We start from the raw sequence: 116,557 nt of genomic DNA on the forward strand, positions 1-116,557 counted from the left end.
TCCCTCTCTCTGACTCTCTGTGAAAAAAAAAAATTAAATTAAAAAAAAAAGAATCCTGAGCTCATCAACCACTATCTTTTTTTTTTTTTTGTATTTTTCTGAAGCTGGAAACGGGGAGAGACAGTCAGACTCCCGCATGCGCCCGACTGGGACCCACCCGGCACGCCCACCAGGGGGTGACGCTCTGCCCACCAGGGGGCGATGCTCTACCCCTCTGGGGCGTCACTCGTTGCAACCAGAGCCACTCTAGCGGCTGGGGCAGAGGCCAAGGAGCCATCCCCAGTGCCCGGGCCATCTTTGCTCCAATGGAGCCTTGGCTGAGGGAGGGAAAGAGAGAGACAGAGAGAAAGGAGAGGGGGAGGGGTGGAGAAGCAGATGGGTGCTTCTCCTGTGTGCCCTGGCTGGGAATCGAACCCGGGACTTCTGCACGCCAGGCCGACGCTCTACCACTGAGCCAACCGGCCAGGGCCAATCACTATCATTTTAAGCAAAATATTTAACAACATTTAAGCAACAATGAAAACTTACAGCCTCCTCCACATTAGTACTTACTGGTGCTAAGTTGGGTGAAGAGGTAGTAATAATGATGGCTAACATTCACCAAATGGTCACTATATACTAAGCACTGTTGTAAGTGCTTTATGTGCATTAATTAATATAATTCTTGAAACAATTCTGAAAGGAAGGTGGTATCATTAACCCTATTTTACAGATAAAGACACTGGGACACAGAGATTAAGTAACTTGTCCGAGGCCACATGCCTAGAGTGTGGTAGAGTATAGCCTCTAACCTACGCAATCTAGCTTCCAAGTCAGCTCTCATAACTATTATATTATTAGGTCAAGTTTTTGTTCAAAGCTTTTAGACACTCAGACTTTAAACAATGGAATAAAGTATCTATTTTCATTCTGCTTTCACAATGTTAGAAAATGAGTTTTCATTGGTCTAGAAAGGATATAACAATCATGGTACGAATATCCTAGCCAAAGATGAGTTAAATTACTTTTTTTAACTTAGTGATAGGAGGAGAGGCAGAGATAGACTCCTGCATGTGCCCGACTAGGGCCCACCCGGCAAGCCCAATAGGGGGCGATGTTCTCCCCATCTGGGGTGTTGCTTCATTGCAACCGGAGCCACATTTTTTAGTGCCTGAGGTGGAGGCCATGGAGCCATCCTTGACCTGGGGCCAACTTTGCTCCAAAGGATCCATGGCCGAAGGAGAGGAGAAGGAGAGAGAGAGAGAAGCAATGGGGGAGGGGTGGAAAAGCTGATGGGCACTTCTGTGTGCCCTGATCAGGAATCAAACCCAGACATCCACACACTGCACTGACACTCTACCACTGAGCCAACTGGCCAGGGCCTAAATAACTCTTAATACAACGTCTCAACAATCTTTACTTCTTATTGTTAATGTTTATTTTTGTTGATTTTAGAGAGCAAGGGAGAGAGCAGAAGAGATAGGAATATTTGTTCCTATATGTGACCTGACCAGGGATCGAACATACAATTTCTGTTCTTTGGGACAATGCTCCAACCAACTGAGCTATCTGGCCAGGGCAAAACAATCTGTAAAAATTAAATCCTAGGGAACTATGCCAATAATTTACCCAATGGCCTTCAACTCTACCATTCTATATTTTGCTCTGTACATTTCCCTGGCTGTCTTGCCAACTTTGCTTGTTCTTAGGGTTTGCCAATAGGAAGCACAAGCAATAGATTAGAAGGCAGAAAGAAGAGAGACACTTCCTACTACTGGCTCTTATGGGTGGCCATTGCTGGTAGAAACTGTAGTGGCAGCAATAGAATTTCTAGCCCTACTTAAGGTGATACTACTTTGGCAGGTCTAGAGTTACTTGTGATAATGTCTCTAACATTACAATAGTAAGAAATAGCCTGTGAGCTTCACTCTAGGAATATTCATTTCTGATCTCTGGGTATCATTTCTTCTTCCCTTTGCCACACTCCACTCCTTTCCTTTTGGCTCTATCATTCCTTTCAAAATATTTATAACTAATTCTTTTTTTAGGATTTATTTATTGATTTCAGAGAGAGGAGAGAGAGAGAAAGGGGGAGGAGCAGGAAGCATCAACTCCCTTGACCGGGCAAGCCTGGGGTTTCAAACCAGAGACCTCAGAATTCCAGGCCGATGCTTTCTCCACTGTGCTACCACAGGTCAGGCTATTTATAACTAACTCTTTTTATTCCCCCTTTGAAACAGTGTAAAGCCAGTATCCACGGCCACCATCACAGCCGTCTGGCCCATGCAGATTTGCATTGGATTCGGACAGACGGTAATGAAACAATGGAGCCAAAAGCTGATGGGCCATCATCTTTTTTTTTTTTTTTGTATTTTTCTGAAGCTGGAAACGGGGAGAGACAGTCAGACAGACTCCCGCATGTGCCCGACCGGGATCCACCCAGCACGCCCACCAGGGGTGACGCTCTGCCCACCAGGGGGCAATGCTCTGCCCCTCCAGGGCGTCGCTCTGCCGAGACCAGAGCCACTCTAGCGCCTGGGGCAGAGGCCAAGGAGCCATCCCCAGTGCCCGGGCCATCTTTGCTCCAATGGAGCCTTGGCTGCGGGAGGGGAAGAGAGAGACAGAGAGGAAGGGGGGGGCGTGGAGAAGCAAATGGGCGCTTCTTCTATGTGCCCTGGCCGGGAATCAAACCCGGGCCCCCCGCACGCCAGGCCGATGCTCTACCGCTGAGCCAACCGGCCAGGGCCCGGGCCATCATCTTTAATCCTAGCTTGCACCCGGTGGGCAAGTAAAACACACACTAGGCTCCAAAACCCACTCATTCAGTGCTCACAAATCTACTGACTTATCCGAGTTTCCTAGAATCAAAGGTTTCTAGCTCACCAGACTTATTCACCTCTGTTCCCCATCTCCTTCCTTGTCCCTGCACAAACTCTGCACAAACTGGCTTCTCACTCAGCCCTCCACCATCTTGGCTGCTTCTCCTGGTCTCTTCCACATGGCCTTTCTTTGCTCTCCTCTCTAATGTTAATCCCAGGAACTGAGAGAGTAAACTCTCAGTCTGCCCCACTTTATAGTGCAGAAACCAAAACCTTTAATCCAATATACAAAACAGGGAAGTCTCTAATACAAAGTCAGTTATCTGAGGCATGATGTTATTGCACCATCCCACATCAAAAAGGGTGGGAAAGGCTTAGTCCTAAAACCAAGCCCCAGGCTACAAGGATCCTGCCTGCCCACAGCCTGCCCCCAACACACATTAATATCACCTGGGCGACCGGCTTCCATGTGGGCAGCACCATCTTTAACAAAGTGAGCATAATATATTTTATCTGCCCAACAAACATTAAGAGTAATTTCTTTTTACTTGGCTAGACCCTAAGGACCCAAAGAACTTACAAATGAGACTATCTTATTTCTACTGATCTTTGAGAAACTGATGAATACAGAAACAGCATCAGAAGACTGAAAGCAGCAAAATATTATATTTAAAAAAAAAAAACCTCTTGTAAAGAATGACACATACAGAAAAGCACACAGAAACATATGACTCAGTGTTTTACCAAGACGCAGCCACACAACTAGCACCCAGATAATGAAACAGAATGTAAACAGTACCTCAGAATCCTCCTGCTAATCACTAAGTCATCTGTTATTTGCAAAGGTATCTGTTGGGCAGATAAAATATATTATGCTCACTTTGTTAAAGATGGCGCTGCCCACACAGAAGCCGTTGCCCAGGTGATATTAATGTGTGTTGGGGGTGGGCTGTGGGCAGGCAGAATCCTTGGAGCCTGGGGCTTGGTTTTGGGATTAAGCCTTTCCCACCCTTTTTGATGTGGGGTGGTACAATCCCATCATGCCCCAGGTAAGTGACTTTGTATTAGGGACTTCCCTATTTTGTATATTGGATTAAAGGTTTTGATTTCTACACTATAAAATGGGGGCAGAACGGGAACTTGCGCGCTTGGTTCCTGAGATTATCATTAGAGGAGAGAGCAGAGCAGAGAGCAGAAGGAGGCCACGTGGAGTAGGCCAGGAGAAGCAGCCAAAATGGCAGAGTGTTGAGTGAGAGGCCAGTTTGTGCAGGGAGAAGGAAGGAGATGGGGAACAGAGGTTGTTGGGCGGATAAAATGTATTATGCTCACTTTGTTAAAGATAACACGAGGAGGCAGTCGCCCAGGTGATATTAATGTGTGTTGGGGTGGGCTAGGGGCAAGCAGAATCCTTGTAGCCTTGGTTTTGGGATTAAGCCTGTCCCACCCTTTTTGGTGTGAGGTGGTACAATCCTATCATGCCTCAGAGAAGTGACTTTGTATTAGAGACTTCCCTGTTATGTATATTGGATTAAGGGTTTGGATTTCTACACTATAAAATGGGGACGGAACGAGAGTTTCCGTTCTTGGTTCCTGAGGTTAGCATGAGAGAGCGGAGAGAGTAGAGCCAGCAGCTAAAGGAGGCCACGTGGAGGAGGCCAGGAGAAGCAGCCAAGATGGCGGAGTGCTGAGTGAGATGCCAGTTTGTGTAGAGTTTGTATCTGGGATAAGGAAGGAGATGGGGAACTGAGGAGAAGAAGGCTGGTGAGCTAGAAACCTTTGATTCTAGGAAACTCGGATAAGTCAGTGGCTTTGTGAGCACTGTGACTGGGTTTTGGAGCCCAGTGTATGTTTTTACTTGCCCGCCGGGTGCAAGGTAGGATTAAAGGCTATGGCCCATCAGTTTTTGGCTCCGCTGTTTCTTTACCGACTGTCCGAATCCAATGCGAACCTGCATGGGCCAGGTGGCTGCTGCGATAGTGGCCCTGGCCATGGCTCCTGGCTTTACAGAGGTGAATAAGTCTGGTGAGCTAGAAACCTTTGATTCTAGGAAACTCGGATAAGTCAGTGGCTTTGTGAGCACTGAATGTGAGTGGGTTTTGGAGCCCAGTGTGTGTTTTTACTTGCCCGCCGGGTGCAAGCTAGGATTAAAGACTATGGCCCACCAGTTTTTGGCTCACTTGTTTCTTTACTGACTGTCCGAATCCACTGCGAACCTGCACTGACCAGGCTGCTGTGATGGTAGCCGTGGCCACTGGCTTTACACATGACCACCATCACATCCACCTGGCCCATGCAGGTTCGCATTGGATTTGAACAGATGGTAATGAAACAACAGAGCCACGAACTGGTGGGCCATTACCTTTTTTTTTTTTTTCTTCCTGAAGCTGGAAACGGGGAGGCAGTCAGACAGACTCCAGCATGCGCCCAACCGGGATCCACCCGGCACGCCCACCAGGGGGCGATGCTCTGCCTATCTTGGGGCTTAGCTCTGCCACAATCATATCCATTCTAGTGCCTGAGGCAGAGGCCACAGAGCCATCCTCAGCGCCCGGGCAAATTTTGCTCCAGTGGAGCCTTGGCTGCGGAAGGGGAAGAGAGAGACAGAGAGGAAGGAGAAGGGGAGGGGTGGAGAAGCAGATGGGCGCCTCTCCTGTGTGCCCTGGCCAGGAATCAAACCCGGGACTTCCTCACGCCAGGCTGACGCTCTACCACTGAGCCAACCGGCCAGGGCGGGCCATTATCTTTAATCCTAACTTGCACCCGGCAGGCAAGTAAAAACACACACTGGGCTCCAAAACTCACTCATTCAGCGCTCACAAAGCTACTGAATTATCCGAGTTTCCTAGAATCAAAGGTTTCTAGCTCACTAGCCTCATTCTCCTTTGTTCCCCCTCCTTCTTTCTACACAAACTCTTCGCAAACTGGCTTCTCTCTCAGCACTCTGCCATCTTGGCTGCCTCTCCTGGCCTCCTCCACCTGGCCTCTCTGCTCTCTCCTCTAATGCTAATCTCAGGAACCGAGAGAGCAAGCTCCCGGGCTGCCCCCACTTTATAGTGTAGAAATCAAAACCTTTAATCCAATATACAAAATAGGGAAGTCTCTAATACAAAGTCACTTATCTGAGGCATGATGGGATTGCACCACCCCACATCAAAAAGGGTGGGAAAGGCTTAGTCCTAAAACCAAGGCCCAGGCTACAAGGATCCAGCCTGCCCACAGCCCACCCTCAACACACATTAATATCACCTGGGCGACGGGCTTCCATGGAGCAGCACCATCTTTATCAAAGTGAGCATAATATATTTTATCTGCCCAACAGGTTTCAAAAACTGTTAGAGAAATCAGCCTTGAAGTTACAAACCAGGATTTAGTCTGAATAATTTTTCAGAAATGAGGCTCCTAAAAATTTCCTGGTGAGATTCTTTTTTTTGTTTTAATATTTTATTTATTGATTTTTTTAGAGAGAGACAGAGAGAGAGAGAGAAGGGGGAGGAGCAGGAAGCATCAACTCCCATATGTGCCTTGACCAGGCAAGCCCAAGGTTTCAAACCAGCGACCTCAGTGTTCCAGGTCGACGCTTTATCCCACTGCGCCACCACAGGTCAGGCCTCCTGGTGAGATTCTTGAACAGAATTAAAGACATAAGAATAATTAACCCCTTAGAGAGGAAGTTAATTTTGTGAATACTGAAAAAACATAAGAGGGTATAGCATTAGACTTTAGACCAGCAGTTCTCAACCTGTGGGTCGCGACCCCAGTGGGGGTCAAACGACCAAAAACACAGGGGTCGCCTAAAGCCATTGGGAAAATATGTAATGCATATCAGGTATTTACATTCCGAATCATAACTGCCTTGGCTGCGGGAGGGGAAGAGAGAGGCAGAGAGAAAGGAGAGGGGGAGGGGTGGAGAAGCAGATGGGCGCTTCTCCTGTGTACCCTGGCTGGGAATCAAACCCGGGACTCCTGCACGCCAGGCCAACACTCTACCACTGAGCCAACCGGCCAGGGCCCGCAACAAAGAATTAATTGATGCTTCTCATCTCTCTCCCTTCCCGTCTGCCTGTCCCTATCTGTCCCTCTCTCTGTCTCTGTCACAAAAAAAAGTTGAAAACAAAGGGAGGGGTAAGGGAGGTGAAGAAGGGTAAGGGGGGGGGATAAACGATGGTCGATGAAGACTTGACTTGGTGAACACACAATACGGTGCACAGATGTTATATTGTAGAATTGTGTATCTTAATCCTGTATAATTATGTTAACCAGTGTCAACTCAATACATTCAATAAAAAGGGAAAAAAAGTTGAAGACAGAAAAACAATCAAAATATTGCTAAAATTTAAAAACAACTAAGTAGATATACTATGCTCATGAATTAGAAAACTCATCGCTGTAACTGGTTAATTTACCCAAATTGGCATATAGACTCCATACAATCTTAAGAGAAAAGCCAACAAGTTTTGTTGTGAAAATCAACAAGATTTTAAGATTTATATGGAAACAACAAGGTCTTGGACAAGCCAAAGCAATCTTAAACAAAAACAAAGCAGGAGGGCCTTACACTATGGGATAACAAGACTTGTTTTATTATGCTACAATGATCAAGACAGTGCGGTAGTTGGCTGATGGTTGTCAGATAGACCAGAGGGAAGAGTGACAACAGCAGCATGGCCACATAAGACATCTTTTGCTCATATTCCCCTCTCAACATGAATGGGGCATCCATTTACACACCAAAGTGGCTTTGTAGGAGCTGTGGGTTCCAAGTAGGAGACTGGAAAGTCCTGGTACAGACTCATAATGCAGAGAGCCACTTTAAGACAGGCCTGCACCCAGGCTGCTGACTTGCTTGCTGTAGCCCCAGCTATAGACCCAAAACAGCTTTGTACTCCTAAAGACTTGACCACAGCCTCATTTAGCATTGGCTCTGTCTCCAGAACTATACACTAAGGGAAAACTTAGTATTTGAACTGTATTAAAGATCAAAGAGACCTAAAAGACATACACAAAACATTCCATGCAACAACAGAAGAATACACATTCTTCAGAATAGAGCACATGACAGGTCACAAAACAAGTCTTAGCAAATTCAAGAAGATTGAAATCATATCAACTGTCTTTCCCAACCACAATGGTATGAAATTAGAAACCAATTTCAGGAAGATAACTGTAAAATGTACAAATATGTAGAAATTACACAAAATATTTTGGCTATAAAACTCAGAAGAAAATGGTGATGTATGTCTTCATGACCTCGGATTAGGCAAGTTTCTTAGACATCACACCTAAAGCACAAGCTGGTTAACCAATAAAATAATAGACTGGACTTCATCAGAATTTTAAAATTTTGTGCATTAAAAGGTACTATCAAGAAAGTGTAAAGGCACCTGACCAGGCAATGGCACAGTGGATCAAGTATCAGACTGGGACTCAGAGGACCCAGGTTTGAGACCCCGAGGTTGCCAGCTTGAACGCAGGCTCAAATGGTTTGAACAAGGCTCACCAGCTTGAGCCTAAGGTCGCTGGCTTGAGCAAGGGGTCACTCGGTCTGCTGTAGCAGACCTGGTCAAGGCACATATGAGAAAGTAATCAATGAACAGCACTAAGGTGCTGCAATGAAGAATTGATACTTCTCGTCTCTCTCCTTTCCTGTCTGTCTGTCCCTATCTGTCCCCCCCCGCTCTCTGTCACACACACAAAAAGAAAGTGTAAGGGCATCCCCGTATTTTCAAATCATATATCTGATATACGATTTTTATTCAGAACACATAAAAATGTCTTAAACACAACAAAAAGAACAAACATTTCAATAGGAAATGAGTAAAGGACTCTCAAATAGGCAGTTCTCCAAAAAAGATCCACAATGGCCAACAAGCATGAAAAAATGCTCAACATCACAGTCACTAGGGAAATGAAAATCAAAGCAATGAGATACCACTTCAGGCCCACTTAGCATGGCTGTAATTTAAAAAACTGAAAAATAACAGGTGTTAGCCAAGGAGGTAGGAAAAAATGGAACCCTTATACATTGCTGATAGGTATGTAAAATGATGCACACTTTGGAAAGCAGTCTGTCAGTTCTTCAATAAGTTAAATAGAGAATTAAAATAAAACCTTGCTATTCCTAGGTATGTACCCCACAAAACTGAAACACAGGTGTTGATAGCACTATTCACAACAGCCAAAAGTGGAAACCACCCAAATGTCCATCAACTGATGAATAACAAAATGTGGTGATTCCCTACAATGGAATACTACTCAGCCATAGAAAGATGAAGTACTTTGGCCCTGGCCAGTTGGCTCAGTGGTAGAGCATCAGCCCAGCATGTGGATGTCCTGGGTTTGATTCCTGGTCAGGGCACACAGAAGTGCCCATTTGCTTCTCCACCCTTTCCCCCCCCCCTTCAGCCATGGTTTGAATGGAGCGAGTTGGCCATGGGTGCTGAGGATGGCTCCATGGCCTCCACCTCAGGCACTAAGAAAAACTTAGTTGCTGAGCAACGGAGCATCGCCCCCTAGTGGGCTTGCCTGGTGAATTCCGGTGGGGCGCATACAGGAGTCTGTCTCTGCTTCCCCTCCTCTGAGTAAAAATAAAACAAAAAGATGAAGTAATGATACATGTTGCATAATGTTAAAATCATTCATTGTTAAGTGAAAGAAGTCAGACTGTATAATTCCATTTATGTATATGAACTAGTCAGAATAGGCAAACTCAGAAACAAGAGAGATGAGTGGTCACCAGGGGGCGGAGAGGGGGAGAGGAATGAGGAGTGATCACTTAATGGGTGTGGAGTTCCCATTTGGTGTGCTGAAAAAGTTCTGGAACTAGATCCTGGTGATGGCTGTGCAACACTGTAAATGGACTAAATGCCACTGAACCGTAAACTTTAAAATGCTTAAATTGATAAAGATCAGGGGTCCCCAAACTATGGCCCACGGGCCACATGCAGCCCCCTGAGGCCATTTATCCGCCCCCGTTGCACTTCCGGAAGGGGCACCTCTTTCATTGGTGGTCAATGAAAGGAGCACATTGACCATCTCATTAGCCAAAAGCAGGCCCATAGTTCCCATTGAAATATTGGTCAGTTTCTTGATTTAAATTTACTTGTTTTTTATTTTAAATATTGTATTTGTTCCTGTTTTGTTTTTTTACTTTAAAATAAGATATGTGCAGTGTGCATAGGGATTTGTTCATAGTTTTTTTATAGTCCGGCCCTCCAACGGTCTGAGGGACAGTGAACTGGCCCCCTGTGTAAAAAGTTTGGGGACCCCTGGATAAAGATGATGCTATGTGTATTTACAAGAAGTAGTAAAATGTAAAACAGAGTCATCTTAACAAAAACTAGCTTTAAAAAGTGCTTTGGGGCCTGGGTGGTGTCTGAAGCAAAACTCGCTGGGCAGCTGCTCGGGTCAGAGTCCGGGCTGGTGCACACCACCCAAAAAACTTAATTTAAAAAAAAGTGCTTTAGAAAACCTAATACAAAAAAAAATACAAAATATGAAACATCTAAGGAAATCAAAGTTAAAGCTATTAGTGACAGAATAAGAAAAAAAAAGGCTGAGAAAAAACTGAATGCTCATTAACGTCAAGGAAAAATCTGAGATCTAGGCGAAAAGGGCTGATAAGGGCAGGGGGTTTTAAGAAGTGTATTGAATAGATCTCAGCAAGACTCAATTACTGACAGGGGCAGGGGGTTTTAAGAAGTGTAGATCCCAGGAAGACTCAATTACTGTCTAACCCAGGAGTCCCCAAACTTTTTACACAGGGGGCCAGTTCACTGTCCCTCAGACCGTTGGAGGGCCGGACTATAAAAAAAACTATGAACAAATCCCTATGCACACTGCACATATCTTATTTTAAGGTAAAAAAAAAAAAACGGGAACAAATACAATATTTAAAATAAAGAACAGTAAATTTAAGTCAACAAACTGACCAGTATTTCAATGGGAACTATGCTCCTCTCACTGACCACCAATGAAAGAGGTGCCCCTTCTGGAAGTGCGGCGGGGGTCGGATAAATGGCCTCAGGGGGCCGCATGCAGCCTGCAGGCCGTAGTTTGGGGACCCCTGGTCTAACCCCTAGAAACCTAAGTCATAAGCCAAGAATCAAGCTCTTTCCTTTAGCTCATTTCCAAACACAAGGGAAATAGCTCTCTGAAGTCCGGAAGGGCAGAAAATCAGAAGAATTCCACTCTAGCTTCCCGTTCAGTTCAACACTGATTTTCCCTCCTCTATCTAGCTTTCTGTGTTTATAAAGGCTCTAAGTGGCAGAGGTCTCTTACTTACTTCTGTGCAATGCGGTAAATGCCCAGCAGAGGGAGATATTAAGTTATTGTAGATTGTGCAACTTGGAATTCTAAACATGACTAAGATCTTTGTACATAGAGCATCTTAAAAACTGGGTCGTTATTGAAATAAGCCTAAGTTTCACAATTCTCATCTGTTATTTAAAATGTTAATACATTTTTTAAAAAATCATTCATTTAAAATGTAGAAGTTTCCAAATTATATTTAAAATAAAAATTGTATATTTTATTATATTTATTATATTTTAAAATACAATTGTATTATAATTTGTATATATATTTTATATCTGGCTGTATCTTCAATTTATAATAGAAAAAGTTAACTAAATTTTTTGTTAGAAATCTAGTGCTTTACTTGCATGAATATAGCCACTATACCTATATTACATATATTATTTTTGGTAGAAAAATATGCAAATGCCTCTAAAATTGCTCAAAAGCTTTTAAAAGAAAAATATTAAGTGACTTACCCACATACAATTTCAAAACCTACATCCGCCTGACCAGGCAGTGGCGCAGTGAATAGAGCATCGGACTGTGATGCGAAGGACCCAGGTTCGAGACCCCAAGGTTGCCAGCTTGAGTGCAGAATCAACTGGTCTGAGCAAAAGCTCACCAGCTTGGACCCAAGGTCGCTGGCTTGTGTAAGGGGTTACTCAGTCTGCTGAAGGCCCACGGTCAAGGCACATATGAGAAAGCAATCAATGAACAACTAAAGCGCCACAACAAAAAACTGATTGATGCTTTTCATCTCTCTCCGTCCCTGTCTGTCTGTCCCTATCTGTCCCTCTCTCTGATTCTCTGTCTCTGAAAAAAAAACCAGACCTACTTCCACTTACCTATATTGTAGAAATTATCGTTTATCAATTTTCCTTGCTGACTCTAAACTATCTCAAATAAATATATAAATCTGATATTTACCTATAAAAAATTTCACATTTTTTTATTTATTCATTTTTAGAGAGAAAGAGAGAGAGAGAAGGGGAGGAGCAAGAAGCATCAACTCCCATATGTGCCTTGACCAAGCCAACCCAGGGTTTCGAACTGGAGACCTCAGTGATCTAGGTCGATGCTTTATCCACTGCACCATGACACGTCAGGCAATAATTCTTAAAAGTACTTGATAGCTGCACAATTATACTATACAATTCTCTTTGTATATTTACAATTTCCTAGTTTGGAAGATGAGAAGGTATAAGTTAGAAGAGAAGCAAATAATTTTATGACTATAATTTTTCTAAAATTATATAAAAGATAATCAGCGAGCAAACACAAGATCTTTAAAATTACTCATCTTACCCTTTCCCAAAACAGTCCTTACAAGTTTTACTTAACAGCTTTAGTGATACAATAACATAAAATTCATCCACTTAAAATGCAATAAAATTCAGTGGTTTTTATTATACTTTAGAACACTTTTACTATCTTAAAAAGAAACCTTCTATTCATTAGAAGTCACTCCATCCCATTCTGTTGGGGCTGCTATAACAGAATATCATAGACTGGGTAACACATAAAAGGAAATTGCTCACAGTTCTGGAAGCTGAATATACTTGAGGTAGGAAAAACTTTTATATATACTTTTCCCGTTTTGACTTTCCATTTTTTAATTTTTTGAAAGACTTAATTTATTCATTTTAGAGAGGGAGGGAGAGAAAAGAGAGAGAAGGGAGAAGAGTGGGAAGCATCAACTCCCATATGTGCCTTGACCAGACAAGCCCAGGGTTTCGAACTGGCGACCTCAGCATTCCAGGTCTATGCATTATCCACTGCGCCACCACAGGTCAGGCTCTTTTTTGACTTTTCAATGAAATTTCATAGATGTTTCTATTATTTTATATGCCAAACATTTGAAAAATAGACATTAAAATCTAAATTTTACGAATAAGAGAATCAAAAGGCAAAGTACTTAAGTGACTTCCAAGACCATAAAATTCATTAACAAACCAAGAACCAGAAGCAATGGAAGGACTCCATGACATCAAGCTTTCCACTCTGTATACCAAATCTCGTTAAACTAACATTCTTCCTGGTAAGCTGAAAAAATTTGTTCTCCTGTGACATACTTAAAAGGACACTTCGATTCACATGTACTATTGTGAGCCTTGGGAAGATATCCTTTTCTGATATAAAAATCAATGCTTTATTGCATTGATGCCTGACTGGCGGTGGAGCAGTGGATAGAGCATTGTACTCGGATGCTAACGACCCGGGTTCAAAACCGTGAGGACACCAGCTTGAGCGTGTGTGAGATCATCAACACGATCAATGGTAGCTGGCTTGAGCCCAAAGGTTGCTGCCTTGAGCCCAAGGTTGTTGGCTTGAGCAAGGGGTCACTGGCTCAGCTGGAGCCCCCAGTCAAGGCATATATGAGAAAGCAATCAATGAACAACTAAAGTGATGCAATTACAAGTTGGTGCTTCTCATTTCTGTCTCTTCCTGTCTCTCTCTCTCTTAAAAAACTGAAATTAAAAAAAATAAAGCATTGATAATTCGGGTCAACAATATATTCTGTTACTATTGCCAACAGTCTTAGACCACATTGCTATAACAAAAATGTCACAGGCTGGGTGGCTTACAAAACAGAAACTTCTCAGAATTCTGGAGACTGGAAGTCCAAGATCAGGGTGCCAGCATGTCAGGTTCTGGTGAAAGCCTTTTTCTCAGCCTGTAGACAGATGCCTTCTTGCTGTATCCTCACATGGTAAAAATATTTTATCTTTCTTGTCTCTTCTTATGATGACACTAATCCCATTCATGAGGGCTCTATCTTCACAGCTTAGTTACCTCCCAAAGTCCTTACCTCCACAAATCATCACATTGGGAGTTACAGTTTTAAAACATGAATTTGGGCCCTGGCCAGTTGGCTCAGTGGTAGAGCGTCAGCCTGGCGTGCAGAAGTACCGGGTTCGATTCCCGGCCAGGGCACACAGGAGAAGCACCCATCTGCTTCTCCACCCCTCCCCCTCTCCTTCTTCTCTGTCTCTCTCTTCCCCTCCCGCAGCGAGGCTCCATCGGAGCAAAGATGGCCCAGGCGCTGGGGATGGCTCCTTGGCCTCTGCCCCAGGCGCTAGAATGGCTCTGGTCGCAGCAGAGCAACGCCCCGGAGGGGCAGAGCATTGCCCCCTGGTGGCCAGAGCGTCGCCCCCTGGTGAGCGTGCCGGGTGGATCCCGGTCGGGCGCATGCGGGAGTCTGTCTGACTGTCTCTCCCAGTTTCTAGCTTTGGAAAAAATAAATAAATAAATAAATAATTTAAAACATGAATTTGGGGGGAGACAAATATTCAGTCCATAGCACCCATATTTATAAATAGAATTTTCACATGACTCTCTATAGTTAAAAACCTAAAAATTTAACGCAGTGAAAAGCAGTATCAATTGAAAAGAAACCTTAACATAATACAAATTTTAGAACTGTTTTTTCTTTCTAGCAAACCATTTTGTGATATAAAAGGTAAAGAGAATTTCTACTATGCTAATAAAAGTTATGTGAGGCACCAGACTTATCTACTTTTCTTGCCAGATCACCCCAAAGACAATGAGGAAAAATAAGTGATAATAAAAAGGAAATGTTAGAAATCTAGCATGGCTGGTTGGCTCAGTGGTAGAGTGTCGGCCCAGCATGTAGAAGTCCCCAGTTAGATTCCTGGTCAGGGCACACAGGAGAAGCATCCATCTGCTTCTCTACCCTTCCCCCTCTCCTTTCTCTCTCTCTTCCCCTCTCGCAGCCAAGGCTCCAGTGGAGCAAAGTTGTGTGGGACGCTGAGGACGGCTCCATGGCCTCCGCCTCAGACACTAGAATGGCTCTGGTTGCAATGGAGCAACACCCCAGATGGGCAGAGCATCGCCCCCAGTGGGCATGCTGGGTGGATCCCAGTTGGGCGCATGTGGGAGTCTGTCCCTCTGCCTCCTTGCTTCTCACTTCAGAAAAATTTAAAAAAAAGTTAGAAATCTAATAACTTTAGCATTGAACATTAAGTCAATATTTACAACATCAAGAATTTTACACAAACACTAGGTAAAGAAAGTATTCATTTGTATAAGTGGGATAATACACAAAATTTTCTATTTTTTTAGACATCTTTTCCATCAAAGCAAAACAGCTATTATATTATTCTTGTTTTACTTTGCCATGAAGATTCTTCAAAATAGAGTTTTCAAATAACTAAATTTGGTTTATTTGTATAGCCATATATCTAATCTTAATTGAACTAAAACATTTATCAAGAAGAAAAAATTAGGACATATAGTACCAAGGAATAAATATTGAACAAAAAAATGACAAACCTAAAGGAATTTTTTTTTCTTCTGGAATATAAACAAGTTTAGAAAATTTTCTTCAATAATCTGAAGATTGTTAGAGGTTAAATAATCAAATCCCTTCTCATAATTTCAAGTTCTACATGATCTTAAAGAATCAAATACGTATCATGTTCTGAAAAACAATATGGAAAGTTATTTTGAATACAAACTTAGAAACAAAAGAGAACTCTCTATATGTGGTTATCCGTTGGAGAAGCCGATCATTTACTTCAAAGCAGCTAAAGCTACTCCCCCCACCCCACCCCAGTATACAGGCAACATTTTCTTCACTTGTTTTCCAGCACATCAATCCCTGACTCTTCTTCCAGCTCACTGGAGGGGTCTTCCTCAGTCTTTTGCCAGTTCTTCCCCTTCTCTGCTTTTTAACATTGGCACACCCCAGGGCTCAGGCCTTTATCACCTTCTCGTTGCCAGCTGTACTAAAGTGATCTCATCCAAAGAATGGCTATTCACTAATAACTCTGAAGTGAATTCTGCCACTCCAAACTAGCACCTTGAAAGTTTTTTTTTTGGGGGGGGGGGACAGAGACAGAGAGTCAGAGAAGGACAGGCAGGCAGGCAGGGAGAGAGACGAGAAGCATCAATTCCTCATTGCAGCACCTTAGTTGCTCATTGATTGCTTTTTCATATGTGCCTTGACTGGGGGGCTACAGTAAACCAAGTGACCCCTTGCTCAAGCCAGTGACCTTGAGCTCAAGCTGGTGAAACTAGTTCAAACCAGATGAGCCTGCGCTCAAGCCGGCGAACTAGGGGTATCAAACCTGGGTCCTTGTGTCCCAGTCCGACACTCTGTCCACTGCGCCACTGCCTGGTCAGGCACACCTTGAAATCTTGACTTAGATATTCAACTGACTACTCAGCATCTCCAACCTAACATAGCCAGCAGAACTCCCGATTCCACACTCCTCCACATCTGCTTCTTCTAGTACGCCTCCTCTGTGTATCTCAGAATTCACCCAGTTGCTCAAACACCTAGGAGGCATCCTTTACCCATCTCTTTCCCTCTCCTTACACACAACTGACCAGCAGATCCTACCTTCTCTACCTCTAAAGTAGAGCCTGAATCTAATACCTAACCACCTCCTCCTCCTCCTCAACCACACTAATTGAAGACTCTTATCTGGAACACTGAAATGACTCAACTGGTCTCTCTGCTTTCAGCCTAAATCCTCTTCAGTCTAACCCTCACACTGCAGCTCCACAGAGCTAAGTCAAACTACATCACTCCTCTGCTCTCAGTCCTTCCAATGACTTCCCATTACATATCGACTCCAGGTTATAAGGACCTTTGTGCACTACTTTCTGGTTTTCTCGTTTCACTTCCTATCATTTTTACCCCATAATCACTTTGTTTTAATCTTACTGGCCTCTCTGCTATTCTTTAAACAGGCCAAGTGAGTTAATATTTTTAAGCCTTTCCACTTTCCTTTCCCTCTGCCCGGAATGCCCTTTCCCCAAACACTCATGTGCCGCACACACTTTTTTGTGTGTGTGACAGAGACAGAAAGGAAAAGATAGGGACTGACAGCTAGACACACAGAGATGAGAAATATCAATTCTTCGTTGTGGTACCTTAATTGTTCATGGATTGCTTTCTCATATGTGCCTTGACCAGGGGCTCCAGCAGACAGTGACTCCTTGCTCAAGCCAGCGACTTTGGGCTCAACCTTGTGAGCTCAGGCTTTTGAACCTGGGTCCTCTGCGTCCCAGTCCGACACTCTATCCACCGTGCCACCGTCTGGTCAGGCCATACACCCTTATTTCATTCTGGACTCTGCATGTGTCACTTCCTCAAACAGGCCTTCTCTAACCACCTTATCTAAAACAGCATCTCCACCTAACATAGCCAGCAGAACTCCCGATTCCACACTCCTCCACATCTGTCTCTATTCCTTCCTTTTTTCCTTATAGCAGTAGTCTCCAACCCCCGGGCCGCGGACCGGTACCAGTCCGCAGAGAAAGAATAAATAACTTACATTATTTCCGTTTTATTTATATTTAAGTCTGAACGATGTTTTATTTTTTAAAAATGACCAGACCCCCTGTTACATCCGTCTGAGACCAACTCTTGATGCTTGTCTCGGTCACGTGATACATTTATCCGTCCCATCCTAAAGGCCGGTCTGTGAAAATATTTTCTGACATTAAACTGGTCCGTGGCCCAAAAAAGGTTGGGGACCACTGCTTTATAGCACCTGATTTTGCATATTTATTTATATGTTTATTGTCTTTCTTCTCCAATGGGATATATTAAATCCACAAAAGCCAGTAATCTGTACTGGTCACAACTGTAGAAGCAGCATACAGAAAACTACTTGGCCCATAGTAAGCTCAATAAACATGTATTGAATGCAGAAATTAAAGAATAACTGGGATTCTATTCTGAACATGATCCAGTAATATAGTTTAGGGTTTTATTTTGCTTTTAAAAGAAGAAAAAACCCTATAAAAATGTGCCCTAAGATAAAAAATTCAGCTTGATTTCTTTCAAATGGTAGAATTTTATTAAAAGAGGGAGAGTTGTTTAGTACTAAAGCAAAATTTTACAGTAAGTTTCCAGCAAGATATTCTAGTGATTATAAAATTCTTAAAAAGCTTTAGTTATCCCTGAAAATAAAGTTGCAGTTAGAGCCTAAATACTTAAAAATAGGGTACATACATACATACACACAAAATAGAGCACTTTCATGAAATTAAACCAGTAATAAATAGGAATATCTTGATTATACCATAATTCATTCTTTTTCCTTCTCTCATCAAATTGCTGTCAGTGAAGGCCAATAAATCAACCAACTACTTGTTAATTCGGCATCAGTACTATTGTTTAGTCAGAAAAATGGCCATATCCGTAGAAGTTTCAGAGACACAGCAGAGTATTTTGTATAAGTATGTCTGTGGCTTAACTACCACTGTACATCACTGGCTGCCTCCCATCAAGACAGCTTATACTCCATAAGAATATGAAAAATCCCACCACATAATGGATATATCTCTTTATATACATAGTTTGGTGAAAGGCACAGCCTGATGATTAAATCATTTTCATCAGTGCATTAAAGAATCTGATCCTGAAACTCAAAGTCACATCGAAGCTCTCTGACCATGATCAAATACTGGTGCTACAAGCACTCCTTGGGGACGGCAGTCTGTTGGTGAAGAAAATATGGAAACTTAAGGTGAGCCACTTGGCTTCTCTGGTGACAAAGAAGGAATTTAGTCCAGGTATGTTGGTTTGTTTCTGTCAGCATTCGTTTCATGTTGGTCATGTGGCTTAGGCTGTCTGATCAGGGGACAGAAGAATGATGAATACTACTTTGTGTGAAAAGTTTCAAGCCTTGTAAGCCCTCTGAAAATAAATAGTCCAAATACCCATTCCATTTCTTTCCCTGTAGGCACAAAAAGGGGGAGATTACTTATTGCGTATTTACTGTGCTTATTCTCTACCTAGCGTCCTGCGCACATACCAGGAGTCAGCTCAGAGGAGAGACCGGTTCATAGCCGGAAGTTAGTCACTAAGTAACAGATCAGAAAAGTGCCCAAAGTGTAGGGGCTAAACATTCCTTTTATTATATTGGCAAATATTTAGCTGTTCAGCTAAGTACTATGAAACGGAAATCGGTCGTCACTCCCATCCTCTAGAAATTTAGCATCTGAAATAGCTAACACAGGAGCAGACATTATATTACTGCTTATATTAAATATCTACCGTATTTTTCGCTCCATAAGATGCACCTGACCATAAGACACAACTAGGGTTTTAAGGAGGAAAATAAGAAAAAAATATTCTGAACCAAATGGTGAATTAAATATTTAATAAAATACCGTATTTTTCGCTCCATAAGACGCATGGATATTTTCTCTTCCACTTTTGGGGGAAAGAAAGTGCGTCTAATGGAGCGAAAAATATGGTACACAGCGGAGTTTCTATAATAGTAAGACAACTGCATTTAGGTTTGTTAAATCAGCCTTACTATCTTATTATAATCACACTTTGAATCCATGCAACTGCACTCTAAAACGAAACGCGGGGTCACAGGAGCAGGAGTCAAGTTCCGAACAGTTCTATTTTGAAAGACCATAGAGCAGGGGTCTCAAACTCGCGGCCCGCCGAACAATTTTGTGCGGCCTGCAGACTAATCCACGAAGTTCAAAATATTTTGGATAAAATTAAGTAAGCCTAGGGGCCTACTTGTATTTTTCATTTCTCTAGCATCTTGCTAGATATTAGCTTAGTTAACAGCAGTTGTGATGCGAACTACAGTTTCTGGTCGTTTTGTGACACTGAGTAAACTGCATGTACGATTGTGCTTGTTGTACTGATTTTTTTTTTTGTTTTCAACTGCAGTGAGAAAAGTGTTGCGTAACAGTTGCCTTTTGTAGACCTAGTGCGGCCCGCCGAATGGCTGTGATCTCGCTCTGCGGCCCACATGCTGAGTTGAGTTTGAGACCCCTGCCATAGAGGGTATGTGCAATCAATTCACGTGAAAGTCACAGCAATGAATTCAGATGGCCAACACTTCACTTTGTGTAAAGGCAGCACACTTAATCCAGAAAAAAGGCAAGACAGAAATTCTTTAGATGAAGTGAAGCTGTCTGAAATCCCCGAACATGAGAAAAAAAAATGTATTTACCTGAATGTAGTTCGTGTTTACTGTCCTTTCTTTTGGCCATTCCTTTAAAGAAAAAAAATAATAATAATAAATAAATAAATAAAGAGGGGCCATATGTAGGCATGGAAATACTTAGTTCACAAAAATTACCAAAGAATTAAGATGGCTCTTCAGTGATTCATTTGCTACATTCTATTCCCACCATCACTCTTGGATTCCTTTTGAATAAAAACCCACTATATAACCTTCTATATTTCTTCTTAGAAGCACAAACAGAAGGAAAATAAAGTAAGTGCCATTTTGCTAATCTATGGCCTCATTTTTTTAAAATTCTGTGTTCAGTCACGGGAGTGGAAAAGGAAAGTATCACAGAGATGGCTTTTTCTGAGTACTATGGTTCCCGAATTCATCTTGAAGAATGAGAGGAAGTATGGCGAGGCAGTCTGTGCACACAGTAGATTCTACAGAACTCTGTAATTCTTTATGAGAACTCAGAGCTCAGTGATCTCACTTATTCTCTGGCCTTAAAACTACCAACTATTGTATTCTACTGAAAAGCCATCAATTGTAACAAACAATGTATTTCATACACGACTAAGAAAAAAACCTCTGCCCATTAAACTATATATAACATACCAACCAAACAAAACCAAACAAAAATGGGAAGCAATAAGCTATATATAACAATGCCTTCCAACACTTAGAATTTATTTTATAATGATCAAGAGTTACAGCTATAGGCAGATTTTAGTCATATATCATTTTTATAAACACGAAATGGTAAACATATACAAAATTAAGTGGTGAAGGTATTTCTAAATCTTCACATTCGGAATCCAACTCTTCTGAATCACTTTTATATGCAAGAGCTGTGGATAACTAGTTTTGTTCATACAATAGCACCCTCTGTGCCGGAGTGCTGAGGCTACATTTCTTAAAAGAACTAAAACTACTGGTGCCAGGGTCCCAGTTACACAAAGCTCCTGTTTCAAGAAAAGTCCATAACATGTTCCACCACTTCCCTCCCCTCCTCCTCCAAGTCATTTAGTTTTTGAGATTTAAAACTCCAGTATTCCCCCATCCCCCCACCCAGGCTGTTGACATCCATTCCACAAGGTCTGGTTTTGGCAATCTGCCTGTACACTCTCCAACATGGCAAATGACAACTGCGTCAAGATTGTTGCCTGGCTGACATCAAACGGAAGCAGCATCCTGATCTCTGAGAGGCTAAAAAAATGAAAACAGTGTGTTTTTGGAACTGATGACATACAGCTGATGCTGATGAATTCCGTATTTACTCCTCTAGTTCCACCCTCGCTCCTGAGCGCCAAGCCCCTATTTCAGACAGCCTCCTTACACTTCTTCTTGGATGTCTCAGAGGCCTCTCCAACTTAAGTAGGTCAAAACAGAACCTGATTCTCAGCATGCCTTCCCCCAAACCAATGACCTTGTCCACTCTTTCGTTAGTATTCCACTCCTCAACAAATGAAACCGCCATCAGCCTGGAGGCTCAATTCAAAAATCTCAGTCCTTTTCTTTTTTTTTTTTTTAGGAGGGGTGGGGTATAGATAGATAGCAGGGACAGACAAACAGGAAGGGAGAGATGAGAAGCATCAATTCTTCCTTGTGGCACCTTAGTTGTTCATCGATTGCTTTCTCATATGTGCCTTGACTGATGGGCTCCAGCTGAGCCAGTGACCCCTTGCTCAAGCCAGCGATCTTGGGCTCAAGCCAGCAACCTTGGGTTTCAAGCCAGCAACCTTTGGGTTCAAGCCAGCGACCTCTGGGCTTAACCCAGCGGCCTTTGGGCTCAAGACAAAGACCATGGGGTCATGTCTATGGTCTCACACTCAAGCCAGAGACCTCAGGGTTTCAAACCTAGGTCTTCAGCATCCCAGGCCAATGCTCTATCTACTGCACCACCACCTGGTCAGGCCCTTTCCTTTTTCTCTTTTTATTTTTTTAAAATAATTTTAATGGGTAACATTGATAAATCAGGGTACATATGTTCAGAGAAAACATCTCCAGGTTATTTTGACATTTGATTATGTTGCATACCCATCACCCAAAGTCAAATTGTCTTCCATCACTTTCTATCTGGTTTTCTTTGTGCCCCTCCCCTCCCCCCACCCTTTCCTCTCTCTCCTCCCCCACCTTTTCTTTTTCTTATTCCCACTTCTAACCAAGCTATCAAATGCTATCTGTTCTATCTCTGCAATACATCTCAACTCAGTGCACTTCTATTTCCACTGCCACCAATGAAAATCACTATTAGTATCTCTTGCCTACACTCCACCAATAGCCTCCTTGTTGGTGACTCTGCTACCACTCTGGCTCCTTTTATAACTCCATCCTCCATAAAAAAGTCAAAATGATCTCTATTAAATATCACCTCACACCACATTACAACCCAGTTTAAAAATCTTGCAATTGTTTTCCTCGGCATTCCTAACAGACCTGTAAGATAGGTGGCTCTTGGGTCTTTCCAAACTTATTTCATTCCACTTTCCTCTTGTTTCCTACACTCTAAGACAAACAGGCATTCCTTTTTACCTTGAACCCCCTGAGCCATTTTACTGTTCCCACTGCCCAGAACACCCTTCTTCCAGCTATTCCTAGGCTAACTTATTCTCATCTTTTAGAAATATCAGATCAAATGTCACCTCCTCAAAAATGCCTTCCTAAATACCCATCCCTGACATCCTTAAGAGACTCTCTCACTCCACCCTGTTTATGTCCTTCATAGCCTTTCTCAAAATTTAAAATAATTACATTGCCCTGGCTCAGTGGCTCAGTGGTAGAGTGTCAGTCTGGCATGTGGATGTCCCAAGTTCAATTCCCAGTCAGGGCACACAGGAGAAGTGACTATCTACTTTTCCATCCCTCCCCCCCCCCCCTTTTTTTTTCTCTCTCTCTCTCCTCTCATCCCACAGCTATGGCTCAACTGGTTCAAGCTAGTAGGCCCCGGCACTGAGGATGGCTCCATGGAGCCTCTGCCTAAGGCACTAAAAATAGCTCCAATACCAAGCAACGGCCTCAGAGGGGCAGAGTATCACTGCCTGGGTAGGGGGCTTGCTGGGTGGATCCTGGTAGGGGTGCATGCAGGAGTCTTTCTCTCTGTCTCCTCTATTTGCACTTATAAAAATAATTATGTCTACTTATTTCATTACTTGCTTATTGTTTGTGCTCATTACCATATAAACTCCATTTGGGCAGAGAACTTCTTAAACACTGTATTCCTAGTGCCAGAAGCACTAGGAATATTTGTTGAATGAATGAATATACAAAGAAACAACTAGCTATCAATTCAAAGGTAATTTCTGATAAGAAAATTTAGAGCTTCAGGATTACCTAAAACAGAGGTCTCAAACTCGTGGCCCACGGGCCACATGCGGCCCGCCGAACAATTTTGTGCGGCCCACAGACTAATCCACGAACTACAGTTTCTGGTCGTTTTGTGACACTGAAAAGTGTTGCGTAACAGTTGCCTTTTTAGACCTAGTGCGGCCCGCCGATCGGCTGTGATCTTGCTCTGCGGCCCACATGCTGAGTTGAGTTTGAGACCCCTGACCTAAAATGTAGGTGCTACAAATATTTAAAATATTTCAACTCGATAAAATAAACTAAGTTAATTGATACTGAGAACTGATTGGTCAAATTAATTTTACTGAAGTGTCTCTCAAAATCTGGCTAATCTGAAATATTTACAATGTGATAATCCAGTAAAACTGTCAGAATTAAATGATACTAACATGGTATGAGAAATTACTTTTTGACCACCTCAAAAGTAAGATACTTAGGTAGTAAGCCATTAGTTGGATAACCAGGGCTCAAAAGGTACCCTTTTAAGAGAAAGATTGGCACTGAAGCCTAATATTTTCAGAACCACGCAGAAACGTCATCAATTATAAAAATGGCAGCTTCAGTGTCTTCCAAAAGTGCTCTGTGCTACTAGAATTCACCCTTCCATAACCAATCTTCCCTAAACATTTTTTTAAAAATTTCTTTTAAAGAATGTATCTATTTCTGATCACTCAAAACAAGTTTACTTACCCATGTTTAAGTTGATAGTATTTACTACTTTATTTTTTGAGAGAAAGAGAAAGAGAGAGATGGACCGACAGGGACAGACAGCAAGGGAGAGAGATGAGAAGCATCAACTCATAGTTGTGGCACTTTAGTTGTTCATTGATTGCTTTCTCATATGTGCCTTGACTGGGGAGAGGGGGTCTCCAGCTGAGCCAGTGACCCCTTGCTTAAGCCATCAACCCTTGGGCTCAAGCTAGTGACCATAGGGTCTTGTCTATGATCCCATGCTCAAGCTGGATGAACCCACGCTCAAGCTGGAGACTTTGGGGTTTCAAACCTGGGTTCTCAGTGTCCCAGGCCATTGCTCTATCCATGCACCACTGCCTGGTCAGGCAATATTTACTACTTTAGAGACTGGGTCTTGTAACTAACACACACACACACACACACACACACACACAAGCACAGGCACAGGCATAGGCACAGACACAGACACAGAGAAGGAGAAAAAAAGAATTGATTTATGAAAATAAATTCTACTCTATGATTCATTGCATGTTTTTCCAAATAAGAATTGGATGCAACTGTGTTGACAAATGATGTTGGGACAACAGAACAGCCACATGAAAAAATAAAATTTACCTATATCACATCCTATACAAATATGAATTTGAAATGAATAAAAAAACCCTAAATATAAAAGCTAAAACTATAAAATTCTCACATAAAACACAGAAGTCTTCATGATCTTGGTTAGGCAATGAATTCTTAGCTGTAACATCAAAAAGCAGAAGTGATACACTAACAACCAATTATTCAAAAAGAAAATTAAGAAAACGGTATCATTTACAAGAGCTTTTAAAAGAATGAACTATTTAGGAACAAACTTAACAAAGGAGGTGAAAGATTTGTACACTGAAAACTATAAAATACTGACAAAAGAAATTAATGTATACAAACAAATGGAATGACATCTCATGTTCATAGATTAGAAAAACAGCATTGTTAAAATGATCACACTAGCCAAAGCAATGCACAGATTCAATGCAAGGTCCATCAAAATCCCAATGGCATTCTTTATAGAAATAGAAAACAAATCATAAGGCAGATGTAACCATAAAACACCCCAAATAGTCAAAGCAACTGTGAGCAAGGACAAAACTGGAAGGGATCATACTTCCTGATATGAAAATAGGTAACAGGCCCTGGCCAGTTGGCTCTCAATGGTCGAGCGTCAGCCTGGCATGTGAAAGACTCAGGTTCGATTCCCAGTTGGGGTACACAGGAGAAGTGACCATCTGCTTCTCCACTTCTCCTCCTGCCCTTCTCGCAGCCCCAGCTCGAATGGTTCAAGAAATTTGGCCTCAGGCGCTGAGGATGGCTCCATGGCCTTGCCTCAAGCACTGAAATAGCTTGGTTGCTGAGCAACAGAGCAGAGGCCCCAGATTGGCAGAGCATCACCCTGTAGGGGGTTTGCCAGGTGGATCCCAGTTGGGTCGCATGCAGGAGTCTGTTCCTCTGCCTCCCCGCCTCTCAAAGAAAGAAAGAAAGAAGGAAAGAAAGAAAGAAAATAGGTAACAAAGCCACAGTAATCGAAAGAGTATGGTACTGTTATAAAGACAAATACATAAACCCATGGAACAGAACAGAAAGCATGGAAATATACCCCTTCATAGATGGTCAACTGATTTTGACAAGGGTGCCAAGAACAGTTACAAAAGTATAGTCTAATAAAGGGGGCTGGGAAAACTGGGTACCCACATGCAAAAGAATGACGTTGAACCCCTACCTTATACCACTCCCAAAAATGGAATTCAAAAGGATTAAAGACTTAAATGTAAGACTTAAAACTGTAGAACTTCTAGAAGGAAACATAAAGGCTTCTGGACCTTGACCTTGGCAATTATTTCTTTGGACTCCAAAAGCATAGACAACAAAAGCAAAAATTGAAAAGTGAGCTACCATCAAAGTAAAAAGCTTCTGCATAGCAAAGGAACAAAATCAACTAGTAAAGAGGCAGCCATACTGAATGGGAGAAAGCATTTGCAAGCCATGTATCTGATAAAGGGCTAATACCCAGAATACACAAGGAACTCCTACAACTCAACAGCAACAAAAGCAAATATGATGAATAAAAAAATGGACAACCACTTCTCTACAGCCTTTTCTACCTGGCACCGCCTCTACCCAAGCAGAACTGAGCTAATAATCACGCCCCCACCTTGCTCACAACTGTACCTTTTCTCACTTGCCACACTGCAATGTAGTAACATTTACAAGTTTGTCACAAGTCCAAGCTCTTAGAGGGTAGAGAGTTAATTAACTTAGAATCCCCACAGCTTACCACCATGCCCATAATTTAGCTGGTTTTCAAAATGGAATGACTAATCATGTTTGGCAATTCAGAGACACACTTCATTTATGGCATTTTCGATTTCTACCATCACAGTATTCCTACATAAAATCTTAAAACCTTTTAGCTTATCCTTACCTTTAGCGAAAAGGAAATAGCATAACTCAATAGAGCAGGATGGTGGACTAAATTTAGACTGGTTTTATACTTAGCTACTCCAACTTTTTTAAAGACTTCGGGGTCAAAATATGATCCTTTCTGGAAGGGTTTGGATGTCCATAGGCAACCAACCATGGTTGTCAAATAATGATTATATTCTTGATAGGTCTTGTTGCTGAATATGAACTCTGATTTTGTCTGTTGAGAAAGAAGAAAAAAATGCCATCACTACCTACTGTCCCTTCTCTTCTTACTCCCAACAGATCAAATATATCTACACTCAATTTTCAAACAATCATGTCTTAACAGTTTTATCATCCATACCTTTAATACCAATTCATTTTTCTTTGCAGCTGTCAAATTATTACGGTATCTAAAAGAGTGAACAAATAGAATGAAATATTTAACAGTAAATGCCTCTGACATGCAAGCATAAACAAAAGTATACATTTTAAATATGCAGATGCAACTATCCAGCTGTCTAGGTTTTAAAAGGTTTTAAAACTTTTGTGGTGCATTTTCCTCAAGGAATAAAAACTTTAGAGGCTGAAATGTTGAGTTTTACATTTAAGGTGTACACTTGACTGCATGTAAATTATACTTCAGTAAAAAAAAAATAAAGGACAAGCTTTTAATGTTCTACTACTAAAAATTAATACAGATTCAAAGAAGTCAGTCACTAATACAAAACATTTTATTAGTGTGGAAAAAAGGTACAGAAGGATAAATGGGAAATTTAAAAATGTAATCTTTATTTTGTGCCTGAGAACTATTATCTAATTGGTTTTAAACACTCAAGTCATGCCAAGAGTCTATGCTTAAGGACGAAAAAGAGTAATTTCAGTCCGTAAGTGAAAGAAAATCAAAGGGGATCAGAAATAATACACAGTTTCATATAAATGGCAACAGATCCCCTAATCACCCAGAAACTGTTCTTTTCACCAGAAAAGCTACACAGACCTAAACCAGTGGTCAGCAAATGACTGTAATTTTTCTTTTAAGCCATGGCAATGAGAACTAACCATGCTGAATGCAGCAGCACCGCTACACAAAAAATCCTTAACTGTAATTTTTTTTAATCCATATGCCCCACAGTGACATTCAAAAAAACCCACCCAGTTAAAATAGCCTCATACTGGAAGGTCATTCCCAAAAGAAATCCATGTTTCCTGTTTCATAGGCCCTGGCCGAAAATGAATAATAATTTTATTGTTTAATATTTTATTGCATCATATATATTTATTGCAGTCTTTATAAATTATAATTTGTTGTACAGTTGAAAAATGAAGGTAAAATGGTAATGTACTAATTCCTAAGATGGTAGAAAGGCTTTGTACCTGTGCATAATGTAACAGAGCTGGTTCAGGATACTGGGGTCCAGACTGAGGAGCGCACGGTAGAAGAGCCCAAGAGGAAACAGCACCACTAACGGAAGGTTATAATCTAGGTATATGTCACACACCTTTTGGAGAGAATACAACACCAATATTTGTATTATTCCCCAGAAACCTTAACCTAGTTCACCCAATGAATCAACAGTAGGGAATAAGCAGTAATATGAACATCAAGTTGGGTCATGCCCAATTCATCAATAGAACAGAGAGCCACAAGCCTGCTTAAAAACGTACCTCTCCAAACATTGACCTTATCACAGGAGATTATTTTTAGATCATTGAACTCTCATTTTCTGGGGAGAGTCTTTGAGTTGGGGAGAAAGGGAGCATTCTGTCAATGTAGAAAACAAAGAAGCAACGCTTCTAGGCAAATTTAATACGAGATACCTACGTATTGGGGAAAGGAGGAAGCCAGGAGAACAGACTAATGGCTACTTGCAGGACAGTTGTTCTGTCTGGGACAAATGTTAGTATATAAAATGATAGAGAAGAACCAGAATCATAGGTATGGGAGAAATAACGCAGTTGTAAGGTGGGAGCAGAAAGCTGAAGAAACAAGAAAGTACTTTCGATTTTTGCCACGGGTTGTGGACTTAGAAAGAATAAGCAAAAAATGATGCAAGGAGCCCTGGCCCGCTAGCTCAGCGATAAAGCATCAACCTGGTGTGTAGATGTCCCGGGTTCAATTCCTGGCCAGGGCACACCGGAGAAGCACCCATCTGCTTCTCCACCCTTCCTGCTCTTCTTTCTGTCTGTCTCTCTCTTCCCTTCCCGCAGCCAAGGCTCCATCGGAGCAAAGTTGGCCCAGGTGCTGAGGATGGCTCCATGGCCTCCACCTCAGGCACTAGAATGGCTCCAGTTGCAGTGGAGCAACACGCCAGATAGGCAGAGCATAACCCCTTGGTGGGTGTGCTGAGTGGATCACGGTCAGGTGCATGTGGAGTCTGTCTCTCTGCCTCCCTGCTTCTCACTTCAGAAAAATACCAAAAAAAAAAAAAAAAATGATGCCAGGGACAGATTTCTAAGGCCAGCACTACTTAGGAGAATGTCTGTTAAAGTGGCTCCTGGAGTTTTCAAAATAAGCATTTGCTTTTCCACTTTGTTTTATGAAAGTTATTCAGGTGAGAATACAATCATTATCTTCAAAATAATGTGGCTTATTTCAACTATGGTAATATGGCCATGACCCAACTTAATGAATGTAAATAAAACTGAAATAACAGACATGAGTAAAGCAGAAAGCCATCACAAAAATCAAAATGCATAGGATAACTGGGATGTGTACTACCTTCTCGTAGAAATCCAAAACAAAGTGCAGCAAGAAAGTACTATCATTTTCCAAGCGCATGCCGTTCGTGGACAGCCAGCCGACATACTGAATTAGTTCAAACACAGACTTTATGGATCCACTGAAAGTTGTCTCTCTGTAATAAGAAACCATGACAATCGGATCCATATTAGCAAAATTCCTCACAATTTCTAAGCTAAAGCTGAATAATATATAGCAAAAAGTTGTTTTTAGGTATTTCAGAAAATAACCAGTGTTCTAATGTATAGTTCACTTTTTTTTTTAAGCCACAGTGATTAATCATAAAACTACACAGCCCTCTAGGAAACCATTAAGATCGTTTCATAGAGCGCTGGCCAGGTGGCCCAGTGGATACAGCATCAATCTGACATGCCAACAGTTACAGGTTCAACCCCTGGGCAGGGGCACGTGCTAGAAGCAGTCAATGAGCACACAGCTAAATGGAACAACTAAGTGGAACGAGTTGATGCTTCTCTGTCTCTCCTTTCCTCCCCCTGCCCTCTCAGCTCTTTCTCTCAAATCAATGGAAATATTTTTTAAAAATTCAGAGAACATCCTCAGGAATCATTCTAATAGTAAATGCCAGAGAACTAAAGATTGAGCTTAATAAAGACTTTAGATAATATTAGATAATATACAAAGTAGTTAATATCTATTGTCCAGGGACTGTGGCAGTCAGCAAATTGGTTTCAAAGTATACAAAAAAAAACACCCAGTTTTGTCTGAATTCCTGAGCTAAAATGCTGTTTAAAATATTTTCACTTTAACTGGAATCTAATTCATTCCTAAAACTGAATTAGTAAAAATTTTTAGCATTTTTTCATTATTTAAGGAAACACCATTTTTGAGTATTTTATATTCTTCCCAAATCACTGAACTGTGTCTCTTTAAACCATGGGTATAACTGGCTCAATTTGTCCATCTACTCACCCCTGTCCTTCAATCTACTGTTGATTAGACTAGGAAGAAAACTAGAAATGTGATTTCATAGCTCTACCTCTTGATCTAGGTAGCCAAGAATGGCTATACATATGGGAAAAAGAATAGTATACAGTCTTAGAGCTTGAGAAATGATAACTCTACCATTTCCTACCACCATAATAGTTCAGTGCCAGAGAGAGCAGGGGAAGATTAGGAGATCATTCAACTAGGCGGGCATCCACACAGTCAGCCAGCCATTTATAAAAGCATGTGTGTGTGTGTGTATGTGTGTGTGTGTGTGTATTTTAAGTGAGAAGAGGGGAGATAGTCTCCCACATGTCCCCTAACTGGGATCCACCTGGAAAGACTCCTACATGGCTGAGATGCTCTGCACATCTTGAGCTGTTGCTCAGCAATGGAGCTATTTTTAGTGCCTGAAATGGAGGCTCCAGTAAGCCATCCTCAGCATCTGGGGTCAATTTGCTTGAACCAATTGAGCCATGGCTATGGGAGGGGAAGATACAGAGTACAGAGAAGGGGAAAGAGAGGAGGAGAGGGAGAGGGGGAAGCAGATGGCCCTTTCTCCTGTGTGCCCTGATCAGGAATCAAACCCAGATCATCCACATACCAGGTGACCTCTACCACTAAGCCAACCAGCCAGAGCTTGCAAAAATATATTTTAACTGATTTTTGGCAGCACTCGGTAAATGTGGCTGACAAAATTTGAATAGAGATTGTTTAGAAAAGGGTCCTTTGAGGTGTGTCTCCATAGGATATTGCTGGCATTTCGGATGAAACAATTTGATGTTCAGAACTGCTCCTACTCCCTACCCACTGCAGCATGGCTCCTGCCTGATAATGATGGGAATACCCTCTTCCCAGTCATTATGTCAACCAAAATGCCCCTCTGGAGAACCACTGCTAGAATGGTTTCCTACCTTTTTTCCTTGTGGTTTACAACTACAATTTACCCCCTCTATGACAGTCATATGACCATATGAGGGAACATGGCATTATACTCAGATCCCCCAAATAGAAGGAATTACCGAGAACTTTTAAGTACTCTATTACATAATGACAAGTAGTATTGTAATATGCAAAGTTATTTATATTTGTCAACTTATTTAAGAATTTTAGAAAGCAGAGCTCCTTTTTAAATGCCCTTCAAAAATGCATGACACTAATTAAAAAGGGATCCTAGGCCTGACCAGGCGGTGGCGCAATGGGTAAAGCGTCGGACTAGGATGTAGAAGACCCAGGTTCGAGACCCCGAGGTTGCCAGCTTGAGCGCGGGCTCATCCGGTTTGAGCAAAAGCTCACCAGCTTGGAGCCAAGGTCGCTGGCTCGAACAAGGGGTTACTCAGTCTGCTGAAGCCTCGTGGTCAAGGCACATATGAGAAAGCAATCAATGAACAACTAAGGTGTTGCAAAGCGCAAGGAAAAACAAATGATTGATGCTTCTCATCTCTCTGTTCCTGTCTGTCTGTCCCTGTCTATCCCTCTCTCTGTCTCTGTAAAATAAAAAAAAATAAAAAAAAAGGGATCCTAGGCTTTTTGGAAAGAAAATATAGAAACTGTAAGCACCTACCTCAGAATGGCTAAGACATCCCTTGTAAGATGGCTTGAGATTACAGATGTAAACGTATTATTCTTAATAGAATGGAGGTGTTCAAAAAAATTAAGCATTTAGATGAAATTTCTTTGATACTGGTTCACAAACTTGAGCTTGCACCAAGATTACGAAAGCATTTAACAGAGATTACTGGGCCCTACCTCCAGAGTTTATTTCGGTAGGTCTAGGGTAGGCCCTGAGAATTTGGACCACTAAGAAGTCCCCAAGAGGCCTGACCTGTGCTGGCGCAGTGATAAAGTGTTGGCCTGAAACACTAAGGTCACTGGTTCAAAACCCTGGTCTTGCTTGGTCAAGGCACATGTGGGAGTTGGTGCTTCCTGCTCCTCCCACCTTCTCTCTTTCTCTCCCTCCACCCTCTAAAATGAAGAAATAAAATCTTTGAAAAGAAAAAAAAGGAGATCCCCAAGTGACGCTGATGGTGCTGGTCCAGGGGACCACACTTTGAGAGAAGCACAGCTTTACAAGACGTTTTCACTCCCCACAAATGCTCCATTTCCTTCTAAAAGTGAGACACGATACACGGAAGCATCACAGTCATGAATATGAAGAAGTAAAAATTTCTCAAGCTACTTCCGAGAAGTTGCTATTCTCCATTCTCCTATCAAAATGGGAGATCACTCTAGGGATAAGAGCATATAGAAAATTAGGTCTGAGCTAATCTTTAAACCAAGCAAACCACCAGCTATTTGTAAGTGAAGCTAAAAGACCCTCATTTGATAAAGAATGGAACTGATAATATATGGAATTTGAACAGTGATAATTGAAAATATAAATACTCATTTCTTTGGTGTTACATTGGTATCATTTTTTTAACAGCTGAAATGATGTCTGGTTTTTGCTTTTAAAAAATCTGATTTGCACGTAGGGGCAACACTGTGCTAGTTTCTCAAATTTTCATTATGTTTGTAATTTTATTTAATACAAAGTTTTTAAAACAATGTAAAAAATTAGTTGGCAGATAACAGAATACAGGAGAAGCCAAAGATTTTAGGTCCAGTCAAAACAACCTAATTAGGCAATCCTGTGAAATTCGGTCTTTTACTTTCACTTTGAGGATGAAGCATGCCTCATTAATGATAATCAACATAATGGAAATTCAGTGCTTTCTCTTTTGTATTTTTCTTAAGTGAGAAGCAGGGAGGCAGAGAGAGACTCCCGCCTGCACTCCACCGCATGCACTCCACCGGGATCCACCTGGCATGCCCACCACGGGGCGATGCTCCACCCATCCGGGGCTTGCTCTGCAGCAACCAGAGCCATTCTAGCGCCTGAGGTAGAGGCCATGGAGCCATCCTCAGTGCCCAGGCCAACTTTGCTCCGATGGAGCCTTGGCTGCGGGTGGGGAAGAGAGAGATAGAGAGGAAGGAGAGGGGGAAGGGCAGAGAAGCAGATGGCCACTTCTCCTATGTGCCCTGACCTGGAATTGAACCCAGGACATCTACACACCATGCTGATGCTCTACCACTGAGCAAACTGGCCAGGGTCCTCAGTGCTTTTTGTATTCCAAAGTGAAAACAAATTAATGTATATAATCAAAATACATCATAGAAACATAAAACCAAAACTGTACAGCAAAATTACAGATTTTGTTGGCTAGCATCAAAACTGACTTTACATACATACGAACATGGTTTATGAAATGAGCTAAACTGAATGGAAGACAAAGTTGGAAGTTCTAATGCCAGCTCTCCAATGTTTTATATATTAACTGCTACAAGTCTCTAAGGTGCTTACGGTTTGCTTTCTTGTTTTTATATTAAAACTTGAAAAGTTAACCTTCCTCACAGGATTGTGGGGAAGAAGAGTGAAAAATAACAAAAAAAAATTTCCAAAAAGTTATGACTGTTTGCACATAACAGGTCTCACGCCACACTACAGAACTCCATATGCAAACGTTTCCCGACAGCCCCATCTCTTGTGGAGCGCTATAAGACAACTCACAGGGAACTGTCCGTCATAGTTTTCTGGTGGATCTCCATAGATAGCCACAACAGCCAATTCTGCAGAAGTTCTTTCAGGGTCTCAAGAACACTACACTGAGGGGACAAAACAAAAAATCATTTGTAAAATCATTCAGACATACCATAGCATTGAGAACTAACAATCTAAACCAGAGACGTAGAAGTGGAAGGAACCACAGAAGGGGCTGCGCCCAATTCAGAACCCCACTCCAACCTGGTCAGTCTCCAGGAGACAAGACAAATGCCAGCACAAGTGTATTTTGCCATTTTCTCTACTGGACTGGCCCCAGCTTCTCAGCCCAGGAACGGACTCTTATTCCTCTAAATTCCACTGATTTATAACACATATTGTATCACCAAAAAGATCCCCACCCATCCCTCATTCTCTCACATCAGAGATCCCTTGAAGTTGCTACAGATAAGCATTCCCCACCCTTTTCACCCCGTGTCTATACAAGGGGCCCCCAAACTTTTTACACAGGGGGAAAGTTCACTGTCCCTCAGACCGTTGGAGGGCCGGATTATAAAAAAAAACTATGAACAAATCCCTATGCACACTGCACATATCTTATTTTAAAGTAAAAAAACAAAACGGGAACAAATACAATATTTAAAATAAAGAACAAGTAAATTTAAATCAACAAACTGACCAGTATTTCAATGGGAACTATGGGCCTGCTTTTGGCTAATGAGATGGTCAATGTCTGGTTCCATATTTGTCATTGCTAGCCATAGCAAGTGATATGACGTGCTTCCGGAGCCATGACACGTGCATCCCACATCACTGGAAGTAGTAGCATTGAGAACTAACATTGCAGCACCGCCACATACAGTACTCCAGGAGCACAGGATGCAATGAAAGAGGTGCCCCTTCTGGAAGTGTGGCGGGGGCCAGATAAATGGCCTCAGTGGGCCGCATGCAGCCCACGGGCCGTAGATTGGGGGCCCCTGGTCTATACCTACAATTGACTACCTGTTGGTGATAAAATTGATCTTGTCTGCTGGGACTTCGGAAAACAAACAATTCTAGTTTTTTCTTTTCTCAGGCCTTGCCTTGATTTTCCAGGGCCTCGCTGACATACAAAAATAGTTCTGACAGAAGTGTGGTCAGGGCGTTTATAAGGATAAATCATCATATCTATCAATTAGAAAGCAATCCATACCAAAACCTAGTACAGGAAACCTTTCTTAAACATCCTCAATAAACAATGGCCTAGCGCATCTCCAGTGACCGGGTGTTCACTGCTACTTCATAGAGGCAGTTCAATGAATATCTTTTAGTAAGGCGACCAATCGCCCTCCTTTAGGGAGGACAGTCCTTCTTTTGTAAGTTCCGTCCTCCCTCGAAAAGTGTCCTCCTACATGTCCTCCTTTTTGATATTGGAAGACTAACCTGTAAATGTCTGTATTCGATCCATGCACCATCGATCCATTGCGTGTGATTTGACATATTTGTATCTAAATGAGTACTTTTTTCTTACAATTATTAAAAATTAACAGGCATGTAAGCATAATTACAATATATAAATGTTTTTATTATGCATTTATCATATTATAGTGTATTATTGTTTCAATGAATAAAATGTTTTTTATTTACGATATTGTTTTCTTCAATTTATTTTTGTCCTCCTTTTCATTGTAAAAAAGTCGGTCACCTTACTTTTAGAAAGGAAATGAAAAAAGGGGTATGTATCAGTTCAGTGACCGAAAGTAACCTCACAGGGTGATCTCATCATAAATTCCTAGTTGAGCAGGTCATGATGGGGAGTTACAGCGGGCCTACAACTCCTTCAGTAAAAGGTTTTCAAGTACTGTTCATTATTCTTGTGGATCTAGGTTAACACACCTTTGAAATCCCAGAAGTAACCCTCTTTGCCAGACTACCCCCAAAGGAGCTCATAATCTTGTTAATGATCCTGTGATCCAATCCCAGCCTTGCTTTATCCCACCTTCATGGAATCTTCCTTCAATTCTCTCCTTAATTCCAAATATATAAAAGAAATTGCAAAACTGTCCCTCTCTGGGGCACTTGAGATCTTACTTCCCAGCATGTCGTCAGTTTGGCTCAAACTCTTACAAACATTCCCTACAGGACTGGACCTTTCAGGAAGAAACTGACACCTCACTTTCAGCTGTGAACGAAAGCTCCTTCGGCCACCTAGCCTTTCTTATACTCGGCATTTATCTGTGCTTCTTCTCCCTTCACTGACCCCATCCTCCCCAAATCTCCCACATGCAGTTTCAGAACCTCCTTTCAAGGGTCATCTAAACCTACAGCTTTGTGTTCTTCAAAGTACGCGTTCTCTGTCTTCTTGTTTTAAATTTATTTATTCATTTTAGAGAGAAAGAGAAAAGAGAGAGAGAGAGAAGGGGGGAGGAGCAGGAAGCATCAACTCCCATATGTGCCTTGACCAGGCAAGCCCAGGGTTTTGAACCGACGACTTCAGCATTCCAGGTCAACACTTGATCCACTATATCCACCACAGGTCGGGCCACTTTCACGTCTCCTTATGCTCACCATATCCTGGCTCTCCTCCTCCACCCAGCCAGGGCCCTGCTTCCTCTGAATACACTCCCATATTACACTTCAACACTTGGAGGTGAGCACTGCCCCAGCTCCTCACTGCTAATATGAGCACAAAGTGTTAGTCCCTTCTTTTAGAAGGTAAATATAAAATCAGAAATTAATCTCCCTTTAAGAATAGTGTCGGCCCTGGCCGGTTGGCTCAGTGGTAGAGCGTCGGCCTGGCGTGCAGAAGGTCCCGTGTTCGATTCCCGGCCAGGGCACACAGGAGAAGCGCCCATCTGCTTCTCCACCCCTCCCCTCTCCTTCCTCTCTGTCTCTCTCTTCCCTTCCCGCAGCGGAGGCTCCATTGGAGCAAAGATGGCCCGGGTGCTGGGGATGGCTCCTTGGCCTCCGCCCGAGGCGCTAGAGTGGCTCTGGTCGTGGCAGAGCAACGCCCTGGAGGGGCAGAGCATCGCCCCCTGGTGGGCGTGCCAGGTGGATCCCGGTCAGGCGCATGCGGGAGTCTGCCTGACTGTCTCTCCCTGTTTCCAGCTTCGGAAAAATACAAAAAAAAAAAAAAAAGAAAAGAAAAAAAAAAGAATAGTGTCAGCACAGTGGATACTGGAATGATGAGGTCACTGGTTCAAAACAACCTGGCTTGCTGGGTCAAGGCATATATGGGAGTTGATGCTTTCTGCTCCTCCTCCCTTCTCTTTCTCTTTCTCTCTCCCTCCCTCCCTCCCTCCCCCCCCTCCCCCTCTGCACTCTCTAAAATGAATTTAAAAAATTTTTTAAAAGAGTCAGCTTTAAAAAGATATAGAGGAATCAAATGGATCTTCTATTTAATCAGGTGCCACAGGAAAAAAAAAAACTGCCTTGTTTTAGAATATTTACAAATATTTTGTGAACTAGAGAACCTAATTAGCAGGAACATTAGCTGAATTTGTGAGGCTAAGAGCAAAGACCCCATTTCAGATTGCACTTTGCTAGTCAGTTTTTCTCATGAATCTGATCACCCTTTGCTTTTCTGAACACGATACAAATGCTATCCATCTTCGACAGTATTTCCAAATGATTACTTCTCTCCATATATATATCCTTCTCCCTTGATGTTGACACTATCCAACGACGTCACCTTTTCCTTTTATCCTTCCACATCTGTGCTGTCTCCCTCCTGGAAATTCATCTCATTCAGAGAGACTTAGCACTCTGCCTCAAGTCCTGCCACCCACAGCGCAGTGTATCAGCGTTCATGAACACGACTAGCCCAATACTTCAGCTTCAGTTCCCTCACCTCGAACTGAATAAATTTCACCTCCATTCTACCTTAGTGACTCACTCAAAGCCACACACTGAATTTTACCATAACCTGAACTGAGCCACCACCGACATTTACTCTTACCCTTTCTTCATTATGACCGCCTCTTCTCCCAGCTTTCTCACAGCCACAACTCCAACTAGTTATTCTTGCACTCTAGCTTCAGAGACATTCAGTCCCTTGAGTCTTCATTTTAATGTCACTTTTCCCTGTCAGTCATTCTCAACTCCCCTGCACTCCATTCCACCAGCAAAACCCCAACTGATTTAACCTCATAATTCACTGTGCTCCTACATCTGACCTGAAGAGAAATACAACTAACTATACAGATGGGCACCACTCCAAGTTTATGGTCTCCACCTTCACCAGGGCCCTAAACAAAACTCAATAATCCTTTTACTTGTCTTTATTCAGCTCCATCCCCTATTTTTCTCAGTGGCTGTTCTAGGCACATAATACCCTGCTGAACCGCCCTATTTATTTCTACCCTCTAGACTTCTTACTCTTAGATAACATTTTTAGTCACAAAGTATTTCAATTTCTTGCCCTATCTTCCAAATGTGTGTGTGTGTGTGTGTATGTCTATATATATTTTTTTTCGATCCATAAGAGGCAATCCCTCCCCCCAAAAAAAGTGGAGGGGAAAATGTCCATGTGTCTATGGAGTAAAAAATACGGTATTTTATAAAATATTTTAACACATCATTTGGTTCAGAATATTTTTTAAACCTTTTATTTTTTAATTTTTATTTATTTATTCATTTTAGAGGGGGGGGAGAGAGAGAGAGAGAGAGAGAGAGAGAGAGAGAGAGAGAGAAGGGGGGGAGGAGCAGGAAGCATCAATTCTCATATGTGCCTTGATCGGGCAAGCCCAGGGTTTTGAACTGGCGACCTCAGCGTTCCAGGTTGAAGCTTGATCCACTGCGCTACCACAGGTCAGGCGAATATTTTTTTCTTATTTTACTTCTTAAAACCCTAGGTGTGTCTTATGTTCAGGTGTGTCTTATGGAGTGAAAATACGCTAGATCTCCACCTATCTATATGCCCTTGTCCCCAGTCTTAGAGTAAGTGGTACCTGCCAACCCCTCAACATCCATTCAAGAAAATTCCTCTATCTAGTTTTTTTTGTGTGTGTATGACAGAGAGAGAGACAGAGAGAGGGACAGATAGGGACAAACAGGAAGGGAGAGAAATGAGAAGCATCAATTCTTCATTGTGGCACCTTAGTTGTTCATTGATTGCTTTCTCATATGTGCCTTGACTGGGGGGCTACAGCAAAGCCAGTGACCCCTTGCTCAAGCCAGTGACCTTGGGCTCAAGGTGGTAAGACTTGCTCAAGCCACATGAGCCCACGCTCAAGCTGGCGACCTCGGAGTTTCGAACCTGGTTCCTCCGCATCCCAGTCCGATGCTGAATCCACTGTGCCACTGCCTGGTCAGGCTCCCTCTATCTAGTCTTAAACCAGAACCTTCTTGCTCCCTCTGAGATCCTGCACCATCAATTATGCCCCAACCATTATCCATCTGCAAGCCCTCCCCCTCCTCTCAACTGGCGCCTTCTAGTCTATCTACAAACATGCTCAGGTTTCTCTGAAACAACAAAACAACCCACAATCTTCCCCTCATTCAAAGGCCCACTATAGTGATTTCTCTACCTCCTTTTAGCCAGATTTTTGAAACACAGTCTACACTCACTGCCTTCTCTTCTCTTCTCACTGACTCCTCAACTTCCACAATCTGCCTTCTACCACACTCCACTGAAACTGTTCACAAAGGTAGCTAAACCTCTGTATAATCAATTCCCCAAATTTTTTTTTGGTCCTTATCATCCTGGATCTTCCTGGGATATATGACAGTATTATTATTTTACTCTTTGATAGCCTATAGTCTCCATTTACTTGGCACTACTGTTCTTCTGGTTCTTTTCAAAATTAAATTTCTTTGCATAAAATTGGTTAATAACATGACACTTTAATACTTCTTGAAAAGGTTCCTTTCTAGACTCTTCTTTTCAGCTGAGAATAAAATAACGAGTGTTCCCAAGCTCCGTCCTTGGCCCACTGTCTACTTCCCTTTCTCCGTCCCCCCCCTCCCGCCCCACCTCCCACTCCTAAATACGCATGGGCGTGTGTGCGTTTAAAGGTGTATTTACTGATTAAGCTGACCCATATGAAATTGCCAACTGTCAAACATCACTGATCAACAAAAATGGCAATTTCATATGGTTCAACCTAATATTTATACATATGTAGCTCTTTAGACTGGTGGAATAAAAAGAAGAATTAAAGAATGACAAAATTAGGACGTCAGGAGATAAACACAAAAAGCTGTAAAATAAAATTCCTGAAAATATATTAGCTAAGAGAAGTGGTGTATAGTGTCATATGAATGATATTAGTCTGGTAGTAGATTACAAATAATAGAAATAAACTTAAAATGCAAGTTAATGTGATAATTAATAAAATGCCATTTGATTATGACAAACTGCAGGACACATTATTTTTCCTGCAAATGTGGCCAAAAGTAGGTGAATTAAGATGAAGAAAAATTATAAAAGAAACATTCTGTTGTCACTCTTTTGGAAGAGGAATAACCATTTTCTAAGAAAGTGGCTCTCAAACTCAGGTAGAACTATTGGAAGCCACAGCAGTCTTCTCACAGAATGCCTCAAAATAGTAACACAATTTACTATACAAGGTCGGAATAATTTTCTTAGCAGGAAAAGACTATATTATAAATATGCAGTATGAGGTCACAGGGAGTTCTGTTTGCTTTGCTCATTACTGTATTTCCAGTGTCAAAAAGAGCAGCTAGCCTGACCAGGCGGTGAAACAGTGGATAGAGTTGGACTGGGACACGGAGGACTCAGGTTCAAAACCCTGATGAGCCGGCTTAAGCGTGGGCTCCTCCTGCTTGAGTGTGGAGTCACTGCCTTGAGCACAGGGTCACGTGACTGTTATAGCCCCTTTGGTCAAGGCACATATGAGAAAGCAATCAGTGAACAACTAAGGTGCTGCAACAAAGAAGTGATGCTTCTCATCTCCCTTCCTGTCTGTCCCTCTCTCTGTCTTTCTCTGTGTCCAAAAACAAAACAAAACAAAACAAAAAACAGAGCACCTAGCACATACTGGATGCACAATAAATAATTGTGAAGTAAGTGTACGTACAGAAAGATCAACCACAACGATCCAACCAAATATGTTAAGTATTTCCCAGTTTGTCCTATTAATATATATTTGCAACCTGTTCATCCACTTGTCATCTGCTGTAAGATAAAACAGTTTAAGAAAACTGTATGCAACAAAAACCTTAAAAATAGAAAACTGCATTAACATTAACTTTGATTTCAGTGATGCAGCACCTCAAGTCCAAACCCAACATAATCCTGCTAGTAAACCACTGCCGTGATGTGGGTTTGGAATCCTGTACCACCGGCCATAGGATAATATTCCCCACTGAATCTAAGCAAGATAAGTGGTTTTTTTTTCCTGATGTGAGAAGCTGGGAGGCAGAGAGACAGACTCCCATATGTGCCTGACCAGGACCCACCCAGCATGCCCACCAGGGGGCGATGCTCAGTCCCTCTGGGGCATTCCTCTGCTGCAGCCAGAGCCATTCTAGCACCTGAGGCAGAGGCCATGGAGCCATCCTCAGTGCCCGGACCAACTTTGCTCCAATGGAGCCCTGGCTGCGAGAGGGGAAGAGAGATAGAGAGAAAGGAGAGGGGGAGGAGTGGAGAAGCAGATGGGAGCTTCTCCTGTGTGCCCTAGCCAGGAATCGAACCCGGGACTTCCACATATTGGCCGACACTCTACCGCTGAGCGAACCAGCCAGGGCTAAGCAAGATACGTTTTTACCTTGAGGCAGGCTCTCTCTGGACGTACACCCACGCCTTTCCTCCCTCTCAGGCAGGCATCTTTCCTTTTCTCTCCTAAACTCTAAGGTTCCCCACTGGACTTGCAACCAGGGGAGCAGTGGGCAGCGGCAGACTGTCCTGGGCTGACCCTCTCACGGGCCCCCAGGGCCCCCTTCTCTCTGACTTCCCAGTGAGCTGACAGCAGCCCTGCCTTGGCTCACTTTTCCTATAACATCTCTAGAGGCCAAAGTAGAGCCACTAGGGTCCCTCCTGTCACTTCTTCTAGCCTAAGCCCTTCTTTTGTTTCACTGTCCTCAGCTTTAATACATTCACTCTCAAAATCACCTGGAAAAAAAAAAAGATGCTTTTTTTCCTTACCTTGAAATAAATGGTTGATGTAAAGAAAAGCTGTGCCAAGCCATCAAAAATAAATGGTTTCACCTCTAGGAGTTAAAAAAAAAAGTTATTCAGATGGTTTCAATTAATATTACATTGATTTACACATTACTGCATATCTGCATGATACATACCAGAGAAGCTGCTAAAAGGAATCCAGCTCACGAGCTGAAGGAACTGTGACCGGCAGCAGAAGCCGTCCCAGAGAGGAAGGCTCTTATACAGGAACGCTTCGCAGGAAGCAAACCCCTCCTGGAACACAAGTCGGCAGTAAAACCTTTTATGGAACGCTAGTCTGTGTGTGTGTGTGTGTGTGTGTGTGTGTGAGAGAGAGAGAGAGAGAGAGAGAGAGAGAGAGAGGCAGAGAGAGGGACAGAGACAGGGAGAGAGATGAGAAGCATCAATTCCTCATTGCAGCACCTTAGTTGTTCACTGATTGCTTTTTCATATGTGCCTTGATGGGGGGGGGGGAGGGTGTGGCTACAGCAAACCAAGTGACCCCTTGCTCAAGCCAGCGACCCTATGCTCAAACTAGTGAGCCCCAGGCTCAAGCCGGTGACCTAGGGGTTTTGAACCTGTGTCCTCTATGTCCCAGTCCGATGTTCTATCCACTGCGCCACCGCCTGGTCAGGCTGGAACTGTACAGTCTTAACTGCCTTCCAAACAACCAGTTTAAGCTGTGATACAGTTGTTTTACTCTTAGACTAATTCAGTCATCAATATAATTAAAAGCCTTGGGGTCAGGCCCTGGCCGAGTAGCTCAGTTGGTTCGAGCGTCGTCCTAGTTGTGGGTTTGATCTCCGGGGTCAGGGGTCATACAAGAAACAACCAATAAGTGCATAAATACATGGAAAAATGAATCAAGATCTCTCTCTCTCTCTCTCTCTCTGTAAAATCAATAAATATATTTTTTAAAAAGCCTTGGGTTAGGTGCCAGCCTTTCCCATAGAAAGGATCAGATGATTAATACTTAGACATATTATTGTACTATCTTTGTCAACAGTTTTCAAATACCATAAAATTTCATCAACTGGAAAGAAGGTAAAAAGTCAAGTTACAAAATATTTTTAAAGATAAATAAAATTGTATTATTTTGGAGTACATGCAGTCACTTCAACAGTCAACAAAATGTATACAGTGCTATATAGTAAGGCTGGGATTTCATGAGAGGCCACCGACTAAATGCAAACTCTAGGCAGTTCCATCCGGAAAGGTCTGCGTGTCTAGGCCGTCTACATTTCCACCAAAGTGAGGACGCAGGCTTTCCTTTCTTCCTCTGTCGTTCTGAGCCATAAACAGTAGTGTGCACCAGAGCTATTCTAGACCCTCTTTTGATAACATGAATTCTCAGGACAGTCTCATCCATAACATAACGAAAACCACCACCTGTACCATGAAGAGTCCTAATCTGTATTTCCAGCCCAATTCTCAATCTTGCACCTTAGAATCCTTATTTAACTGCCTACTACAGGTTGGGGCAAGAGTATGCTTGCCCCACCCTGTATTTATGGCCTCTAAGATGTCCCACAGGCATCTTTTAAATCAAATTTATCTTTTTCTTTCCAAGTCTGCTCCTCCTATACTCTTTTTCTCACTGAATGTCATCATCAATCTTCCCAGGCAGGAACCGTAAAAGGTCAATCTAAATTTATCCCTTTATTCTCACCAGTGTCCTCCACAGCCAATTGCCAATTCAATGGGTTCACACCAAATCCTTCAGATTTATTCCACAAACATTTGAGCACCTGTTTTGTACCAGGCACCAGAGAATTTAGACATGGTTCCAGCCCAGTGGGAGCTCAAAATGAGTAGAAAAATAGATGCTGGAAGGGTCGTGATCCAGGTAAACACAAGACAGCTGAGGGAGCCCCGAGAACAAGCATCTAACCCACATGGGGTACGAGGTCAAGGCTTGCTGGTGGTGCTGGTAACTGAGTTGCTGCTTAAAGTACAACTCAGGGTTACCCAGGCCAAACAGTTTATCGGCTAGAACATATTTTAAATTAAAATTTGTCTTTTGATTATAAGAACACAGTAGTGACCCTATGAGACTTATCTTACTGGCTAATACAATTAAATAAACATCTTATTACATTTAAGTTTATTCTCTTAAATTATAAGCCATTCTATCTCTCTTTTTAAAATAACATTATATTTAAATTTATTTTTATTTCTTTTTTGAGAGAGAGAGAGAAGGGGAGAGAGATGAGAAGCATCAACTCGTAATTGCTTCACTTTAGTTGTGCATTGATTGTTTCACATCTGTGCCTTGACTGGGGATTGAACCTTGGGCTCAAGCCAAGCCAGCGACCCATTGCTCAAGCCAGAGACCTTGGGCTTTCAAGACAGTGTGACCTATGGGATCACTGAGCCTGTGCTCAAGCTGATGAGCCCTCGCTCAAGCCAGTGACCTTGGGGTTTTGAATCTGTGACCTCAGCATTCTGCATCAACGCTCTATCCACTGTGCCACCATGGGTCAGGCTAGGCCCTTCTCTCTTATTTATGTAACTTAACATATAATTTTCTTCAAATCTGACAGTATAAAGACAAATATCAATTCAATGTGGCTCTTTTTATGAGTTTTGAATTAAGTAAGTATTGTTTACAAAAGATGTTAAGCACTCAAGGAAAGGTTCACAATAGGTCTCTAAAGACCTTTTAGTAAGAAGCGGTGGAGTGTGTACAAGTGGACTCTTACTTGTAAGAAGCACTCTGCCTTGAAGACCGTGTCCAGCAAGTTTGTAAATTCTTTCTCACATTCATAATTATTCACCTTGTACCAAATACATTCTGAAACAGAAATATTAAACATAAGCGCTTCACCACACAGCAATAAAAACTACATAAAACATGATCAACATAACCATCAAGTAAAACATAAATGGCAAACATAAACAAGCTATTGGTCTCATACACCCTAGCCAATTCACACTGTAAATTGCAAAAGATATGTGGAAGTGATAGGGAGATGTTCCTTAAGAACTTCATAATACAGAGGGAAAGATTATAATAAAAAAATAAACTGCTAAAATTCACATAATAAATATGATTAGATTTATGTCACATAGTGGCCCAAGAGACTATAAATGTACGGATTTAAACTTCATAACACCCTAAACTTCAATTAGGGTGAGCTGGGGGTGATCTAAAGTGGTAGGACTTTAGTTAAAGTGGAAATCAAATAAACTCTGTCATATCCTGCCTAAATATAGACTCCACACAGAAAAAGGAAAGTTAACCTGGAACCAACTAAAACTGACTTAAACGCCTGAAGAGTTAGGCGTTGCTTATTCAGGAAAGAAACAATCTGGTGAACAAAATACTATCGCTAGAGAAACTGACCTCCTTGTATGAATAAAATGATCAGGATTTACCATGACCTGGATGAAAAACTCTCTCACTGCCCTTTCCTTCAATTCTCTAATTAAGAAATCTTCTAATGGCTATTTTGGCTCCCGTATACATTCATAGCAGAGAAGAGTTGGCAAGACATGAACATTTTGGTCACCAGAATCACTTCTAGTAAGAAAGAATAAGGTGATCTCCGGCTTATGTAACAGTCTTCTTTTCTGAGTTTGGTGAATATTGATTTGTAGAGTCTGGGCTCTTAATGACAAGTTTCTGGACAAAGAAGAACAGGGTCTGGACTGTAACAGTCATCAAAGTGGAGTCATCCAGTGGGCTTTGTTGGCCGTGAGACAGTATTTCCTTAACAATATACCTCCTTTCCTACTGCCCTTAAAATTACAACAATGGAAGCAGTCAGGCTGTGAATATGATTATTACCCAAGAAATAATTCCAGCGTATGAAGGCTCCTCCCATCTACATTTGGCTCCCTTATAAAAGAAACCCATTTGCAAACTATCTTGTCCCTTCCTTAATCATCCAACTTTAAGGATCAATTTTTACCTTCTTGTAATGTTTGACTCAGCCAATGGTAGAGCCTCAGTAGGACGGATTCATCTCTGACACAGTTCACATAGTGAAGCAGCAGAGAGTTGTTCAGCACTGCGCCCATCTGAGAAGGCAGCTGCAAAGACAAAACAATCGGTCAACCTAAGTACGGAAAAAAAAGGTCAAAGCAACAAGGAAGTCATCAGATAGGAAATGTATAACAAAAAGAAAGGCCATGAAGAGCAAATGGAAAATGCAAGTCAGCACAAGGTCCAGTCACATACCTTTAAGCAATGAATGTTCTGTAAAAGTTGAGGGAAGCTTTGTAGCTGTTCTACAGGAAGTGATTTATTGCTATTGAGATAAGCAGAAAGACTGATCTCTTTTCTTTCAGATTCTTTAGTGTGGCTACTGGAATTGAGCACTGGGATACCTGAGTGAGCATTCCATTTCTAAAGAAGAAAGACAATAAAATAATCTATCAATGGGCTAAACAGACAACAAACTATAAATGTAAAAAGTTGTTGTTAAAAGGTGGTTCAATGAATGAAGCCTGAATGTGGTTTGCATAGAATCCTGGGTAATGAAAATGTCTTTAAATATCTAATCTTTTCCAACATCTAAATGGCTATTGTTTGGATTTAATAGAAGATGGCCTCACAAAGTCATCTGAGGTCTTAGATACTTACTCTTTTTCTGGAATGAATACGAACTGGATTTAGCATCAGCTGCAGAGGTTCTGGGGAAGGTCCCTGATTCCTCTGCCTCACAGCAACCAGAGCGTTTTTCCACAGGTTCTCTGAATTCTTAAAATAGACCTAAAAATGTGGATGTAATAAAGTATATGAGAGGAGGTACCCAGAAACTAAAACAACAAAATGTCTAAAACTCTTCATTAATCAAAAGTATATTGCTTCTAAAATATTTTGCATCCATGCAAATCCATTTAAAGATTTTTTTTCTTGTCAAGAATCTATTAAATACATCTGAAATCAAAATGAAGTGCCAAACCCTAAAAAAAAAACTTTCCAGAAACAGTACCACAATACTAGATCTTAAAACAGTATGCTGTAAACATTTCAGCCCAAAGCGGTAATTTAATCAAAAGTAACATATTTCAATCTCAATATGACTGATCACTCCTTAATCCCTTACCTTCTTCTTTACTGGCAAAGATATAGAAATCAAAGAGGGAACAAAGAATTTATACAGCAACAACAAAGCATGGAGATAAGGCTGCTTTCCCTGAAACAAAATAAAAAGTTTCCAATTTTCAATTCCGTGGTCAGTAAGAAAAAAGAGTAACAATAAAATAAACAGTTGAAACATATATTCAAACCCTAATTTTCCTATGCAATATCGCTATAGGAAGACGCTATAGAAAATCAAGGAATGAATAACCAGGCATTTAAATCAACTATCATAAACAATTTGTTGTCTTCTCTTTTATGACTTTACCCCTTATTTTGCTTCTCCCTTACATTTTCTCTCATCTGCCTGACCAGGCGGTGGTGCAGTGGATAGAGCGTCGGACTGGGATGCGGAGGACCCAGGTTCGAGACCCCGAGGTTGCCAGCTTGAGCACAGGCTCATCTGGCTTGAGCAAAAAGCTCACCAGCTTGGACCCAAGGTCGCTGGCTCCAGCAGGGGGTTACTCAGTCTGCTGAAGGCCCACGGTCAAGGCACATATGAGAAAGCAATCAATGAACAACTAAAGTGTCACAACGAAAAACTGATGATTGATGCTTCTCATCTCTCTCTCAGTTCCTGTCTGTCTGTCCCTATCTGTCCCTCTCTCGGACTCTTTCTCTGTCCCTATAAAAAAAAATAAAAAATAAATAAATAAATATGTTTTCTCTTCTCTGCCCATGCCTAAACTTACCAGTGACACCTGCTAGCAAAGCCTACTCTCAGTGTAGCAAGTTCAAGACTCAAAGTTTACTCTTTCTTGATCTGAACAGGAAGGCAGGAAGACAAAAATGGAAGGCAAGCCTGACTGGTAGTGACACAGTGGACAGAGTATGGACCTGGGATGCTGAGGTCACAGGTTAGAAACCCTAAGGTTGCTGTTTGAGCACAGGTTCATCTGGCTGGAGTCCAGGCTCACTAGCTGGAGCAGAGTCGCGGGCTTGAGCGTGGGATCATCAACATGATCCCATGGTCGCTGGCTTGAAGTCCAAGGTCGCTGACTTGAGCAAGGGATCACAGGCTCAGCTGGACCTCTGGTCAAGGCACGAATGAGAAGCAATCAATGAACTAAGGTGCTACAACTACTAGTTGATGCTTCTCATCTCTCTCCCTTCCTGTCTCTGTATTTCTGTCTCTCTCTTGCTCTCTCTCTCTCTCACACACACACACACAAAACGAAAGTTAAAAAATAGGGCAAAGGAAATATTAATCCATCATTATCATAATTCCTGAAAAATTGACTAAGAAATATAATAAAAGGTATGCAGTAGCCAAGCTGTTTCCTATAACTGAAACAAGTCTTAACAAAAACATTAATTTTACAATGACAGAGGTCATGACAGCTGGATACTTGTGTTTGATACATTTGGCTATCCAGAGACAGCATACCACTACAATGAATTCTAAAGTAAACAGATTGTTTTAGTATATTATAATTTTGTTGAATCAAATACTGTACAGCCTGACCAGGTGGTGGCACAGTGGATAGAGTGTCAGACTGGGATAAGGAAGGACCCAGGTTTGAGACCCCGAGGTTGCCAGCTTGAGCACAGGCTTGAGCAAAAAGCTCACCAGCTTGGACCCAAGGTCGCTAGCTCAAGCAAGGGGTTACTCGGTCTGCTGAAGGCCCGTGGTCATGGCACATATGAGAAAGCAATCACTGAACAACTAAGGTGTTACAACGAAAAACTGATGATTGATGCTTTTCATCTCTCTCCGTTCCTGTCTGTCTGTCCCTATCTATCCCTCTATCTGACTCTATCTCTCTGTCCCTATAAAAAAAATGATTAATAAATAAAAGTTAAAAAAAAAGTTTCCTGAAGTAAAATAAGAAATAATCATTTAAAAATAAAAAAAACAAGGCCCTGGCTGGTTGGCTCAGTGGTAGAGCATCGGCCTGGCATGCAGGAGTCCCGGGTTCAATTCCCAGCCAGGGCACACAGGAGAACAGGAGAAGCGCTCATCTGCTTCTCCACCCTTCCCCCTCTCCTTCCTCTCTGTCTCTCTCTTCCCCTCCCGCAGCCAAGGCTCCATTGGAGCAAAGTTGGCCCGGGCGCTGAGGATGGCTCCATGGCCTCTGCCTCCAGCGCTAGAATGGCTCTGGTCACAACAGAGCAATGCCCCAGATGGACAGAGCATCGCCCCCTGGTGGGCATGCCGGGTGGATCCCGGTCAGGCGCATGCGGGAGTCTGTCTGACTGCCTCCCGGTTTCCAACTTCAGAAAAATACAAAAAAGAAAGAAAAACAAAACAAAACAAAAAACAAATACTGTACAAAATAAGGAAGGCAGAAAATGAGACTTAGAAATGCACTATCTTTATTTTGTAATAGATTTGTGAAATTAAATTTATTTTAAAAAAACCAAAATGGCCCAGTTTATCTATGCCAAAGTACCTATCAGCATGTTTGCTTTCAGTTTAAATGCTTTTTGATTCTTTCAAAAAAGTGCTTTTTGATATAGAGCAAATGTGTAGTAGTGGAGAGAACTTTAGAATTTATTTTCTACTTGACTAAACCTATCTTTGTTGTTCAAAAGTTAACACTCACTTAAAAAAAACTTTAGGTTAAACATGGCATACTGAACATATGCATTTAACTGAGTCCTTCCAAAGCCCCACTAAAAAGTAAAGGAATGGAAAAGGTATAAAGCACAAGTTGAAAGAGAACAAAGAGGGGACAACAGCAAATGAGAGATATCAACCCATTTTTTAATGAGATTTTAGAAACTAGAATTGAAGATAAACAAATAGTAACCAACTTTTCAGAAGAGAGAAAATGAAGTCTAAGGCAGAAACAGAAAAAAGCTTCGAAAGCAGTAGATTCATGCTTGCGAACTCCCAGAATGGCTCAGGAATTTGTGGGACCAGATATCTCTGAAAAGAGGAGATACAAGAGGTGAAAAAACAGGACTGGTTGAAAGCCTATATAAAAAGCTGTAAAAGGTCCTGGCCGGTGGCTCAGTAAATAAGAGCATCGACCCAGCTTATGGACGTCCCAGGTTCAACCCCTGGTCAGGACATGCAGGATAGGCTATAGTCCACTTCTCTCCCCCTCCCTCTCTCTCTTCTCTTTCTCTTCCTGTCCCACAGGCAGTGGCTCAATTGGTTCAAGCATGGCCTGGGGCACTGAGGATAGCTCAGCTGGTCCAAGCATGCCAGCCTCAGATGCTAAAAACAGCTCAGTACTTGAGCATTGGCCCCAGACGGGGGTTGCCAGGTGGATCCCGGTCGGGATACATGTGGGAGTCTGCCTCACTATCTCCCATCCACTCACCTAAAAAACAAACAAAACACACACACACACACACACACACACACACACACACACACACAAAGTTAGAAACCCAAATTCCTTCACTACACTTGTAGGCAAACATCAAGGTTTTACTCTTTGAAGATGAAGGTGTACTCAGACAAGCACAACTGAGCGAAGTTGTACAGGACCTCTTTCCACTGCTCATGTCCCAGATTCCTAGCAGCCAGGGTTCCTATTACTGTGATGGCTGATTTTATGTATCAACTTGGCTGGGTCATGCAGTGTTCAGGTATTTGGTCATATACTATTCTGGGTGTTTCTGTGAAGGTATTTTAGATTATCTACTTCTAAATCAATGGCCTTTGAGTAAAGCAGATTTCCCTCCATAATGTAAAGATGGGCCTCATTCAATCAGCTGAAGGCCTATATAGAACAAAAAGACCAGCCTCCCAGAAACATGAGAGAATTCTCCAGCAGAATGCCTTCGGAGTTCATCTACAACACTAGCTCTGCCTGGTTCTACAGCAGACGGCCGCTGGACTCCAACTAGAACATCAGCTCCCCGGGTCTCCAACCTGCTGGCCTACACACAGATCTGGACTTGCTGCTCTCCATAATCACAGGAGCCAAGTCCTTATAACAAATTTCTCTCTATATACACACACACACACACACATTATTATTAGCTCTGTTTCCCTGGACATGCGTGACTAATATAATTCCTAGGCAGGAGACAGAATTCCTCTCTGGGAAAAGTGACACAGTCACCTGCAGGGGGTGGGGGGTCCCCAATGAAAGAAACATCAAGATCCTACAATGAACAAGTCCTGCTCATGTGCACAAGTTTCCAATCAACATTTTAGTGCTTTACTATTAAATATGGATGGTAAGTTTACTAGGCTTAGAGAAAAGCCTGTACCATGAGGGGAACTTAACTAAAGAAAGGAACTTAAAGGAAAGAGACAAATCAAAAATAAATCAAACAGACTGAGTGACACAGGCTTTGTCTAGTTGAGGGAGAATCCCAGAACCATCTTTACCAAGCTGTAAGATGAGACCTAACTCTCACGTCCTGTTCCAAAAATTGCTCTGAACAGGTCCTGGTGTTTGTAAAATAACATGTCTGCTCTGCTTCCCGCCACTCATGCTTGCCACCACAAAGACAATTTCTGTGTTTCATTTCCTCTGTGGGTCAGGAGTTATGGAGCATGGATGGGTACAGAAGGAACACACACCTTTACAGGTACCAGAAATCCACATAGCCAATATATTTGTTTACATGTGCTGATTAGGGCTGTTGCCATTCTATATGTTTGGTTCCATGGGAACATGGCTATGTCTGCTTGGCTTTGTATCATTGGACTTGAACAAATTCACCAACATCCAGTGCATCAAAACAATTTTATGAAAGCATCTTTATAATGGACATTGATAATGGAATAATTTAGTAATGTACTATATTGAATGTCAACAATAAGGGCATACAATTACTGTTTGGCTTTAAAAATTTTTATACTATGAGTATTAAATCATACATTTGAACCTATACTGTTTCAGTTCATATAAATCAGCAAGATCTGATTTACAGTACGAATTTTCTTAGTCTGTTGAAATGTTTTGCTATTACACAGGGAAAAAAAAGTACATCTTTTTCACAATTTCTCCTAATATGAAGTAAAATTCAATTTGGACAAAAACGTTATCATTAATATCCTCACAGAGCTAAAAGAAGATATTGTAACCACAGAACCCAAGCAGGAAGCATAAAAGAATAATCACTGAACTGTTCTAACAGGAAACTTCACGCTGGAGAAACACAAAGGTGTTGGCGTTTCTGTTTTTCATTAAATTCGAATGCCTAGAGGAGGTCAAGCAGATTTCAGCAATTAGGCAGAAGCTCTACAACTTCCTATTGTTTTATACCCAAAGCTTCAGACTTCTGTTACCTGGCAGGTATAGTGGAAATAACAATGCAAGAGAGCTTTGTAAGGACAAGAGATAATGGTCAGGGAATATACAGATGTTTAAATATCCAGGAAAGAATGCTTTTCTAGATCATATCCAAAAAAGAAATGAAAATAAACAAACAAAAGAAAAAAACCTGGTCACTTCAAAGTCGTCGTTTCTGACTACACCCTGACACTTGTTTTTCAGCCATGCCAGCCCAGTTCCCTAACAGTTTCCGCTGTTTCACATCTACACAACTTTGCTCATGCTGTTTCTTTTGTGAGGAGTGCCCTGCTCTTTTCCTTCTTGCCCTCCCTAGTTAAATCCTATTCAACCCTTAAAAACTTCTTTCTCTCAAGCATCACCACTCCTCTTTGACTCTGTTTGATTCCGTTTGATTTTGTTGGCTGAGTTGCCTACAGTAAGTTCCTTGAAGGTAACGACTCATTCCATTTTATATCCTCAAAGCCTAGCCCAATAGCTATCACACACTACACTGGTGAGTTTGGGGTCGTTTTGGTACTCACCATTTTTGCCTGAAGATCAAGCAGTTTTCTCACACGAAATGGTTTGACTAGTAAAGGGAAAAAAAAAAGTACTATGCATGTGGTTCAGAATAAAAAGAAACCATGTGGCTCATAGAGCCTCTTCTTACAACACATCAAGAACATAAACACCCAATTAGGCCATTAAGCACATGCTCTCAGATAAAAGTACTACAAAGTAATTCCCTCAAAATCCTGCCCTAAAACTAATGCTAATAGTTAACTTTTTAAAGGCTAATACAATGCTAATTCCACCCAGTGAATGTGATGTACCGGGAATAAAAATACTCACCATTCTCTTTTTTGGTAAGTAAATATAAGAAATGGCAGACATAAGGGCACTGTTAAAAAAGAAAAAAAAAACTTTTAAAAAGAGGAAATGACAAATATCTTGAATAGAACAGCAATACATTCTCCTGGAATGTCAATCTTATACGGATCAAATAAAAAAGCTCCAGGACATCACTGGACAATAGTTTTATAAAGCTTCTTTTTCATATTACACAGTAGTGATTAAAAACAGCAGTTTTAATTGGTATCCTACGATGCCATTTTTAAAATTATTTTTAGAATATAAAAACACTGTAGTTTGAAAAATAGAAAAATTCCAACAGAAATTCATGTATTTCTTCCAAAAGTCCATATTTATTAATATACAAACTTAAAACTTTTATCCTGAATTCCCACTTAGAAGCATTTCCCCATGTTGTTTAGTCTTCAAAATGATCATTTTCAATGATCTTAATATTCCAGCGAGTGGATATAATACCATAATTTAATTTACCATTTAGTCCTGGGTTTGGCAAATAGCACACACTCAATAAATTTGTTACTTAAATTACTGAATGACTGCCCTGGCCGGTTGGCTCAGCGGTAGAGCGTCGGCCTGGCGTGCGGGGGACCCGGGTTCAATTCCCGGCCAGGGCACATAGGAGAAGTGCCCATTTGCTTCTCCACCCCCCCCTCCTTCCTCTCTGTCTCTCTCTTCCCCTCCCACAGCCAAGGCTCCATTGGAGCAAAGATGGCCCGGGCGCTGGGGATGGCTCCTTGGCCTCTGCCTCAGGCGCTAGAGTGGCTCTGGTCGCCGCAGAGCGACGCCCCGGAGGGGCAGAGCATCGCCCCCTGGTGGGCAGAGCGTCACCCCTGGTGGGCGTGCTGGGTGGATCCCAGTCGGGCGCATGCGGGAGTCTGTCTGACTGTCTCTCCCGTTTCCAGCTTCAGAAAAATACAAAAAAAAAAAAATACCGAATGATTGGTTCCTCTATACCATTTCATTTGAGTGTCCACTCACTGAAGATTTATTCTAGATCAGGTGTTGGAAAATTCTGGCCCATCTGTTTTTGTAAATCAATTTTATTGGAGCGCAATCACACTCATTCCTTTTTTTTTTAAATTAAGTAAAGGTGAGTCGGGGAGGCAGAGAGACAGACTCCTGCATATACCCTGACAGAGATCCACCAGGCAAGCCCACCAGGGGGCGCTGCTCTGCCCATCTGGGGCTGCTGCTCTGTTGTTCAGCAACCATACTATTCTAGTGCCTGAGGTGAAGTCACAGAGCCATCCTCAGTGCTCAGGACAAACTCGCTTGAAACACTTGAGCCATGGCTGCAGGAAGGAGAAAGAGAGAGAAGGAGGGGTGGAGAAGCAGATGGTTACTTTTCCTGTGTGCCCTGAAGCAGGTGGTCACTTCTTCTGTGTGCCCTGACTGGGAATCAAACACCGGACTTCCACAAGCCAGGCCAACCCTCTAACACTGAGCCAGCTGGCCAGGGCCAGTCATTCCTTTATGTATTGTAGTTGTAACAGAGACAGTATGGCCCACAAGCCTAAATGTTTACTACTCAGCCCTTTGCCAACACCTGTTCTAAATGTTAAGAGATTGAAAAATAAATTGTTTAATGGAACTAGAGAAGGTAACAAAAGCAGACCTTTAAAAAAAAAACTTGTATTTAGGTATTCACAACACTGAAGTTTAAAGTGTAAAGTAAAGTACTGTGTTCCATATTGCATCTCTTCTACTTAGCAATGGATTCAGGTTCTGGATTCAGATTCTGGACATACTTGTTAGAAGAATGAATTTAGATAAGGAATCCTGTTTTTAAGGGGAAAATACATATTATGACCACATATGCCATATGAGACACAAAATATAACTTTCAGTAAAAAAAACAAAACAACAACTATGATCTCACATCCCTAAAATATGAACTGTTAGTAACACTATCATGTTGGGTATGAAATAACTGTCACACAATCACTTGCCCTAGGCACCAACAGCATAGGAAATCTGACATTCTCCTTTAATTACATCTAGACAGAAAACATTATATGTATCTAACACTTTACAATTGCCTTTTTTGCAAATAGCTAACCACCGTATCTGAGTCACTCCAGGGTCAGGCTCCCACCAAATTACTATATAAAAATGACTTTTCTGAAGTAATGCTTTTTAAAAGTTAGGCTCCCTGTTTCTTGATAAGAGTAGTATTTGCACAAATGTGTTCAGTTTATAAAAATTAATTGAAGTGAACACTTATGACACAGGCAATTTTCTGTACATATATTATACTCCAATAAATATTTCTAATATAGAAAATAAACAAAGAGAAAAAGTAGGCCCCCTTCCCTCCCTCTGAGTTGAGCAAGAAACTCTCTAGTCAGCATCATAAAAATGACCCAAGTATATTGCGATTGTTATGACAAACATTTATGAGTAGTTCCTATTCATTCATTCACTCATGAAACAACTATTTATTGAGCAGTGAATAAAAGAGACAAAAAGGTCTACTCTTACGAAGTTTACATTCTGTGTGCCATGAACTGTGTTACCAAATACTTGGGTTATAAAAGGTGAAGTTCCTACCTGGAAGAACTCAACCTACTGAGTTTTATAAGAAAGGGAAAAGTATGCTTTATTATTTCCCATTCTTTACAAAGTATGTGTAAACACAGAATTCATTTATATTGCAATTTTTTCAGTTTATGAACAAAACCAGTATGGAGTTAAGAAAGATGTCAAAAGTAAGGGAGAGTCAAACACATACTAATCATTATCCATCCACTCTTGCGTACTACAGGTCAAGCCTTTCCCAAGAATTTATAACCACCAGCTGGATCCTCTACAGTTCAGCAGTTTGAATTTAGACTAGTGATATGACCAAGAAAACTTCAAGTGAAGAATTTAAAGTGGTTTCAGCTTTACTTGTACCTCCCAGAAAAATCATATATGTAATAAGGGATTTCTATCTAAAATTAGAAAGAATACTTATGACCCAACAATATAAAATCAAGTAATCCAAATTTTTAAAAACATTTTTTATTCATTTTTTTTTTTAGAGAGAGAGAGAAGGGGGAAGAAACAGAAAGCATCAACTCCCATATGTCCCTTGACCAGGCAAGCCCAGGGTTTCGAACCAGCGACTTCAGCGTTCCAAGTCAATGCCTCATCCACTACACCACCATAGACCAGACAAGTAACCCAATTTTAAAATGGGCAAAGCCCTGACAAGTGCTGACACAATGGATAGAGCATTGACCTTGGACGCTGAGAACCAAAGTTTGAAAGCCCAAGGTCGCCAGCTTGAGTGCGGGCTCACCAGCTTGAGCATGGGATCATAGACATGACCCCATGGTCACTGGCTTGAGCAATGGGTCTCTAGCTCGGCTGAAGCCCCCCAGTCAAGGCATGTATGAGAAGTGATCAATGAACAACTAAAGTGACACAACTACGCATTGATGCTTCTCATCTCTCTCCCTTCCTGTCTGTCCCTCTCTCTGTCTCTCCCACTAAAAAACAAACAAAAAAACTCATAGACACAGACAATGGTATGGGGATGACAAGAGGGAAAGGGGTGGGGGAGGTAGAAGAGGGCAAAGGGGTGTGTGAATGGTGATTAAAGGAAACTAGATTTGGGGTGGTGAACACACAATACAATTGTACACCTGAAACCTATTTAATTTTATTAAAAATGTCAGCCCAAACAACTCAATAATTTTAAAATAATTAAAAATTAAAAAATGAAGTGCTGATACATGCAACAACATGTAAAACCTTGAAAAAACATGTTAAGTAAAAGAAGTTAGTCATAAAAGATGATGTATTATATGATTCCTTTTGTATAAAATTTCCGGAATAGCTAAATCTCTAAAAACAAACATAAAAGACTAGGAGTTGCTTAGGCATGACTGAATGGGAAGATGGGGGGATAGCTAAAGGGTATGGGCTTTTGAGGTGCTGAAAATGTTCTAAAATGTATTATTGCAGGTATCTGTGAACCTACTAAAAAGCAGTGAATTGTATTAGGAGAATAGATTTATTGTATGGGAATCATACCTCAATAAGCTTTTTTAAAAAAAGTATCCAGAGGGAAAAAAAGGAACAACAGATAACAATCAGACTCATTTAACGACAACAGTAAAGAATTCACGGAATAATATTGTCAATGTTCTAAGAGAATGTAACTGTCACCCTTGAATTCTACACACAGCAAAACCAATTTTCAAGAACAAACACATAATAAAGACATTTTCAGACTAAGACAGGGAGTTTAGAATCAAAAGATTCTCACTGAAAGGATATTCGAAAGAATATACTTTTTAGAAAAAGGAAAATGGTCTGACCAGGCGCTGGCACAGTGGATAGACCATCACACTGGGACGCAGAGGACCCAAGTTTAAAACCCAAGGTCCCCAGCTTGAGCATGGGGTCATCGACATGACCCCATGGTCACTGGCTTAAAGCTCAAGGTCACTGGTTACACTGGAGCCCGCCCCCTGCCTCCCACCCGAGAGGCAAGGCACATATGAGAACCCAATCAGTGAACAACTAAGGTGCCGCAAGGAAGAACTGATGTATGCTTTTCATCTCTCTACCTTCCTGTCTGTCTGTCCCCACCTGTCCTTCTCTCTCTCTCTCTCTCTCTCTCTCTCTCTCGTAAAAAAAAAAAAAAAAAAAAAAGGAAAATGATCCAGATTGAAGGTCTGAGACTACAAAGATACTGGTAAATGTAACAAACATCAACTATGAAGATAAGAATAATGTCTACTTTATGTGCACATGAAGGAGGATGGCAAGAACAATCTAGAACTAAAATCAGTCAATTAACATAATCCAAGGGGTATGATCAAAGTTAAAGCATCCTAAGGTCCTTATCAAGATGAAGGTAAAGCTAATGCTTACCTTTTAGTCTCTAAGAAAAAACATTAAAAATTAAAACTGAGATAAATCTTAAATATTTAATTCATTAAAAAATAATAAACCCATTAAATGCTGACACATTTTATGAAATACATTTCCAAAACAAAAAAACCTGTAAAAATATTGAGATATATATTTTACATTATACATGCATGTTAAAATACACTGCTCACAAAAATGAGAGGATATTTTATCACTTCATATTCATTTTGAAATATCCCCTCATTTTTCTGAGCTGTATACAGATACAATAACACATATGTACCTATAAAGAACACACACATGTTAACATCCAAACAAGAATAGGAGGAAAACCACAATCAATCCAAAATCAGAGAGACAGAGGGAAATAATCAGACCATTTTGAAAGTGCAACATAAGATATATGAACTTATCTCTATTATATCAATAACTACTACAAGGGTAAATAAACTAATTCTCCAGGTAAAAGCAAAATATCATCAAACAAGATTTAAAAATAAAAGCTAGTTATATACTTTTTTTTTTACAGGGACAGAGAGAGAGTCAGAGAGAGGGATAGAAAGGGACAGACAGACAGGAACGGAGAGAGATGAGAAGCATCAATCATCAGTTTTTTGTTGCGACACCTTAGTTGTTCATTGATTGCTTTCTCATATGTGCCTTGACCGCGGGCCTTCAGCAGACCGAGTAACCCTTGCTCGAGCCAGCGACATTGGATCCAAGCTGGTGAGCTTTTGCTCAAACCAGATGAGTCCACGCTCAAACTGGCGACCTCGGGGTCTCGAACCTGAGTCCTCTACATCCCAGTCCAACGCTCTATCCACTGTGCCCCAAACTTTTTACACAGGGGGCCAGTTCACTGTCCCTCAGACCATTGGAGGGCCAGACTATAAAAAAAACTATGAACAAATCCCTATGCACACTGTACATATCTTATTTTAAAGTAAAAAAACAAAACAAGAACAAATACAATATTTAAAATAAAGAACAAGTAAATTTAAATCAACAAACTGACCAGTATTTCAATGGGAACTATGGGCCTGCTTTTGGCTAATGAGAGGGTCAATGTGCTCCTCTCACTGACCACCAATGAAAGAGGTGCCTCTTCCGGAAGCGCGATGGGGGCCGAATAAATGGCCTCAGGGGGCCGCATGCGGCCCACGGGCCGTAGTTTGGGGACCCCTGGGGTAGATGGTGGACAATATTTTTTTAATCCCAAAATAGAAATACACCAAGCGACTACTAGCCAAAGTACATCCAGAGTAGCAATGTCATTATCAAACAAAATAGACTAAAACAAAAATCATTTTAACAACAAAGGGTTACTCAATGACAAAAGGTTTAATTCAACAGGATGATATGAAAACTGTAATTGTGCATACACTTAATAATAGACTCAAAATCTATATAAGCAAAAATCAGCAAAACTTTAAGGGAAACCTGATAATTTTGTATTCATAGCTGGAGATTTTCAACATAACATCATTCAGTAATTGATCAATAGGCAGTGACAACAGGAACAACAAACCCATAAGGATACAGAAAATTTCAATCCAAATAATCCTCATTCCCTCAGTTGCCTTCAACACCTTGACCAAGGTCACTCTGAATCTGGTCAGCACAGCGAATCATTCCAATCTGAAATCAATCCCAATGCTACAACTTCCTATCATTCCAGCTTTTAATCCCAATACACGTCTTGGCTGTCACTTAGGTATCCTGAACCATAGCTGTGCGTGCTCTGTATCTGCCATTTTCCACCTTCACCTTCTTCACCCCCTTTGTCTCTAGACACCCTGGTCCATCAGCTCACTCTCCTTGCCTCCCTTTATGACCATGGAGAAATTATCTACCCTTGAATATTAGTAATATCATGAATTTGTGCTCTCTAACCTATCCCGGATATTCAAAACTTCTGCATCTCTAACTATCATTCCCACTTCCATCAGGAGCTATTTCAATATTTACACTCTCTCCTCAAACATAATAATCTTTTTTTTTTTCCTGTATTTTTCTGAAGCCGGAAACAGGGAGAGACAGTCAGACAGACTCCCGCATGTGCCCGACCGGGATCCACCCGGCACGCCCACCAGGGGGCGATGCTCTGCCCCTCCAGGGCGTCGCTCTGTTGCCACCAGAGCCACTCTAGCGCCTGGGGCAGAGGCCGAGGAGCCATCCCCAGCGCCCGAGCCATCTTTGCTCCAGTGGAGCCTCGGCTGCGGGAAGGGAAGAGAGAGACAGAGAGGAAGGAGAGGGGGTGGGGTGGAGAAGCAGATGGGCGCTTCTCCTGTGTGCCCTGGCCGGAAATCAAACCCGGGACTTCTGCACACCAGGCCGACGCTCTACCACTGAGCCAACCAGCCAGGGCCTCAAACATGATATTCTATTTTCCCCTCCTCATTATCAACAGAAGACCGTGCCTCCTACTTGATTGAAACATTGAAAAATCACCAAGACCACTAGTCAGGAATGCCCTCAATTGTGTCACTTATTAACCGACAAATTTATCAGCACCAACACCCATTCTTTCTGCTTATTGTCAGGTGACGTATCTATCTTCCTGTTGAAAACAAATCTTTGTAACTCTAACCCTGATCTTTAAACTCATTTGCGTACCTCTCCTCTACACCCCATAGAACTTTATCGATAAGATCACAGAATTGATGGACTATACCTATCTTTTCCCCTACTACACTTAAACATCTTCAAGACTCAGCCTCTTCCTAGGTGGCTAACCTTAGGAAAGCTATAGTACTTAACTTTTCCTTTTTTAAATTTTTATTGACAAAGAGAGAGGTACAGATAGGGACGGACAGACAGGAAGGGAGAGAGATGAGAAGCATCAATTCTTCGTTGCAGCATCTTACTTGTTCACTAATTGCTTTCTCATATGTGCCTTGTCCGAAGAGCATGTATATGATCCCACACTCAAGCTGGGGACCCTATGCTCAAGCCGAATGAGCCCACACTCAAGCCGGCTACCTTGCAGTTTTGAACCTGGGTACTTTGTATCCCAGTCTGACACTCTATTCTCTGCGCCACCACCTGGTCAGGCACTACTTAACTTTTCCATGTCTCAGTTGTCCCAACTCTAAAATGAGAATGACATAATTTCCCATAAATCGTAGCTCTAGTTGTGTGACCCTGGGTAATTGACTTCTCAGTGCTTCAGATTCCTTTCCTCTAAAATGAAAAAAAAGTGGTGTGCATTTCACACTTACAGCACATTAAAGTTTGGCCTAGCCACATTTCCAGGGCTTATTAGTCATAGGACATTAGTGGCTACCATATTGAACAGGACAAGTACAGAAAATAGGTGGTGCTCAAGAAAATTGATTTTCAATATTGATATAGCATAAAAAGAAGTTTCACACTCAGGATAAGAAAAAATTTTCACATTTTAACATCTCTGAAAATAGGACTAACTCTATAAACGATGTCATGTGACAGTTTCAAAGGTAGCATTCCTTCATATTGGCTCATAAAATGATGCATCCTACAATTGATGTTACCTTAGAGTTAATGAAATACTGTGGATAGAAAGCACCGAGAGTGACGTCAGAGAAATGGCACCGTGAGGAGCGCGACTGACAAATCTCCCCAAAATTTCAACAAGTTCATCAACCAGAGACAGAAAAATCTATCCTTGGAGCGTCTGAGAGTCCCACGTACTAAAAACAAAGGTATGATCGAGCAAAAAATTGACTAAATATATAATCAACCCTGAAGGAAATAAGATGGGAGAAAGGAACACTCCGCCTTCCTCACTAACCTGAGCAAAGGCTGCTTTCACTTCGAACTGAGAGTCAGGGGGCTAAGGGTGTGGAGGAGGCTAGGCTGTGGTACAGACATTTGTTCAAGCTGAGGAAAGAGTTTGCCTGTGGCGAATCAGCCCACGCGAGCTAACAGCGGCGCACGGGGAGTGCGCCAAAGCGAACTTCCGACGACCGAGCTTCTCTGGGCGGGCAGGGCGTCTCACCCAGCCATTCAAGCTAACAATCAAGCGTCGGGGGAGGGGCGCACGAGCAGCTTGCAGTCCTTCCTGGAGCAGATCCGCGGATCCAATCACTGAAATAAGCTTAACCCACAGTCTGCTCACCTCCCAAATGACCTACGCGGCTCTGACAAAATCTCTCTCGGTTCAGCGATCTAAGACAAGAGGTGTGGTATTTTTTAGTGCCTCTTGCTAAAGGGGTGGGGGCAACTTCTGACTGGCAGAGCTTTCATAATCAGGGATACATGCTAAAAAGAGGGATTTGGCAGATGTTAAGACCTCCTGTACTGCAGGCAGCAACTAGGGCATCTTCTTCCCAGCCAAAACAGGTTACAACGTTCAAAAAGCCTGGGGAGAGTAGTCCCACAGAGTGCTAGGCGTGCTGAACAGGCCTGGAGGCTCATAGAAAGTCACCTTGAGAGCAATTGGCTTCCACTCTACCTGATTACACTGGCGGCTCTGACTGCCAGAGCCTTACCCAGATCCCTGTGCTGAGTGGGATAGAGTGGGGATTTTCCAGCTCTTTGAGCCTCTTACTCCCCAGGCAGAGGCAGCAGCAGCCTCATAGCTGGATCATCAGGCTGCTGATTCAGGAAGGGGAGACTAGGAGAGAGACTCCGGGAAAATGGACTCTCTCATTGTCGAAGCCTGCAAACGCTAACAAGCCTTGACTACCAACGAGACTAAAGCCTAATATATGACATTGCTGTAGAGTCTCATCAACGGCAAGTCTCATCAACGGCAAATCTCTACCTAAGCGTGCCACAGGGGCAGAGCCTGGAGTACAGAGTCACCGACCAGGAAGAGGGAGAGGAAAGAAAAAGGAAGAAGTTAACCTCTCAAAAATCAAGAAAAATCCAGACTTTATAACTTCTTCCACTATTTTTTTTTTGTTTCTTTAATCTTCTGACACTTATTATTATTATTATTTCTTTTTCCTCTACCTTGGTCCTTTTATTCTCTGCCTGTCTTATTCTTTCCTCTTCTTGAACTACACTACCCATAAGTGCTACATTTCCCGTTTTCTTTCTTTTCTTCTTCCTTATTCTCCATGAGGGTTACATTCCAAAACCCTTAACTCTCTCTTTTTTGTTTTTGTTTTCCTTTTGTCCTTTCTTTTTTTTCTCCCTCTTTATTAGTTTCTTCTTTTCTCCTTTTACTTTTCCTCTCATTCAATTCTCAATCACGAACAAATTATTTTATCTGGGACTCAAGGGTTTTTTTGTGTGGCATTTTGGGTGCTTTCTACTTCACTTTTTAACACATTAGCATTCCTCCCAACCCTGGCTCTCCATTTCATTTAGTTTTTGCTCCAATTAATATAGTAATTTTTTTTCTTTTTTTCCTGTTTCCCCCTTTTCCCTCTCATTATATCTTAGTCGACCATCACTTAAAAGCAAATCATTTTATACTTGACCCAATTTTTTTTTCATTTTGTGGGTCCCTACCTCCTTTTTCGCCCCCTGAACACTTTCCCCCAACTCAGGCCCTTCATTATAGGCAGTTTTTGTTCCATTTAGCATAATATAATTCACAGTTCATCACAATATTTTACTAAAAAGAAAGGTAGAGGAGGGGAAGAGAAGAAAAAAAAGGGTGGAATAATAAATTATTATTATTGTTTTTTTTATTAATATTTTTTTCCAAATTTTTTTCCATTTTTTTTTACTTTTTCTTCTTTATTAATTCTCATTAGTGCTATCAACAAGACCACCCTCAGATGCCAATAAGAAAAAGGAAATAAAGAAAGAAAAATGAAATCGAATATCATGGATACCAAAGATAGAGAAGTAGCACAGATAGATGTGGAAAAATCTATGGAGAAAAAAATTAATATATTGGAAACCTTGGAGCTAAATGACAGAGAATTTAAAATAGGAATCCTAAAAATACTCATAGATATAAAAGAAAACACAGAAAGGCAATTTAGGGAGCTCAGAAAAAAACTCAACGAACACAAAGAATATATTACCAAGGAAATTAAAACTATAAAAACAAATCAAACAGAGATGAAAACCTCAACTCATGAACTGAAAAATGAGATAACAAGCTTAGCTAACAGAACAGGCCAGATAGAAGGTAGGATTAGTGACATAGAAGATAAGCAACCTCAGGAACAACAGAGAGAAGAAGAGAGAGACTCAAAAATGAGAAAGACTACAGGAATTGTCTGACTCCATCAAAAAGAATAACATAAGAATAATAGGAATATCAGAGGAAGAGAGGAAAAACGGAATGGAGAATATATTCAAACAAATAATAGATGAGAACTTCCCAAGCCTGTGGAAAGAACTAAAGCCTCAAATTCAAGAAGAAAACAGAACTCTGAGTTTTCTTAACCCCAACAAACCTACTCCAAGGCACATCATAATGAAATTGGCACAAACCAACGACAAAGAAAAAATTCTCAAGGCAGCCAGGGAAAAAAAGAATACAGCATATAAAGGAAAGCCTATTAGATTATCATCGGATTTCTCAGCACAAACTCTACAAGCTAGAAGAGAGTGGACCACAATATTTAAAGTTCTGAAAGAGAGCAACTTTCAGCCAAGAATACTATACCCATCAAAGCTATCCTTCAAATATGAAGGAGAAATAAAAACATTCAAATACAGAAAAGATGAGGGAATTTATCATCAGAAAACCCCCACTCCAGGAAATACTAAAGGGGGTTTTCCAACCAGATACAAAGACCAAAACAAAACAAAACCACAAGTAAAAGCTCCACCAAGAACACAATAAAGTCAAATTTAAACTGTTACAACAAAAACAAAAAAAGGGGGGGGACAGGACAGAGATTAACAGTAGCAAAGGACAATGGAGTGCAGAAACACTCATAAGATAGGGTACTACAATGAATATGGTAGGTACCCTTTTCATTACTTAATGGTAACCACCATTGAAAAAAACCACCACAAAAGCACATGACTTAAAAAGGTGGCAACAGAGGAAAGAAGTATGAAATACAAAGGAACAAAAGCAAATGATAGAAAAACAAAGGAGAAGAATCAAACAAGATACAAAACTAACAGAAAGCAATTTATAAAATGGCAATAGGGAACCCACAAGTGTCAATAATTACACTAAATGTAAATGGATTAAACTCACCAATAAAAAGACACAGAGTAGCAGAACGGATTAAAAAAGAAAATCCAACTGTATGCTGCCTACAAGAAACACATCTAAGAAACAAGGATAAAAATAAATTCAATGGCGCATTGGATAAATCGTCGACCTGGAAATGCTGATGTCGCCGGTTCGAAAACCTGGGCTTGCCTGGTCAAGGCACATATGGGAGTTGATGCTTCCAGCTCCTCCCCCCTTCTATCTCTCGGTCTCTCTTCTCTCTCTCTCTCTGTCTCTCCCTCTCCTCTCTGCTTCTCCACCCCTCCCCCTCTCCTTCCTCTCTGTCTCTGTCTTCCCCTCCTGCAGCCAAGGCTCCATTGGAGCAAAGATGGCCCAGGCGCTGGGGATGGCTCTGTGGCCTCTGCCTCAGGCGCTAGAGTGGCTCTGGTCACTACATAGCGACACCCCGGATGGGCAGAGCATTGCCCCCTGGTGGGCAGAGCATCGCCCCCTGGTGGGCGTGCCAGGTGGATCCCGGTCGGGTGCATGCGGGAGTCTGTCTGACTGTCTCTTTCCATTTCCAGCTTCAGAAAAATACAAAAAATAAATGGGAAATGATATTTTCAAACAACAGCTCAGATAAGGGCCTAATATCCAAAATATACAAAGAACTCATAAAACTCAACAACAAACAAACAGAAAATCCAATAAAAAATGGGAAGAGGACATGAACAGACACTTCTCCCAGGAAGAAATACAAATGGCCAACAGATATATGAAAAGATGCTCATCTTCACTAGTTATTAGAGAAATGCAAATCAAAACTACAATGAGATACCACCTCACACCTGTTAGATTAGCTATTATCAACAAGACAGGTAATAATAGCAAATGTTGGAGAGGCTGTGGAGAAAAAGGAACCCTCATTCACTGTTGGTGGGAATGTAAAGTAGTACAACCATTATGGAAGAAAGTATGGTGGTTCCTCAAAAAACTGAAAATACCTTATGACCCAGCAATCCCTCTACTGGGTACATACCCCCAAAACTCAGAAACATTGATACGTAAAGACACATGTAGCCCCATGTTCATTGCAGCATTATTCACAGTGGCCAAGACATGGAAACAACCAAAAAGCCCTTCAATAGATGACTGGACAAAGATGTGGCACATATACACTATGGAATACTACTTGGCCATAAGAAATGATGGCATCGTATCATTTACAACAAAATGGTGGGATCTTGATAACATTATACGGAGTGAAATAAGTAAATCAGAAAAAACCAAGAGCTACATGATTCCATACATAGGTGGGACATAAAAACGAGACTAAGGGACATGGACAAGAGTGTGGTGGTTACCAGGGGAGGGGGGTAGGAAGGAGGGAGAGGGGAAGGGGAAGGGGGAGGGGCACAAAGAAAAGTAGATAGAAGGTTATGGAGGACAATCTGACTTTGGGTGATGGGTATGCAAAATAATTGAATGACAAGATAACCTAGATATGTTTTCTTTGAACATATGTACCCTGATTTATTGATGTCACCACATTAACATTAATAAAAATTTATTTATAAAAAAAAATAAAGCATCGTGTGCCTAGTGTATAATCCTCACTTAAATTAACTGTTATGTCTTATTCATATTTGTATTCCTAATACTAGTTCAATACCTGGCACTGTATGTAGTTAATAAATGTTCAGAGTGAATTTCTACAGGATGCCTTACAACCTCAAACTTTGTATATCTAATTCAAATATATTCCTTCCAAACTACCTCCTACTCACAAATTTCCTTTCACTGTCAAAGCTACCATCATTCTGAGTCATGCTTACTTACAAACTCAGATTTCCTGACCTTTCTCTTAATCTTACCGAAGTACCAGCTCACATCAATTCTTTCTTTACAATCTCCCCTAAAATTTGTCCTTTTAAGTTTTCATTCTCTACCACCTCAGCCTAGGACAGTGAGTCTCAAAATTTTTGGTCTCATTTTTACATCCTAAAAATTAGAGAATACCCCAAGGAGATTTCATTTACATACATCAATCATATCTACTGATATTCATCATATTAGAAATTTTAAAATGTTTATTATTTCATTAAAAAATTATGAACCCAATACATGCTAACATAAATGACGTATTTCACAAAAAATAACTATATTTCCCAAACAAAAAATTGACTAGAATGGCATAGTTTTACATTTCTACAAAAATATTTAATGTTTCTGACTTAATAGAATACAGTTGGATTCTCGGCTTATTCTAAACATGTTAAGAATGTTTTATTTCTGATGATGGCCAGATTGGAGGGGGCGGGGAGAATGGCTAAAAACGGTGAAGGGAGTAAGAAGGACAAACTGGCAGTTACAGAATAGTCACAGGGACGTAAAGTACAGCATAGGGAATATAAGCAACAATACTGTAATTATGTATGGTGTCGGATGGGTACTGGATTTATTAAGGTGAGCACTTGGTAAGTTTTATAATGTCTAATCACTGGGGTATGTGTACACCTTAAACTAATATAATAGTGTATGTCAATTACAACTGAAAAATAAAAAAATTACTGAAATAAAAAAACAAAACATGTGTTGTTGTTCTGATTGAAGTACATGAAGGAAATCTAGCCTTACAGATAATGGGGTTGGAAAAGAAAGAAATATTTTAATTGCTCTTTCAGAAAATTGTGGATATTAGTCCATGGTGCTACACCGAAACTCAATTAAGTAGTAGTTCCTTAAGGGTTAACTGCAATGGGCAATTGGAAACCTTATCAATGAACACTCTTTTACTCTGTTCCATTAAAATTCATTGCTATACCTTGCATTTTAAATGAATCTTTTACCCATGCTTGATTTTATAATATCTGGAAAATACTGGATCACTGAGTTCCAAATATTGACATATTTCATTACACAATATTTAAAAATTACATTCATTAATACTGCTACTACCAATCTCATCAGAGAAGTCTTTAAGTACCAGGAAGTTGTCAAGTTTACAATGACAGATACAAACTTTCGAGAACTTTGTAACTTTTACTTGAAAGCTCAAATATATCATTGGCAACAAATATTGTCACTGGGTTTCTTTGAAATGACAGGCTTACCTCTGCCAAATACCCAAGTCTGAATAACCACAGTTCATGTCAGTCATTCTTTTGATTTAAAATGGCACTTGATGAAAAAAAGAAAAAAAAGGGCAGATAGTTTAGCACGCAACTCTATCATGCAAGTGCTTTTCCTCAGGATACCTACTGCACAAGAGATTTATTTTTACTTCCCTTTCATCATACTGAATATTAAAGATTTCTCAAAGGTAAAAATTTAATAAAATTAATGAATTAATTCTTACTGCTCTATCTGAGACACACTTAAGTGAAACTAGCATTTTTGGTTTTTAGTGCAGTGAAGAATACAATGAACACTGGTACAGCTTGGCTCCACTCTCCTGAGTTGTGCTAAGGCACCAGTCGTATCTACCATTGCTTTATCACCATCAGTGTAAATGTAAACAGTGAAAATAGCAAATAACATCTTGATATTGCTTTGAAAATAATTTTGACCTCTCAGACCTCCAGAAAGGGTCTTGGAGAGCCTTAAGGGGTCCACAAACCATAGTCTTGGACTTCACCATGTTAGACCTGGATTATCGTATTAGTATGCTAACTAATTTCCTTGACTCTAGCCTCTCTCCTAATTCATATTTCTTAACACAACTAGATATGGCTTCTTGCAATGTTCCTTTCAACATGTTCTGCTTAGACTTTTTCAATGATTTCCACACTGGATAGAAGATAAACTCCTTAGCATCACATTCTAAGATCTCTACAATCTCTCCTCACCCAACTTTTCAAGCCTTACCACTCACACCACCTGACAACAACTGTACATCAGTCTATTTAGGGTCTCCTGAAACACAACTTACACATCTCACAACTATGCTTGAACTATTCCTGTCATATCAAACATCATTCCCTTTTATCAAATCTCAAATTCCATTCAATCTTCAAGGCCTCGCTCAATACCCACACACTTTATAATGCTTCTTCTAATCACTGATTTAGTTTACTTTGCGTTCCTGGATACAATACAGCAATTATTATCCTCACACTATCATATACTGTCTTTGATATTTTAACTCTTGGGTTAGTTAACTTTATGTGCTCTTCTTAACTCTCCAACTGGATTACACATACCTGGAATACAGAAACCCTCTGCTAAACATGGACTCTTCTATATTGCCTAGTACAATGCAACAGACACAGTGGAAATATCAATTTTTAAAATTGAGATCAATAAATGGAGGCGTAATGTCCCCTTCCCAAATGGCAAGAGGAATTTGGTTAGAACAGGGGTACTCAACCTTTTTATACCTACCGCCCACTTTTGTATCTCTGTTAGTAGTAAAATTTTCTAACCACCCACCGGTTCCACAGTAATGGTGATTTATAAAGTAAGGAAGTAAATTTACTTTATAAAATTTGTAAAGCAGAGTTACAGTAAGTTAAAGCATATAATAATAATTAGTTACCAAGTATTTTATGTCGGATTTTCGCTAAGTTTGGCAGAATAAATCTTTATAAAACAACTTACTATAGTTAAATCTATCTTTTTATTTATACTTTGGTTGCTCCACTACAGCCCACCATGAAAGCTGGAATGCCCACTAGTGGGCGGTAGGAACCAGGTTGACTACCACTGGGTTAGATGAATGGTTCACATGGTCTGCAAAGACAGTCTTTGAAAGTCTTTCAGGTGGAAAGCAGATTTTCTCAGTTATTAATGTTTTCAATGGGAGCAATTATGCTATTTTTTTTTATTCAGTGAGAGGATGGGAGACAGAGACAGACTCCCACATGCACCCCAACTGGGATCCACCCAGCAAGCCCACTAGGGGGTGATGCTCTGCCCATCTGGGGTGTCTCTCATTGCTCAGCAACTGAGAACTTTTCTTAGCGCCCAAGGCAGAGGCCATGGAGCCATTCTCAGTGCTCGGGGCCAACTCGCTCCAACCAAGCCATGGCAGCAGGATGGGAAGGGAGAGACAGAGAGACAGAGATATTGATAGAGAAAGAGAGAGAAGCAAGAAGGGGAGGGGTGGAGAAGCAGATGGGCACTTCTCCTGTGTGCCCTGACCAGGAATCAAACCTGGGATTTCCACATGCCAGGGCAACACTCTACCACTGAGCTAACCAGCCAGGGCCTAATTATGCTATTTAATCAAAATCAGTCTAGCCTGACCAGGCGGTGGCACAGTGGATAGAGCGTCAGACTGGGATGCGGAAGGACCCAGGTTCAAGACCCCGAGGTCGCCAGCTTCAGCACGGGCTGATCTGACTTGAGCAAAAAGCTCACCGGCTTGGACCCAAGGTCGCAGGCTCAAGCAAGGGGTTATTGGGTCTGCTGAAGGCCTGCGGTCAAGGCACATATGAGAAAGCAATCACTGAACAACTAAGGTGTCGCAACAAAAAACTGATGATTGATGCTTCTCATCTCTCTCTGTTCCTGCCTGTCTATCCCTCTCTGATTCTCTCTGTCCCTGTAAAAAAAATAAAAAAATAAAAGTCTACTGCCATCTTATGAAAAGCAATCCTCTCCTCATTAATTCTGATGAAGATTTTGCAGTGTTAATCAAGAAAATATAGAATTAGTGATGCAAAAGCCTTGTGAAAGTGGCTTAAAGGCGAAAGATAGCAACCACTGCTCTCAATCAGCAAAGAGACTCCAATGTGGAGTTCATTCTATATTTAACATTTGATTTCTTTGAAAGATATAAAGCAAATATGGTAAAAAAAAATTATATTTGTTAATCTGAGAAAGATGGAAAGATGTAATGTTATTTTTCATACTTTTCTGTTTGACACCTTTTCTTTTTTTTTTTTTTTTTTTTTTTTTTGTATTTTTCTGAAGCTGGAAACTGGGAGGCAGTCAGACAGACTCCCGCATGCACCCGACCAGGATCCACCCGGCACGCCCACCAGGGGGCGATGCTCTGCCCATCCGGGGCGGCGCTCTGTTGCAACCAGAGCCACTCTAGCGCCTGGGGCAGAGGCCACGGAGCCATCCCCAGCGCCCGGGCCATCTTTTGCTCCAATGGAGCCTCAGCTGCGGGAGGGGAAGAGAGAGACAGAGAGGAAGAAGAGGGGGAGGGGTGGAGAAGCAGATGGGTGCCTCCCCTGTGTGCCCTGGCCGGGAATCGAACCTGGGACTTCCGCACGCCAGGCCGACTCTCTACCACTGGACACCTTTTCAAAGAAGAAAAAACATACTGTGTGGAGCTTTGGAGCACACATGGTGCAACAACATATAAGCATGTACAGTCTGAACGATGCCGTTTAATTTTTACTCACCAGCGCATCATCTTGCAATGAAGCAAAGAAGAAGCCATAGAGCAAGTTAATTTTCTCCTTGTGATCAATGAAGTCAAACACTGCAACCAGCCAACGATAAAAAAGAACCTATTGAGAGACAAAATGCTTATCTTTAGAGAAATAGAACTGGTACAGAAGAACCTAATTCCCCCCTCAGGGCTGTTTCAGAAGCTTCTAGCGCAAAGCAGGATAATAGATTTTACCTCTCGGTAAAAAATTTGTTTGAACAGAGGCCTCGCATCAAGCTCTTTTGTTCCCAATCAAAAGGCTTTGCACAAAAGGCCAATGCCATTACTCCGTAAGTGGCTCTTCCAGGACAGCCCTTAAGTGGTTCTGAAGGAGTTATCATCAAAATGCTTGAAAAGATTACCTTGGTGCTACCACAACACTTGCCCACACACAGCCAAGAGACCGCCTTAACCACAGAATCTTCGGATATCAGAGTTGCCGGAATCATGCATCTCCACAACCGAGAGTTTACCAGGCTCCCTGGAAAGCAGACAAGCTCTGAATTAAACTGCATTTTAATATCTTGATTGTTTCCTTCCTATGATTCCCTCTTGGTCCTTAAAAAAATCTCACTTTATACCAAAGGCAAGAAAAAATGAGCAAGAGCTGACATCTCTTATCATCAAGACAAAACACAGTTCAAAACAAAAAATGAACCTTTAATTTCTGATATAAACTATAAAGCAAATTCTTTGGCTCTAATACTTCTATTTAAAGAGGGAGGATGTGTTCAGGGTTTCTTGAGGTATTGATATGTTTGGGAAATAGAGAGTGGTGATGGGTGCACAATTGTGAGTGTTAAAAACAAACAAACAACAAATGAAAACAGTAAGAAACCTCACCCTGGCTGGATAGCTCAGTTGGTTAGAGCATCATCCGAATATGCCAAGGTTGTGGGTTTGATCCCCAGTCAGGGCACATATAGGAACAGATCAATGCTTCTGTGTGTGTCTTTCTCTCTACCCCCCACTTCCTCTTTAAAATCAACCAATAAATAATTTTTAAAACCTGAATTGGACACTTCAAAAATATAAATTTTATGGAATGTGAATTACACCTCAAAGAAGTTTTTACAGGAACATTTCAAGGATTAGTCTTTTGTTACTATTTTTTAATGGCACAATAGATCCTGATATATTTTAAAGCTACTGACAGTCATCTTACACGGGCTGCAATACTTAAAAATAAATAAATATATTTGTATTCTCCCCCTTCCCCCCAAAAAAAGTGGAGAGGGAAGCAGAATGCAAGAACTACCCTTGGAATTAGAGGGAAGTAATATTCTATACCAGTCCAATTTTTCCATCACACTCCCTGGCTTCCATTTTATCCTTCTGTTTGGGAAAAGAAGCGATGTTGCAAATAGCTTTGTGTATACCCTGTATCAGCTTCTGCTTCTTAAGGCTTCAAGAATTAAATAGGTATCTCATTAATTTCTTTTTTATATTTAAACATTATTTTTATTTGCATTCTAGTGTGGTGATAACAACCATTCACTGGGAAACACTATTCTCAACTTCTTATACAAGTTTAACTGTCAAGAACATCTTGGATACATGTGTCTTTAACCACTGTTTTATATGCCTTAAAGTGTGGCAATCACCTCCATTCACTGTGATAACAAGTAGCACTCTTAGAAATATCTTACGCATATTTAAACACTGTTTCATATGCATTTTAACATGGTGATCACATCCATTCACTGAGATAATGCTGTTCTTAATTTCGCCTGCATGTGGTAGTCTCAGAAACATCTTACACAGGTCTTTTTTCCCATTGAGGGTGAAGACCTCTATTTTTTAAATGAAAATTATATATATTTAAGATGTATGACGTGATACATAGTGAAATAACTACTCCCATCAGGCTAATTAACATAGCTACCAGCCCTGGCCGGTTTGCTCAGTAGTAGAGTGTCGGCCTAGCGTGTGGATGTCCCAGGTTTGATTCCTGGTCGGGGCACACAGGAGAATGTAGACCACATCATAAATGAACCTAAAGGCAATGAAGTAGACCAAGTGATCTCTTAAGGTGCCTTCCAGCAACGTTATTTAAATTATATCTATGCTTCTTAAGAGAAATACTAAAAATGGTTCCCATGTATTTGGTGACAAGTGTCTATGCATTTTACTTGTAAAAATATGTGATAACTAGCAATTTTCAGCATGTGCACACACAGAAACTTTTGGCTCACAAAATAGTCCAAATGTGAGAAAGTCCCACTTCGGTTTTATGAAGACAATACTAAAGAAGAACGACAACCGATTCCAACGAACAATCTAATAGCAAAATTGTGACTGGTATATCCTGTCAACATACCATATTTCCCACTGACTACCACATTTAATAGAATGTCAAGTTCTTCCGGATTTAATCCATATTTCCAAGCCGCATTTTCCACAATTTTCAAGTGTTTTTCCATGTTTTTATCTTTACTCTGTGAAGTTTTAAGGGGACCTGGAAAAAGGAACCATATTAAATAGTGGGACCTTTAAGATTCTTACCATCTCTAACCTCAACAATTACAACTCTGGATACTTTAAAGCAGTGGTCCCGAACCTTTTTTGGGCCATGGACCAGTTTAATGTCAGAAAATATTTTCACGGGACCAGCCTTTAGGGTGGGACGGATAAATGTATCACGTGGCCGAGACAAGCGTCAAGAGTGAGTCTTAGACAGATGTAACAGAGGGAATCTGGTCATTTTTAAAAAATAAAACATCGTTCAGACTTAAATATAAATAAAACGGAAATAATGTAAGTTATTTATTCTTTCTCTGCAGACCAGTACCGGTCCGCGGCCCGGGGGTTGGGGACCATGCTTTAAATGAATAGTGTTATATATAAAATGTCTTCCTAAAAGCCCTGAAAGCCCTGAAAGCCTTCAAGCCTCTGGAATATTTAACAGCAATGGCACCTTCAGTGAGGAATACTGAATCATGCTTTGGCATCTCTGCTTTAAAACTAACTAAAACAATGAATTTAGACTATAAGCTGTTGTAGACTGCAAGTGGCAAAAAGCCTTTGTAGATTCGAGGCTTAGCAAAAGGCTAAGTTCTCCCCCCTCCACCTCCATATTAGCTATGATGCTGAGTATTTGCACCCACTTGACTTGCTTCCTTAAGTTGCTGGAAGCAATTTATATGCCCTTCCTCTCACTCTGTTTGTTCAGATGTTGGTTGCTCTCACTTATGCATGGTAGGGGGATTCCTGTTTATGCCTTGGAAGAGTTCCTGTTTTAGCCTCAGATGTGTAACTTTGTATCAAGGACTTCCCTGATTTGCATATGGCTATATAATATAGCAAACTGGGGTTATGGGGCACTCGGATATTGCCATCAGCATTGAAGAGTCCTCCCGATCCCATCCTTTTGCCTTAATGAGTCTGTTTTTTTAATTCCCCACCGTTCTGCCTCAAGAGCCAGAAATACGAGCTGCGCTGGTTCACAGCAATAAATTATTTCAATCCTTTGAAATAACCTAAGGAGCTGTAAAAAATTGCAAATGCCCAGGTTACATCCCATACCAATAAAGTCAGATTGTGTAAGAGTGGATGCCTGGTATCAATGTATTTTAAAGATTTCCAGGTAACCTGACCAGGCACTGGTGCAGGGTGCAGTAGATAAACTGTCAGTCTGAGACAGTGAAGACCCAGGTTCGAAACCCCAAGGTTTAAGTGTGGGCTCATCTGACTTGGGCACGTCGCTGGCTTGAGCATGGGATCATAGACATGACCCCATGGTCACTGGCTTGAGCTCTAAGATCGCCTGGCTTGAGCATGGGGTCACTGGCTCAGCTGGAGCCCCCTAGTCAAGGCACATATGAGAAAGCAATCAATGAACAACTAAGGAGCCACAACTATGAGGTGATGCTTCTCATTTCTCTCCCTTCCTATCTAGTCTGTTCCTGTCTGTTAACCCCTCTCTTAAAAAAAAATTCTCATGTAATTTCAATGTGCAGCAGTTCTGAAACTGCTCTGCTAGGAACCTGCTTTGCTATTATATACCTAGCACCTAGCATGTACTAAGTGCTCAGTAAATGTCTATTAAACAGACAAAAGCATGTCTGAGCAAAAATGTTACCCTTTAAGATTCCTTAACAAAAAAGTCTAGAATATTTGATAAAAATAGGACTTGCGTAGGTAAAAGTACTCGTCTTACCTTTCTCAAAGTATCTCACTGCCTCCTGCAGAGCATCTTCCGCTTGCTTTTCTGCGTCGGCATGTTCACAATTTTCCACTGGACTGTTCTGTCCATGTTTTGAGATGTTCTTTGAGGTGCTTAGAGTCTCTTTCAGTTTCCAGTCCAAAAGATCAGTCTGATAACCAGTACTATGTTGTATGCTTCTCCTTGGTGTCTGAGAGTCCTTAACTCCCTTTTGAGTTGACATTACTACACATGTTCTATACAGAAACAAGTGTTGTTACCATTAATCAACCAAACTGTCCCTTTCACTCCACAAAGATAGGGACCATATCTACCTGTTTCCCCAAAATTTAGTACACAGTACCTAACGTACAACAAGTACACAATAAAAAACCTGACAAAAATCTGGGCAACAAAACCTATAGGTAAGCTTTCTCAGAAAGTCCTTGACCTAAATAGGAATAGAGAAACAACTCTTCAAGGTAACATTCACCAGCTAAACTGACCTTCCTGCAGGAAAACACAACAAAACAAACAAACAAGAAAAACAGAAAGAGTACAGGCAACATATCCAGTTCTCTTAAAAGGCTATATATCACATGAGCAAGTCCAAATCTAAGCCATCTCATGAACTCAATCTTACTTTTTTCTCCACCCGGCCTTGATTTTACTTTTCACCTTTTATGTTCCCTACTTTGCCAATGCTAAGTTAAAACTGCATAATTCAATGGATTACAAATTAATTTATGAACAATTGGCATAAAAAACCAACTCTGGACTACAAGAACAGCTCTCCAAAACCAAGGAGCAAAGAAGAAGCCACAACAAACCTGGTAGGGAGCACCTGAATCTCCCCTGCTTACAGGAACAGAGGGGGTGAGGCTGAGAGCCCAGAAAGGTTCTCACTCCAAGGAAAAGAGCAGTAAATACTGCTCACAGCCACTTGCCTGGCGACCAGGGAACGAGGTGTGTTGAAAGGGCAGGCTTGTCTTCCAAAAAGAAAGGGGAGATAGACGGTGAGGGGCAGAGGAATGTAGGGGATGACCTGAGAAGCTGACTCATTCAGTGCTGGAGGCAGCCATAGCTGGAGGAGGGGCTGATCCTTCCACAAACAAAAGACTAAAGTGCTTCCAAGTCACAGATCTCCAGACATCTCTCCAGCTCCAATCAGTGCAACAAGATACAGCTGAAAACAAGAAGTGGGGAAGAGTGGCAGTAACTCAGGTCTCCATGGAGATCTGAGATACACCTCCCCCTACTGAAGCTGAGAAAACACCCCGCCCCCAGAGAGAGTAACTGGCATTTGAGGCCTTCAGAGTCTCAGGTTACACCCACCAGCATTCCTGGATACAGTTTCGAATAAGCCCCCTGCTGAGATCAGTAAACAAGACTATCACCTATTAAGAAAACAAACAAATGAAGACTTCAAAGCAGCCCAAATCCGAAAGTGGATTACAAATAATATGTACATAGATCAATGGAACAGAACAGAGAACCCAGAAATAAACCCACAGCTCTATGGACAACTGATATTTGACAAAGGAGGTAAGAGCATACAATGGAGTAAAGACAGCCTTTTTAATAAATGGTGTTGGAAAAATTGGACAGTTACCTGCAAAAAAATGAAACTAGACCACCAACTTACACCATTCACAAAAATAAACTCAAAATTAACAAAAGACTTAAATGTAAGCCATGAAATCATAAGCATCTTAGAAGAAAACATAGGCAGTAAGCTCTCCGACATCTCTCGCAGCAATATATTTGCTGATTTATCTCCACAGGCAAGTGAAATAAAAGGATAAACAAATGGGACTATATCAAACTAAAAAGCTTTTGCACAGCTAAAGACAATAAGAACAGTATAAAAAGACAAACTACACAATGGGAGAACATATTTGACAATACGTCTAGTAAGGGGTTAATAACCAAAATTTATAAAGAACTTGTAAAACTCAACACCAGGAAGACAAGCAATCCAATCAAAAAATGGGAAAAAGAAATGAATAGACACTTCTCCAAAGCGGACATAGAGATGGCCAATAGGCATATGAAAAAATGCTCAACATCACTAATCATTAGAGAAATGCAAATTAAAACCACAATGAGATATCACCTCACACCAGTCCGAATGGAGCTCATAAACAAAACAACACAGAATAAGTGCTGGTGAGGATGTGGAGAAAAGGGAACCCTCCTGCACTGCTAGTGGGAATACAGACTGGTGCAGCCTCTGTGGAAAACAGTATGGAGATTCCTCAAGAAATTAAATATCGAACTTCCTTTTGACCCAGCTATCCCACTTTTAGGAATATACCCTAAGAACACCATAGAACTGTTCCAAAAGGAGAAATGCACCCCCATGTTTATGACAGCATTGTTCACAATAGCGAAGATCTGGAAACAGCCTAAGTGTTAAAAAGCTTTGGTACATATATACTATGGAATACTACTCAGCCATAAGAAATGATGACATTGGATCATTTACAATAATATGGATGGACCTTGATAACATTATATGGAGTGAAATAAGTAAATCAGAAAACACTAATAACTATATGAATCTATACATAGATGGGACATAAAAATGAGACTCAGAGACATGGACAAGAGTGTGATGGTAAGGAGGGGGTGGCTAGGAAGGAGAGAGAGGGTGTGGCGGGAGGGGAAGGGCACAAAGAAAACCAGATAGAAGGTGACGGAAGACAATTAGACTTTGAGTGAGGGGTATGCAACATAATCAAATGTCAAAATTATCTGGAGATGTTTTCTCTGAACATATGTACACTGATTTATCAATGTCACCGCATTAAAATTAATTTTAAAAAACTGCATAGTTCAAAAGCCAAACTGGTGGGCAAACTAAGGATTCTCAGAACAGAAAAATTCCCCATTAATTTATTCACTTACCCAATAAACAATTAGTGAACATCATCTATATACCAAGCACAGTTCTAGTTACCAGGGATAAGATAATAAAATAGTCAAGAGCTCTGCTTTCATGCAACTTAGGGGAGTGGGGAGGAATATGAGGGTCAATACATAAAGTATATAGTTAACAATGAATATAACACACAGTGATGTGAAAGAAATGGGGCAGAGGTGAGAAGCTACTTTGGAATAAGTGGTCAGAGAAAGCCTCCCTGATGGACTTTAAACTGATATTGGCATGCCAAGAAAGAAGCAGCTATGTGAAGATGTTCTGAAAAAGTATTTCATAGAGAGCGAAGAGTACTACTTGCTAAGACCTTAAAGCAAGAGCTCTCTATGTGTTAGAAAAACAGAATCAACAGCAGTGGAGGAGTAGGAGAGGTAGTGAGTGACACGGTAGAGGCAGAGAGTAGTGGGAGATGAAGTCAGAAAGGCAGCCAGGGAATACCATATTGAGACTTGTAGGTCAGAGTAAGGGGTTTATTGTAAGTACCACGGCAACTTCAGGTGAAGGGAGTAGTGTTACAGAGGGGAATGATACCGTCTGATCTATGTCTTAAGACCATTTCAGCTACAATGTTAATAAAATGTTAGGGGTGAAGGAGTGGAAACGTCCATTAAAGAGAGTCTTGCAGAAGTGCAGAACTGTAACCGCAGTCTGAATTAGGCCTAAAGTACAGTGCTGGAAGATGTCGAAAATGATTGTATTTACGATATATTTTGGAGGTTGCATGGGAAAGGCCAGGATAAAATACTGGATGTAGGGAAAAGAGAGGAATCCAGAAGACTTTAAAAGTTTTGACATCAAATTACAGACGCGAAGGGAATGATCAGAATAACACCCAGTCCTACCTCTCTAGAACAGAAGAGGCCAGAGCAGGTGCGCAGCATACGTGTCTACGCCAGCGGGAGGTCCCAGGTTCCGAGCTGTGTCCTAGGTTCCCAACAAAGAAAGGGCAGGCGAGCAGCTTCTGACCGCACCCGGTTGACCAGTCAAGAGTTTTCACACACTCTCCGCCCACCCCTCTTCCTGGACAGGGGTAAAACCCGACCCCAGCCACACCGTGCAGGGCAATCCTGCTCAGAAGTCAAGGAGATCCCCTTCGCTCTCCGAGCCCCCCTTTTGCGCAGCTATTAAAAGCACCTTACCTAACAAACTCCTCTGCCGCGCAGCCGGGGAGGCTAAACATCCCCTCCACGATTCAAATCCGCGGGCCCCTCCCTGCGCATGCTCCTCGGCTGAGACGCAGAGGCGGCCTGGCAGGGCGAGGCGCTCTGCTGAAGTCTGATTGGTTGGGTTTCTCTCAACGGCGCGAGGCGGTGCGCGCGCCGGCGCTGACGCACACCCAATTCCGTGTAGTCGCGTGCCCCGCCCGCGGGGGCCTCGGACGGACGCTGAGTGGGCCGTTGGGGGAGGAGCCGGCTGATTGGCTGGCGTTCCCGCGGCCCTACTGTTCGCTTTTGTCAGTTTGTGTGAAACAGAGTAACCATTGTCTGGATTCTTGAATTTAACAAGATTAATTATTGTGATAGTTTTTCCCAGATAGACCCCCCCCCCCCAATGTCGGGACTTGGTAGGAAAAAAATGAAACTGCAAACTTCGCAGTAAAGACGGCCTTTCCCAGGCTGGGCAAGAGACGGGTGAAAGGGTCTTTGACCTCTAACGCCGTCCGTCACTTTCCCCACAGGTGGGAGGGGCTGAGAGGTAGGATCCACCCTCCTTTTACCGAGAATGCGTACGCCCGTGCCTTTCCAGGAGTTGCTAAAAACGTGTCCCGAGCCTGATGTGGCGCCTTGCTCATAACTAGCCAGTCCACACACAAACCTTCCTAACTTTGAGGAGTGAGGCACCTTAAAGAAATTAGCTAAAACAGCAATAAGGGCTTAGTGTGAGACCCGAGCTTAGTCCCTAGTTTAATCTCTTACTAGAGTAGGAATCATAGAGAAAAGATATAAATTTGCCAGCTCTGATTTTTTTGAAGCCAAAACATACCTATAAACCGTAGGCAAAACTGTAGGAGGAAACTTTGCTGTCTTAGGGAGAGATGAAGAATCAAAGATTAAGTTGATGTATTTGGGAGACTACAGCAGAAATGACTACTTACCACATTTCATATTTGTATGGTTTTTGAGAGCACTTTTATGAAATCTTATTTAATCATGTATGACAATTGAGTGTTCAATATTTTCATGATAGCTGCTCTTCCTTTTCTACGGAAACAATATTTCTCGAGTCATTTATACTTTTGATCATTTTATAGACTCAGTTGTAAATTGGAAGGGATTTAAAGCCTTCAGTCCCCACCCCTTTTTTGTAGATAATGAAACTGGAGCGTTGAGTGGTGAAATAACTTGCCTAATGTGACACGACTGTGACACTGGACCTTGTGCCACTTTGTGGGAACATATAGTGAGAGACACTGGTTCACCCTTATTTAATGTACCTGCAGTTTTCTCTGAAATCATTCTTCTACCTTTCCTGAGCATCACCTAATGAAGCAGAATTCCCCAAACCTGGAAATTGCATTGAGATCCTAATTCTATAGCTTTCTATTTTATGTGCTGACATCACAGAGGTGTGGAGTAACTTAAATGAGATTGGAAGGTTGGAAACCTCATTAGTATATTAAGTTATTATACTCCCCCTTCTCTTTCTTCTCCTACCTCATCCACACCAAAATAAAACACAACAAAACATAAATCTCTTGATATGCTTTCCAGATTTTCATTATTTGTCCCAACAGTTCCCTCCAAATTTTGAAAATTTTTATTTTGAAAGAATGAGAGAAAAAAGACAAGAGAGGTATCATTTAACAAGAACAATGACATTGAAGAAATACAATAGTTTTACTCCACACACACACACAACAACCCCACCCATTTCCCCACCCATTTCCCCACCCCTGTCACAATAGTATTAAAACCATCAAAGCACACCTAACAGGAGAAACATCAGTGTATAATGAGGAAAGCAAAATTTTCATACTGCCGGATCCAACTAACCCTTGTCAAATGTCCTTCCCTCAGTTAAACTCCACCCACCTGAATGGTAAGCGTAGAGGAGACAACTTTGCGGGTAACTTAGATCTCTGCTTACCCCAGCAAAGTTCAGTGAAGATTCATTAGGAGAGCAGTGAATCTATTTGGCAAGGAAACACTGGGTACAGCTCTTCAGTCATATTTCAGGTGATTTAAGAAAACAGTTTGAGATTCACAGACTTTTATCAGGACTAATCCCTGTTCTCTCAACCACAACAGTGGAGAAACTGCCCAAATCCTGGTTAGCACTGAGTGGAAGTGAGGCAACTTTTGGCTTAAGAAAAAAATAAAAACAAGGTTACTGCTTCCATTTCAAACTGTGAGTCAAGACTTAGTAGGTTGGGTTTGGACAAAGACAAGGTGAAACTAACAAATTCATCATTTAAAGAATCAGATTATCTATTGACTGCATATATTCCTAATTTTGATTAAACTCAATTTGAAGTATTTCAAATTTAAACAACTGTTACAAGTTGAGGCTAATTAATTCTACATATAACTCAGTGCCTCAAAGTAGAGGAACTTTTTCTTAAAGTGGTAGGTATAAGTTTTCAGCTTAGTCTATCAAGGGATTTCCCCATCCATGGGAACACCTCACTGTTTAATACCAAAAGTAAGATTCTTTTTAGAAGAGGTTTATTTTATTCTGTCTTCACTAGACTAAGTCTATAAAGGGGAGGATACTTATGCAGGATTAGTTCAAGATCAGTCTTCTTCTCCACATGTGCATGCACACATACACAGTAAATACATTTTCTCACACATACAATCTCACAGTCACATGCTTGCTGGAGTCTATCTCACAAAAAAACACTTCAATAGTTAGCCATATACATGTACATGCAGCAAGATGTGAGAGTTGCCCCAAGTGATTAAAGGTGGTGCACATATGTCTACGTGGGGAGGTCATTTTAGGGTATAGGTGTACACAAGCCAATAGGGCCATTAATTTGTAGATTTTGTATTTTTTCCTCTCCCCCAAGATAAATAAATCAAATAAAAAAATACCCGCTGACATCTTCCTGGGTATCATGGAGGCAACTGCCTGGAAGGTCTACTTTTTGCACTTCCACTTTCCTATGACAACTTCATTTTGCCCTGAGGGGCCTTCTCATATAAGGAGGGTTGCTCCTCAGCCTTTCCCTCATTTCCTACATTGCCCATGGGCAAGGGTTTCTTCTCAGAAGACCGGTCTTCAGGCTTGCGGGCAATCAGCAGGCGGCAGGTGAGTAGGATTCCAAACACCAGGGCATGGGCATAGCGTTTGAGAGGATCACCGACTAGCTGATGGAAGAAAAGAACAACCAACACCAGCAAGAGCAGGAAGAAGTTGGCCACATCTTTGGGACGTCCAGGCACAAGGGTCATGACAATGCCACAGGCCACTTCAAGAGCACCAATGCTTTTACGGAGGATAATGGAATTGATCCCCATTTTCTTCAGCAGAGGAAGGGCTCGGACATAGGTCTTGTAAGCACGTTTCTAGAGTGGAACACCATAAGAAAATCACTGCTTTAATTATAACTTTAACATTAGAACAAAGAAAACACAAGCAAGTCCCTCCTTCCCCACCATTCCCTTTCCACACCAGCCAAGGGTGTCCCATTTTTTAGTGTTCCCCTAAATAAAAGCCTAGTAATTAAGAAAAGGAAAAAAAAAACAAGTAATCTGCTGAGATCCCTGTGATTTAAACCAGGTGTCCCCAAACTACGGCCCATGGGCCGCATGCGGCCCCCTGAGGCCATTTATCCGGCCCCCCACCGCACTTCCGGAAGGGGTGCCTCTTTCATTGGTGGTCAGTGAGAGGAGCACTGTATGTGGCGGCCCCTGTATGTGGCGGCCCTCCAACGGTCTGAGAGACAGTGAACTGGACCCCTGTGTAAAAAGTTTGGGGACCCCTGATTAAACCTTAGTAACAGCGTAAGAGGTACAAGAATTTGGCTGTATTATTGGATTTTTTTTTCTGATTGTAAATCATAAACATTAAGAATTTAAAGGAAATTTTATCAGCCCCAAATAAACTGGCACAGATTAGCCACATTCAGATTTTTTAGTGCCTGCCTTGTCCAAATGCAGATAGATATGAATATAAATATAAACAAATGAAACAAGGCAAAGCACGGTATGGTAAAGCCTCACTAATTTGGATTTCCCTAATTTGGAATCTGTGATAATTCAGAAACTTCAGCTGAGCTGGAGTTTATATTTGTGGAATCTGTAAAAAAGAAAAAAGAAAGTGTGTGCTAAGCAAGTAGAAAATTTAAAATGTGTGTAGATGTTAGCCCCTTGTGTATCTTTAAAATATAGTAAGACAAAAATCATTCTCAGGGTCATTGAGAAAAATTCCCAGGCCTTTTACAAGTCATTATGATTAGCCTGGTTCAAATTCATTAATTCAACAAATATTTATTGAACACCTACTATGGATTATTCGATGGAGATATACAGATGGATAAGACAGGGTCAAGAAGCTCTTGGTCTAGTGGGGGGAAACAGATACATAAACAGCATTATAAAGCAGCATGGTTAGTGGTATATAATAGGTCTGTACAATGTCTAATTGTAGCCCAAAGGGAGACATCATAGGACAGAGGAAGGAGTCACTGGATATATTACAAAATAATAGAATTATATTGACCTTAGAGTAATAGATAATCATAATTTGCACTATTCAGAGTGGCCTGATCCTCATTTCAAACTAAATTGATGAGATTTTATTAAGTGTCTTATTAGGTTGGCCCACTGCTTGGTCTTCATTAAGTATCCATTAGTTCATTCAGTATTTATTGTCTCCTCATGCTAAGCACTGGACTAGGTACTCTGGGTACAGATATCAATTATTATAGGCTCTGTCTTCCTGAAGATTGAGATTATAAGAGGAATAAAAGTTATGCAAATACATAATTGCAATAAATTAGTACAGGTACTGAATAAAATTATATAAGTGGGTACAGTGGAGGCGTACCAGTGGGGATGGTCAAGTATCCCTGGATGGAGACTGAGGAAAGCTAGAGTAGACTCTTCAAAGAAGAGCAGGTGTTTGCAAGACCAATAAGGGAAGTATATTGCAGGCAGGGGAAGCTGGCTACATGAGCAAAGGCCCTGAAAAACAAATTAGACTGATGTGTTGTGAATACCGCCCCAGTTCAGCATAGGTTAGGGGAGGGAAGGGAGACATGACACAGGGGAGATAGATATGAATCAGATCACTAATGTGTTGTGGAGCTGGATTTTATCCTATAATCCAGGGGAAGCAACATAATTTGCTTTTAAGGAAGCAGCCTCTGGAAATAATATGCCGGATGGGTAGGGAGAGGTATGCCTGGAAGCAAGGAAACTAGGTGAGAGGCCTGGACTAGAGTAATGATAGAAAAGATAAAGGAAAGAGAACAGGGTCAAGGATACTTTGAATGCAAAATCAACAGAATTTCGTGTCTTATTGGATGTGGACAGTGAAGGAAAGAGATATAAAGAAAGATTCTCTGGTCTCTGGCTTGGGTGCCTCACTAGAAGTTTGGGAATGCACACAGGGGAACTGGTTGAGGGTGGCAGAAGGCAGTAAGGAATAAGAAATTCAATTTGGGTTTTTCTGAGTTGAAGTATCTCTAAGAAACCCAAGTGGAGATGTCTGGTAGCCAGTTGGTGAGAGGAGTCTGGGGTAAAAATACAGAATGGATTGTTATCAGTATGCCCAGATAGAATATATATAATGGGAAAATTTGTATGACAGACATTTAAGAAATGGGGAGAGGAATTGTGTTCACAAAGTAAACAGAAGTAAGTATGGTCTGAAAAGTATATGAGGAAAACTAGCAGAGATAGGGTCTTGGAGGCCAAGAGGAGTTTTAGAAGAGATTAGTCAAATAAACATTCAGAAGTGAAATTGTTGGGTCATATGATAGTTCTATACCTAAGTTTTTTGAGCAGCCTCCATACTGTTTTCCATAGTGGCTGAACCAATTTACAATCCCACCAGCAGTATACAAGGGTTCCCTTTCTCCACATACTCACCAACAAAATTAAAACACTAATTTAAAAAGATATATGCAACCCATGTTCATTTACAGTAGCCAAGATATGGACGCAACCTACATATCTATCTATAGATGCATGGATAAAGAAGATCTCTCTCTCTCTCTCTCTCTCTCTCTTACACACACACACACACTACAATGTTACACAACAATATAAAATAATGAAATCTTGCCATTTGAGGCAACATAGATGATGGACCTAGAGGGTACTGTACTAAGTTAAATAAGTCATAACGAAAGACAAATACCATATGATTTCACTTATATGTGGTACAGAAACAGACACATAAATACGGAGAACAAACTGATGGTTGCCAGAGGGGAGGTAGTGGGGAGATGAATGAAAAAGGTAAAGGGGAGAAAGAGGTCCAAACTTCTAGTTAAAAAATAACTTCTAGCCATGAGATATAGTGTATAGAACAGGGAATATAGTCAATAATGTTGTTAATAACTTTGTACAGTGACAGATGGTTAATAGACTTCTCATGGTGATCACATTGTAAGGTATTTAAGTGTAGAATCACTATGTTGTGCATCTGAAACTAATATAATATTGTATTCCAACTATAACAATTTTTTAAAAATTAAAATAAAAAATAAAAGAATAGTCAAAAGCACCAGATGCAAGACAAGTATGGGCAGAAAGCCAACTTGACCTCTCAGAAGCACCAGGTACTTAGAAGAGTGTTTGGAACAAATGTTAAGCCATTTCTCTTACTTCTGAACAAGAGAATGTACCCTTGTTTCCTTGCTTAATTGTCATGAGTGGCACAATATAATCCTTTATGAGGACTATTAAAAGATGGATGGTTCAGTGAACAAAGCATGGGTTTGGATTCAAACAGTCTTGGTTTCAAATCCTATCTCTGCCACTTTCTACTTGAGTGTACATAGGCAAATCATTTCATCTCCTTGAGCCTCACTCTCCTTAGCAGGGCTGCAACTAAGGTGAAATAAGTGAACCTATTTGCCTTGAGTACAAAATTTACTCAGTCCGCTGAAGGCCCATGGTCAGGGCACATATGAGAAAGCAGTCGGTGAGCAACTAAGGTGTAGCAACAAAAAACTGATGATTGATACTTCTCATCTCTCTCTGTTCCTGTTTGTCTGTCCCTATCTGTCCCTCTCTCTGACTGCCTCTCTGTCCGTGTAAAAAAAATTAAATAAATAATCTTTTTTTTTTTAAAAAAAAAAAAAGATAGAACTAAGTTTAGATAGGGTCTTGGCATTATAAGAAACCCTTTTTCTTTCTCCTGTGGAGTAAGATGAAACATCAAAAGATTGCCAGTCCCATCAATATTCCGTCCGGGCCACCTCAGTTCTAACAATAGAAGGGGCATATGTCTTGCGTCTATAGTAACAAGCTTTCTGAAGACTTTAATTGTTCTGATAGTAACAATAAAGAGAGTTGATGGAATGACTCTCTTAAAAGACTCTTGCAATTCACTTTGTTAGGGCTGTTTCCTTTCCATTGCAATGACCTAGACCCTGTAATCACAGTTTTCTTTTCAGGAAAGAAAGTAGGAAAGAGCAGGTTTCAACTCCCTTAATCAAAGGCAATCATCCAGCAACATCCTTGAACTGGGATTCCTAAAATAAGCTAAATTCCAATTTTCCTTTTGTCCCTAAATTGCATGTAGGAAATTACTAAGTATTTGATTTCCTCAGTTTCTTCTTTTGTAAATTAAATAAGCATTTTGGAGATTTAAGAATCATAACATCGGCCCTGGCCGGTTGGCTCAGCGGTAGAGCGTCGGCCTAGCGTGCGGAGGAATGGGGTTCGATTCCCGGCCAGGGCACATAGGAGAAGCGCCCATTTGCTTCTCCACCCCTCCGCCGCGCCTTCCTCTCTGTCTCTCTCTTCCCCTCCCGCAGCCAAGGCTCCATTGGAGCAGGGATGGCCCGGGCGCTGGGGATGGCTCTGTGGCCTCTGCCCCAGGCGCTGGAGAGGCTCTGGTCGCAACATGGCGATGCCCAGGATGGGCAGAGCGTCGCCCCCTGGTGGGCAGAGCGTCGCCCCATGGTGGGCGTGCCGGGTGGATCTCGGTCGGGCGCATGCGGGAGTCTGTCTGACTGTCTCTCCCTGTTTCCAGCTTCAGAAAAATGCAAAAAAAAAAAAAAAAAAAGAATCATAACATCAATCAATGACCAAAGGCACATATTTTATCATTAATGAACTACACAGTTAAAAATCCATAAGTTTGAGCCTGGCCTGTGGTGGTGCAGTGCCTACAGTGTTGACCCAGAGTGCTGAGGTGGTGGGTTCGGAACCCTGGGCTTGCCCAGTCAAGACACATATGATAAGCAATTAATAAACAACTAAAGTGAAGCAAGTATGAGTTGATACTTCTTGCCCACCCCTTCTGTAAAATCAATAAATAAAAAATCTTTTATTTAAAAAAAGAAGAAATCTATAAGTTTGCAAGCCAGTAATTAATGATAATAGTGTTGAATCAAGCAGGTCTATTCTTGTGGTATGAGGAAATGATTCAGACATGAATCAGAAGCATATGGAGTCTTTCTTTAATCATGCCTTTTTTGTCATTTATTCTTCACAACACCCCAGGGTCTATGATCTCATATTAATGACATTAAACTTGAACAGCTCAAAACTGTCTAGTAATATTTATCTTTGATTACAATTAATAACAGACCCAAGCCAGATACCAGAATAAAATGGGAACAGGGGGCAAGTGGTTTGGTCTACTTTAGTTCACTTATGCCAATTAAGTAAAAGAAAAATTAATTTGGCTGACATACTGAATCATCCCATTTATATAATGGGCAGAAGCTATTAAAACTAACATATTGTAGAGTCCAGATACCAATTACCCTTGTAGAGATAGTAACTGCAAGGGGCCATGGCGGGTTTTCTGAGGTGCTAGTTATGTGCTGTTTCTTGATGTGAGTGCTGGTTATACAGGAGTGTCCTAAAAATTCCTTGCACTGTATACTTAATGTGCACATTTCGGTATGTATGTTATACTTCAATAAAATTTGCAGGGAATAAACTATATGAAAGCAGAAGGACAACAAAAAGAAAACACATACATATCATTAAATACTTGTCAAAGTCTATACAATGTACAAGACAAAGAGTGAACCTAATATAGACTATGGACTTAGTTAATAACAATGTATTGATATTGGCACATCAATTGGAACAAATATACCACACTAATGTAAGATGTTAATAATAGGAGGAAATAGGAGGGAAGAGGGTATATGGAAACTACTTTCTGCTCAATTTTTCTCTAATCTATAACTTCCCTCCCCAAATTTAAGTTCATTAATTAAAAAAAAACCTGACCAGGTGGCATTTCAGTGGATAGAGCATCTGACTGGCATGCAGAAGACCCAGGTTCGAAATCCCAAGGTCACCGGCTTGAGCGGAGGCTCACCAGCCTGAGTGGGGTCACTGGCTTGAGCATGGGATTATACACATGACCCCATGGTCGCTGGCTTGAGCCCAAAGGTCTCTGGCTTGAGCAAGGGGTCACTCACTCTGCTGCAGCCCCCCTCCCTCCAGTCAAGGCACAAATGAGAAAGCAATCATTGAACAACTAAGGAGACTAAGGAGCTACAACAAAGAATTGATGCTTCTCATTTCTCTCCATTCCTGTCTGTCTGTCCCCATCTGTCCCTCTCTCTGTCTGTTATAAAAACAAACAAACCAACAACAACAACAACAAAACCCCGGGAAACTCTGCCTGGTTGCTATCTCACACCGTAAAGCCTACATAAGTGCTGCAAAATGTACTGACTCAAGTATGATTTCCCTGAATCTTTGTAGGATAAAATGCCACATGTGAATCAGAGATCATTTCTTAAATTCAATACAAGGCCACACATGTTTCATTGCCAAATATCCATATGAATGATAAATACCTTTTAAGCATTAAATATCATCTATAATATATAATAGCTATAATATATAATGGCTGTCATATAATGCTCACCTAAAGAAGCTGGGAAACTTGGTATACTAAGGTGAATCCCTCCCCAATTGCATTTTGGGGCAAAAGAGTCTGACTTCTACTGTCAGTCAAAAGTCACTCTAGCCTGACCTGTGGTGGCACAGTGGATAAAGCGTCGACCTGGAAATACTGAGGTCGCCTGTTCGAAACCTTGGGCTTGCCTGGTCAAGGCACATATGGGAGTTGATGCTTCCAGCTCCTCCCCCCTTCTCTCTCTCTGTCTCTCTCTCCTCTTTCTCCCTCTCTGTCTCTTTCTCTCCCTCTCTTTCTCCTCTCTAAAAATGAATAAAAATAAAAAAAAGTCACTCTAGCCTGACCAGGCAGTGGCACAGTGGATAAAGCGTTGTCCTAGGACACAGAGGACCCCAGTTCCAAACACCGAGGCCACCAGCTTGAGTGAGGGCTCATCCAGCTTAGCCTGGGCTCACCAGCATGAGTTCAAGGTCTCTGGCTTGAGCGTGGGATCCTAAACATGACACCAAAGTCATTGGCTTGAAGCCCAAGGTTGCTGGCTTGAGCAAGGGGTCACTGACTCGGCTGGAACCCCCCAGTCAAGGCACATTTGAGAAAGCAATCAATGAACAATTAAGGTGCCACAATGAAGAATTGATGCTTCTCATGTCTGTCCCTGTCTAGCTGTCTGTCTCTCTCTCTCACACACACACAAAAAAGGTCACTCTAAAACAAGCATAGTTGGCCACCAACAGGCTACAAACTCCCTGGTATAAGTTCCAATACAGTTTAGCTTGGGAGGCCTAGCTGTGTGAACTAAGCAAAGCCACTTTACATCTCAGGGTCACCTTCCTCTCTGAGGGAATAAATGTATTATACTACCTCAGAGAGCAGTCTAAGCATCAGTGAAATACTGTTTTATTGCCTAGTTGGAGAGCAATTAATGGCAGTGATTGGAAGCATAAAAGATTACCTATGAACATTAAATAAACTGCTCAAACATATCTGGAGTGCTTCCCCAGAGTTACATGAACAGGAGGACACTTAACTATAGATAAGCATATAAATGAAATCAACAAACCTTCCCTATGAGGGGATGAAAAGAAACCAGATTTGCCCTTCCTGAAGGCCAAAAATCCCTTCGCTTCATTGTGACAGGATTTGGGGTGTTTTCTTACTATTTCATATGTGGCCCCTGTGCTTACAGAATGAAACCTCTGCTATCAAGAGCTGAATATAGCCTGCCCTGTGGTGGTGCAGTGGATAAAGCATAGACCTGTAATGCTGAGGTCGCTGGTTCAGAACCCTGGACCTGCATAGTCAAGGCACACATGACAAGTAACAGCAGAGAGGTAATCCTTCCTGCTCCCCCACCCATTTTTCTCTCTTTCTTTGTCTCCTCTCTCTAAGAAATCAGTAAATAAAATCTTGGGGGGAAAAAAGAGCTGAATACCAATGTACAGCAAGTCACGCATTCACATTTTCCTCATCACTGCACAGGAAACTGTTTAGCAGCATTGGAAAGCGATCTCTCCCAATTTCAAATGAATTAATGAAGGCATTTAGTCAAGGGAGTAGTTGGTCATGTTGAATTCACATGGGATTTAGAACACTCTATAATGACAACTTGCTAAATCTGGAGGAGAGTATGAGACAACATACACAAAATGGGCTATTCAAGAGAGGCACCTGGAAATTCTGCATGGGATCCAGTGTGCATTACCCAGCAGCAAGTGTGGTGTTTTCAATATTAGGTGAGTGCATAAAGTCTGTTCACCAGGGCAAAGGAAAATAATACCTTGCTCTTCTGAAATGCCTGATTTTAATCCCTTAAACTAATCTAAATGCTTGATTCCAATCCCTCAATTTAGTCAGAGATCCACTGCATAAAATAGAATCAATTCTCCTTACCACTTCACTAAGAGCATGTTTTGAACACCTATCATATGCAAACACTGTACCATATGCTTCCATATGTAATCTCTGTTAATATTTACAACAATCTTCTGAGGTAGGTATTATTATCCTCATTTTACAGATGAGAAAACTGAGACAGTAAGAGTGTTAGGATTTGAACACAAACCTGTATGATTCAAAGCCTGTACTTTTCCCACTAACTTCTCCTGGCTTTCCCAATAGAGAAAGGAAAGAAGTTCATGGTTGTTTGTCTGTTTGGTTTTTAGCAGGAATTCTTCAGAGAGATGATAACATCTAAGCATAGTACTACTACTAGTTTTGGAACAAGAAAAACAAAGTTGGCAGAAAAGGGGAAAAAAGTCTGAAATTGAAAAAATTGGTTTGAAAATAAAACATCAAGGTATGAATTGGGGCAGTTGAAGTGATACAAAAAAGGAGAAATAAAATGCCAGATATTTTCAAGAATCAGTTGTAAGTTCTGACATCCAAAAAAAAAAAAAAAAAAAAGCAGTTGTCACCATTTAATGACCCCTCTGTTGAGAGTACTGAGTCATGGCTTGGCTTCTAATCTCTGCTCCAGCAACAGCTTACCTTAAGATCTTGGATCAGATATCCATGAGTAAAAGAAGAATAGATAATAAAATGAATCTACCTCACAGAGATCTTTTATTATTATTTTTTATTGATTTGAGAGAGAGAGAGAGAGAAAGGAAGGGAAAGAAAGGGGGGAGGGAAGAAGAAAGAAGCATCATGTCAATGTTCCACTTGGTTGTTCCATTTAGTTGTGCACTCATTGACTGCTTCTCATATGTGCCCTGACTGGGGGTTGAACCAATGACCTCAGCGTGCAGAGATGATGGTCTATCCACTGAGCCATTTGGCCATGGCTCACAGACATGTTTTAAAGAACAAATAATATTAAAATAACAACAGCAATACTTTGAGATGTTATAAGAAAAGCTACTGCAGTTAATACAAGACTAACTCCATCAATGCAGAGGAATCATTCCTAAATGGAAAACAGAAAACCCCAGATAATCTTCTCAACTGATGTAGGGTTGGGGTCCTGAGGAGCTGTAGCTCCCTTCTAAGAATCAAGAAATAGCTCCTAAATTGCATAATTGAGAGTCAGAGAAATCCGAAGGGTGGTAACCAATCAAGACAGTGCCACAGTCACTCATTCATTCACCCATACATTCAACAAACATATATTGAGCACCTTCTTTGTAGTAGAACTGAATTGTTCCCGTTTCCTGTGGGTTCAAGAATAAAGCCGGACCAGCCCAGATACTATTCAGTGAGCCCTGTCCCAGACAGCCAACTCTAGTTTGGGGCGCAGTGCTCAATGCAGGAAGGGACCCTGGAAAGGGCAATCTAAATATCACCCTCGAGCTTCATACTATTATGAAGTCTACCTCCCAGCTAGATGTAGTTCTTCCATTCCCTCCGGAAGCCCCTAAGCACAGAAGTACAGAGTTGTGCGTACAAACACACACCCACACACACACAATGGTTCTGTACTGCTGTTAGATTAAACCTATTTAAGTATGTTCCTTTGTATAGTGTGAAATCTTCATATTTGTTTCTTCTTCTGCCTTTCATTAGACTGCAATAGACAGCTCCGCTCTCTAGGAAGAAACCTACTGTAAACCCATTTGTGGCTGGTCCTCCTGTGAGCTCCTACCAAGCTAGTAGAAAGCTTCCCAGTGACTCCATCTTAGTTGGAGTGCCTGCAGAGCCTAACACTGTACTTAGAGTGCCGCTGAGGGGGCTGGAAGGCAGCAGAGCAGTATCCAGTGGACATCAGGTATATTGAAGAAGGGTACTGTGTCCCCAAGGAACGGGAAAGCTTAAAAATACCTCAGATGCACATAAAAACATATACATATATGAAAAGTAAAAAAAGGAAGAGCACAATCATTTATTTATAATCTAGCACTGCATTACTACTGCCAAGACAGAAATGTAGTGGCATTTCTCCTCCACCCATCCCTCTGCCTTTGGTGGCTTCTGCTACCCCACTTCTCCCTCGCTCTCCAATGCAGGCTGCCTCGGAGACTCATTTTGACCTGATTTCAGTTCCATCTGGTCAAACAAGTTGGGAGGAGGGGAAAGAAGAAGAAACACATTAGGATTTGCTACTGGGACTAGATCTAGGTCCCTGGGTCCCAGTCAGCCTCCCCCACCCCAGGGTGATCCTGGGGCGAGGGGGGATTTGGAAAGCACGGCTCAAACCCTGAGACGGAAGCCAGAGCCGCCTGCAAACGTTTTCTGAGCATCTACAATTGGCCGGTCTCCGTGCATTTGCAGCTCACGTTGAGGGTCACTGGAAAGCTCCGCAGTGGTCTCTAGGATAGCTCCGCATTCCGATCAACCTGTGGGGCTATTCCTCCTTGCCTCAGCCCTCAATAGGAGTCCCTCTTACCCCTCTCCCTTCCCTTTCCTCCTCTAAGCTTCTTTCCTTCTTGACCTTGAGAGCCCCGAAAAGGGCTCCCTCCTATTACTGACAGTCTGGCAAAGAAAAAAAGAAAAAAAAAAGTGGGAAGCAGTTTCTCTTCAGCTGGGGCGGAGAGATCGAGGCAAAGTGACAGGGCGAGAGGCGGGAGGCCGAGAAAGTGCTGGAAACATCCCCCTGTCATCTCCTCATACTCCACAGCGGAGGAGCAAGTCCTCTTCACGTCCCACCGGGGAGAAGAGCCCAGCGCCGAGGTTGCGGAGGAGACGTTTTGGCCAGTCACCTTCCGTGGTTCTAACTCTGCAGAGAGAAAAGCCTGCAGAGGGCCTGGCCCTGAGCACCCAAAGGAGGCGGAGGGGGTTCCGGGCTATCGCAGGAGAGAGGAGGCACACTTTGCCGATTGTGCACATTTAGCTCACCAACAAAACAAAATAAAACATCCAGCTCTCCGCTGAGAGAAGGGGAAGAAGCAAGCTCTTGGTGACCTTTATTTGGGCCAAGACTGCTTTGTCTCAAGGATACAGACACACGCCCATGCTGCTAGGTTAATACCATCTGCGCTCCGCCCGCGACGAGGGATACCTTTCCCGCCCCTAAAAATTGTTCGTTTTAGTAGCCCATTCTCCCCCAGCCCTTTTCCTTCTTCCCCTTTGTTCTTCCCAAAGATAAATAAACTCTGCAGCTTGCTAAAACTCTTAGCTCCCAGGGAAAGAAGCCGACTTGCAGACCGGTTGCCCCGACTTCGGCTGTGCTGGGAGGAAGGCAGGGTTCCTGCCGGTGACAGGTGGTACGCGGGTCTCAGCCCCCCTACTGAACCACTTGGCGGTGGGGGGCGACCCTCCGGGCGACCCCTCCCCCCAACGGGCATTCAGCGGCTCCCGAACAGTTGCTCGAGGCATAGCCCACAAATGCAATCGCTGTTGGCCAGCTGCTTCTCCCGAGCTGCAAAGTTGTTGGGGAGACGGAAGGGTCCGGGTAGGGGTGGGGGTTAAGGGCATGGGACCTCGGGCTGGGAAAGAAAGAAGGGGAGAGGTGTTCGCTGTCCCCTGGGGGTGCGCTCCTCACCACCCGTTAGCTTCACTTACCATCTCATTGTAAGCATCCTTGCTGAGCCTTGGGGTCAACTTGATAGTCCCCATAAAAACAAAGAAGAGTCCCAGGGCCACCGAAAGGGCCACGACAGTTACGGTTCTGGGGGATGCCATGGAGTGACCGAGGAAGGTCCGAACTTCTCTGCTTTGCGCACCCTGTGAGTCTAGAGCACTGGCAGCGGAGACGGAGCAGGCGAGAGGGACGCTGCGGAGGCAGCAGGCAGCTAGAATGACAAAGGGAGAGGAGGGAGCTCGAGAGAGAAATTGAGAGATTGAGATTCTACCTCTCTCACTACAACAATCGCTGGGTCCTAATGCCCTACGCCGCCTCTTCTCTGGCCAAAAGCCCAGTCTCGAAGTTAAAAGAAGCTCTAAAAGGAGATGGAAAATTCAAGCCCTAAATGCGGAAAAGGTACTTTAGGCTCCGGGCTCAGTCCCTGAGCTGCCTCTACACTGAGGATTAGGGACTTCTTCATTTCTGCCACATCCCACTAGTTATATCTCTATAGTCCTCAAATGACCACTCTCTTTTTTCCAATCTCTCTCATTTTCTCCCTTTCCTGTCCCTCAGTCAAATCCGTACTGTTTTCTGCAGTGGATAGCGCTCAAGGATTAAACTGCAAAATTGTCAGGTTTGATTGCTGCCAAGGGAAGGCTTTCTCTTTATCATCCTCTAAAACCTTTCATGGCTTCAGTTGCCCAGAAATTGAATTCTGGTTTAACTCCGGAATTTTAAGCTGAGCATTAAAGACCCCCAGCCTATCTGCCAATAGCCCCCACTGCCAAGCGCCACCTTTCCCCTCCTATCTCCTCACGCCCCACAGAGCCTGACCTTTCCCACCTCCACCATATTCCCCTTTACCAGGGCTCTTCACTAACATTTCACATTTTCTTCCAGCTCCTCCATGAAGCCTTCCCTGATCCATTCCCAGTCGGATTTCATTTCTTCTTCTGATTTCCTGTAATAATAACCAAAATTTATCAACCATTTACTAAGTGCTAGATGCTGCCCTGGTATTAACGAAGTTATCCTTATATCAATACTGTGAGCTAGGAATGAGCTCTCATTTTATGTACGGAATATTGAAGGATAGGGAAGTTAAGTAAGTAACTTGCCCAAGCTAATAAGTAGGGAGCCAGAATTCAAACCCAGGCAGTCAGTTCCAGAGTCTGGATTCTTAAACATCGTTCTACTGCTTCTTGGTATAATATTTTACATCATTAGTATGGCACTTACCTGATGCTAATTAGCACTGTAATTACACACACACACACACACACACACACACACACTTTTTTGAATGGCAATGTTCATTAAGGAAGAGAGAACAGTCTGGACTCCAACTCAGAAGGCAAAATTTAAATCCTAGCTCTGCCATTAACTCTGTGAACTTGTATAAATCACTTAGCTGAGCCTCCATTTCCACATTTATAAAATATGGATGAAAATTCTGCCTCAAAGGTTTGCTGTAAGAATTCCATGTAAATCAATTGCCTAGTAAGTGTCTAACATAAGATTCCTTAATGGCTGTTGTTCTCTTTTTGCTTCTTCTGCCTTCAAAACCTACTCCACAATTAGTTTAGATTACAAGCATTTAAAAGGAAGGAACAACTTCTATATATCCCCCATAGCATCTATGAAGCAACACCTTTGTGCAACAGATCTTAATACATCTTTGTTGGGGAAAAATTGATGAATTTAAATGCAAATATTCCTGGGAGCGGTAACACATTAAGATTCAGTGATCATTTGCATATTATGGTGGAAGAATTTCAGACTCTTTTATGATTATAATGAAACCTATAAATTACTGAGTGCATACAAAGTGGATACAAATGAGTTAGACACTGTAGGAATACACAGATAAATGAGTCATCGACCCTGTTCCCAATGGGCTTGTGGTATAAGAGAGAATAGGCTTTATTAGGGAGGAGAGTATTTATACATACAAGAAAAACTGGAAAGAATAAACCAAAATGAAATGTTTGTCTTTATCATTTGTCTTCCAAATATCTTACATTGAATATAGCAGTAAAATGGGCACTTAGGGAAGCCCATTCATATAGTTAAGCAACTGATCGAAATGTATTGTATATATATATACTATTTTCTTTCTCAACTTACATGATAATGGGAATAATGCTATTTATTATCAAATGTATAAAATACTGAACAATAAATAAAAAATAATTTATAATCCCAACCTGGAGAGATAAACATTGTTAACATTTTGGTCAATATTTTAATTGACCTTTTTCTTAAGCACCTCTTTATGTACAAAATAGATGTGAATTAGTCTTTCAAAATCTGATCCTACTGTAGGTTTAGTTTTATATCCTGCTTGTTGGCATTTTTTTTGCATCATTAAACTGTCTTCAAAAGCACAATCTTTTTAAAATGATTGTATAATACTTCAGCATCATTTGAATGTACTTACTATAACTCGTTTAACTGTTGTTATTGCTAGATATTGATGCTGTTTTCATGACTGTTGCTTATGCAAGTGAAGATATGATGCATATCCTTGTATGTATATATATCTTTTTTCTGAATTCCTGAATTTTTTCCTTAGGATAAATTTTAGAGGTCAAATGGGTCCAAATTAACAACTTTTCATTTTATCTATATCTATGAAATATATAACATAATTAATATAACATAATATAATATAATATAATATAATGCTAACATTTACTTATTACTTAGAAGATGCCAGACACTATGCTCAGTGACTTGTATATATTGTGAGATTAGTACTGTTAATTCTCTCCATTTTATAAATGGGAAAATGGAGTAAGGAATGCCCTGAATCCAGATCAGGGCTGCCACCTTTTGGGGTATTCAACTTAATCCTATTGTTTATTAGTATACTGTAGCACCTTTAGTTCATTTGGGAGATATGAATGTTTATGCAGTAGCACAGTGGATAGAGCATTGGCTTAGGATGCTGAGGACCCAGGATCAAAAACCCCAGGTTGCTGGCTTCAGCATGAGTTCACCAGCTTGAGTGTGGGTTTGTTGGTTTGAGTGTGGGATCATAGACATGACCACATGGTCACTAGCTTGAACCCAAGGTCTCTGGCTTGAGCCCAAGGTTGCTAGCTTGAGCAAGGGGTCACTGGCTCTGATGAAGCCCCCCCCATCAAGGCACATATGAGAAAGCAATCAATGAACATCTGAAGTGACGCAACAAAGAATTGATGCTTCTCATCTCTCTCCCTTCTTGTCTGTCTCTCTCTCTTGCTCACTCGCTAAGAGAGAGTAAGAGAGAGAGAGAGAGAGAGAGAGAGAGAGAGAGAGATGAATGTTTAAAAGACTCAATGCATATTACTAATATGCTGTCCCGAAAGGAAATTTAACCTCCATCAGCAGTATAGAAGTGTGTGCCCTTCACCACATCAGATCTGCATGGAGAATTTAATTTTTCATCTTCACCAATTTCATTCATTTAAAAATTTCTATGTCATAAAATATTAATGTTAGAACATTTTTTCATATATTTATTAGTTGTATGTATCTCTTCTGTTTATGTTCCTTTCCCCTTTTATTTTGAGTATTGGTGTTTTTGATTGATTCCTAAGAGCTCTTTATATCATACTTACATAAGTCAAGTTTAAATATTTTTCCCAGTCTGTGTTTGCCAATAAATTTGACAGAGTCAACTTTAGCAATACCTTTATGATTTTCCCATTGCTTTTATGCTTAGAAAGTTTTTTCCCAATCTCAACATTAAACATTTGCCTATATTTTCTTAAAGCTGTTGTATGTATTTTTTTTAAATTTAACACTGATGACTAATTCAATACTCATTGGTTTGTGTTGCTTCTTTTTACTGTGTATCAGTTGCTTAGCTTTTTACTAGGTCAGTCTCAAGGCCTTGTTTTCTGTCCAATTGATTTCTTTGTTGATTCTTGTGACAACACTATAATGTTTTAGATATTATAATACATATATATATATTTATATCTTGTAAACCAGGTTTCCCATCATTATTATTATACTTTTTCAAAAATGATTTGCCATTCTCCCTTATTTATTTTTTAGGTGAAATTTAGAATCACTTTATCAAGGTAAAATAAGTTCAAATTTTGACTGGATTTAATTTAACATGTAATTAATTTTTAAGAGTTGATTTCTTATAAAATACAGCTTTCCCATTCAGAAATATGTTATTAATTTCCATTTATTCAAATCTTGGATGCAGAGAGATATACAAATATCCTTGGTTTTTTTTCTTTGTATAGCCTGTTTATTTTTTTAAATTAAAGTTATTCCTAAGAATTTTATGCTATTTTCCTTTCATCATAAATTTTTTTCTATTATATCTCTAACTGGTTGTTGCTGGCTTACAGGAAAATTATTGACTGGTATTCAGCCACTTCACTGAACTCTTTTCTGAACTCTCTTGTTAAATCTGTGAGTGTTTCAATTGATTCCTTTGGGTGTTCTCTGGATAGACAACTGAATCCGTTGCAAATAATGATGATTTTGTCTCCTTTCCAATAGTTCTACCACATTTCTTTTTCCACATCTTACTGTATTAGCTACAGGCCAACTTCTAACATTTGCCTGGCTTGGGGCAAGAGTACAAATGGAAGCCCACTTGCCACACTGTCATAGAACCATGAATTGGAACACAAAGAGAAACTAGAAAGCCAATGCTTGTTACTACTGAGAAACAATCATTGTTATGGAAGAATCTATTGCTATTGAGAGAGGAAGAACTTGACAAATCAATTTGTCTTTTTTCTTACTAGGCACTTCTGTTTAAATTTCCCCCTGCACATCAAAGCAGTGCTTGACATTGGCAGCAGCATAATTCACAAACCTTCATGGTATCTGTATGAATTTGCCTCTTGTTTTAAGTACATAGGGCAAGAGATATAAAGTGTCCTCCTTATGGTTGAATGATGTTAATCATGAGAGCAGAGGTTTAGGATTATGTGTTGTGTACTGGATCCTGAGTGACATGAGTGCACGTCTTCTTTTTTTTTTTTATGTTTTCTTTTTATTTTATTTATTTATTTAGTTAGTTAGTTAGTTATTTTTCAGAGACAGAGAGAGAGAGTCAGAGAGAAGGATAGACAGGGACAGACAGACAGGAACGGAGAGAGATGAGAAGCATCAATCATCAGTTTTTCGTTGCGACACCTTAGTTGTTCAGTGATTGCTTTCTCATATGTACCTTGACTGTAGGCCTTCAGCAGACCGAGTAACCCCTTGCTCAAGCTAGCGAACTTGGGTCCAAGTTGGTGAGCTTTGCTCAAACCAGATGAGCCTGCACTCAAACTGGCAACCTCTGGGTCTCGAACCTGGGTCTTCTGCATCCCAGTCCGACGCTCTATCCACTGTGACACTGCCTGTTCAGGCATGTCTTCTTTAATAAACTTATTTTTGTATAGTTGGAATTTGAGGGATCCTTTAAAGCATGGGTCCCAGAGCAGAAAGCCCTTCTTGCCTAGGTGTTAACAATACAATTGGTGTCTGACTGGTAGTAGTATAGTGGATAGAGTGTCAACCTAGGATGCTGAGGTTCCAGGTTTAAAACCCTGAGGTTGCCAGCATGAGCGTGGGCTCAACCCACTTGAGCATAGGTTCACCAACTTGAATGTGAGATTATTGGCTTGAGTGGGATCATGTTGATGATCCCATGGTCACTGGCTTGAGCTCAAAGGTTACTGGCTTAAAGCCCAAGGTCATTAGCTTGATCAAGGGGTCACTGGCTTGGCTGGAGCCCCCCCCTACATCAAGGCATGTATGAGAAGCAATCAATGAACAACTATGGCCCTGGCCAGTTGGCTCAGTGGTAGAGCGTCGGCCTAGCATGTGAAAGTCCTGGGTTCGATTTCCAGCCAGGGCACACAGGAGAAGTACCCATCTGCTTCTCCACCCTTTCCCCTCTCCTTTCTCTCTCTCTCTCTCTTCCTCTCCTTCAGCAAAGGTTCCATTGGAACAAAGTTGGCCCAGACACTGAGAATGGCTCCATGGCCTCTGCCTCAGGCACTAGAATGGCTCTGGTTGCAATGGAGCAACGTCCCAGATGGGCAGAACATCACCCCCTGGTGGGCGTGCAGGGTGGATCCCGGTCGGGCACATGTAGGAATCTGTCTCTCTGCCTTCCTGCTTCTCACTTCAGAAAATACAAAAAAAAAAAAAAAAAGTTAAAAAGAAAAAAAAAATAAAAAAAATAAAAAATGAACAATTATGGTGCCACAACTATGAGTTGATGCTTCTCATCTCTCTTCCTCTCCTTTCCTCTGTATGTCTCTCTGTCTTTCTAAAAAAAACAAAAACAAACAAAAAAATGGTTGCTCAGAACACTACTAAGCACTTTTAAATGGCAGCAGTATAGTTTTGTCTTTGACTCTAGTAAAAGGGCAATTTCATCCAAAAGAGTTCCCTTCAGCAAGTGAGGTAAGTTACCTGCTGACTCTCTCCTTCACCTGTCTTTCTTTATACCTGCTCCTGTCACTCCTTATTTTCTGAGATTCCTCCATCCAACCCAGTTCTTCCTCCTACTCATCTCAAGAGCTCAAGATTCTACTAGGGAAAAGGGGAATCCTTGTGCTTCTGGACCTTAGGGTTCACCCCTGGATCCTGCAGCTCCTGCATCCAACCTGTCACTGAGTGGTGTGTGCATGTGTGAGGGCGGTGAGGGGTGCTGTGGATGCTTGTGATATTGATGCTTTTGTTTGTAGCCACCAGGCTCAGACCACATGCTGGGACCATCCCAAGATGACAGAGTTATACCAAACCCTGGGTAAGAATGCGAGGTTTCCATAGAGGGTGGGGATTCAGCTGCCTTTGTTCTATAAGAACAGAAGGGACTCCCATTTGATAAGCAGGTGGGCATGAAAGTGAGTGCCTTGTTTTTCCTCCAGCTGCCTCCTCTCAGTTTCCATCTGAACCTCCCTCACCTGGAGGCTCTACATTCCCCCTGGACCATTCTATTATCACATTAGGGGATTATGCTTATAGATATGAACCAGATCTGCTTTGAAAGACACTGTCCAGGAAGTAGTGAATGTGACTCTCATGTGTCTTATATTTGGCTACTACCAGATTCACCATGAGATTGCAAGTTTTATCTTTATTTGGCTCTGGAGGTAAGATAGAATACTAGATTTTTAAACTTGACTTGAAACTGAACTGAGATCTAATACTTAGTCTTTACAAAGAAGTGGCCCTCTTTGATATCTCTTAGGGCTTGAGAAATTCTGTCTCGATACATCTCTTTCCTTACATCCTTCCTACCACTTGGGTGTTTGAAGGTTTTTGCTTCAACTTTAAAGGTCTCTGAGTGGTTTATGCATCAGGGGTCACAAACTCACATGCCTACAGAGGGTGAAGAGTTAACATAAGACATTAGGCAACAGACATTAAGGGTTATTTTTTGTATTGTGACCTCTAAATACTCTAGAAATTTAATAGCTGATGAAGCCACCAGGTACAGTGAAGACCATCTTTCATTCTTCAACATTTCTCAAAATGTGGTCTGAAAACCCAAAGTGATCTATTATTTCCTCAGGGTCCTTTGTAGGCTGATCTCTTAGAATATAAATGTTACTTTGTTTTTGGTTTGCTTTTACTTGGTGTCTTATCCAAAGAAGCATCATTTCCCCCATCTGTTATGGGAGGTTTGCAAGATAGAGTCATTTGCTTTATCATAGTGGTCCTTATTGATCTCGAGATCCAGAGCAGAGTGGGTACACTACTCACATCTTCTTTAAGGTCAGAGCCTCATGACTTGCTCTGTTTGCTGAAAAGGGATGCCTTAATTTTATTACTAGCCACCATCTAGTGAGCGATCACTCTGTGCTAGGCATTGTACAATTTTATTGCATCGAATACACCAGCCTATTCAATCCTTAAGACAGCCCTATTAAATAAGTCCAATAGGTTCTATTATTTTGCCAATTTTTACAGATGGGAAAATTGAGGATCTGAGAGGAAAAGTCATTTGCCCAAGGTCATCTCACAAGTGACAGAGCCAGAAATGTAGTCTGCACAACAGCAGAGCCTTTTTGACAATTATTGATTTTTAACCTTGTCTGATGTCAGAATCACCTGCAAATTTGTTTTTTTTGTTTTGTTTTGTTTTTATATTTATTTATTCATTTTTTAGAGAGGAGAGAGAGTTAGAATAAGAGAGAGACAGAGACAGAGAGAGAGAGAGAGAGAGAGAGAGAGAGAGAGAAGAGAGAGACAGGGGGGAGGAGCTGGAAGCATCAACTCCCATATATGCCTTGACCAGGCAAGCCCAGGGTTTTGAACCAGTGACCTCAGTGTTCCAGGTCAATGCTTTATCCACTGCGCCACCACAGGTCAGGCTGCAAATTTGTTTTTAAGGCACATAAGCAGGACCCATCTGCAGAGATTCTGATTTAATTGTTCTGGGAGGGGTGTCCCCAGTCCTTGTATTTTTAAAAAGCTTTCCAATTGCTTCTAATCTGCAGCCACACTAATAAACACTGCACTCTGTTGCCTCAAAATTCAGTGACCTCAGCTGTATTTCACGGAAATACTAGGCACATGGTGGGAAATGAGTGTAAAGTGAAAAGAGAAACAAGGTTACGGCGGGATGAGTGTTAAATTCAACTTATGCCTCTCTGTCTACTGAAGGCAACACATGTTCTTTAAAAGGTAGGTGTGAACAGCAAGCTCTGAGAAGAGTTTGCACAGTAATGGCCCTTTCCTCAGCTTCACAAGTAGTGTTAATCGAGACCCTACATGGCATCAGACTGAATGTGTCAGTTATATCATAATCCCAACTGACAAGTAGCGACTCAGCGAATACTGCTCTTCAACTTAAACTCTGAGCTGCTTCCAAAAGAAAACCAAGAACATACAATACATGCATCAGCTTTTTGTAGCTGTCAGGACTAATTTGGAATCTGAACCTAACCCAGATATGTCCAGCTCTTTCTAGATATATTATGTTCTGTGAGCACCATCTATGTGCTGTGTTCTCTCCCACAGCGGAGTCTCTAGCCAGTTGTCAAGTCTTCCTGGGGAGGCGAAGGCAGCGACTGAAACCTGCACATCAGAACTTCCCCATGATCCCTGAGCACTGAGCCATGAGGAGAGAGCAAGCCCACTGTCCTTCATTGTAACTGTAGCCTCTTTTCCCTTGACTGGAGGCTATGGAGTACAGAGTGAATGTTCTCTATTCCAGCAACATCAGCATCACCTGGGAACTCATTAGAAATGCACATTTTAAGCCCTGGCCGGTTGGCTCAGCGGTAGAGTGTCGGCCTGGCGTGCAGAAGTTCCGGGTTCGATTCCCGGCCAGGGTACATAGGAGAAGCGCCCATTTGCTTCTGCTCCCCCCCCCTCCTTCCTCTCTGTCTCTCTCTTCCCCTCCCGCAGCCAAGGCTCCATTGGAGCAAAGATGGCCCGGGCGCTGGGGATGGCTCCTTGGCCTCTGCCCCAGGCGCTAGAGTGGCTCTGGTCGCGACAGAGCGAAGCCCCGGAGGGGCAGAGCATCGCCCCCTGGTGGGCAGAGCGTCGGCCCTGGTGGGTGTGCAGGGTGGATCCCGGTCGGGGTGCATGCGGGAGTCTGTCTGACTGTCTCTCCCCGTTTCCAGCTTCAGAAAAATACAAAAAAAAAAAAAAGAAATGCACATTTTAGGCCCTACCCTAGACCCATTGAATCAGAAACTCTGGGGATGGAACCCAATAATCTATTTTAACAAGCCCTCTGGAACTTTGCTGCACACTAAAATTTGAGAACTTCTGTTTAAAAATTCAAAGAATAAAAATAGAGATGCAGGCAGGCATCAGACAGCTGAATTCGAGTTCTGGTTCCACCACTTACTATGTGACCTCGAACAAGCTACTGATCCCTTTCTAAGTCTCAGTTACCTCATCTGTAAAATACGGCTACCAATGTTCTCATTTGTAAAATAGGTACTTACATGGGATAATGCACATAGAGCACTGATGAGCACAGTCCAAGGCACAGAGTAAGGATTCAATAAAGGTTGAATCTGTATTATTAATATACGGGCTATTCTGAATAGTAACTTTCATTTCCAATGTCATTGAATTTCTTTGGAAAAGAGACTAATTATAAAGTCAGAAACCAAATAGTGTCTTAAACAACCCAATGGGTATGGAGCAGAAAGTATTTCATCTACCAGTTTCTTCATTCACATAATTGTTGAACATTAAGGGGAGGGCACCCTGAAAGCAATCTAGTTCTATCATCCATTCAAAGTAATAATGGCTCTTAAAAAATACAAGTGTGTAGCATCAGGAAAGAAAGTAGAGAGGAGCGGTTGAGGATGGTGACTTGGAGAGGATTGAAATTACAGCCTCTTGGTAGAAGTGGTACCCTTAATGCTGAGTCTAGGCACGAAGCCAAAGTTCCTGTATTGATGGCATTGATGGCATTGCGGTGCAGAGCAGGAAATGGGTTCGTTTTCCCCCTGTTATTTCTCTACATCTAGCTCTGAGGAATGAGCAGCCACTGTTGGAATGCTATTGACATTGATTGCAAATTTTAACACTATAAATAGGAAAGGTTAAGGACCTTATTAAGTGAGAAAATGAACATCAGCACCAGCCATGTAAACCTGAGGAAGTAAATATCTGTTACCCTAGAAATCAGAACATAAAGGTAGATAGGTAGTTTGGTTATAGTTTTCAGGGTAATTTCTTCTATGTACAATATATGTTAACTCATTCTCCACGTGCCCACTGGACTTTCACTCCAGGTCCCACTATCATCTCCCCTTCCAGGAAGACCTCCTTTCTGACTTTCCTATTTTTAAGTGCCCGTGCCATTCTCCTAAGTACTATTGTCCAAATTCTTGATGTTTATCATGACCTGAAGGGCCCCAAAAGTAATATGCATCTCCAAACCTAAGAGATACAGTTTAGAAAATATTAGACACATAAATCAGGAAATGATAGATGCTTTAATTGAAAAAAAAATTTTTAAAGCTCACAGTGGGTGAAATTAGCCTTCTGTAACTCTTCAGCGAAGTGACTTCTTGTAAATATAATTTGTATATATGCTGCAGATGAAATTAAGATGCTTTCCAGTATCTCACCTGGGAGCTACCAACCTAGAATGTAATTCATGTTAGATGAGCTGTTACCTTGGCAACTGTAACATGTAATGAGCATAGGAGGCAGGTAATATTGTAATGACAGAAGATTCTGGTAACTAGTTAGAAATGGTGGAAAAAAGAACATGGTTTTTTGAGAGTCAAGGTTTATCCAGTACTGTTCAAGTAACAGGAACACTGGTCTGATAGATGTGTTACAAATAACACAGTCGAAGAGCCCTCAAAACCACTGCACTCCATATGTTCAAATTTCAAGTGACCTTCTGATTGCTAGTTGGCTATCTCAGGTACGTTAATAGCTGGAAGGTATAACCTCAGATAAGAGATGAAAATGTTTCAGTCGCTAGGAACTGTATTCTTCACTGGTATTTGGCTTATAAGCCAGTCTCCTATAAATCCTCTTACAGTAAATTAGTTCCTAAGAGTCTAAATCATTTCCATGGGAAATGATAAAATCTAGTTCTCAGTTGCATAGTCTGGACTATGGGGCTTTCACCAAGTTTTATCAGTTCACATTTTTTCCTGACATTTTACTTTGGTTTTTTTTTTGTTTGTTTGTTTGTTTGGATTTTGAAAGAGACAGAGAGTCAGAGAGAGGGACAGATAGGGACAGACAGAAAGGGAGAGAGATGAGAAGCATTAATTCCTCGTTGCAGCACCTTAGTTGTTCAATGATTGCTTTCTCATATGTGCCTTAACGGGGGGGGGGGAGTGACCCCTTGCTCAAGCCAGCAACCTTTGGGCTCAAACCAGTGACTTTGGGCTCAAGCCAGCGACCATGGGGTCATGTCTATGATCCCATACTCAAGCCAGTGACACCCCCCCCCCCCCGCTCAAGCTGGTGAGCCCACGCTTAAGCCAGAAACCTCAGGGTTTTGAACCTGGGTCCACTGCATCTCAGTCCAATGCTCTATCCACTGTGTCACCACCTGGTCAGGCTACTTTGTTCTTATTATCAGTGTAATGCCTGTTCATTGTAGACAAATTAGAAAGCATAGAAATGGAAAAGAAGCAACAAATGACTCACTCCAAGCTCACTATCGAGAGTAAACAGAATATAGACTAAACAGTTGGCATACTGCCTTTTAAGGCGTTTTTAACATACAAATTTCAGATCATACTGAATGTACAATTATTTATTTTTTCATATAAGGTTGCTGTCTTCACATATTGTCATGTCATTAAAACTATTTAATTTCCCTGGCCGGTTGGCTCAGTGGTAGAGCGTCGGTCTGGCGTGCAGAAGTCCCGGGTTCGATTCCCGGCCAGGGCACACAGGAGAAGTGCCCGTCTGCTTCTCCACCCCCCCCCCTCCTTCCTCTCTGTCTCTCTCTTCCCCTCCCGCAGTGAGGCTCCATTGGAGCAAAGATGGCCCGGGCGCTGGGGATGGCTCCTTGGCCTCTGCCCCAGGCGCTAGAGTGGATCTGGTCGCAACAGAGCGACGCCCTGGAAGGGCAGAGCATCGCCCCGCTGATGGGCAGAGCGTCGCCCCCTGGTGGGCGTGCCGGGTGGATCCTGGTCGGGAGCATGTGGGAGTCTGTCTGACTTTCTCTCTCCGTTTCCAGCTTCAGAAAAATACAAAAAAACAAACAAACAAAAAAACAAACAAACAAACAACCTATTTAATTTATATTTTTACAAACTTTCAAAGACATGATTTTAAGCTATATTTTTCAAGGAGAAAGAGGAAGAGAGACAGGAAGGGAGAAAGATGAGAAATATTAACTTGTAGTTGCAGTACTTTATAGTTGTTTATTGATTGCTTCTCATGTGTGCCTTGACTGAGAGGCTCCAGCCAAGCCAATGACCCCTTGCTCAAGCTAGTGACCTTTGGGCTCAGGTCACTGACCATGGGGTCATGCCTGTTATCTCACGCTCAAGCTGGTCACCCTGCACTCAAACTGATGAGCCCATGTTCAAGCCGGCAATCTTTGGGTTTCAAATCTGGGTCCTCAGCGTCCCATGTTGATGCTCTATTCACTGTGCCACCATGGGTCAGGCTTAAGTTAAACTTTTTTTTTTTAAAGCAAGAGTTTTATTTTTTTTTATTTTTTTTAAGATTTTTATTTATTTATTTATTCATGAGAGAGAGAGAGAGAGAGAGAGAGAGAGAGAGAGAGAGAGAGAAGGGAGGAGGAGCAGGAAGCATCAACTCCCCATATGTGCCTTGACCAGGCAAGCCCAGGGTTTTGAACCGGCAACCTCAGCGTTTCCAGGTTGATGCTTTATCCACTGCACCACCACAGGTCAGGCCTTAAGTTAAATTTTTATTGAAATGTAACATACATACAGAAAAGTTTACATATCCAAAGAGTATAACTCAATAAATTTTCTCAAAGTGAACATACCTCTATAACCAGCACCCAGATAAAGAAATCAAATTTTATCAGCTCTCTGAAGCCCCCTAATGCCCTCTGCCAGCCACCCCCCAACATCATAAAGGCAATGACACCATGACTTCTAATACTATACCATGAATGTAATTTTTAGTGGTTTTATAATAGTCTATGGATAGACCCTATTTTATGTAACCAGTCCCCATTTTTTTTAATGTTTGACCTTGAAGACGCTTTTTATTTTCAACCATCAAAACCTTTGGGCATATATCTTTGTCCACATCTCTACTTCCTTAGAATAGATTCCTAGAGATGGAATTTCTGGGACAAATAATATGAAATTTTTAAAGGTGCTTCATTCTAATTGCTTTCCAGGAAGGCTATATCAATTTGCAATCCCGCCAGCTATGTGTGAGACTGTCTCACTGTCCATATACTTTGAGGAATATTAGTGCTTTTTTAAAATCTTCACTAGTTTGATAGGTAAAATAATATTATCTACTTGATATCATTTGCATATTCTCTCCTTAACAGTAAGGTAGAACAAAGCACTATTATACCTTTTCTTTCCTTCCTTCCTTCCTTCCTTCCTTCCTTCCTTCCTTCCTTCCTTCCTTCCTTCCTCCCTCCCTCCCTCCCTCCCTCCCTCTCTCCTTTCCTTTTTTTTCTTTCTCTCTCTCTCCTTTTGTTCTCCTTCCTTCCCTCCCTCCCTCCCTCCTTCCTTCCTTCTTGCTTTTTAATTTATATTTATTTTGAGAGTGAATGTATTAAAGCTGGGGACAGTGAAACAAAAGAAGGGCTTAGGCTAGAAGTGACAGGAGGGACCCTAGTGGCTCTGCTTTGGCCTCTAGAGACGTTATAGGAAAAGTGAGCCAAGGTGGGGCTGCTGTCAGCTCACTGGGAAGTCAGAGAGAAGGGGGCCCTGGGGGCCCGTGAGGGGGTCAGCCCAGGACAGGCTGCCACTGCCCACTGCTCCCCTGGTTGCAACTCCGGTGGGGAACCTTAGTGTTTAGAAGAAAAGAAAATCACTCAAAAAGGAGATTTGAGTGGGTGTTCCCCAAGAAAGGCACACCTACCTTATCTGATTTTTTCAGCTTTATTGATATAATTAACATAAAATTGTAATATATTTAAATTGTACATCACAGTGATTTGACAAACATGTATATTGTGAAAGGATTCCCCCATCTAGTTAATTAACACATCCATCACTTCACATATTTATTTTTAGTGAGAATATTTAAGTTCTACTTTCTTAGCAAATTTCAGTTATACAATGCAATGTTATCACCTATTATCACTAGATTTTATATTAGATCCTCAGACCTTACTCATCTTAGAGCTGAAAGTTCGCACTCTCTTACCACTGTCTCCTTATTTCTACCCTCAGTCCCCTGGCATCCCCTTTTTTCTTTTTTTTTGGTGAGAGAGAGACAGACAGACAGGGACAGATAGACAAGAAGGGAGAGAGGTGAGAAGGGAGAGTGATGAGAAGCATCAACTTGTGGTTGTGGCACTTTTAGTTGTTCATTGATTGCTTTGTCATATGTGCCTTGTGGGCTCCAGCCTAGCCAGTGACCCCTTGTTCAAGCCAGTGACCTTGGGCATCAAGCCAGAGGCCATGGGGTCATGTCTATGATCCCACACTCAGTCCAGCGACCCTGTACTCAAGCTGGTGAGTCCACACTCAAGCCAGCAACCTTGGGGTTTCTAACCTGGGTCCTCAGTGTCCCAGGCCGATGCTCTATCTGATGCCACCATCTGGTCAGGCATCTGGCAACCACCCTTCCTCTGTATTTCTTTTCCTGGGAATTATTTTTAGATGCCTTTGCCAAGGTCTATACAGTAAAGATAATGAATGACCTTTTGCCATACTTGTATATATTTGTTGTTGTTTATGATTTCACTTTTTTTTAAATTCAGTGAAAGAACAGGAGGCAGAGACAGACTGCCACACGCACCCCACTGCCACACAACTTGGATCTACCCAGCAAGCCCACTAGGGGGCATTGCTCTGTTGATCAGCTGTGGAGCTCTTCTTAGTGCCTGAGTCAGAGGCCATGGAGCCAGCCTCAGTCACCAGGGCCAACTTGCTCCAGGAGGGGAAGAGAGGGTAAGAGAGAGAAGGGAGAGGGGGAGGAGTGGAAAAGCAGATGGTCACTTCTCCTGTGTGCCCTAACCAGAAATTGAACCTGGGACATCCACACACCAGGCTGACGCTCCACCACTGAACCAACCTGCCAGGGTGATTTAATTTTGTAATTACATTTTTGTCATATAAAAGTTCTTAAGGTTTATGTAGTAAAATCTACCTATGTGACAGGTTTTTAATTTTTTTAAACTGATTCTTGGTTTAGAAAGTTATCTTCTGTCTTTCTGTCCACATTTCAGCATAATCATCTATATTTTACTTTAGGGCATTTCTGTTTTTTTTTTTTTTACCTTCAACTAATTCAGTTGATGCATGGTAGTAAGGCTGAAATTTGAATGGGCATCAACTGGAGAGCTTGTTGCAAACCCAGACATTCTAAGATTTGGATTCTGTTGGTGTGAGGTAGGGCTTAAGAACCCTCACTTGTTACAACTGTCCAGCCAAATTACACTGCAGATGGGCCACCATCCACATTTTGAGAAATTTTCACAGAATGCCTTCGTACAGAGAGTTAGCACTCCACATCTAGATGACCACAGCAGTCTCCCTCAGCTTCCAGGTTACTGCACCTTAAAATCCACCCTATACAGCCCTGGCCGGTTGGCTCAGTGGTAGAGCGTCGGCCTGGCGTGCAGGAGTCCCGGGTTCGATTCTCAGCCAGGGCACACAGGAGAAGCACCCATCTGCTTCTCCACCCCTCCCCCTCTCCTTCCTCTCTGTCTCTCTCTTCCCCTCCCGCAGCCGAGGCTCCATTGGAGCAAAGATGGCCCGGGCGCTGAGGATGGCTCTGTGGCCTCTGCCTCAGGCGCTAGAATGGCTCTGGATGCAACAGAGCGAAGCCCCAGAGGGGCAGAGCATCGCCCCCTGGTGGGCATGCCGAGTGGATCCCGGTCGGGCGCATGTGGAAGTCTGTCTGACTGCCTCCACATTTCCAGCTTCGGAAAAATGAAAAAAAAAATCCACCCTATACAGATCTCTTAGAGTTCTCTCCCAGAAACATCTCATGAACACCTCTTCATTAGCTGCTCATTGTTAAGGGAACTAGATCAGACCCCTCATCCCAGAACTTGATGACCTCCATTATCTCTCTGGATCTGTTGAGATGATCAGCTGGATCTCCAGTGATTTGGGGCCCATTCTTCCATATAGCCAGGGCTGCCTCCTCATGGGCATTAGACACATATTGCTCATTTCTGTTTCCATGCTTTGGCCCTGACTTCCTTTCAGGTTATCCAAATGTCATGCGTTTAACTCACTTCTCACATTCTCTTCCTTCCCTGACTACCAAGAAGATGCTGCTTTCCTAGAATTACCAAAGCTCATTTCATTGTTTTATATCCTCACTGTATGTGTCTTACCTTTCCATCAGGTCACACAGTCTCCAGGGCATGGTCGGTGTCTATCCCTTACAGCCTCAAACACAGCCCTAGATGAACGGAAATCACATCTGAAGAATATGGTTAAGGGAACCAAACCAGCCCTAACTGCCAAGTGATTTTAAAACACGTTATTTCTGAGAGCTGATGCTGTAGCCTCTCAGAGATGTTTTACTTGAACCAAAATGAGAGTGTTTGACAAATTTCTAGAGATTTCACTTTATTGTGATTTGATTTGCTGATAACAAAGTTAAGCAAATGTTATCTTGATTTCATTCTTATTTAATTCAACAATATTGCTTATAACCTAAGACATGTCCATTTATTAACTTTCTGGCTGAAAAATATAACCTTTTTTTATAATATGGGGTATTTCTTTCCCCTCTCACAAATGTAATGTAATGATTTCCCTCTTCTAGGAGGACCTGCTTTATCAGATTAAATAAATATAAAAGGGTTAATGGTGAAATGATTACATTATAGCTTCCTTAATCTCTTTTCCCTCTTGTCCCCTCAGGGTCTGCCTTCTCCAATGACAGACCTGCTTTAAAGTAGTTGGCTTGTGGCCCTGGCTGGTTGGCTCAGCGGTAGAGCGTTGGCCTGGTGTGTGGAAGTCCCAGGTTTGGTTCCTGGTCAGGGCACACAGGACAAGTGCCCATCTTCTTTCCCTTCTCCTTCCTTTCTGTCTCTTTCTTCCCCTCCCGCAACCAAGGTTCCATTGTAGCAAAGTTGGCCCTGAGGATGGCTCCATGGCCTCTGCCTCAGACGCTAGAATGGTTCCAGTTGCAATGGAGCAACGCCCCAGATGGGCAGAGCATTGCCCCCTGGTGGGCATGCCGGGTGGATCCCTGTCAGGTGCATGCAGAGGTCTGTCTCTGCCTCCCTGCTTCTCACTTCAGAAAAATACAAAAAAAAAAACCCCACAAAAAAAACAAACAAACAAAAAAAAGAAGTTGGCTTGCATCCTCAGAACAGGTGGGGCTGGGGTGAGTCAAGATAAACTCAAAGTGAGAAAAGGTAAAGGAGTAAAAGGGCAAGAGAAGAAACGGACAGAAAAGGCAAAGAAAGGAGAAGAGCTGGTATCCCCATGAGTGGGAACTAAAAGAAGAGAAAGGGAAAAGAGAACCAAAGGCTCTTTCTCTAGCCTCGTCTCACTGGATGGAGCGATGCAGGCTAATGAACCCAAAGCAACACTTTGGGCTCAAATTTTGCTTACGAGCCATGAGAGCAATTAGGAAGGCCACAATCTGAGTGAAGCATTTACCAACTCAAACCTTTAGAATGGGAAGCAAAGGACCCCCCCTTTAAAAAATAGTATATATGTATATTTACACACAGTATATATTGATAAAATTGTTTTTGAATGATAATAGCCAACATTTATTTGAGGGTGTACTTATTCTGTTCTAAGCACTTTACACGTATTAAATTATTTAATCTTTCTCACAATCCTTTGAGGTAGGTGCAATTATTATTGACATTTTTTCAGTTGAGGAAACTGAGGTACTGAGCAATTAAGTAACTTGCTCAAGTTCACACAGATTATAAGTGGCAGTCCTGGGCTTTGAGCCTTGGTCTAGCTGACTTAATGTTGGCTGTTATTTGAGGTACTGGTGGTCTATGTTTAATTTACTGCTGTACTCACTAGGGCTAATGCATTGCCTAGCACATAACAGGCATGTTAGGCTCTGAATAAATAACTGAAATATTGACTATAAAGTGCTTTCCATTTAAGTCAAATTACTATTAGGCATAGAAATTAAATGTAGGTTCACGTGCTGTAAATTTTATTCCATTAAAGAAACAATTGATTTTTATTTTTTAATTGATTTTAGAGAGAGAGGAAGGGAGAGAGAGAGAGAGAGAGAGTGCCACTTACAAGTTGATGCTTCTCCTCTCTCTCTCTCTCTCTTTCTAAAAAAGAAATTTCCACTATAGTGTTGATAGTGCTGAACCGTTCCTGGGAACCTGTGGTTTAACTCTTCTCACCAAAAAAATAGATTTCTAGCAGGCATCAGATCCACACTGGGTTGGAAGATAGAGAGACAGAGAGAGAGAGAGAGAGAGAGAGAGAGAGAGAGAGAGAGAGAGGAGAAGCATCAACTCGTAAGTGGCACTTGAGTGACTTCTTCTCATAAGCGCCTTGACGGGGGGGGGGGGGGCGTGTCACAGCCAAGCGGGTGACCCCTTGCTCAAGCTAGCGACCTTAGGCTTCAAGCCAGAGACCCCCACACTCAAGCGGGTGAGCCAGCGCTTAAGCCGGCACATTCGGGTTCCAACCTGGGTCCTTGGCGTCCTAGGTCGAAGCTCTATCCACTGCGCAACCGCCCGACCGGTTGTGTTGAGCACTGCTTTACGATTATCAAGGCTTATCCAGATCCGCCAATGGGACAGGGAGAAGAGCTGGCGGTGGGCTGGGTCACGGGGAGGGGTGGAGAACTTGGGACGGAAGCCGCGGGGCAATGGGGCCGGGAATGCTTTTGAAGGAGGTCTGGGGAGAAGCGCCCCCTAGAGAGCGGAGAGAGAGGCTCAGGAGCCGAGCTGCGGGGGTCGGGCCGCCGGCCACTGCGCGAAGCCTGGGGTCCCGCGCGCCCGGGCCGGCTGTGTGCGCTGAGTCCCCGCGCTCTGTGCACCAGGAAGTGACTCTTCCAGGCCGCTGCGATCCTGGGCACTAGCTGGTTTTTCGTTTGTCTCCTCAGGTCTGTAAGAGGGTTCATTGGTTACTAAGGTAAAGGGGTTACCAGGACGGCCCAGAAACCCCGATTTAACTCTTACTGTCCTGAAAACTGCCGGCTGCGCCCAATTGCCGGGCTGGCGGGGAATTGAGAAGACAGGGTAGGGACGGGGACGCCACCCGATTCAGCGCTGGCTGCACTGGGTCGTGTCTAGCCTTAAGTCCCCCTGTGCTCAGACGTCCTCCACAGTCCCTCCCTCCTCGTTCTTCCAGACTCCCCCCCGCCCCGCAGCCCCGCAGCCCCGCAGCCCGCCCAAGTTCAGTGGCAGCCTTTACTACTGAGCCCTTCCAACGGGCGCGCGGTGGACAGAACTTGCCCAGAGGCGAGGGGGATGGAGGGGCGGGTGAAAGGGTCTGGTAGGGAAAGGAAGGACCTGACTGCACGTGGGCTGCAATCAAGACGAAGCCGTAATGCTGTCTGTCTGATTTAGCCAGAAACCATGTCTGGGGCTAGGCCAACTGAAGGAAGGGTGATCAGAGAGTGTAAGCAGGACTTTGCCTGTGGACGAAAGTTTTGCTTCAAGAAGATTCTTGACCCTGTTCACATCTACCTACCACATAGTCTCTGATTTGAACTAGTTTGAGGATTTCAGGCAGGTTAGCCATTCCAGCCCTAGAGCCAGAGGCAGTTTAAGATCGGTTGAGGCCCAGGGTGAAGAGAAAATATCTTTAAAAAAAGACAGGGAAAATAAAAATACATGTTATATATATTACAGGGACAGAGAGAGAGTCAGAGAGAGGGATAGACAGGGACAGACAGGAATGAAGAGAGATGAGAAGCATCAATCATCAGTTTTTCATTGAGAGACCTTAGTTGTTCATTGATTGCTTTCTCATATGTGCCTTGACCACAGGCCTTCAGCAGACCGAGTAACCCCTTGCTTGAGCCAGCAACCTTGAGTCCAACCTGGTGAGCTTTCTGCTCAAGCCAGATGAGCCTGCGCTCAAGCTGGCGACCTCAGGGTCTTGAACCTGGGTCCTCCACATCCCAGTCCGATGCTCTATTGAGCCAACAACCTTGGGTCCAACCTGGTGAGCTTTCTGCTCAAGCCAGATGAGCCCGTGCTCAAGCTGGCGACCTCAGGGTCTCGAACCTGGGTCCTCCACATCCCAGTCCGATGCTCTATCCAGTGTGCCACCGCCTGGTCAGGCGACCATATTTTTTTTTAAACTGTCAGTGAAAATGTTTATTCAGAACTTGAAATTTCAGACTCTTCCATGTAAAGTAAGCCCCTATCGAACTGATTGCCTGAATTCTTTTTGAAAAATTCTGTCTCATTCCAAGGCCCTTTTCTCTTCCTTCCTGAAGGCACTGCCTGCTTTGTGTGCCCGCCCGCCGGTGCTCCAACAGGAGAACAGCAGGAGAATGGAGACCAGCTGCACCCAGGGGCATGGACAGAAGGTCAGAGGATGTGGGCAAGCAGGTGCTAGAGGGGAGTGGCCCTGGGGGCACTAGCCATCGCAGGAACACAGCTGGGACAGTTTGCTAAGCAAGGGAGTGAAAGATCTTCCAGGGAAGGAGGGGAGTGAGCAGATCCCAGGAGTTTGGCTTGCTGGAGATAGAGGGGAGGGTTTCGGTGATGCTCCTTCAATAAGTGAGAAGCAGCAGGAGAAGATGGGCCTCTCTTTGGACTTTTTTTTTAATTCAATGAGAGGAGGGGAGGCAGAGAGACAGACTCCTACATGTACCCTGACTGGGATCCACCCAGAAAGCCCACCAGGGGTCGATGCTATGCCCATCTGGGGTGTTGCTCTACTGCTCAGCAACTGAGCCCTTCTTAGCGCCTAAGGCGGAGTCCATAGAGCAGTCCTCAGAGCCCAGGGTCTTTGGACTGTCTTTGCAGTGCTACTCAGGGCTGAGCTCTGGGGACCACAGCCTTCTAGGCTTTACGTTAACTTGTATGAGCTTTGACAATGAGCATCTACACACAAACACAATCTCTAGTCTCTACAACCACCCTGGGGGCCCTGAAGACATCTGAGGTTCTCCCATAGTCATTCCCGCCACTCCATTCTCTTCT

The 116,557-nt window shown here is 41.9% G+C and overlaps 2 protein-coding genes across 8 annotated transcripts; both read right to left on the reverse strand.

The window, feature by feature from the left end:
- Positions 1-17,903: 17,903 nt before the first annotated feature.
- CENPI (centromere protein I) lies at positions 17,904-79,653 on the reverse strand. 5 transcript variants are annotated; one of them, XM_066357221.1, is made up of 22 exons: positions 79,547-79,653; positions 79,250-79,368; positions 75,482-75,723; positions 73,643-73,780; positions 71,685-71,803; positions 71,294-71,401; positions 52,991-53,039; positions 52,681-52,727; positions 46,918-47,007; positions 46,452-46,580; positions 46,047-46,214; positions 45,778-45,898; positions 44,566-44,657; positions 42,001-42,118; positions 41,849-41,913; positions 33,772-33,866; positions 29,256-29,391; positions 27,911-28,035; positions 26,898-26,946; positions 26,553-26,771; positions 20,054-20,095; positions 17,904-18,808 (listed from the first exon to the last, which is right to left on the reverse strand). In XM_066357221.1, exons 3-22 carry the CDS (start codon positions 75,708-75,710, stop codon positions 18,707-18,709), a joined length of 2,241 nt encoding a protein of 746 aa, XP_066213318.1. In that variant the 5' UTR covers positions 75,711-75,723; positions 79,250-79,368; positions 79,547-79,653; the 3' UTR covers positions 17,904-18,706. The 5 variants fall into 5 exon arrangements, with proteins under 5 accessions (XP_066213318.1, XP_066213319.1, XP_066213320.1 ...); XM_066357222.1 differs by having other exon boundaries at positions 79,250-79,365; positions 79,547-79,647; XM_066357223.1 differs by having other exon boundaries at positions 79,250-79,331; positions 79,547-79,614.
- Positions 79,654-82,167: 2,514 nt separating this feature from the next.
- TMEM35A (transmembrane protein 35A) lies at positions 82,168-114,177 on the reverse strand. 3 transcript variants are annotated; one of them, XM_066357226.1, is made up of 5 exons: positions 114,083-114,177; positions 111,785-111,852; positions 95,742-95,821; positions 94,857-95,086; positions 82,168-82,918 (listed from the first exon to the last, which is right to left on the reverse strand). In XM_066357226.1, exons 2-5 carry the CDS (start codon positions 111,814-111,816, stop codon positions 82,514-82,516), a joined length of 747 nt encoding a protein of 248 aa, XP_066213323.1. In that variant the 5' UTR covers positions 111,817-111,852; positions 114,083-114,177; the 3' UTR covers positions 82,168-82,513. The 3 variants fall into 3 exon arrangements, with proteins under 3 accessions (XP_066213323.1, XP_066213326.1, XP_066213327.1); XM_066357229.1 differs by having other exon boundaries at positions 95,704-95,821; positions 114,083-114,149; XM_066357230.1 differs by lacking the exon at positions 111,785-111,852 and having other exon boundaries at positions 95,704-95,821; positions 114,083-114,141.
- Between the last annotated feature and the right edge of the window lie 2,380 nt (positions 114,178-116,557).

The sequence above is a fragment of the Saccopteryx leptura genome, chromosome X, assembly GCF_036850995.1.
Source record: "Saccopteryx leptura isolate mSacLep1 chromosome X, mSacLep1_pri_phased_curated, whole genome shotgun sequence".
In the NCBI taxonomy this organism is placed as follows: domain Eukaryota; kingdom Metazoa; phylum Chordata; class Mammalia; order Chiroptera; family Emballonuridae; genus Saccopteryx; species Saccopteryx leptura.

Coding starts and splice junctions, on each gene's coding strand:
- CENPI (XM_066357221.1), bottom strand. CDS start 75,710: ATGTCAACTCAAAAGGGAGTTAAGGACTCTCAGACACCAAGGAGAAGC. Junction 33,867..41,848: donor CATCAACCATTTATTTCAAG/GTAAGGAAAAAA, acceptor TTGTCCCCTCAG/TGTAGTGTTCTTGAGACCCT. Junction 20,096..26,552: donor CTATTTCCTTTTCGCTAAAG/GTAAGGATAAGC, acceptor TTTTCTTTAAAG/GAATGGCCAAAAGAAAGGAC.
- TMEM35A (XM_066357226.1), bottom strand. CDS start 111,816: ATGCCCTGGAGACTGTGTGACCTGATGGAAAG. Junction 95,822..111,784: donor CTGTGTGACCTGATGGAAAG/GTAAGACACATA, acceptor TTATTATTACAG/GAAATCAGAAGAAGAAATGA. Junction 82,919..94,856: donor AGGATGCTTACAATGAGATG/GTAAGTGAAGCT, acceptor GTTCCACTCTAG/AAACGTGCTTACAAGACCTA.